Source organism: Bactrocera tryoni, chromosome 1, assembly GCF_016617805.1.
Source record: "Bactrocera tryoni isolate S06 chromosome 1, CSIRO_BtryS06_freeze2, whole genome shotgun sequence".
Lineage (NCBI taxonomy): Eukaryota > Metazoa > Arthropoda > Insecta > Diptera > Tephritidae > Bactrocera > Bactrocera tryoni.
Genome location: NC_052499.1, coordinates 79868200 through 80012378, shown reverse-complemented (window position 1 = coordinate 80012378; position 144179 = coordinate 79868200). Strand labels below are relative to the sequence as shown.

Here is a 144179-nt window from a genome sequence, read left to right as displayed (position 1 = left end):
AATACAAACAATGGAAAAATGCTTATCGATAGAAAACACAGGTCGTAGAATCCACGAAAGGAACAAACTTGAAATTGATGAGATGTATTTCGCTTTCCGCCGTTCACACTTGTTTATAGCCTTTGTACATATTTATTTATGTAATGTTTGTATCAATATTCGCTTAAGTATGCGTTATGAGATAAAGTGTGCATATAATCATCAATAAGTGATGTCAATAAAATTTTATATTATTGGCTTAAACATCAAATCGTGTCTGCTTTGTTCAAATAATTATATACATATATATTTTTGTTTTTCCTGCCAGGCATCACTGAATTATGTTGTCTACGTACTTAAATAAATCAGTATGATTATGTGAATATCTAATTAGTTGCCTTGCAAAGTAAACAATAAGACAATTACATGGAAACTGCATTGATACTTGCTTACTTCTGCTTCATATAAGCCATGACTGGCCATTTAGATGTGTGTTTGTATTTTTAATAGCTTATTTGAATTAATACGCATCTGCTGAGATGAACATTTAATTTGACAATAAAAAGCCATATACAGAACCGCTTCACTTTTCAATCTACTTCTTTGTAGTCCACTCAATAAAAAAACAAAATGGCGTAGTTTAGTATTTCTAACAATTCATGTACCCTTCTACTTACTCGAGCTTACGGCAATGCACTTGAATGTTGTGATCAACAAGGCTCATAATAAAGCCAACACCCATATGATAAAAGCTGGCCATTCCCGTGGTTAGTTGCCGACAGCAGCAGAAAATTGCAATTTCATGCATGTTTATGTAGAGAATGAAGGGAGCTTTTAGTGGTATTTGTAATGCTTTGTAATGGATGTGCAGATGGAGAACAGATGAAATCAAAATATTTATGCTAAGTGTTAAAGTAAACTTGAAGGGCAAACGCTGAGTGCAAAATAGTGTTTATGCATGGATGGGTGTGTATGTGTTAGTAAAGCTTATTTTCAAGCAATTTAAAGCACATTTTGTGCACCTTTTCCAGCAAGTTGTGACTTGAGGTATGATCTACAAGACAAGAGTTGTTAAATGATTTTTTATGACAAATGAAGTACATGGTTATGTAAGCTATGTTAAAAGGGTATTCTGGACAAGACGCCAAATTTTAGGTATTTTTTCAAACAAGGATACCAAAATGACAAAAATCTTATGGATTTTTATTGACATTTAAGGAATAAAAAAGTTGAAAAAAAAAGTTTTTTAATTTAAAAATAATAATAAAAATAAAATAAAATTGAAAACGTTTTAATTGACCATTTTTGGAAGATTTTTACTGATATTTAAGGAATATCTAAAAATAAAAAAATAAACAACAATAGGAAATCAGCCAATTACAAACCGGTTTGACCTTTGCCAAAGAAACAAACTTCAAAAAATAGATTTTTCCGAATTTTTTCAAAACCCTTTAAATTAAAATTTTCCAAAATCCGAAGAAAACGCTATGGGAAAATGTAAAATAAAGATTTTTGTCAAATTTAAGGGAATCGGTTATATGGAACCGGAGATGTCATGTTAAACACCTGGAAAAAATATAGTTTCGAGAAAAAGGGATTAAAGTTTCGTCGTCCGTTCAAACGACAATAACTTCTGGAATAATTTGAACCTGTTTAGGGAGGTATGTTTGAATATGTAAGCTATCGAAAAATGAGAAGAAAATGTCTTTTTTTTTAGACAAGAATACCATTTGAAGAGCTGCATTGAGTCAATGTGAATTACAAAGTCTGACAAACTTATTTCTAATTATCGATCAGCTTAATATGTGTACGCATATATGTATATACAGCTGTTGACAGTTAATTAAAAGCGCTCCCTTTTTTGGTGGTAGCTGATGAGTAAAATAGTAAAATATTTTGTTATACCGTTATTTATATTCCTAAAACCTTTGCATTGTTTGTTCAAATTCGCTCAGTTTTGTAGTTGTACAGTTAAAGTTCTTTTAATTTTTTCCCAAATAGTAAATGATATAGAATGTGAATAAAGTGTGACAGCTAATTAGAAACAGTTGTCTAAATTTTTATTAATAATATTATTGATTTCTGGTAAGGGTGGGTTTCGGAGTTCTGGTGTAAAATATGTGAAAATGTATTACTCAAGCTTTTTAATGAACAAAGGCTGCAGCTGTACATATGCCCTACGTAGTTACATTTTTGACCTTCGTCGATTTGGAAAGATGTGAAATGAAATTTCGAATAAGATAAAATGCTTACAAAAAATTTTGTTTAATGCACTTAAGCATATATAGAATTTTGAAGCTATTTCCAATGTTGCACGCAAAGAAAAAACTCGAAAAACATCAACAGAAATAGACCGCAGACGTAATACTAACTCGCGAAAAGACCCAAAAAGCAGTTCCACTGATATTTTAAACGAAATTGGAGCCGAATGCAATGTCTAAATATCCCAGAGAACAATTGCCAATCGTTTGGTCAAATCTGGGCTTCACGGCAGGGCAGCACGCAGGAACCCACTCCTGACTAAAATTCGAAGAAACGACGCGCAGACCATTATTGGTTTAAAACAACAAATCAACAGAAGTGTGTCATTTGGAGCGATGTAACAAAAATTAATCGCTTAGGTCCTGATGGTAAAAATTATGTTCGCCGTCCAATAAATGGAGAATTTGATCCTCGCTATGTTACACGCGTAGTTGAGTATGATTGAGGATCAATCATGGTATGCGTCTAAGTTGGCACAAAAGCTTTTTGAAGACGATACTATCAATGTTTTGATGTGGGAATCATCTAGCCCAGACTTAAATCCTATAGAACATCTCTGGGTGATGTTAAAAGAGCCGTATGCACCAAAAATATCCCGAATATGGATGTTCTTTGTGATGAAATTAGAACGGCATGGTAAGGTACACCATTAGAAGAGTTAAGCAACAAAATACTAACTGAAAGTAAGCAAGTTTTGTAATTATTTTTGTTGATAAAATATTTTTGTTTCTAATTAGTTGCCGCACTCAAATCGTCGATTCCATATGCTTCTGTTAAAATCTGTATAACAAAAACGAATTGTAAACCAAATGCTTACTATATAGATATATATTCACAAATAATTTCATATGTATATATGTTTGATTCTAACGGCATTACAGGGTTCGGCATACAAACAATAGCGCAGTATTATTTAAAAGACAGACATACTATATGTATACATAGTATGCACATGCCTACGAGTATAGCCATCGCAATGTTTTATGCAAGTGTGGTTTCATAGTGCCAAATCACTATTGCATTCTCCAAATTTTGAAGCAACTGTCACCGAACCTATGCTAACCGTTGTTGTTCGTATTGTTTTTTGTCGCTCCTGTGTGCTCATAATTGGGACGGTTACAAGCTTGTGCGGTTGAATACTAGTGCTGTCGCGTGTTATCAGACCGCGGTGATTGCGAATTTAGCTGCCAATATGCCACACATTTACACTCACGGCGGGAAGACATACATACTTCTGCAAAATAACTCTGATGCGCGGGTTTTAGCACTATTTGATTTGATGCCACATATGTGTCCGGTGTTCCGCGCGGTCACGATTGACCACCAATTTAAATGTGATTGTATTCCGTTAAATTTATTATATCTGCGCGGCATTTGTAAATTTGTCGTGGCGTAAATTGGTTCACGCGTAGCTACATGGTGATTATAAACCGCAATGCTATTTACGATCTCCCACTAAAGTAACCAAATTATATTTGCATATTTCATTACATTTGCTCCTGCGTGCATTTGAGCGCCCGTTCACACACATCCTTGGTTAGTTGCTCATTAATAACGCTAGTGTGCAAGTGAGCGTCAAATTTGAGTTTATGCCTCATTTAATATTATTATTTTCAAAAATTGGTCTAATTAAATTCGACTGTATAGTAGATACACGCACATTTCAATTTATATCGCTGCAATTAAGAAGAAATGCTGTGCTCCAGTGCGTATACGTAACCAGCGTCAAGGGATTTGGTTTGTTCACAAATGCATAAGGTATTATTTGCGATATTAAAATAAAATAATAAATTTAGTTTATAATAATATAAATTGTGCATTAAAACAAATAATCGAATTTCGAAACATTTCATTATGCAATGAAAATACTATTACACATTTCGATTTATTTAATTTGCGAATACAAGTATATTAGATTTGTAAGTTGATTATTTCACTTACCAGTACACAAATCAGAAAACTATTAATATAACGAGATAAAATTATGCAGTAAAAATTCCTTTAAAGTGTGCTACTTTATCTCCAAAAATTAAGCAAATCCAACCAAAACTGTTCAAGCCGTAGGTAGCGAATATGTGAACCCCAGTATCTATAGTTGACTTTTGACCGAAAATATCGGAATTTTAGAGATAATCTTTTCCTGGTAATAGTATCTCTGTGTATCAAAAATTGATTGAATCGGGGCAATACTTCTTTGAGCCCCCGTATACCTAATATAAAGATTTCAGAACTTCCAGATGACTTTATGCTGGATATATCGGCCAATATTTGAGTTATCTCAATGAAAATTACAGAAAATGTTTAATTCATAACGGTATATATTTGTGTCTTAAATATTGGGCGAAAACTTGACGTAGCCCCATATAACTGTTACCACGATTTTTGAAGATCCAGCTGACTTTGCTCCAAATGATTTGTGATTGTGTCCTTGCTTTTTCTGTTTTAATGAAACTCAGCACCATATAGCAAAGTTTATTCCTTTGACAGCTCTTACTTGATTTATACTTAATTTGGTTTCCGATTTCATTACAATTTCATGCAAATTAATTACCATATTGGTTGTGTTCTCGCGATGCATTTTTCGAAATTTTTTTTCAACGATGATACTCAGTTTTGCTTAAATGTTAAACATTTGGAGAGATGATAAGTCGTTATTGAGATGCCGTTACTTTTTTGAAAAAGTCACTGTTTGGTGTGCTTTATGGGTAGAGGGTTTCACGGGTTCATATTTCCTAAAAAAAATTAAGACTGCTATAATGATACAGTCAATGGATACAGTTTTGGCTCTAACAAGACGCCATTATGTGACATACAGCCAACGAAAAAATTAATTTATTGAAGCAAACTTTTGAAGGGCGCATTATATTCTGTGGCCTCCAAGATAGTGCAATTTAACACCAATGTACTACTTTTTGTTGCGTTTATGTGAAGTCGCTTGTCTACTCAGATAAGTCCGAGACGATTAACGCATTGAAAGAGAATTTTCGTCAAAAATTGGACTTCTCGGCTGAAATATATTGGAGCCAGCCAGACCGTCACTTGCCTTAAGGATTTACGTGGGTTTCCTCGCGTAAAATACAGTCTATTGTCATCTTTTTTTCATATAATTAATTAAATTAGAATTTTTTTTATTAAAAACAGACACTACTGGCAAAGAAATTCTGAAAATAAAATAAAATGGCAAAACCTTAACTTTGGAAACAAGCTAAATTTTTGGCTACAACTTTAAACTGGTATCTGCGTTTTATTCCTATTTTAAACCATATGTCTAAAATAATCACCCTATATAATGTACAAGCTGTGAAAATATATCTGTTAATCAACTCGTCGACCAACTGTTAGTAGCAGCGACCAGTTAATTATCTGCACGTCTTCTAACAAGGCCACGGGAAAGTTTTTTTTTTTTTTGTGGTTCTCCATGATTTATGGTTTGTGTCTGTTTTTTTGTCAATATTTTTTATATCATATTCATTCAATACGATAACAATATGTTTATCTGTCATGCGTTAGCAAATAATAGGAACAAAGTTGGGATAAAATATACTTTAATAATAAAAATTTAACTAAAAGGATTAGTAAGCCAAACTCGCATAGCAATTGAACAAACGATTTCAAGTGTTCAAACTATTTATGTTTTTATATTTCTTCATTTTTTTTTTGCAATATTTCGTATATATGAATTAGTATGTGACCAATGTGACTAATTATAGTTAATTTCAATAACTAATTAGAATTAAACTCGTGTGGTCGCGATATCCTGCTGTGGAAAACTAAGCGAATGGTTATATATGTAATTGCAAACATACATGTACTCTCATATATACACAAAGTGGGAAAAATATAAATAAAACTACATAACTGTCCAATCTCATTACTGTCAATCTACACATTTGATATCGATGAAACAGGTGTCACGAGCGGCATAAATTATCACATAAACACAAGCTACAAACCAAATCACATATCAACATATGTACATATATACATTAGTACACATATATAAAATAGCGCATTTATTAGAAAATATTTCAGACACTTAAGTGTAGTCTAAAAATAAACTAATTAGTTATACTGGCATGCGGGTCTATCGGTTTCGGTATCTAACCAATCACCAATTGAATTTTATTGCGCTCTTTTAAAGAATTTATTATACACAAATGCAATATTTAGTTGAAGTAGGTAATTTATTCATGTTATTCTAGTCGATGGACCGAAAGCTCACAGCCACTTCGCTGTCTAGTTCACTAAAGTTGTTTAGTTGTTTTCATTGCTGATTAGCTGCTAATATGCGCTTGCATCCGTTAACTTTCTGCGATTAAAACGATAAATCAGGGAAGTTGGTGAGAAGTTAGTGAGCACGTGCACCCGCTAATGATTTGCGTTTAACTAATGTTCGTCTTGTGCATATATAGGGTATATCAGTTCGTGTTTTTGTAAAAGTTATTTTTTCCATACACATGCTAGTATTTAGTACAGAAGATTGATGCAAAACTAACAGCAAACAGTCAGAAATGTATGCTAATAAAACATTGCGAAATAATTGGAGAAACCTGTTTGTGCCTTTTGAGAAGCGCTATGTAGTGTACATATATGGATGAAATGTTAGATATGTATATAGTACATACTTATATATGGACTGTGGTGCTGATACAAGTAATACCAGGTGCCTTTAGGTGTCAACCAGACTTAATTTTTACTCCATAACTCATACAAATATCAGTGTGGCCGCGAAAAATTTGCTTTTCTTTACTTAAAAACCTTTGCGCATTCAACAAAAATCGCAAGTCATTTCATTTTTTGCTTAAAATACTTTAAACTTGTGCCTTTCGGCTTTATGAAATTATGAGTTCTTCAAAAACTCAAGACTGTTTCATCAACAAGTAGGTAGTTTGGTATTTTGATCCCCAATTATTTTGCTTGCTCTTAATGCCTTGTGAGTGCGGGTGACAAGTTCTTGTGTTATTCAAGATATTTCTAAGGTTTACCCAATAACAGCGACCTTAAGTATTTAAGCTGAGAAAAGCTAGGATAAACCTATTATTCAGTATGCAAAACCTACTTTTGGGTAAAAGCACTGAATTATATTGGTAGGAGTTCCATAAATATGTACATGTAATATTTCAACTCTAGCTGTGGTTATAAACAAGGATAGATAAAGTGTCTCTGCCTATTATGTACTCGTATGTAGGCACTTGCAGAGTACTTGGAGTAATACAACTTGGCTGTCACGTACTTATCAAAAAAAATATAGTAGAGTTAGAACTCATGTATATAACATGTTAATACTGTTGTTGTTGTGTGACTAAAACAAATTTCAGCAAAGTTAAATGATCACCTTGAAGGAAAAGTCAACCATCAAGTATTGGTATGCTAAATAGAATGAGCACCGAACGCATTGTGGGCGCGCCAAAATATCAAAAAAGTCCACAAAATAGATTTGAATGACCGTAAAATGAAATTGTTCGAGATATCAGACACTTTAAAGATATCAACTTAACATATTCATCATATCACTCACGAATATTTGGATATGAGAAAGCTCTGTGCAAAATACAATATGCATGGATATAGATCAGCGCTTCTATATATAAACTCAACTATAAGCGTCGTAGGAAAGCGAACACTCCAAAGGATATGCAATCTACTTATATGAAACTTAAAGTTCAAACTTTGAACAATTTAGTAACAACTTGAAGCACGATTTATATACATACATATATGTATATCTATAGTATATAGCTTTATACACTCCACCCTCAGACATTTGTGCAATGCTGCTGAAATGTTAACATTGAATATGGAATTTGTGTTTCGTGTGGCATTGGCAATGACTTGTTGCATTTAATAATGTATCCATATATTATATAGGTACAAAGCAAACACTACTAGCTCTACTACTGTAGTTGTTTATGCGACTTTCTACGTCTTTTGCGTGAGTTGTCTACTAAGACGCAGTAGAACTTCATAACAGAAATAGACTGTCGATAAGCAATGACATTCTATTGCCATAATCTCCGTTTTGCTGCACTGATTGTCATTTCTATGAACTTAGTATTCTTGGAAATGGGTTTCCACATTGTCACGAGGCTATAAATAAAACGAATTGCATAATAAGTCTATTTGGATAAATTGTAATTCTCAGCAAAAAATATGTTTCTATACTTTATTGCGGTATGTATGTATTTTTTATATGTCCCATACTGTATCCATCCCATCAAATCGTTGCACTCAGTCTTCCAAATAACCGTTAAGTGATGTATGCTTGCAACACGAGCCGCTCTCTTCAATTTATTGCTTTTGTCTGGCCATTTCTGGTCACAACTAGTCTCATAAAACTCAGCCGCGAGCTGAATGGAAAAAACAAACAGAAAAATATGCATAAATAAATGTATATTGTAATACATATATATCACGTGGAAAATAAACAAAAGTTCATTGATATGCACCCGCGCTTAAGTAAACATAAACACAATTGCAGGCACACATGCGCCATTACTTCTATCTTTCAATGGCTATAACATTGTTTACCAACTAAATTGGCAATTCTCCGGATATGCGCAAGCAAATGATCGTTCAATCTTTGTTTCTTTTTAATTTATTATAAATCCCGTTAAAAACTTAAAAAAAATCTTAAATCAAATAAAACAAGAAAAAAGTTAACTTTGTCACCGACGTAAGAATAATCTTCACAAATACAAATTTATCCTTAGAAGCATTTGATTACCATCGCTCCGTTTGTATGACAGCTACATACTCGTATATGCTATAAAGATCTGATGTGAAAAATTTCTTTAGAGAGTACCTATGTTGCTTTAGATGATGATCCATACCAAATTTCGTGAAGATATGTCGTCAAATTAAAAAGTTTCTCAGATGGGCGATCAGTTGAGTCCAATTTTCGATGACTCGTTCGAGCATTTCGAATGGCGAATGGCACGCGTGATGTTTTGCTCAAAGCCTGAATCGAAGCCGGTTTTTCTGCATAGACTTAAGACTTTACATATCTTCACAGAAAAAAGTGTAACAGTGTAATATCACTCGATGAATCAACAGGAATAAAACGTGAAATTATCTGCTCATCGAAGTGTTCTCTCAATAAATCTATTGATTGATGCGTCGTGTAGGAAGTGACGCCGTCTTGTTAAAACAAAATGTCTTCGAGATCACGGGCTTCAATTCCAGGCATAAAATAGATGGTTATCATTGGAATGATTTCACCGGACTATAAATCATACAAAACCGTTTTTTTATGGATGAAATGGCAGCTCTTGAAACTCTTCAGGTTGCTCTCATCCCAAATGTGGCAAGTTTGCTTGGTTTACATGGCCACTGAGCCAGAAATGCGCCTAATCGCTGAATGCAATTTGGATCGAGAGCTTCTTTTTGGAGATTTTCAAGGTCGCGCGGCTTCAGTTCTTGCTATATTTTGTACGATTTCAATTAAACGTCAGTCCGTGTTGCTGCGAACTCCGCCGAATCGACTCTACACGGCCTTCTTGTACACTCTCAGCAACATCTACCATATTTTCTTAGGTAGAATAGTACTATCAATAATGAATGCTGGGTCTCAAGATGAGTTGAATTTTTTCAGAAGTAAAATCTAACTTAGGCCAAAATCAGCATTTTTTTAAATGGTGTATAGCAATTATCCTTAAGTACAGTTAGGTGTGAAATACGCCGTTAAAAGCAAAACTTTTTTGCCATGTAAAGTAACAGATAAATTTTAATAATTAATTGTGTTGATGACCAAGTTAGGAGCTAAAGAAAGCGAAAATGAGCAGAAGGATTAAATCTACAATGTAATAAAATTAAGAAAATTTGTTGAGTGGCGACGTGAAAGTTCAACTGCGGACACTTCGAGTGACTAACTCATTTGTTTAGCGACTAAACCGCAATTTGAACTCTTTGACTTTAGCGGCTTAACTGACGCTTAGTCGACTGAGCTACATGAGAGCTATGGACGGGTTTACCTGTATCACTTTGCTTAAAGTAGCGTAAAATTAATAGGCTTCTCATATAATCCCTGCTCATTTCGGCTGTTGCGCCAGCAAAATTTTAAAGTACGGTAAGACCGAAAATTCCAAGCAATAAAGCGAAATCGCCTAGTTCTGAAAAAGCTGCGCACTGCGGCAAACCATTTCAATTAGCCTTAGGTGTTGGGACTTGAATGTCACGAAGAAGCACGAGCCCAGCTGGAAGTGTAGGCGAACAAGTAGGCGAAGGAGAAAGCCATTTTCACAGGCACAACTGAGCACCCACGCACAAATACTTGAAGTGGTAGAAGATTTCAAAGTTTATTCATTTTGCTGACAATGAAAATCGTTCAAGAATTTTCGCATGAAATTAAACTCACACTTTCACAGAGACAGAAAGGGAGACATAGAAAGGAAAAGTCGTTAATTTTCAGAGAAAAGAACGTGTTAGGAAAGCTCTAAAGTGAAATTTGAGTATGTGTGTGTGTTACATACATATGTACTATGTCTATATTATCAGCTAGGAAAAACGAGTATAAAATGTGTGTTAATTTAGAATGTCGGAAAGTTTAATTTGGTTTTTTTAAATTACGCATGTGTAACCTTATAGCCTTGGGCTCAAATATATACATAAACTATATATATGTAATGTATAACGGGTTGAACTAACCCGTGTAGTATAAAACTGTGTAAATAAGAAGCGTAAACATAGAGTTAAGGTTATAGTCAGAGTTAAAGTTAAAGTTCGAGTTAGGGTTAGAGTTTGACTTAGAGTTAGAGTGAAAGTTAAAGTTGGAGTTAGAGTTAGAGTTAGAGTCAGAGTTAGAGTCAGAGTTAGAGATATAGTTAGAGTTAGAATTAGAGTTAGAGTTAGAGTCAGAGTTGGAGTTAGAATTAGAATTAGAGTTAGAATTGGAGCTAAAGTTAGACTTAGACTTTGACTTAGAGTTAGAGCTAGAGTTAGAGTTAGAGTTAGAGTTAAAGTTAAAGTTAGAGTTCGACTTAGAGTTAAAGTTAAAGTTAGAGTTCGACTTAGACTTAGAGTTAAAGTTAGAGTTAGAGTTAGAGTTAGAGTTAGAGTTAGAGTTAGAGTTGGAGTTAGAGGTAGAGGTAGAGTTAGATTTAGAGTTAGAGTTAGAGTTAGAGTTATAGTTAGAGTTAAAGTTAGAGTTAGAGTTACAGTTACAGTTAGAGTTGGAGTTAGAGTTAGAGTTAGTATTAAGGCTGGAGCCAGATTCAGTTAGAGTTATAGTTAGATTTAGAGTAAGAGTTAGCGATGAAGTTAAAGTTAGTCTGTTTCTTTCTCGCCTTCTCCCACCTTCCTCTGTTTATAAATGTTTAAAATTTTATTCTAAATACAGCAATTTAAACTTATTTGAGGTTCCGCTACATTCGGCAATTCTTATGTATGTATGTGTGAGTTTCCGCGCAAGCATTGTAAAGATTTTATGACCTTCTAACTTTAGCTAGTTGTAAACTAAACTTACGACATACACGAGTTCAGTATGTTTGTAAATTTATGAAGAAAGGAAAGGAGCACAGTCGAACACATACATATGTCTTGTTCCGCCTGACTGCTTGGCGCAGTTGACATACCGCAAAACTGCAAAAACTCAGACGATATAATACAGTGAAGACGAAGATGTTTTTGTTGATTTTTGTTCGAATAGAAAATACATTTTGGGTAACGCGACACATTATTTGCATATAAAAATAAATTTAAAGTATTTGCACACATACCATACTTACATAATTGCTTTCTTGCAGCCAGCATCACGCACCTACTACAGAAAATGAAATTTTACACCATCTAACCACCATCGCACCCAACTAAACAAGATGTTGTCCCACGCACTTTGGCGACCTCAACCGGCAACGGTTGCCATTGCTGCGAGCACTTTTGCCACCGCTTCAACATCCGACGAAATGTTGCTGGTCGATAACGATATCATCGTAAGTCAAGCGTACTACTCCAATTCGCCGCTCTTTGCCTTTGATTCATCCTCGTTGGGCGACCTCCAGCAGCTGCTGCAGAGCGAGGCATTCAAGCAGAATATGTCACTGACACTGAATATCTCAACAGAGAACCTGACGGATCTGCTAAATACTGCACAACTCAATCAGACCTGGGAGTTGCCGCAACAGCAGCTCCCCATGTCCGCGTTGATTACGCTCACCGTGTTCTATGCCATCATTTTCGTTGCTGGTGTGCTGGGTAATCTCATCACATGCATTGTTATATCGCGGAATAAATTTATGCACACCGCAACCAATTTCTATCTCTTCAACCTGGCGGTGTCGGATTTGATGTTGCTACTGTCAGGTAAGTTTCGTTTGTTATGCGTAAAATTTTGATAAAATATAGATGATGATGTCTAAAAGTATGAAAGTTGTTTACAAACAAAACAAAAAATGCAATATAATGACAGGAGAGTATCTGAAAAGGAGCGAATTTAAACAGAAGCTTTGCAGGAGCCATAAAATTATTTTGCAAATAATATTAGAGCGCCTGAGCTTGGGCAAGAAAGAAAAGAAACTTGACTTAGCTGTAGGTAAATACTTCAGTGACTATATGTCATGTCATGTCATTCTTTATGTAGTTCCTAAAAGGAATACTTCACAGTAGTAGTTTATTATTGGCCTCTTGTTCTTACTTCAAACACTTAGATAATCTCTATTGCTGTCCTTTTTTGTTCCTGTGTTTTATGATACTTTTTGAATTCTTCCATTTTTTTAAAGCAAGTTTGAGCAAATTTTAAACACTCGCTGCGCAAATCTAGGGTCAATAATAAATTCCAACGTGACAGATTTTCCATATTTCTGTAATAACTTTTCTAATTTTAGGAGCACCTCAAGACGTTTACAGTTATTGGTACCCGAATGCCTTCCCATTTGGCGATGCAATTTGCATACTTGGTAGTGTTTTAGCGGAGACAGCCACCAATGCGACCGTGCTAACAATAACGGCATTTACCGTTGAGCGCTACATAGCGATATGTCATCCTTTCCGGTGAGTAAAAGTTAATGTTTTGTTTCATGCTTTTTCAGCTCACACCTATACCTTACAGTCAATTTATTTTTATCATTAAAGAGTTTGAGTTTTCTTTTCATTGAGGGTGTTTTTTTTCGTGGTGGGGTCCCAAACCACACAACCTTGGATTAGGATCTTTCTCATTCTCACTTTAGCTCGCCTTAAAACAGATGGTTTTTGGCTGCCCAGAGCATAATTGGACCGGAAGTCGTGAGCTGCTAAAGCCACATGTAGAAGAATCATTTCTGACCACTCCGAGGGGAATTGCGCTCAGAGCACTTTCTGCACTTCCCTGAACTTTTATACATGGCTCCATCCTCCGATGATATTGATATCATTCGCCTTAACAACCGCGCAAAGAGGTCTGATAGTGAACGAGAGCAACAGAAAATATTTCCTGTCATTAAACATTCAGTCGTCGCACTCGTCACTGTTCGAAGTCATAACTTCGAAGTCGTAGATAATTTCGTCTATGTTGGAACCAGTAGTAATACCAACAACAACGTCAGCCTCGAAATCTACATAGAATAATAACTCTTGTTATTATTGACTGAGTAGGCAATTGTGAAGGAAATTCCTCTCTCGACGAACAGAGACCAGATTCTATAAGTCAATCTCATCCCCCTCCTGCTGTATGGCGTAGAGGCATGGATGATGACAACAACTGATGAGTCGACGTTGCGAGTTTTTTAGAGAGAGGTTTCGCGAAAGATGTGTGGTTCATTGCGCATTGGATATGAAATGTGCGAAGACATTGACATAGTTCATCGAATTAAGAGACTGCGCCTACGCTGGCTAGGTCATGGCGTCCATATGGATGAAAACACTCCAGCTCTGAAAGTATTCAACGCAGTACCCGCCTGGGAAGCGGAGGACATCCACTCCGTTGGAAAGACCAGGTGGAGAAGGATCTTTCTTCGCTTGAAAGCTCTAATTGGCCCCAAACAGCAAAAAGCTTAAGCAAACCGTGTCCATGCCAGTAAAGAAGAAGAAGTTTTGCGTTTTCTTAATTATTACTTATTTGATCGTTTTTAATAAGTTAAGTGACAGCAAGAAGAAGAGCATAAAGGCTATAGCTGTCGCGCCCTTACCGTAAAAGACAATGTTATTTTTGGACTTTATTCTGCTTTCTTTTTTCATTTCCAACTAACTACTTTTGCGATTAATTGTAGCGATACGCGCGTCAATTTATAGGGCAAACCACACAATGTTGCTTCTTCACGGTTTTCAACTTTCATTTAAACACACACATATATACAAACTTTGACTTTTGAATATATTTACTATATAATTTGCTTATATATTTTACTTTGATGTAACCTTCAGTTTTGAACTCCCTACACACATACTGAATTAACGTTTCTTTACTTTTCCCTCTCTCTCTTTTTATTGCTTAATTACAGACAGCACACCATGTCGAAGCTCTCGCGCGCCATCAAGTTCATCTTCGCCATTTGGGTGGCGGCGCTGCTGCTTGCACTGCCGCAGGCGATGCAATTCTCCGTCGTCTCTGAGCAAGGCGGCACCTCGTGCACGGTAGGTTCAATGAGTTATACTTAGTAGCAATAGTAATATTTATATAAGTTTTTACGTTTCACTGAGACGTCACTTAGTTTTTAATACGATAGTGGCGACTGCTGTTACCTTTCGTATCTATTTTATTATTGTATTCCTGTATGCCATCCCATCTCATGTAAAAAAACTTTAATTGTGGCAGTGACATCTTTTCCGTTCACAGATTGGCAATCACTTTGTCGAGCATGTTTTCGCCGTGTCGGGTTTTATCTTCTTTGGCGGTCCCATGACGGCGATTTGTGTTCTCTACGTACTGATTGGCATAAAATTGAAGCGAAGTCGCTTGCTACAGGCAGTGCCGAGACGTAGTCTGGATGTGCATCGTGGGATCAGCGCACAAAGTCGTGTGATCAGAATGTTGGGTAAGTAGTTGTTAAAGTTTTTCTTAATAAATTGAATGGTTAGTGAGTTTTTACTTGATGTTTATTTTTCAAAAAATTTCGTTTAAGTAAGTACTTTTGTAATTTTGTTTGGTCTAAGGCAAATGAAAGCAGAACTTAGTTGTCGAATTTTAAATAAAAAGAGATTGTAGCTTTAGAGTAGACTTTTCATATATTTTGAATTATTTTATACTTTATTTTTACATCTGTGGGTGCAACGCACGGGAGTTTTCAATAGGGACGCTACAAAATTAGACCGATAGAGACAGCAAACGACGTCATATTTTTTCCGCTATTTTGACATTTCTCTTCAGTGAGGTTTGCCATTTCATCGTGGAAAGATATGCGGTCGAACAACGAGACGAAATTATTAAAATTAACTACCCAAATTCGGAGTTAGTGACCTCAACTTTAAGGACGCTAAGTCCAATTTACGGTCGTCATAATCGTCCTGAATCCAAAGGCAAAGTACGAAACGTTATCGCGCCAGTGAGACAAAGAACTGCCCGTTTTGTCGAGAATATTGCTGACACTAGCACATCAGTTGAAAAAGACCCAAATCGGTTTCTCACACGTCGTTCTCAAGCGTTGGGCATCTCTGTGACGTCGTTGTGGCGAATTTTGCAAAAAGATCTTGGCCTACATCCTTACAAGATCAAATTGACACAATAACTGAAGTCGCTTGACCACGAAAATCATCGTATGTTCGTTGATTGGGCTGAGCAGCAACTTGAAAATGACCCAGTTTTTCATCGAAAAATCATTTTCACCGATGAGGCTCATTTCTGGCTGAACGGTGTCGTCATTAAGCATATGCGTTAATGGTCAGGCAGCAATCCACACGTACTCCATGAGTCACCATTGAATCCCGAAAAAATTACGGTTTGGTGCGGTTTATGGGCCAGCGGCGTCATTGGGCAATACTTCTGCCGTAATGATCAAGACCGACACGTTACTATAAATAAGAATCACTACCGCTCCATGATAACCGAATATTTTTGGCTTGAATTGGATGATATGGACTTGGGCAATACGTGGTTCCAACAGGACGGCGTCACAAGCCATACAGCGAATGTCACAATCGAGTTATTGAAAACCAAATTTGGTGAACGTGTTATCTACCGAAATGACCTAGTCAATTGACCGCCTCGGTCGTGCGATTTGACGCTGTTGAACTATTTGCTATGGGGCTACGTCAGATCTATGGTCTATGCCAACAATGCAGTGACGATTGATGAACTTCGAAACTAAAATTGCTGCAGTATCGGCCGATTTATGCTTGAAAACCATCGAAAATTGGGTTCAGCGTCTGGACTTCTGAAGCGTGCCCACGCTGGCATTGATTGTACTTTCACAGGAATAAAGAATTTATTTAAAAAACACTTTTGTGGCGCTCTTATTGGAAAACCCGTTACTTAGCCTAAAATTTCTCCAGTTTGTTTATCAAACGGTGTGACGCACATTTCTCAGAACATTTACCTTTTCACAGAAGTCTTTTATTAGAAACTATCACAGCAGTGACTTGTGAGGTACGCAATTTGCACTTAAACATATTAAACGTCTGATAAACGCTGCAAATATTTACAAATTGCTTCGCTCATATGATTTTGTCACGAGTGTGTTGTGCCACCAAACAAGGTGAAAAGTTGGTAAACAAATACATAAATAGAAAGTAGGCACAGCAAACAAAGCGAAATGCCTCCACATATAACCTACACCTTGACTAAGGGTTTCCTCCGCTCGGCTACCGCTCAATATGGCTAAACAAATATGTATATGATTTTGCGTTGGCGTCGCAAACAACAAGCCCGCTCAAGTCGATTAATGTCACATAAAACAGCAGGCGATCGCTGCCGCAACCGCTTGCCACATCAACACGAACACGTAACTTTTCTCTGTAGGAATCATACAGTCGTTTGGGCATCGTTAAGACGCCGTTATACACGCGAAGCCAAATTCAACAAGTGGGCGCGTAGCCCAGTCTTAAATCAAAAAATGTTTGCTCATAAAGTGCTCCCTTCCAAAGACCTGTGCCATCAACAAATGAAATTGCTACTTTTGCAGACAGACAGCTGGGCTGGGGTAGGAAGTGATTGATTTATTTTTTTGTTTTATGTTGCCTAATCACGCGATGGCTGCGTGTTGTACGTAACGGTACCGTGCCAATAATTACTTAGAAAATGCAACGCTGTGGGAAACTTGACCTCAGAAACATTGTCTTAATCAGCGTTACCGAAGATTCGCTGGCTCTCGTTTCAACCCATTTTTTACTTGAATTGTTGGCTGATATTTTCACCCATGTGTTAGCGCTGCCTTGTAGGTAGTGAAAATTCGCTTATATCATGAAATGAAATTTAATTGAATACCTTAAATTTACCTTTTGCATGCTTACTCGTTTGTATGTTTTCTTTTTGTTTCTTCCATTTTGGGTTTTTTCCTTTTTTCTTTTCTCTTCTCACATATCGCGTAATTTACAATCGTTTTCGTAATTTCCGCGTACAACAGTTGCCGTCGCCGTGGCCTTCTTCCTTTGCTGGGCGCCCTTCCACGCACAACGCCTGATGGCTGTGTATGGCAGCAGCGCGAACATTGAATCGCAACTGTTCAAAGATGTTTTCGAAGCTGTCGACCTCACATCCGGTGTGCTGTATTACCTATCGACCTGCATCAATCCGTTGCTGTACAACATCATGAGTCACAAATTTCGTGATGCTTTCAAGGTGAGCTATGTCAAATGAAGTATATCTGTAGGTGTGAAAGGCAATGTGGAACAGAGATCTCACATTCCGATTTAAACTCATGTCGTTTTATGTTATCCCATTGGCTTATTTGCCATTCCTTCGGCATTTCATCTCATCTCATCTTATCCCATTTCATCTCGTCTCATCACGTCATCATATCTCATCACATCTCATCCTATATCATCTTATATCAAACCAATCTGATCTTATTTCATCTCTTCATCTCATCTTATTTCATCTCATCTTATTTCATCTCATCATGCCATCTCATATCATCTCATTTTCTCTCATTTTATCTCATCTCATCTCATCTCAACTCATCCTATTTCATCTCGTCTCATCCTATCTCATTTCATCTCATCTTATCCTATCTGATCTCATCTCGTCTCATTTCATATCATCTTATCCTATTTCATCTCATCTCATTTCATCCTATTTATCTCATCCCATCTCATCCCATATCATCTTATCTTAACCAATCTCATCTTATTTCATCTCATCATATCATATTATATCATCTCCTCTCATCTCATTTGATCATTTCATCCTATCTTATCTCATCTCATTTCATCCTATTTCATCTCATCTCATCTCATCTCATTTCATCCTATCTTATCTCATCTCATTTCATCCTATTTCATCTCATCCCACACCATCTTATTTCATCAATCCAGTTTTCAGATAACTTTCTGAACTAAAAAACTGCATTCTTTTGTCCTTTGCAGGTAACTTTAGCACGTCAATTTGGATTTCCCGGCCGCTCTCAGAGTCAAAGCCACAACTACAGCGCCCTGTTGCGACAGAATGGTTCCATGCGTCTACATACAACGGTGAATAACAATGCTCTCGATCACTACCACTCTTACCGAGTTATGCAATTACATTGTCGTGACCAAAGACATCATCTCTCTCTGCAGGACAGCATCCGAACAACAACAACGACGACAACAATCAACAGCAGCGGCGGAATGGGTGGCAACAGCGTTAGTCGTCATTCATCGCATCGTTCACGTTATACCTCCCTTGGCTCGCAGTCCCCGCTAACAACAACACTCACCAAACGCGATGAAATCGTCGCAAATCAAATAAATGGCATTACTGCAGCAACCGCAGCCAAGCAACAACAACAACAACAACAGCAGAAGCAACACCATCACATGCTACAAACTCAACTATCGCAACGCTCCAATGGCACCGATAGCAATATTCTGCTCGACATGGAGTTGGGCACAGCGCATAACTTTTGTCACGGCCATCCGCAGTCTTCAGCCATAAATTGCAATCGGAGTGACAATTTGCGACGCTCCGTCATTAGCAATAGTATGGTGCATGCAGCGCGTAATGCGCGACCACTCGGCGATGATCGCATGTCGATTAACTCGCAAGAGTGGGATAGTGGCGCCAGTCAATATGAGCTGGGCGACACACTGTGTTTGGGTGAACTTGAATCTGAGCTGGCTAGGCCCGATACACCGAATAGTCTGACAATGGCGCGTATGGCTGGTGCTCAATTAGCGCCCACCATACAGCCGGTGAACTCCATAGCGGAATTGGACGTGCATGGACCGGCACGTACACGGCTCAAACTTTCACGAATAATCAGTCGACGTGACCAAGACACATTGTTGGCCAAGTCGATGCCGCGCGCCGAACTAATGCGCAGCTCCGCTAATATGCCTAATGTGCCTGGCTCACCGTTTACGACCTACGAAAATGATAAGAAAAAGCAGGCGCGTAACACAAATGGCGGACGTCCACATAAAACCTTTGACGCACTCACCGGCATTTTTCATTGGCCTGCTCGTAAAAAGCAGCTGAATGGACGGCATGTTGGCGGTGTTGGGGGTGTGCCGGCTGCAGTTGGCAGTAGTGGGTCGCGACAGAACAGCATCTCCGCAACACATACGCACACAAGCTCAACCGGTACGCCCACACCGCGTATGGCACTCATGCGCAGCATATCCTCCGCGTCGCCGACAATGCTGGAGTCAACGCTCAATGTCGAAATGATTGGCCAGAAGTTGTGAACGGCATAGCCAGCATGCACCCGCGCCCACGCACGCTCGTAGCGGCATTACGCTGCAGCGCTTTGTTCTACACGCGAAAGTTCAGTGAACATGGCACTTGTCCGGTCAACGAGACCAGATGGCGACATGCAGTCATCCAAATCCACATGTACATGTGTATATAGTTGTCTCTTTACTCTCTTCTCACATATCCACATGCAACGCTTCAACCTCAAACCCACACCAAGTGACACGTACAAAGTTCACAAAAATATATGCGAACTGCCCCATCTACATTTCGTCGTCATCTGCACAGTCACGTAAAGGAAAAGTGCGAGTTGCCTAAATCATCTAAGCAATCTGTCGCATCAGCGTGTTAGGCCACTTATCTCCGCAATTTGTTGTCACATCTAACCGACCCATTAACGACACGAAACACATATATGTATCGCCAGCCATGTATGTATGTAGATATGTATATTATACGTCTTGCCATTGTAGATTTGTAGTGTCTTGTCGCGTCGCTTCCATGCGTCGCATTTGCTTAAATACAGCAGTAAAATAAATTGTAAGAAATCCCTAGTCAGACAGTCGTATCGCTACAAATGCCATAACATTAACTAAAAGCACACCCAAACCCCGCTCGAAGTGCGACATATGTAAATGACAATCCTAAGCAACAGTGAAGAGCGAAAGTGAAAAACATTTAACATTCTCACAAGATAAATTGCGATATCATACGAAGGCATAATATAACATAGCAGAAAATAACATAGCAGAACATAACATGGCACAATGGCAGAAATAATGTTTTTGTTGTTCTGTAGAGCGTAAAAAATGGACTGAAATTTGTATTAAATTTATATTTTTCTACGATTTTCATTAACTCAGTGTTTTGAGAATGCTTCGCCGGAAATATAGAGACACAAGAGTTGCCTCAAACTGTTCAGCAATCTTTATTGCTATATAGCACTAATATGTCTAGCTTAGTTTAACCTTTATCAAACTGCTTAAGATATCTCTAAATTGAGTTAACAGAGATTTTCTGGAACCATTATAGTTTTGATTATAAATCTCTTATCAAATTTGGGTGAAAATAAAGATATCTCGAATTGTGAATGAAAATATGGAAAAATCGGTATTTCCAATGTATTTTCACTCTAATAATTTCGTATTTGATACACAATTATATTAGAACTATACTATTTTCGAGTTTTCAACAGTATACGGACCAACTATTTTTAGTAAGAAAAACCAAACAACAAAGGGTATTGCTTTAAAATATCATTGATATCATATCACTATCGAATATTTTGGCAATGTTTTAAGAAACTCGTTTTATGAAATCTTATTAAAATAAATTTATTCAATGTATGTATATCGATAAAAATTTCGATAATTTTAAAAAATATCGATTGGAAAAATGTAAGCTGTTTCGACGTTTATCAATAAATTTTTCCGATAACGTTGCAAATTATCGATTGATTAAATGTAATATCGATATATATGCCGATAAGTTAAAAAATTTCGATTGATGAAATATATCGGATATCTACTAACTCGACGAGCGTCATATCAGATAACGGATCTCATGGACTCTACTATACTATTATAGTATAATTCCAATATTTTCATTTTTTTCCACTTTTACGGCCGATCACTTACAATATCAGGGTACTGGGTGATCCATTTTGATCTTGTTAAAGAAAAAACCATTCGAAAGAACTTTATTTGTCATTCCTTTTTTGGAGATTATCTTTTTGAAATGTTGGCGACTACGTCTCAGGTCCATCCGTTGAGTCCAATTTTCGATGACTCGTTAGAGCATTTCGACTAGTGAATGACACGCTTTAAGATTTGCTCCACGGCCTGAATAGAAGTGGGTTTATCCGCACAGACTTTAGACTTTACTTATACCTACAGGAAATAGTCTAACGGTATAATATCACACGATCTTGGCGACCAATCGACCGGCCCTAAACGTGAAGTTATCTGCTCACCAAAGTGTTCTCTCAATGAAGCCATTGATTGGTGCGATGTGTGGCGCCGCCTTGTTGAAATCAAGTTCAAGCATCAAATAGTCGACCATCATGGCGCGATAACGGTCGCCATTAACGGTCACGTTCTCATCGGCATCATTTTTGAAGAAATATAGACCGATGATTACACCGTCCGACAAATGACATCAAACCGTTGTTTATTTTCTGAATAAAATGACAGCTCTTGAAACTCTTCAGGTTTCTCTTCGCCTGCGCTAAGTCGTTCCAAACGTCAGTGCGAGTTGTTTCAAAGCGGCGAATCGACTCTCCACGGTCTAGGTGTTTACTCTCAGCTACGGCTGCTATATTTTCCTCACTGCGTGCTGCACGCTGTCTATTCGATCGAATATTATTCAATAATGAATGCTGGGTCTCAAGATAGGTGATGGTGTTGCGAATAGTACGCTCAGTAGACCGATTATATTGACCATAAGCTGAGCAAACCGAGCGAAACACATTCTTTGCAGAACGTAAGATTCTGTAGTAAAGATGAACGATTTGTATACCTTGTTCAGGCGTAAGTCTTTCCAAGGTGAAATGTTGGATCACCCGTTACTTATAAAACTTTAATTAAAGTCATTTAAGAATATTTGCTTTGGTATGATTTTTGAAAAACTTTTCCGAACGTAAGCTTAAGACACTTCGCCAACCAAAATCCACAACAAAGCCATTAAATGAACATTTTCAACTCAACACTTCGAGGCGCTAAAAGCTTTCGTACTCAAAATCACTGTTGCTGAGGATTGCAACTAACAACTAACACAGTTGCGCTCAAACTGTCAGCTTCAATTGCTTGCGGACTACCAAATTACGGGCGCGTACGAAAATAACACGAAAACAAATACATTTACACAAATACGTGCACTATAAACGCCATAAAAGAGACCACTTAGTTTATAAGATTTAGAATAGTTCTTCCATTTCACAGCCTTTTTCCCCCACACACCTCGCTCCTACGAATTGCGACTAAGCTTTTAAGTGTTAAAACGAAAATAAAACTCAAAATAAAGAATTTTAAATTCTAAGCTTTGGCGGCTTTGCTATTTGTTCGCCTGTCTCAACTTAGTGCATAAACACTTATTAGCGTTGTATTATACGAGTTGTTGTTGTTAAACTATCTGCCGGCTTTGTAATTGTAGCACTGCATTACGCTTAAATGAGACTTTTGCCGAGCGTAATGCAATTAGGAAATATTGTAGTTGTTTTCATGCTGTTGAATTTACTCGGAATTGCAAGGCAGCAAGAAGAAGAAAGTTTAATTATGCCCGTGATTATGAAATTGCGGAAAATGGCTGTGCCCCACGATTTACATACACATACACACTCAAGTGCATAGCGAAATAGTTCGTTTGTGCCCAGCACATAAGTATGTATGCCTACTGTTTATGAAATATTACTTGTTAGTCTACAAAAATAAATTTATAAAAATGAAATTATAGTTTAGTTAAGCTGTGCTTGTTGTACTTGCTTTTAGCAGACTAAGAAATTATGTGTACTTATTATATATATGGTATATTTTATTAACTTATATTTATGTAAGTTTTAACTGTAATTATGTATTTTAGCAATAAGAGTCAAAAAGAAGTCGAATATGAGCCAAAAAATATAAAAAAAAAATTTAAAATGGTTTTGAATTCAAAAAAAGTTTGTGTTACTGTAATTGGTTGATAACGGTAGGTATGTACGACACTAGAAATTATCTAAGCAAGGCTTGATGATGAATGACTTGTAGAGTTTGGACTTTGTGCAGACATGGCGGCATAAAGGCAGCTCCTTTTTGGGCTGTCAAAAGCAGCTTTGAAATCGACGAAGAGATTGTGTGTCGATCCTTTTTTCAAAGGTCTTTTCCAAGATTTGGCGCATGGTGAATATCTGGTCAGTTCTTGATTTTTCAGGTCTAAAGCCACACTGATAAGGTCCAATCGGTTTGTTGACAGGGGGCTTTAATATTTTGCACTGTACGCTCGATAGAACCTTATACGCGATGTTGAACAGGCTTATCCCACGAATTTGGCAGAGCAATCGTTAGGCATGCTTTCTTCCGACCACTTCTACAAAGAAGCTGATGCATACTCTTTATCAGTACTTCGCTGCCATATTTGAATAGCTGGGGCAGCAATTCAACAGCTCCGCCGCTTTGCTATTCTTCAGACGAGTAATTGCTATTCGAACATCTTCATGGTCGGGCAATGGAACGGTACGGACGTCGTCATCGATTGGAGATAAGTGTTTCCTCTATGATTTCAGTATGCTAGATCACCTCTAAGGGCTCTACAAAAGCTCTGGTCTTGAAACCTTCTGTTAGTTACCGCATCATTTCGTAGAACTTTCGAGCATTACCTCTGTCGGTCAGCTTGTCAAGCTCTTTGTATTCACGCATTTTTACCTCTCTTTCTTTTTGTCTGCAAATCCGTCTTGCTTCCCTCTTCAACACACGGTGTCCATCCCATTCTGCACGTGTTGCAGTCGTTTGTAACATTGCGAAGCAGGCAGTCTGCTTTCCACTGCGACACGGCACTCCCCATCGTACTAGCTGTTCTTTTGCATTTTCCGAAAACCAATAGCTTCGCTTTCAGCTGTACGTAAGAATCTTGAAATATCGTCCCACAGTTTCCTTATACCGATTAGCTGACGAGTGCTCTGGGAGAACAGGAGTGCATGTCGAATAGGAAATCTTTCGGCTGTCTGTTATGATTACAGCTTTTCGACGCCGAACCTTCCTTGTGTTTGCTGACAGGCATTATTTTCTGCATTGAGACGGAGTCGTTCAACCGCAACCCATTTGAGGGATGTTGAATTTACCGACCGTTGTGTCAAATATACTTTGTTTGCCTACCCTGACGTTAAAGTGGCCAAGCACGATTTTGACATCGTGGCGGGGGCAACTCTCATAGGTGCACTTATAGAAGCAAAAGTTAGTAACAAATAAATCAGAAAATAGGTCAATATTTCCAAAGTTCAATCCAAAGTTGTTACTCATTTTATACACATAAAACTACTCTCTAGACAGCTATAAAAACCTAAGTGATTGTTTTCTTCAAAAATAAAATTTGTAAATTGAGGACATTTCATTAATGGAGTCAATTAGCAGCTTTACTCAATGTGTATTAGTACTAACTTTACTATATCTAAATAGTTAGTTATTCCGATTATGAACCTTTGGATAAACCCTTCAACCCGGTAGTCGACAATATTAAGTATAAATGACTTACGACTTGATTAAATGAGTAATAGAGAACAAAATGTTTCCTAAATCTGACATAATTGCAAAGCATAAGCATTCATTAACATTAATCGCTAAATAATTTAGAATTAACCTGGAACTTTTGATACGCATGCTAGACAGTTCTCTGGAATTTTCATCCTTCGCAATGAGATTTTTACTAGGAATATCATTCATGAAATAATTTCGGCAAGCTCCAAAGCGCTTTGTTCATTTATCTGTAATCTATACTTAAGCGCATAGATTTGTTAATTGTTTGGATAAATATTTTTTTTTTTATAGTGAAACGTTCATGTACGAGTACATACATACGTAGAATTCTGTTTTAGCAAATACGAGTAATTGAATAATTTGTTTACCCGAAATTCTGCTGAACTTTAACAATGTTAGGGATTTAGTTGGAATTGCTCAAACTTTTTTAATTTTTACTTTGCACAAATTGTATGGAAATCGCTATGAATAGTTGTGTATGTATATACATATGTGTGTACTTTTTATTTAATTTAAAAAAATTTTAGAGATTTATAATTCACGTTAAAGGGTATTAATAATGTTTAATTGATAAATGTATTTTAAACACAATTTTATACAAATTATTTTGGGTCGTTCACTAAGTAATTTAGTTTGATGAGAACATCTGATCTTATTGAATTTTTCACAGCCAACTTCACACTTAACCGATTTACTGTTATATGTTGGAATAGCTGTTATAATAAGTGTCGTTTGTAAAAAAATTACAGTTACTGCAATTCGTCTATGGCCTGACTCCCAAACTTTTCTTATCACAAAGTGAACCGATTCTATTGATAACGAGGTAAAGCATTCCTTAACCAGCCCTTAGCGCACAGTTAGTGAAATCAAGGCTAGTATCGCTGCCCTGATATCAGGGTTTTTTTTATTATTTTTTTTTTAATTAAGGTGGAAGCATCAAAAGCCGAAATGTGGAACTTAAGTCTGCTAAACCTAACCTACTTCCAACTCCAGCCCCTCCCACGAAACCACTCGATTAAATATTTCTTCGTATGAGTGAATTGCTATAGTTTTAAGTATTTCCCTTGTACTTAAAAAACAAGGGCAATAAAAAAATACATGCTTAAAGTCTTTAAAGAACTCTGAACAAGACGGACAATTCGGGCTAATGTCGTGCTGGAAGCTGTATAGGTAGCTGCAAAACACCCATGTGAGAGATATACTTTTCTCCACTTTTCTAGTATTTATGAGCAAGACTTTTACCTTTTGCTCAGCCAGTTCTAATCTCATTGATTAGAGCCATTGGCGCAGACCGTTTATGCACTCATGACATTTGCTCCGGTGTTTAGCCACTGCTAACACAATAAGGTTGTCTGCGTATGCAATTAATTTGCCGGCTTTTGGTTGGTGACTCCTTAACTCGATACCATACGTTAGGTTCCATAGAAGAGGGCCTAGATCCGAGCCTTGTTGTACTTCACTTAAGATAGAGAAGCTCTTGATGCCTTCATCACCATCGAATAATAGTGGCCTGTTTTTAAAATAACTCATACTAATTTTCATAAGATATTGGTGAGCGAATATGTCATACAGAGCTTTGATTATGTTTGCCCACTGCCTTGCTGCTTTTCATTTTTCCGGCTATGGCCAATATTTCTTCTTCTGATATCAGAGTGGATAGTCAATTCTTTGAAGGAGATAGCAATCCGTAGCAGTCTAATCTACAAAGTCTTAAAGAAAAGAAATAGAGAGTGAAATCAGAATGGCGTGTTGTATTATGAACTACCACGACAGAGTGAAATCATTAATGGACTACGCAACCGATAACAACTCATCAATTTGAAGGGAGTTATCGCCAAAAAATGTCCGGAATTTGCAACTAGACACGAGGAAACTTGCCATCATAACAACGCTTGGCCTCATGTTACAAGACCTATGAAAACTATTTGTTGCCCCTTTTAAGTACTATTTGCTCCAGTCTTAAATATTGCTATTATATATGGTTTCCGAGCCGGCTAATTATAAAAACAATACTTAATAAAACTTAAATAAAACAAGAAAAAACGTAAACTTCGGTTGCACCGAAGCTAAATACCCTTCACAGGTGCATTTGTTTTACTAACTATGTGTTTAGTTTGTATGGAAGCTATATGCTATAGTTAACCGATCTGAACAATTGCTTCGGAGATTAGATTGTGGCCTTAGAAAATAACATATACCAAATTTTGTTAATAGATCTTGTCAAATGTGAAAGTTTTCCATACAAGCATTTGATTCCGATCGTTAAGTTTGTATGGCAGCTATAAGTTATAGTGGTCCGATATCGGCCGTTCCGACAAATGAGCAGCTTCTTGAAGAGAAAATGACGTTTGCAAAATTTCAAAAGGATATCTTAAAAACTGAGGGACTAGTTCGTATATATACAGACGGACGGACAGATAGACAGACGGACATGGCTAAATCGACTCAGCTCGACATACTGATCATTTATATATATAATTTATAGGGTCTCCGACGCTTTCTTCTGGGTGTTACAAACTTCGTGACAAACTTAATATACCCTGTTCAGGGTATAAATATGAATATTATAAAATTATGAACTGTGCGTCCTTTTCAGCAACTTTGAGTTCCTGATGGGGCTTTGTAATCTCATTAAACTCACCAACGATTTTGGAGGCACTTACGAAAAAGTTTCGTTTTTCTTAAGAATTTAATTTCACTTGAATCAAACAAACAAAAAAATATTAAGCACAACACAAATCCCACACACAAGAGAATCATGCACCTAATTGAAAAAGCATTTACACAAAATATTGCAAACTTATTTTTACACGCGCCATTAAAAATTCATGCAAAACATTTTAAAAACTTTGCTTTGGCAATTTCACCAACTTCAGCGCAGACTTGAAGGCTTCAGTGCAAGAAGAGCAGTCAAGTTTTATGCTGATATATTATTTATTTAAACGCGTGTGTGTATATCGCGCAAAGTATAATTCAGTGCAAACAACCGTGCAGCAAAAAGGTTGTGCGTGACAGCGTACACCAGGGCGTATGAGTGATCAACAGCATGAGTGCACAAAGGGTTAACACACGCCAGCTCTAACTGCCGCTCACTTTTACGGCAACAACACGCATATACACATAACTGTTTATATTCATTTATGCATGTGTGAATGTGTTGGCATTTGCTTGTGTGCGTGTTAAATGTCTTTGGCGCTCTCAAGCAAAATAATGCAATAAAAGTCTTGAAAAATTTGAATAGCTCATAAAAAACGGCATGCAGTCGTGTTGAGTGAGCGGCACAACCGCAAGAACAAGTGCCATGTTGTACAAAAAAGTGATACAAAAACAAAATGGGAAATAAAAAAAGTAAATGTAGCCAAACGCCCTTTCACGCTGCCACAAAATAGCTTAAAATTTGTTGTTTGCTGCGAACATTTACCAACTTAGGACACGCATAAAAATATTAGAAATGCTGATATCGCAGTTATATTTACTTAGGCGCACAGTCATACGCAAGCACATACATACTATATATATAGCTGGCAGATATATGGTACTCATGCATATTCATATGTGTGTGTATGAGTTGGCGTTACAAATTGTGGCAACACCGAAAATGAGCTGAAAAGCGACCAACAACACACAGACGCTGCTGCTGAACTCCAAGCGGCTCATTTGCAACCAAATTAAGTTGATTTGTCTGGAGAGGATTATAATACATGCTTACCAACACATATACATATATGTTTATATCAATGCGCCACAGCCTTGCTTGACTCACTGTGCGTTAATATGTCATGAGATAAGCATCGAAATTTTCATCCAGTTCATACACAAATGAAGTCAAGTGTATTAGTATTATTTGTATGCTTATAAGCCTGTTTGAAAGTATACATATGCATGTGTGTGTTTGTTGGCCAATCGCTGGTGAACAACCTTTGAGGCCAGTTAGACTGCTTGGCTCTGCTAATCCGCTCAAAGTTATTGTGTTTTGGTGGACTCGGCATTGTTAAGCTACCAAACGAGGGTTTATATGCAAATACAAGCTCGTAAGGCACACACATACATGCACGTACTAGATTATTACTTTCTATCATGTTTTCACAATATTCAAATAGTGGATTATTGACCTGATTATTGAAATATAAAAATTATACTATTTTTTCTCATTTTGTTTTAAGTTTACTTCACATTTCATTTTATATTTGTGTTTTTGCAACAGCTAACGGTTACTTAAATATGCATAATCAGACACTCGTAGCTGCGTGAAGTATCATTTCATGGCATTTCGTCTGACTGGACATGATTTTCTACAATTTTTATTCCATTATTCCAACACACACAAATGTGAATGTATATTATCGGTCATCACTTCATATTATATATATTATTAGAATTTTTTCCAAGCGTTCATTGCCACCTAAGTGCTTTTTGTGTGTGGCACATGTATGGATAAGTGTGTGTGTTACATGCAGGCTTTTGTAGAAAAACTATGAAAGCCATAAAACCACCACAATGGTCAATCTGGTAATGATAGTGTGTGTGTGCATGCATGATTGCTGATTGAACTCGTTTGCCTCCAAAACAAATAAACTCTGTTGCAATTGATTATGGATAAAAATAATATACATATAAACACTGGGTTATAGCTTTGGTGCTTATATACAGTAGGGGACCAAACCGTTCACAAAAATTAAAAACGATATGTAAATACACTAGAGGGAATATCAGTACCCTAGCAAACTAAAAAACAAAATTTATTTCCAGAGAATAGATTCTGCAAGTGTGAATATTTTCATCCTTTGACTTATTACTATCAATGTTCCTATTTCATGTGCCATACATGAGACTTTTGTACTGCTTTAATCCTACCTGGCATACTTAACTTGATTATACAAGGTCTGCCGCAAAAGAAACAGAACTTTTAAAATATAACTGCTTCTGGTGGCGCCACCTATTGGTGGGTATATGAAATAAAAAGTTTGATCTCTTGTTGACATTTCGTAAAAATTTTAAGACAATTGGATAACTACAATCGATGTTATCGATCAAAAAGTGACAGCAGCTTTTGGTCATCGATCGTAAAATGCATTTTGAACAAAGAGCAAATATTAAATTTTGTTTTAAACTTGGGAAAACGTTTACTGAAACATTTCAAATGATAAAAAAAGTTTCTGGTGATCAGTGCCTATCCCGTAGTAACGTGCATGAGTGGTTTAAGCGATTCCAAGAAGGTCGTGAGGACCTCTGTGACGATCAGAAGTCGGTCGTCTTCAGAAGTCAAAAATAAAGACAATGCTGATTTGTTTTTACGATTCCGAGGGTATTGTACACCGAGAGTTCGTCCCACCTGGCCAAACGATTAATACTGTGTTTTACCTCGGTGTTATGAAGCGTCTTTTGTCACGCATTCGTCGTGCTCGACCACAATACCGTGAGGCAGGGTCATGGCGCCGTATCATCGGTCGACGCTTGTCACTGATTTTTTGACAAAAAACTCCATATTAACCTTTAATCACTCACCCTACTCACCTGATCTGGCACCCTGTGATGTTTACCTATTTGGAAAACTTCATTTGCCCATGAAAGGACACTGGTTTCAGGACATTTCAGCTATCCAAAGGGCGACGACCGTTATTCTCAAGAGCATTCCGAAAAATGATCTTAAACACTCATTTGAAATGCTAATTGACCGGGCCAAACGCTGTATCGGAGCACAAGGAAACTTCTTTGAATAAAAAAATATAACTTTTGAAAAATATTAATTTTTTATTGTTTTTTCTTAACAGTCCTATTTCTTTTGCGACAGACCTTGTATAACAAATTTTAACATATTATATTTTGCCAAGCCAGTCACCAACGAAAAAATATTCGTAACTTAGAGCAAGTTTGTAGCGGACCTTTCAATGTTTTTCACTAAAAATTACCATTCTGTCCTTCAAACCATAATTTTTTTTAGAGATCTTCGAATTGACATGTGACCGTCATATTCTACATGGTCCTCCTTAATTACCTTATTAGTAGATAAGCTACTATCACAACCGACAGCGAAACGATTTTCTACTGGACTTGCACTCCTGCTCTCTGAAAGCATCACCAGCAACTCAGTACAGGGGAACTGTGAGACGGCATTTCAAACTCCTTACGTACAGCTGCAAGTGAAAAGGTCAAAGAACAGCTACGATGACGTCGCTTCGCAGTGGAGAGAAAGCGGACAGCCTACCTCGCAATGTTATGGTAAATCACAACACGAGCGGGGTGAATTAGATAGACACCGAAGAAAAGCGACACGCATATGCAAAAAAACAGAAAGAGGCCGAAATGCGTGAGTATGAAGAGATTGAGAAACTGGCCGAAAGGGGTAATGTTTGAAAATTCAACGAAAAGATGCGGCAACTATTGGAAGGTTTCTAGACCAGAGCATACTCTTGTAGTATCCAAAGAGTTGATACGGTAGCTGATGCTCGGAGCCTACTGAACGGCAGTCACAATGTAACATCTGGAGATGGCGAACCCGATTCCCGAATCGATGACGATGGAATAGATGTTCCATTTCCAGACTATGATGAGGTTCGAATAGCAATTACCCGCCTGAAACACAACAAAGCAACAGGCGCTGGTGGATTACTATTCAAAATCGACACACACACACCACGTCTTCGTTGGTCCGCCACGAAAAGGAGCTGCCTTTATGCCGTTATTTCTGAACTTGGTATCGCTGCAAAACTAATACGGCTGTGTGAGCTGACGTTAAGTAACACCAAGAGCTCTGTCAGCATTGAAAAGGACCCTTCCGAGCCGTTCGATATCCAGCGAGGTTTCAGACAAGGAAACTGTTCATGTGACTTCTTCAATTTATTGCTGGAGAAAATAAAACAAGCTGCAGAACTAAATAAAATAAAAATAAAGCATTGACATAGTTCAACGAATCAGAGACAGCGGCTGCGCTGGCAAGGTCATGTTGACCAGCTGGAAGAGAACACTCAAACTTTGAAGGTTTTCGATTCAGTACCCACAGGTGGAAACAGAGGAAAACGTCCATTTTATTGGAGATGGAGATAGACCTGGCTCACTTGTTATCTCGAAATGGAGCCAAATAGCGAAATGTAGAAATACCTCGCGCTGTTGTTAACTCGGCTAAAACCGCGTAAGCGTTATTTACGCCAGTAAAGAAGACGAAGAAGAAGAAAATGTTTTCAAACTTTAAAAATATTCAACTTTGTTAGAAAAGGCCTAGATTGACCTAACTTTTCAAGCCAAAGACAACTTGTTACTTGTCATTCATACTTTAGGACTCCTCATGAATTGTATGTATAATGGATATCATGTCTTAAGGAATTATTATACATATGTATGTATTTGTTAAACTGAGCTTCAAAAATTAGATCCAAAGTAGATCTTCTATTCTGATTTTACAAGAGTTATATTCTACTCAATATTCCAACAATAGCAACCTTTGTATTAATATACTCGTACATAATTTGGAGTGTGAAGTGACCCTTAATAATTTAGGTCACCTTAATTCGTTCAGTCACAGTTTTTGGGCCTCTTTATCTGCCTCCTTCTACTACACTTTATCATGAAGGATTCAAAACTTGTGCGATTTAGTTCTATATGTTCATTGAATATATTATATATTTCACAAACATACACATTAAGAATTTCTAAAACGCAATATAACCGGAAAAAACAAAACTTTCATTCGAAGGTTGTATGTAAATATAGGACTTCTTTAAGAAAACATAAACATGAACATAATTTTATTGTGGTAAAATATATGATTTGAATAAAAACTAATGGCTGCGCAGAGTTATTGAAAATTTGAGTGGTGTATGTGTACAATAATATTATTGCGTAGCAAATTTGTTGAAACTTACAATTTGGCCAAAATGTGTTTGGTCTTAGAATAATACACATTGTATGCGTTTTGTGGTACACAAATAAAATATCGCATAGTATTTTTCCAACACACACACATCCGTAAATGTTTAATACCCGAGTTTCCGCTTTTGTGGAATGCGGTGGCTTTGATGACATTATTTTGCCAATATGCCACACTTGGGGGCAAAACTTTGTTGTCCAACAACAACAAATCAGAACTTTTTTGTTTCATTTGCATATATTATGATTCAATTGCTTGTGTTATTAAACTTTGAATGTGAGTGCATGTATATTTGTTGGTTTGTATGAGCGCGTCACTGGTTAATGCTTTTGTTTGGCAATTTTTGTGAGTCCTAAAGCGATAAAGCAAATGACACAATTATGTGTGTTTGTATGGACATAGATATTTATACATAATGCGAGTTAGTGCTTCAATGGCACATGTCGGAGCAAATTCATTTGCATTGTAAACAAATTGGATACAATATTATAATGTTATTACAAAATAACTCATATTAATAAATACACAAATGTTTTTAGTTTTGCCAAAATTTAGGGTTTCATAACTACATTATACTTTTGTTTGATATAACACTTAAGAAGTTATTTCTCGTATTACAAGTTTATTAAATTTGTTATTCAATTCGTGACTAGTTTTTCTATTAATTGCTTTAACCTTTAATATTAGCTGTTTACCCCTTAATAATTTTTAAATAAAGATTATTTCAATTTATATCAAGTAAGTATCGAATTATAATTTTTTTTTTTTGAGGATTAGGGGTGCAAAATGCATTCCACACATGCAGGCCACTAAAAACCCCACCTCTAAGGAACCGTTGCCACACTGGGACCACATTTGTATTACTTCAGGGTGGCATTCCATATTTCTCGTTGAGAGATTTACATCTGCGTCCATTTCCCACCTTTTATGTCCTGAGAATATCTGTAGTCATTTGCATATTTATTTCGAGGAGTATGTGCTTATTTGTTAGCAGTAGTAGCTATGTTTTTTCGCGCTTCTCCGGTGTCTCCTGTTGCAATGTCGTCAACGTAGCCAACTAATTACGATTTGTCTGGCATTTCGAGAATACAGCCTTGTGCTGCTTCTGACGTTACCGCTGTCTGTCGTGATCCCTCTCTAGTTTTGTACAGCAGTTTTCTGTTACTAAGGTAGCTCCGCACCACAGCTCTAAGGTAGTTGGGTATTTTAAAGCTTTTTTTTGAGAGCTTCGATCATATCCACCCATCCAGCGCTGTTGAAGGCGTTCCGAACATCTAAAGTCGTCAGCAACACTACTCTTTTATTGATGCCATTTACGCTGTGCGGCTTCTACACTTTCAAATACATATTTTATAGCTCCTAGAGTTGATCTGCAAGATTTAAAGCCGTGTTGTCTAGGGGAAAGTCCTCCAGCTTCATTGATAGCTGCTTCGAGTCGGATTGTAAATAGCCTCTCAAAGAGCTTTCCCGCTGTGTCAAGCTTACATAGTGGATGGTATGCAGCTTGCAAGTTGGGATCTTCTTTTCTCTTACTGATTAGCACAAGCTGTTGCTTTTTCCAGAATTCAGGGAAATTTTTAGGTTCGTGGCGTTGTGACGTTGTACATATTCAAAAGTACTGCCGGTTGCTCTATAGCGATTATTTTCAGGATTTCTGCTTGGACGGGTGATTTTTTGGCCTTGAGCTAAGTGCTAGTTGCAGCTCTTCGAGGGTATACTTTGGGATCTGCGGAAATCTTATTTAATTTTATTTTATTTCAATTTTTCATTTATTTTATTTTTATTTTATTTTATTCTATTTTATTTTATTTTTATTTTATTTTTTTATTTTATTTTTATTTTATTGTTATTTTATTTTTTTTTATTTTATTTTATTTTATTTTATTTTATTTTATTTTATTTTATTTTATTTTATTTTATTTTATTTTATTTTATTTTTATTTTATTTTATTTTATTTTATTTTGTTATATTTTATATCGTTTAACTTTTCTTTATTTTAGTAAATATAAAAAAATGATAATAGTATTTTTCACTTTGTAGAAATTCAATGGAAACTCTCCCTTTGAAGACAGGAACGATCCAATTTGAATTTACTTTAATCGTCGCACTCCAACTAATTACTGCTACTCGCTACTTTAGTGCAAAAATAAATTCACTCGAAATTTGAACTTCTCTTTATGCAACTGCACACTATCTGCTTTCAATTGCAATTACTTGGAATGGTTTATTTATTTGATTATACATACATACTTACACATATTACGCATATATTTTTCACATAAACTCGTATACTTACAGGTATAAATAACACTAGTAAACTTTTAGAAGACATGACATTAACGCTACTTTCACTCGTTCGCCACTCGTGGACTGCGCAGCTTTAATCACAGCAATATGCTCTTCTATAAACGATGTATCAGCGCACAAAAACAACATTTCACATTTGCCAACTGAACAACACACTCTCTTTGCCAAAAAGCATATATTTTTAAGAATTGTGGTTTCGATTTTTTAAACAAATTAAAATATTTACGCTAACTACTTTTAAACCGCCCACTTACTCGTTGGAAAATACGGAAACTAACGAAAAGAACTGGAAATCGAATACATGGTTGTATTCGAGTCATAAAATGTAAAAAAATATTTAGCCCGATTACATAATACACATACATAATTAGTATTATGATAGTTTTAGGTCCTAAAATGTAGATTGTGAAAGAAAATTAAAAATTGTTTTACTCAAACTTTATATATTTTAATTTTTTAATTAATTTCATTTCATTGTACAATTAAATTTATTAATGCGAAATTATTTTCTGCAATTCATTTCCACCCTCTGTTTAAAATACTTACCTTCCAGTGTAATTACCACTCTGTATCCGCTTCCCAGCTGTTTTAGTTAGTTTCCGCGTTTTTAAACGAGTGTACCGCCAATGTAATTGTGAAAATGGCGATAGTACTTTCTTTATATAACATAAAGTTTAGGGTAAAAAGTATATGTAGCGATTATCATATCGGGAGTATATTTACATTTGTATATGCAAAGCATGCTCACTTCTTACAAATTAGATAAGTTTCTAATTTCCATTATATGATAAGCTAATACATATACATATGTACATGTTTTACTAAGAAATTAAAGTCTTAAAGTGTTTTTTGTGCAGCATATTTCTTAAAGGAAAAGAAAGTAAGCAAAATGGTTATGTGAAAAGTAAGCCCCCTTTGGGCATGTTGCCAAGAAAGGCATTAGAAGGAGAGAGCAATCAAATTCTTGTGTAATATAGTGCATAAAAGTGTTTACAGCGAAATAAATATGCTAAAATAAGCAAAATATATTAAATTTATAATATTAATAATCTCTATGACCAAACGCAGAAGCAATTTGGAACAATTCTGGAATACAGAAACTTATTTCGTATGCTTTTAGGTGGTGAGTGCCATAAATAATATTTGTTTTGTAAATTATTCTAAAATAAGTGTACTCTAATACTTGTATATGCATTTGATATTATTAACTGCAAGAAAGTACAATAATTACATAATACCATGCAATTGCATTAAAAGCCTTCAAATTTCGCAACAAATACTTGTAATTGTACAAACAATTTCATTTTATTGTCTTCATTTCCAATTTTCGACTTCAATAAAAGTTAACAATATACACACTTTCATTAAAGTATTTACATACATCTGTTAAAATACTATTTATATTTATATAAAAATAAACAAAAGCTTTCATAAATTCACGCTATGATGACTTTGGGTGGAACAATAACAAATGCTATGGCGACACTTTAGATGCGAGCAGCTTCCGTTGTTGTTGTAGAGGATTCAGTGCTCGCACTTGCATCTGCCGCTTTTTGCTCGGCCAACCATTGAGTTATTTGCGCCTTATTCTGTTCCAGCCATTTAATATTGAATTTGACTGTTTCTAATGCTTGCTTGCGTGCTGCTGTGCCAGCACCCGCTTCAGGATATTTCGCAAAGAATGCTTCCATTTCTTCCAATTTGGTTTGTGTAACAAACCTTGCCGTAATTGATGGTATTAAACGGCCGAGATAACGTTCGTTGATGCCAAAACGTTCAACTAAACGTGACCAATTCTCGCGTACATAATCCCACACTAAACTTTGACCAATGCGATTGTTCGAAATATAGGTAAGGCAAGTGAAGTAATCTTGACCGCGTACATAGCTTTCATTCCAGGCCAAGTTGATGTAACTATATGAGTGATCAAGTGAGCAATGTCAATATGAGAGTTGCTAAGATATTATAAATTGTATTTGCAGTATTTACCGTTGCAAAATCCATGGTGAATTCACCGCCGCTAAAGCTTCCATTAATTTGACTTTCTCTTGCGCATCCGACTCGCTGATAAACAATTCCCACACTTGATTCCAAGAATTTTCATTGCCTACACTTTGCATGCCATAATAATATACAATCGTGCGTATATCAGGATCGGGTCTTACGCTGGGATTACTTAACCACTCTGTAAAGCGTGTGGCGGCTTCAGTTAACATTGGTTGGTATTCGAATCGACCAGCTAGACTCAGTATTTTGACACGTACCAAACTGAAATATTGATTTTTTATGTTATATAAATTATTTGTTTCAAAAATTTTACTACAAAAAAAATTACTTGTCCAAATGATCGTCGCTAACATTCCACGCAACATTTTCATAAGCTTGCGCAAGTAATTTCCGTCCGAAAACGACAAAGTCGCGATATGAATCTGTATAATAGAGTAGACTTCTGATATCTGAAAGACGCGCACTGGCAACACTCCATGGCACATAATCCAGTTCATTTTCTAAGTAGAGTGACAAGTTCAACGCAATACTATATTCCAATTGTGCGGCATCGGCTAAGGAGAAGACATCATTGATGAGATGCGCACGATCGGCATTGCTAAACTGGCCGCGTGCATTAATCAGCGCACTTGTCAGTTCTTGCCATTGTTCGGCTGCATAATTTACACGATAATAACCGACTTGATTTTTGTTAATCTTAATCCAATCGACAGCGTTGCTTAGCGTTATTTTGACTGCGTGTGTAAAAATATTTGGAAATTATAAAAAAATTACTTGTGATTTCGTGTATTTACCTTCATTATCGTTGTAATTGAAGATTGTGCGTGCAACCTCAGCGTTCTCGCTGGTGAAATAAGTTATCGGTATGGACCAGTGGTAGCTGTAAAAAAATTAAAAGTGATGGTTACATACATAAATAAATTTAAAAGTGCGTTTTATTAAACTATAAAATAGAAAAATTTCAAACTGACATGCTCTTAATAAAAATTGTGCCATCTTACATACATATTTTAATTTTTATATATTTATATAATATACTCACTTAAACTTGGATACTTCAAAATCGGCACTGTAGTCTTCTGGATTTGCTAGAAAGCGCTTTTGTATAAGCGTATACGTATTGCCATCCTTCTTAACCTCAACAACCGGCAAGCCCATTTGTTCAGTCCATGTTTGCATAATTAATCTGCGGAATATATTTCGTAATTACAATATACATATTTAAATGATATTCGCACTCACTTCACATCGAAATCGTATTCAAATGCTTCGATTTCGGTTAAGAAATCGTCTGTCTCAGCATTGGCATAGTAGAATTTAGTAAGGTAGTTCGTGGTAGCATTGCGGAATTTCTCTTCACCCACCAAATCTTCCAGCATACGTATAACGGAGGCACCTTTCGAGTATGTAATACTATCGAAGAGCTCTGTGATTTGCGCAGGACTTTCCACCGTTTGCACAATGGGATGTGACGCCAAAGTGGCGTCCAGTTCGAGTACATCATGCAGATCAGCAACAATGAATTGATCAAGCTAACATACGAAAACAGAAAATAAAAACAATTTAGTATAAAAATCTATGTAAATATATTAAAATTAATTTACCATAGCCCATTCGGGATGCACTTTATTCACACCCTTGTATTCAATATAGCTGGCGAAACCTTCATTTAACCACAAATCATTCCACCATTTCATGGTCACTATAAAAAAATAAAAAAAGAAAGGAATGATGATATAAAAACTAGTATTGGTTAATCAATTATAAGACATGAGCCATAATGGTTGTGATTGTACCGAGGCCACTACAATTAAAATTCCGAACACGTTTCTAATTGCACTCATTTTGCTACCGGCAACAGAAAAAACAGTGGTAAACAATTATTTAGCGAATACTAAGCACACAAGCAAAAACAATTGACAAATCATATTAATGCGAAGGCTACTACCGTGCAATAAATACGCACCGCGTTACTCCGATAAATAATTTCATCTCTTTTGGTATTAGCATATGTGGTATGTATAAATAATAAAATATCTTACCCAAATTTCCGAACCACATATGTGCCAATTCATGTGCCACTACTGTAGCCACACGCTGTTTATTGGCACTCGAACTGATTGTTGGATCATATAGCAGCGCAGTCTCACGGTATGTCACCAATCCCCAATGTTCCATGGCACCCGATACAAAATCTGGTATGGCAGCCATATCCAGTTTGGGTAACGGATATGTTACTTTGAAATAGTCAATGTAATATTCCGTAATTCCAACACCGGTTTCTAAAGCATAAGAAACCTTCTCAATTTGATTGGATGTTGCGAAAACGCGCATCTCAAAATCTTGAGCACCCGATAAGGTACCATTAACGGTCTTAGATTGAGAAGCAAAATCGGATACAATCATGCAGGCTAGATAGGTGCTCATCGGTACACTTTGTTCGAATGTTACTTCCGTAATATCACCGTTCACCACTTCGCTCTAAAATATTATAAACACAAACATACCACATTTTTATTACAAAATCAATGTGATTTAGGTTTAATTAGGTTTAAGAAATTGGAAACTTACCTGAACAGGCATATTGGACAACGCGTGGTAGCCACCATTGGTGGGCCGTACTACAGTGATAATAAAGGAGGCCTTCAGCGCCGGTTCATCGAAGCAGGGGAAGGCAGTGCGCGCATAAGTCGGTTCGAATTTTGTGGTGGCTATCCATCTGCAATTAAACAAGTTAAATATTAAATGTAATTGTATATAATTTATATGCAAAAGTTGTATGTCTAAAGAAATCATAATTTATGCAGCAAATTGTAAGCGCTTTACCACACCTGCGTTGATTTGTTTTGGTATCCAAATATGAAGATGCATAAAAACCAACAATACGGTCAGTGAGCGAACCGTTAAATGCCAAACGCAATGAATAGTTGCCGACTTGTAAAGGATCTGTGAATTCAGTCACCCAATATTCCAAAGCTGGGTGTGCAAAGGTCAAGGTGGGTGTCAGTTTATTGAGTGGCGCATCAGCTTCACCCAGCTGCATGACCTCTTCTGTGGTTACATTCAATGTTTTCGCATGGACTGGTATATAAGAAATTGGTTTCAACACTTCCAATTTTATAGTAATACTGCCTTGATATGTTTTATTCACCAAATCGGGTTGTAAAAGTAATTTATACTGGTGTGGTCGTATTTCTTTTGGCAGACGAAAACTTAATTTCTGCAATACTTTGGAAGCGGCTGCTATGGCTGGTTCAATGGCTAAAGTTGCTGATTTCATATTGATATTGGACGTGGAATGTGTCGCCGAGGATGTGGAATAATCCGTTGTTGTTCTAATTCGCAAAATTGATAAATTTGCTGGTGATATCAGCTGTTCATTTGTCAAATATTCGCCGGCTGCTGGTGTTGCCACAGCTGCTGACGTATAAGCGGGCGCGTTCACAATATTTCTACCGACGTAAATGAGCGCACCCAGCAGGAATGCGCACAACACGAAAAGTACCAAACAAAAACCGACAAGTGTTATGAACGCGTTATTCGGTTTTTTGCGTACATGTCGTGCATCACAGTCACGTATGCGGTAATGATGATCGTCTGTTGATAAACTGGAACGCGGCCGAACCGGTGGCACTTTTGATTGCGGGTACATTTTTCACTTAGCTTCGTGTGTTTTTTAATTGCACTATTATTATTTCGTTTTTTTATTATTTGTTTACTATTTGAAAGTGGCTGACATTGAGTTTAATGGCATTTTATTGCTAAATATTAAGGATGATAATTTAAGAATTTGTGTCGGATTTGAATGGCTTAAATTTGAAAAAGCTGCTCAAAGCATAATATTCGTTTTTCCATAATTTTCATTATCTTTTTTAAATTATTAAAAAATGTATGATCATTAATAAATTGAATTACAAATTTTTTTGATTTCTGAAACTTTCTCAATGTTTTGCTATTTGTGAAAGCACTTTTCGCACTCTTCTACTTCCTGCTTCCTCCAGTAAGGAAAAAAAAACAAAGTCGTTAAAGTTATTTAACGCAAAGCCCAGAAAACGAGTAGTTTCCGGTGAGTGCTTCCCACGAAATCGTATTAACGGGATTGATACGAATCTAGTACTTAAAACGATAAAGTTAGGAGAAAATAAGGGTTTACTTGGCATTTCCGCCAACAAGATGGTAATTTATAGTCTTACATACGGCCTTTTAGAAGTTAGGATGCAAATCAGAACTTTGCGGGATAAAGGTTAATTAGCTTTCTAAGTTACTTGTATTTATGGCCCAGTCATTAATTTCTAATTCTTATTTATAGAGTTTGTTGAGATCCCTTGTGTTTAAGTGTCAGTCTAATCATAGTGTTAGTTACCGCATTATTTTCTTCTCTAATATTTTTAATAGGTTCAGAAATGGTTATTTAAACTTTGACATCTAAGCGGTTTTTTAGAAGGTGCTTTTTATCCACTATCATTCAGCTTCAAACTTATATTTCCCTTATTCACTGCCTCTTATACCTGCAACGAAAAGTTTTCTCTCCAACATTATTCGTTTTGACATTTTAAGAGCACAATTTACATGGACCCGTCTGAAGAACACTAAAGTGGCGGGAGCCGTTGCATTGCCGGCCGAGCTATTCAATTACGTCGGCGAAGAACTCATAAATAGCACATTGTGTGAATAATTAAAGCCCATCGTCAGTAACTGATTGGACGAAATATCTCCTGTCATCAAACAAACAGTCATCGCACTCGCAACTAGGCACCCACGTCACTGTTGAAAGTCATAACTTCGAAGTTGTAGATAATTTCGTCTATCTTGGAGCCAGCATCAACACTGACAAGAACGTCAGCCTCGAAAAACGACGCAAAATAACTCTTGCCAACATGTGCTACTTCGGACTGACTAGACAATTGAGAAATAAAGTCCTCTCTTTATGAATCAAAACCAAAGCCTATAAGTTACTCATCATACCCGTCCTGCTATATGACAACATCTGATGAGTAGACTTTACAAAAATATTTACGAGAGAAAGGTTTTGCGGAAGATTTATGGTCCTTTGTGAATTGCCTAAGGTAAATATCGCATTCGATGGAACGATAAGCTGTACGAGTTATACGGCGACATTGACATAGTAGTTCAGCGAATTAAGAGACAGCGGCTACGCTGGCTAGGTCATGTCGTCCGAATGAACAAAAACACTCCAGCTCTGAGAATATTCAACGTAGTACCCGCCGGGAGAAGCAGAGAAAGAGGAAGATCTCCACTAAGTCGGAAATATCTAGGAGGAAAAGGACCTGGCTTCACTTGGAATATCCAATTGATACCAAACAGCGAAAGGGAAGAACGACTGACGCACCGTTTTAAACTCGGCTATAAACTCGTAGGCGTTGTCTACGCCAATAAAGAAGAAGATGAATTCAAGTTTATTCATCTGTATTCAAAAAATGTATTATATACTATATAAATACATATATGTATACATATGTATGTATGTATGTACATGTGTGCACAACAGAATTTTCAACCATAAACTCATCACATCTGTTTGATAAAATGCAATTTAAACTTGAAATCGAATACTAGTGAACATTTAAAAATGCCATTAAAATAAAAATATTTACACATGCACAACGAAGCTATAATACCCTTCACCACTAAAAAGATTTCCATAAAAAAATTTAAATTTGATTCTTCAGTACAACATGTATACTATACTATAGTGGTCCGATCTGAATTTTTTGTCGAAAATTATAGCGTTGCCTCGGCCAGTAACCCATGCCGAATTTGGTGAAAATTACTTGTTTTAGATGGGTCAGTTGGTATGACAGCCATACTCTATAGTGGTCCGCTGTTTTTATATGTTCTTCGACGTTTCCTTTCGTGTGTTCCAAACTTCGTGGCAAACTTAATATACCCTGTTCAGGGCATAAAAAACACCTAAAATGCGGGCTTTTCGCAATTATCATACAAACTTATTTTACACACATACATTTGTTTGTGTATATGTGCGCCTGCGCATCAAAGAGATTGCCAAACGATACGAAAGCTATTGCGATTGCTGAAATAATCATTCAAAAGCGTTTAATTCAAATGCAAAAACACGCTCCAAAAGCAGATAAAATTCACACTAGACAAAGTGCATTAAAACTCACACACACACACACCCATACATGCATGCATTAAAATCGAAATTAATACGCTTTTTACACACACACACATACGTGTGCAAGCCTGTTTCGAACCATTTCATTTGCATCTATTTGTCTTATTGCGAAATTAAGTGATTTTATGTGGCAGTGAATGTGCGCTTCGGCTGCTCTCGATCGACACGCGATGGCTTTTTGTTGCTTCGTGTGAAATGACAATGAGATAACTAATGAAATTATAGTTAATTTAGTTCCTATTGTTGTTGTTGTAGTTGCATGGGGCCAAAGCATTAATTGGAGCAATAAATCGCAGTGAAGTAACAGACAATTGCAATGCACTCACACATCCACACACACAGGCGCACAAAATGCACAGTAATTAAGCAAATTTCAGTTTTGTATAATTGCAATCGCAATCGCTGCATTTATGCGCTTATTCGTATAAATATTTGTAAAAACTCAAGCTTTTTGCTGCTAGTCTCATTACATTCTCTATAACATTCGCTTTTCATACGAAGCAAGACAATAAGAAATCTGCAGAAATCTTAACCTAGTTCAAGCGCACGCAAGTCCAATCGGGTATATCGAACTTTGTTGCAGAGACATTTGCATGCAATGAAATACAAAAATATGAAATTACATAGACACCCAGCAAACAATTTCTGTTTAATAACAACTTGAACTGGTGGTGGTTAAAAGCAAGAAAAATATTGCTGCCTCGAGCTAAAACGATCAACAGTTCTTACTAAAATTCAGAACATAGTGCAAGCTTACAGACAGGCTTAGAACGTTTAGATAATCATTTAGGATAATGTCAAATTCGCCTGTGTTTCTGGGTTTGAATTTCAATTTTCTTATGCTTTTGCGATCAATGCCATCTTTCTTTCATAAACTTTACCCTATAAATTATCCTGTGCTTTAGTTGAATTTATTGACTAGAAGAGCTCAGATTTGAATTGCAGAACTCAAATATTGCAACACAAGAGTGCCGAGCCGATGGCATCTTCTACGTAATAGCATTTTCTAAAACGTATATGCCATTTATGGCGCATTTCTAAAGACCAACATCTCAATCAACCTCCCAAGGGAAAAACTTAGGCTACTTGTCACATTCTGCACTAGCCACTGTAAACTCAAGAAGCTCTTATAGAGCCAAGTTTCTTGTGCAAATTGCCGGTTCTGCGACAGAATACCTGCTCATTGACTGACAGTCTGCAGACACAGGCTAAAGGCCCTTGGAGCCATGTTTCCAAATAAGGATCACATTAAAAAATATGCTACATTGAAATTTATCAATATGCTGGGGCCTAAGTGGGTCGTTGTGACTTAGAAAAGGGCACAATAGACCTTAGGTGGCGGTGCAATTCTCATCTGTTTATCTTATCTTAACATCTAAGGTTGACTAATGCTCTAAAAGCTAATAAATTATGACCTAAAAAACCCAAAAAATATCGGACTTAATTTACTTAACGCAGTTTGCAAAAATGTAAAGTCTGCCAAATGAGTTAAAGCCAAGCAGAAGAGAAAAATCGTATCAATAAAAAATATATTTTTGATGGTCTTCCAAAGGTGTCGAAATTCTTTGATTTGAAGAAATATTAACTATGAATGGGAGTTACTTATAAGTGCTTGGCTTAGATCGTCTAAAAAATGTAATAAACTGCAATCTTCTAAAATTTCCTTGAAACATAAAAATTCAAAACAATAAATTTCCAAGTATTTTGAGTATACTAAACCAAGGAATCAAAAAGAAAACATAACAGTTCAATTGACCGGCCTGACATATAGATGGCACAACTAGAATTACACCATATCATTTTGAGAGAAGCAAATTTTGTTTTTGTGAAAAAACGGTCAAAAAAATTTCGAGTGTTTATAAAATATTGCTTTTTGAGGGAGAAACAAAGCAAAAGCTTGGCTTGATGACGAGTTTCCGGACACTGCCCCGGCAAAATTATTCATTGAAGTTTGGTATGCTAAGGTTAGACGCGCCTAAAAGAGGTTGATATCGACGAAAACACAAAAACAGTCCACAAGATAATTTTGGATGACCGTAAAAGGAAGTTGTTGAACATAGCAGGCACTCCAAGAGCCGTTTTCTTAATATCTGGTTTGCAGCGATTTGTCAGTGATGATTCTGAGCAGTTTTTGGAGATGTTCAAGCGTAATAAACCCAAATTTTTCGTCGTTATGTGACAATGGAAAACGGATCCATCATTTCACTCTGAAGTCCGATCGACAGTCATACTAGTGGGCTGCACACCGTGAACACGAAGCGTGGAAAAACAATTAACTTTTTCATCGAACGTAGAAAACGTATTTAAATCTACTTAATAAATAAATTTCATATTCTATAATGATGGATAGGTCATACCCAAACACCTAATAGTTCAAACTTATGCACACACACATTATTTATGAACCTTTAATATAAAACTTCTAGTCTCTAAACATACTATTTTAATAGCTTGTTATCACATGCCATGAACATAAACATAAGAAATTGTAAGAGTATAGTGGATAAGTAGATCAATAAATTTACCAAATATCTCCTATATACAAGTTCTTCAGGTATTTATTGGCTTACGCGAACCCGGAATCAACACAATATTTTATTTAGTTGAAATGATCGCCATTTGCATTCAATTATTTTAATTCAATACAAATAACTGCATTCATACATATAGTATACAGAAAAATATGTTATATGTGAACAATTGTATACATATGTATTTATATTTAAATAATTGCAGCATAAAAACCAGTGGAAAATAGAAAGCCTGACTATATGAAAATTGAGCTAAAATAAAAGTTGACCACGAATATGAGAGGCAACCAGTTCTTTTTTTTTGTGAATGTGACAGTTCTGCAATACAAATCGAGTTGAAAACTTTTAAATACATACTTATGCTATTTTATAGCGCAAATGGCAGCAAGTGGGTCAAAGTTAATTTGTTCGTCAACGACAGTTGAAATAACTAACTTGTCATAAACGAGAAAAAAAGCTGGTTTAATGAAGAAAATAAATTTTGTTTAGTAAAATCATACAAACATACATGTATAAATATATGAATTTGTGTATAGTAATGTAAAATGAGTAAATGTGTGGCATATTATTTGCATTAAAATTCGTTATTTAACGTAATAAAAGTGAAATTTCTCGCTGCAAAAAATGACTCGAGTTCTTAACGCTCCATTAACCTCAAACAAAAACAAAGTCACAGAAACAGGCATAACCTTAAAATTATCATTTCAACATTTTTAAGCTTTTTTCGGTTTTTGTGTTATTTTTTTTGGTACTTAAAATCGTCTGCTCTTAATAAAATTATCAATAATAATTTACAGAAAAAAGTTCTCAATTAAAATGCAAGGTTCAACGCACAGAGAGATTTGTGTTTATTTTTTTTTACTTTTTTCTTGCTGAAACAAATATCGACGGGTCAATTTATGGCAATTTAAATGCATTTTTTTATTTATGTTAACACACAAAAATATTTGTTTATATATTATTTATGTGCGTGAATAATTTGTTTTTGTTTTTTTTTTTGTTGCAAAACAACTCATTAATATTCGTGGCATTGTTCGCTTGCCTCAATTATTCACCGCTAAATTGGCAAATACTGGATTGAGTTATGTGGCTATGCGGACATACAAACGAGTTGATTTTTTGCACTGCCAAAAGTAATAAAATAAATGCATGTATATATCGACACACACAGAAATTTATGGCATTTTAAATTGTGTAAATACGTTCATTTGTCGATCTGTTACTAACGAAATTTCCACCAAGCCTTATCCAGAGCTAAAGCCAATGCCAAATCGTGGGGAAATGCTGTAAGCAAATTTTGTGCGCGTAATATGCCGTTATGACTTTTTCCACTTTTTTATTATCTCGAAGTTAATTAGAAAGTCAATGAGAAGCGCGCAGAGGTTGGCTGTCTTAATAACTTCGTTTAATAAGTTGTTCATAGTCGTGAAATGGGTGATAAACACATACATATGAACATATGTACTTGTAAATGTGCCTACAAGTATGTGCAAATAATTGTGGTTATATATGGAGTTTTTTTGGAGACAAGAATTGTTTTTAAAAGAATAGCTGTCAAAGCAAGCTGTCTTGTTTCACCACTAAGCAAGTCAATAAAAAATAATAATTTCATTAATAGAGCTGCCAACAGTTTTAAAAATTAAAATAATTGATATTCACAAGAAATTTATTCCATATAGCCAATATATAAGATTTTCTAAAGAACAAAAATATAAGATTTTCTGAAGAATAATTGCTAATGATGAAACAAAGGTAACTAAACCAATCCAAAAAGATAACTTCAGCACCGCAGTTTTAATACCCTACACAGGATCATTTCACCTAGCATAAGGGGTATGAAAAAATATTTTTCTTGATTTTGAGCGGCCAGTTTGTCTAACAGCTATATGACATGGTGATCCGATCTGAACAATATTTTAAAAAATTTTAGCGCTGTCTTGGATAACAACCCATATCGAGTTTTTTGAAGATATCTTAGCAAATAAAATCGGTTTCCATACAACGACACTATTTTGATCGTTCAGTTTATATGACAGCTATATGCTATAGCAATTCGATCTGCACCATTTCTTGGAAGATTGCACCATTGCCTTCAGAAACAAGCCATGCCGAATTTCGTACAAATATTTCCTCAAATGAGGAAGTTTTCCATACAAGCACTTTATGCCGATCATTCAGTTTGTATGGCGAATATGTATAACTGTCTGATTGTCCGTAAGTGTGGGCTCTTGAAAATTTCTAGGAAGATCGAACGTTTTTTAACCTAATTTCATTCAGCGATGAGGCCTATTACTGGCTTAATGGGATGTAAATAAGGAAAATTGCCGCATCTCAGACGAAAGCAACCTGAAGAGATTCAAGACTGCCATTTCATCCAGAAAAGACAACGGTTTGATGTGGTCTGAGATCCTGTGAAATCATCGGTCCATATTTCTTCAATAATTTTGCCGGTGAGAACGACATAACCGACTAATTTATGCCTGGAATTGAAGCTCGTGACCTCGGCGACATTTGGTTTCTACGAGGCGACACAATTTTCCACACATCGCATCAATCAATGGATTTATAGAGAGAACACTTCGGTGAGCCGATAACTTCATGTTTTGGTTCGGTCGATTAGGTCACACAGTAAGACTTTTTCTATGGAGATATGTAAAGTTTAAAGTCTATTCGGACAGGCCCGCATCAATTCAAGCCTTGAAGCAAAACATCAAGCCGAAATGCCGAGTCGAAATGCTCGAACGAGTCATCGAAAATTGGACTGGACCATCTGAGACATATCTGCGACCAATATTTGAAAGTGATAATATTCAAGAAATAAATTACAAAGAATGTTCTTTCGAATGATAATGAACATACCCTCTTAAATTTGAAGTGTCTGTGTTTTTCGATAACAGTAGGGAACCTCGAAATGACTCACCCTTTATATAGTTTTCACATCAAAATAATTAATTAACCAATCTCTATTTTCTAAATTTAAACCCTTCAATGTTTTTCCTGTTATAAAAGCTTAATTATCGTCGTAGAGACGCCCATCACCTAAGCTTCATTTATGGGAGTCAAAATTTAAAGTAAGCACCGAGCATCTAATGAAGAGGCAATACTATTAACTCGTCAAAATAAACCATTTAACTGAATTTACCCCATTCATGCTCTACGTTTCAAGCGTATTCTTATATTTTTGGGATGGGAAATGTACTGACCCAACCGCAACACAAAATCATTTTAAGCCATTAAAGCGTAGAAAGAAATAAAATTTTTACATTAAACTTTTCTAAGCTGTCAACAGCTTTCTTTTCCAATGAACTAAGGCAGCGCTTGCTAGTTAGCCACACAAAAATGTAAACAATGTAATGACAACGGTTACAATTTACAATGAAATGGTGTCACTTTTTCTCAAACCCACATACGCAGAAGACTATCTTCCCATTTTAAAAGTTTTATTTTCTATTTTTTGGGCATTATTCGTATTTATTATAAACAGTTTCGAGTATTAGCAGTCAAGTATATATTTCTTGTTGTTTTTGCTATTTTTGTTTTGTTAGTTTATCATTAAGCCCAAAGCGTCCTAAATTTCTTGTGGCACAGCGTACGCAAACTGCATGCAATATGAGCCAAGTAAAGCAGTCTTGTGTATGTGTGTGTGTGTGCGTGAGTTGTGGTGGCGATGAAAAATGAGCATTAAAGCGTCTCATAAGCTGCCAGCCACATGACGGAAACCAGTTTCGCAGCGCACATTCGAAGTGACCACCACCTCACGCGGCGGGGTTCAGCAACTTCAACATTTTCATGCTTACACCGGCCTTACCGGGCGCAAACATCAACATCAACAGCACCTCACGGGCCATCACCTGCGCACTTTTCCGAAAGAAAGTGATAAGTTAGCGAGCATAGTGCGACCGCTTTACTACGTCGCGGCTAACAGTTTCGTTTCATTGCATTTTACTACAACTTGTTGCTATTGTTGTTGTTGTGGTTGTCGCTCAAGTGGCCTTTTCTACATTCTCCACTTTGGCAGCGCGAGTCTTTGATTCATTTTTGTGCGCTTAATAATTGAATGCAAATTTTCTTACAATGCTCGGGTATGTACTCGGTATAGTATATGGTATATAAATCCCGTTTGTCGGGTTGATCGGTTGTTGAATTGTTGATTGTCTATCTGCTGTTGGCGTAGGTAAGTCATGCGTTGGCTTTGTTTATTTATGCGTGGCGGCGATTGTGACGAAGGTGTGTGCAGTGTGTGGGATGAATGCGCAATAATAGTGTGTACAAATACCTACAGTATTGTGCGGAATAATGGGTGCACGTAAAATTTTGTATTTAATTTATTATTTTAAAAAGATGTTTTGTTAAAAAACTAGTTTGAAAAAGCTTCTGTGCAAGTAAGTTCATTGTTTTCAATTGAAAATTTATTTTGGTTTTGATTTCCAAAAATTATATAATAAAATTAAATTGAATTATTAATTTTTAAAGTATCCTATTTGAGCGCGATTTGCGTGTTTAGTTTTTTACATATCATTAAACTCACGAGACGGATGCTTTGGCTTTACAAATGAGCCCTTAATACTTTCTTAAAGAGTATTTATGGAAATTAGGTTAGAAATCACCTTAGTTTAGTATTAGTTTTGATTCTGAATAAACTAATGGTAGAACTATGTGTATTTATCAGTGAATATATTGTATGTTAAGCTTAAATACATTCAAATCTCAAATTAAAGAATATTTTAAGTGGTATTATTATTTCCGACACATCTGTATGCAAACAAAAAAAAAAAGAGAGCGACGAGCATATTTTCGAAATGCATACAATTATATACTATGTGAGTATCCAACTAGGCAGACTGTAGTCCCAGATTTCAAGCCCACATCAAACTGAACATATTCAAAATCGATTCTTAAACCCGATAAAAGTAGATATCTAACTTTCTTTTTGAGTACAAAATACTTTTCACAACGAATGAAGCGCGTCTAAGCGCCAACAAATTTAAAAGTGTATTTCTACCACTTCACTCTTTGACATAAGAGGGAAAACCAAACCTCATTTGAAACAAAAAAGAAAAAGAAGTGAAATTGAGGTATGAAATCGATTGAAACGAAAAATCCACGCTTCACCACGGAACGAAATGTTTTCCAAGAATACTGAAGACCACAAGCGTATTACCAAAATACTCTCCTCTCCAGGAACAAAATGTTTTCAAAAATATTGAAGATCACAAACTTATAACCAAAGTCAGAAACACAACTAATGTCGAGGAAAGATGTGGAAAAATCAACATCAGAAAGAACTTTCTTTCAAGAATACTGAAAATCGTAAACTTATGACCAAGGTCAGTAAAACAACTAAAATCGTGGAAAGAAATCAAAAAAACAACTCCTCACCTCAGAAAGAAAATGTTTTCAAAAATATTAAAGATCACAAACTTATAACCAAAGTCAAATAAAAAAACAACTAAAGTCGAGGAAAGAAATCAAAGAACCAACTCCTCACCTCAGAAAGAAAATGTTTTCAAAAATATTGAAGATCACAAACTTATAACCAAAGTCAAACAAAAAAACAACTAAAGTCAAGGAAGGAAGTCGAAAACTCAACTCTTAATCGCAAAGAGAATTTTTTTCCAAGAATATTAAAAAATAATTAAAATCGAAGAAAGAAGTTGAAAAATCACCTCCTCACCTCAGAAAGAAAATCTTTTCCAAGAATATTGAAGATGCCAAACTTACAATAAAAGGCAGAAAAACAATTAAAACCGAGGAAGGAAATCAAAATGTTAACTCTTCACTTCAGAAAGCAGTTTTTTCCATAAATACTGAAGATCGCTAACTTCATCCTGCAATCACGACGAACTTTATTTAGACGACCCAATGCGTCAGTGGCTGCTGAAAATATTGAATTTTGTAAAGTCGTGTATATGATAAAAATTGTTCTTAGTTATTGGCTTGAGACCGGCCGTCCAAAATTATTCCTGAACGATGGGATTCAAACCGTAATACAAAAAAAATTTTGAAGTGATAATAGCTACGTCGCTGAAGGAAAGAATTCTGTTAAAAAAGAAATACCGATGCAGCAACAAATTTCACCGATTGTTTTTAGAAAAGTATATTTTGTAAAAATGTGTTTCGCTTTTTCAAAAAAATATGTATATATATTTTTTTAAATTTGTTCCGTTATGTCAAAACCTGCGATACTCAGTATATAATTTATCATCCAATAAAAGTTCCCTACATCAATTAAGAAAGACTTAATTTACAAACAGTTCCTCCCCTCCCTCTATCATCCGTATAACGGTGCATTACGCATATAGTACGTCCATACAAATTTATTCATGACTCTTCGTACCTCGTACGTCTTCTGTACGTAACCTCAACCGCTGATGACTCAAAGAATTGTAATTGTAATTCGGTTTTGTTGTGGGCGTTTTTGGCACACAAGCTCATCAGGCACACCAATCACGACATTTTCACACACAACATTCAACTCGTGTAAGAACTACATATGGTAAATAGTTAAAATGTAGATATGTATGCATGAATATGTACAAAAAATGATAATGGCAGCGACTAGAACTTATTCAATCGCATAATAACGAGTGATGAATAGAACTTGTCTGCTGCTGGTACGATTTTTTTGCTGGCGTTAATATCGATGTTGTTGTTATTATTGTTGAAATCATGAACTAATTTCGCGCTAATGCCGTTGCACACTACGTCGCCGCCGCATTTTTCGCTTGCTAAGCTTGATTTGTTACACTTTAACAGACTTTTTCAACACCTATTGTTATTGTTATTGTATTGTTTTCGTGCAGCATCAGCTCAAAGCTATTTCTTACACAGTTGTTGTTGCAAAACAGTGATATGATTAATAGCAACTTTTTGATTGTATTATTATTGTCTTTTTTGCTTTCTTTTTCGTATTCTTTTAAGCTCGTAATTCAGGTTTTCCAAGTCAACGGCACACAGGCAGCGCTAAAAACCTTTCTCCAACAACAACACAAGCAAAAATATCCAAATAAAATGTAATAACAAAACATCTGCCAACTGTTTTTGTTGGTACTTTCTCGGACCGGCTCGAAGAATTGCACAAATTTGCCAATGAAGTCTCTTTTAAATTTAATTATATTTTTTCACGAAGCTTTTTCTGCCTTTCAAAAACATTTTTGTAGCTACCAATAGCACGCGCACATGAATTATTGATTTCTATTTGATTTTGTGTTTTTTTTTTTTTAAATGACAGCGTTAAAAATCGTGTATTGAAAGGCGTGAATAACTGCGCTGCGTGATATCTGGTCCGTCAATTTGTCAGCTGCGATCAGTGACACCTCACGTCAGCGCCTCGTATGCACTCGCTTACTTTTAACTCTTGTTTTTTTTTTTTTTTGTATTTACATAGTCACTATGCGTCGTCGTGGTTTTAATACGAGCCGTTAGTTTACTAGTTAATCCTCTGCTTTCTCGTTCAACGTGCGCACAGCTCACAGCTCACACAACCGGCGCGCTCAAATTCACGTACTCAACTGTCGGAGCCGCTGTTGATGATGCGGATTCTAAGCGGTCGTCCAAAGCGAGGCAGTCAACCAGCCGCCGCGCGCTCTGCCACTGCCGTTGAGCTGAACTTAGCGATGCAAGTTGCTGTTGCAAAAAGCAGGAAAAAAGCTGGTCTTTGACATTTTAAGCTTGAATGGTTGTTGCTTGGCTATTATGTTCATCGATTGTTATTGGAGATTGGAAGAGTTAGAGTGAAAAAAGAAAGAAGGTAAACAAGATTGACTAGCATTTATTTGCGGAGAGCGTTTCATTTAGCAGGCTGAGAGCAATGTTGAGCTTACGCGCCAATTTCTTACTCTCTGCGTTGCAGTGCGAAAGGCGTTTGGGGGATATTGGCAGATAAGGAAGTGGCTATAAAGACGCTTAAAAACGAGGCGAACGCATTTTCCCATTTACGCAACACGCGCATTTACGCTCAGCACGGCTTTGAGGGTCCACTCAGCAGACACTCTTAATGTCTTGCCCATTGTAAGTACTGGTTTTAGATTTCAAGTCCGCTCAATGCCATCTTTAGTGTATTTGAGCTTTCAAATCCTTGTTTTTACAGTTTCGCACACTCATCTCAGTTGCATTGCGACCCTACTACTTATGAAAAGCTTTGATATACTCTTTTTGATCACTTCTGAGATAATACAGAATTGTTTATATCCCCTTTTGGAGAATTGCACCGGACTCCGAGCCTCCTTCTGAGTCGATGCACGCTGCCAGGGCGATTTCCAAGTATCGAAGGTGTCACGGAAAGCATTTTCCGAAATAGCCTTGAGAGCCGAGGTGGATGCTGCTTGGATCCCCTCTTTCGTCTCAAAATGCTTGTCTTTCATTCGCCTTTTCACGCAAAGAAACAAAAAAAAAGTCCGGGAGGCCACATCTGGGCTGTAGGACGGCTGCGGAAGCGTTGGAATGCCGGCCTTGTTTAGGTAGTTGTTCACAAGAGAGGCGATGTGAGCCGGGGCGTTGTTGTGGTACAAGTTCCAATCGGCCGCGATGTCTTGTCGGACCCGATTGACCCTTCGTTTGAGTCTCTTGAGGACATCCATGTAAAACTTGGCGTTGACGGTTTGTCCAGGAGAAACAAATTCATGGTGGTCGATGCCTTTGATGTAAAAAAAGACAATGAGCATCGTTTTTCATGGTCTTCATCAGCGATCTCTTCTCTTCTTCATCGAAACATAGCACTTCTTGCTAAAGTAACATCTGGGTAAGCCTGCTTGATCATATCAAACGTCTCTGTAGCAGACTTACCGACTTTCACACAGAATTTAATCGCGTACCTCTGCTCTAATGGTCGCTGCATTTTCGGCTTGCACCATTCACAGAAACACGTCGCGCGAAAATGTTTGTCCTGACTCTCCGGATGCTCGGAGACAACTGACCAGCCGCTCGTTCGTTAGCTCGGAACGCCCTCTATCGAATCCAGCCAATGCGCGCACGCTCCGAAGTACAGTAGTGGCGGAAGAAAACCAGTCTATTACCTTCCGGACAAACCCTGTATACACGCTGTTTATAGCCTTCAATTGTTCTCAATCGCAGATAATCTTCACTTCACATTAATATCCGTGTGAAAAAATTGATTACTCCATATTTGTACCATATATCGAGTTTAATTAAAAGCTGAGAGACGCTTAGCCTTTAAAACGAGGAAGTTAGGTTATGCAAAGTCTATCGATCCTGTCTGATTCTCGATGCTCTCAATGAAATTTATTGCCAAAGGAAGTGGTTGGATCCCAAAACTCAAAAGCGAAGGCGTTATCAAAAGCTGTATAATTTATACTTTTTTTGTAATGTCAGTTAAGGCATTTCAATTTCAACATCATCATTCTCTGCTCTCAAACTACCTTAAATTTTCTCTTTGAAAGTTTTGGTTTTTGAAAACTCTTTAAGCATTATGAGGAATAATATTGCGTTGTAGGAATAAATATTCCTAAAAATTTCCCACTGATTTAGTGACCATAAAGTAGTAATTATAAACTTCATACATTTAGATGTATTTATGACTCACCTGTCGGCATTTGTTTCATCCTTGTAAGTACTTGAGTACATGCCGCTTAAGCCACTCAATTGGCAGGTGAAGTCAATATTGACCACATACGGTGTGGCCGTACGCAACAACTCCTCCAATTCGATGATGAGTAGTTCACGTTCCTCACTCAAGGTAAACGACTTTACACGAATGCGCATATATGCCATTACATTGAGAATTGTAATACCGCCGATCTCCAGATCCTTCGCGTGCAACACAACCAAATTTGTGGGTACATCAATTTCGATTTGTACGGTCACGGAACCTTCGCAGGTGTTCGTTTCGTAATTCGGATGCCAATAAATACGATACTTGACTGGACGAATATCGGTTGGCAGACGATAGATAATCTAAAGAAAGACAATCAAATTTAAAATATTGCTGATGGTTAATTGTTTGAAATAATGGAAGGAGAGTTTTAAGAATGTGGGATAGGTGCGCAGAAAGTATGAAGGTGGATTTCGTATTCAAATTGAATCAAAGAAGGTATGTTGGCTCTTCCGATGTAATTATGTAATACTGGTAGTATGGTATAAACCTACATAGGTGCTTTGAAAGAGATACTGGGACATTAGAAACAATGCTGACACCCATGTAAAGTCAAAAAATATTTTTTCAGAAAATAAATTAAATACCACGACATCAAAAAGTTATCTTTAAAGCTATTAAACTAATACTTTGTGTGAAAAAAAGTTTCCAAATTATTCAATAAAATTTCAATCTTTCAAACCAATGGTTATGATACTATGGTCTCATCATATCTTAATTCTCCATGAGCCTTATTTTAATCCTCAATTAATAACGACTCAGATATCAGTTTCTTAATAATCACTTCTTATATACCATACTGGCATTCGAAGAGGTATTCAAGTTCCACAGAACTCATTTTGATGGATTCCAAAATGCATAATATTCAGAAAATTTTACCTTTGAGCTAAATAATACCCACATTAGTTTCCCTAAAAGAGGCGCGTTATGACTATTTATTGCCCAAAAACTATTGAGAAGTAATAAAGCGGGTCCTTGACTGAATTTGGCTACCATGTTTCTTTATTATCTTTTATAATCTCATTTTAAATAAAAAAATATTTACTTTGAAATATAACGTCTTCTAGCCCATAACTTTAAAAATAATTTTTATGTAAAGAATGATCCAAAATCCTTTACATTTCGATCGGTAACTGAGTCTAGCAGTCACGGTATAGAAGAATAAATACTATCTATCCAATATCGCTAGAAAAATACGTTAAACTCGTTGACTAATTATAATATAATTATTCTTATATTTATTGTTTTTTTTCTGAGATATCTAATTCCAGGATTTTTGCTTTATCACTGTGTTGCTTTCGTATAAAAACAACTATAAGCTCATTGATACATATCTACATGTATGTAACTAATATTTTATCTATTTAAGTAGCGGCGGAAATGATTTTATGGATAATTTGTTTAGTTGCCCGCAGTAGTTATAAACCATTTGAAATTCAACAATAAAAAAGAGCTTTGAGCAAAATAATACTATAAAAGGTAAAAGGTGAAAGGGGAAATGTGTGGTAGGATGAAGTATAAACTTGGTTATGCAACAAACATTTTTCTGTTGGAGATATGGCACTGCTATGTTTAAAATAATTTAAAAACAGAAAATTAAGAGACGCAAATATGCGTCAGGTTTCGACTATGATATCAATCGATTCTTACCTTTATTTACTCTTTATCTGAGATAAGGAGAGTTTCAATAATTATTTTCATTTTACGATCTTCATCCATTCGATTGATTCGATTCGATTTTGCAACCTTGCAAGCAGAGTTATACCGTATCATGCCCATATAAAGGTTTTGATTATGTCTACTATATAATTTATCGGTCGTACCTCTTTTCTGTTAAGTGTAAAGTATTAAAATATCCAATCATTGTGGGACTTGAACTAAGTTAGCACTTTGTCGAGATGTCATCCCTAATGTTAAGCTAAAAAGGAGGTGTTTTGCTGATATTCAATTTACTTAAACTCAAGCAAATTTTTTTTTTCTAGAGTAGCTAGGACAATATAAATTTTCAGCTAGTTGGAAACAGAGATTTTTTTTAATAAATGTCTATCCTATCATATAACGGCTGATCTAAGTAGAGGTACTTGAGAATGTTTATTGCGCGCTTCGATCAACTTAAGGTCAACATAATCGGCCTACTATGCATACTATTCGCAACACCTTTACTCATCTTGAGACCAAGCATTCATTGTTGGGTAATATTTGACCGCGTAGATCACCTCCTGCACGTAGTGAACAAAATATCCATTTTAAGTCTTAAATTGAAAGCATATAAAATACAGCTTGAGCAAGAGCTGAAACCGCTCGACATTCCCGAGCGACATCACTTTACTCTATGGGCTCTTGAAAGAGTACCAAGAAGATCCCATGTTTTCAAGCCAAATTTTGTTCAACGATGAGGCCCATTTCTGGCTCAATGTGTAGTTAAACAAGCAAACTTGCCGCATTTCGGACGAAGAGCAACCTGAAGAGATTCAAGAACTGCCATTTCATCCAAAAAAACACGGTTTAGTGTGGTTTGTGAGCCGGTGGAATCATCGGTCTTCAATAATGATGCCGGTCAGAACGTAGCCGTCAATGGCGACCGTTATCGCGCCAGGACAACCGACTATTTCTTGCCTGAAATTGAAGCTCGTGATCTCGGCCACATTTGGTTTCAACAAGACGGCGCTACTTTCCACACATCGCATCAATCAATGGATTTATTGAGAGAGCACTTCGGTGAGCAGATAATTCCACGTTTTGGGCTGGTCGATCGTACACCAAAATCATGTGGTATCACACCGTTAGACTTTTTCTGTGGGGATGTGTAAAGCCTAAAGTCTATGCGGACAATCCGGCTTCGATTCAGTTCTTGCAGCAAAAGATCACGCGTGTCATTCGCCAGTTACGAGTCTTCTGCCAGTAAAATATCATCACTTATAAAATACGGCCCAGTGGACATGGTCTTAGCTCGATTTTGCGAACCACCACTAAAATACGACTACTTTTATCCGCCTATAAAAACGTTTGCTAAACATTTATTAGACAAAAATGCAAATTCCGTTATATGAGAAGTACACATAATTATGTTCTGATATTCGTCGAATTCAAACACTTTTTTGTTTTTCGTTTGCCCGATTTTACTGATACTAATTAATTACACACAAAATGCGAGTATATTAATATTGAATTTTGTTCGAAATGGCTAAGTACATTAAGGTTCATTATACGCGTTTGGAAAATTATTACACATTAATTTGTCAGACGAATTTTGTATCATTAACTTGATATAGAAGTTGAAGCCGTTGTTACTGTTGGCGTCATGCTGGTTGTTGCCTTGCTTAAGGATTCTATAAACGATTGCAAAACTTCCAATTTTTCTTCGCACTCCTTCAACTTCATGTTTGTATTGCTATCATCAACCGCTACAACGACTAAGACAACAATCAGAACGGTTGCTGTTAGGCCTAAAGCAATGGCAACCGTACGAGCTGTCAATTTATCTGTAAAATGTTTATCATTTCAGTTAAATCATAACAAATTAACTACACAGGCTCATACCCAGAATTTTCGAAAACATCTCGGCTGTCGAAACAGAAAACCGTGGCGGCGAAACGAACGGTTTAAGCGATTTGTTACTTCTAAGTAAATACAACACTAATTAGCGCAACGCTTATCCGTCAATTATTTCTAATCGATACAGTTTTTGATATTCCACGCGCATTCTAACAAAATATTTGATAAATATATGCATATCATACTATGTTATATGCATACATATGGATATCTAACGCTTTTTAAATACAAAGAAGTACCGCTTATCTTTATAGCATGCGGCAATAATGGTTAACTTTGATAAATACCACCGATCGCCTGTCGTGCGTTTGTTTTGTATCCACATTAGCTTATCTAAAAGCATTGCATTATAATTTCGATCTTGACCAAGAAAGCTTATCAAAATTACTTTATGACGGCTATTATCAACAAATCAACGATGTTTTTTCTTCCAATTTGACTAATCACGATATAAGTTTTTTATGCAATGTCAAGTCGATATCCACTGACGTATTAAGTGAATAAAGTTTTGCTTTTGGATATGCTTTATGAATGGACTTTAATTACTTTTTATTAAATGATAAGTTACTGTGTAGTCCATGGGTTTTTCCATGATAGTTAAATGAAAAAAAACTATGGTGAATTTTTAGGTATTATTCAGTCAAAACAACAGGAATCGCAACCACAACTATTAAGGCTCAGTTAGACTGTTTTTGTGCCGATAAACCCCCCGATTACATGTAAATCATTCGTAAAAAAAGATCGATTTAACTTGTCTTTAGTTAGGAACTTTCTGTGATCCCGCATTAAAACCCTATTTTTGCTTTTTTGCCCACCTCAAATAACTCGGAAAACATTATGGCATGATAGGTAAATATCAGTAGTTAATGAGTATATGTATATCGTCGCCTAAGATGCAGAATAATATAACATCACTTTTCATAAGTTTACAGGCGAAGGAGAAACGATATAATAGCAACCACTAGTATTGAAACAAAATTTGAGTTTTGGTTGTAGAATGCTTATATACTGGTTATAGAGTGGTTATATATTGGATATATATTGGTTATCCTACACTCAAATTGAGAGAAAATTAGAATTTTAGTTATAAAACAGTAATATATTGGTTATTATATCTTACAACGATTTTCAATCTTTTTGATGATACGTTGTTTTGCATTTTTAGATGACGATATGGAATGAAATTAAGCGTTTCTAAATAGCCTTGATTGCAGCATCCGTAAAGTGAGTAATGAGAGGGCGATTTTTATAAATTATATATTTATTTAAAAATATATAATATTTGATCGGCTTTATCCTTCATGGATTGTAGAGAGTATTTCTAACTTCTCTGTGCCATCGAAAAAAGTAAGCAGACTTCCTTCATATTTTGTTTCTGAATACTTCTAATACAATTAGTCTTCATGGTTTTTTAAGCTATCAACAAATTTCATAGGCGCTATTTTTGAGTATCAGCGTATAAGGGCATATAACGATACTCAAAAATAACACCTTTGCCATTTAGTGGGCGCTCAAAAAACCATCAAAATCTGAATGTGGTTCTTTAAGTCAATAACAAGCATTTATAAGTTGATATAATGAAAATATAAATTTCCAAGCAGCAATTCCAAGAACTTCATTCACATTGTCTTAAGACAATTTCAACACCAAAAACGACATACTTTAATAATAAAAAAATGTATACATACCTCTTCGGGATTTGGTAGTCCAGGTGGTAGGGTTGGATAATTGGGATTCGAGGTTACGGCAGTCGACTGCGTACTCGGCACAGTCATGGTGGGAATTACAGCACCGTGTGTGGTACGTGTGGTCTCTGTCGGTGTTGATACAGTAACAGTCGTTGGATTGGTTGGATCCGTTGGATTACCAGGCTGAGCAGTAGTTTGTGTTGGATTGTTTGGTGCTGCCGTCGTTGGTGTTGTAAGCGTTGTAGGTGTCGTAAGCGTCGTAGGCGTTGTGGGCAGTGTAGTGGGTAGCGTGGTGGTTGCATCTAATTTATCCAAAGCATCTTGTAATTCATCCTCCAAATCCGCCTTCTGTACGGCCAGAACAATGGTTGAGACCATGAAAGCCGTTGTAGCAAGTGCAAGGCATATTGCAATAACTTTAGCTGTCAGCACTGAAAAATTATAATTACATAAAATTTAGCCAATTCTAATTTAAATATTTTGTATTCTTGTTGTATTTTCATTATATGGACGAATTCTTTATCCTTTTTAATACTCACGCGCCATGTTGTGCTGCTGCTTTTGTGATTTACGGAAAAAGTTTGTTTTAAGCAACTTATGGACTTGTTCGTAGGAGTGGTCCTTACGAACTAATTAATGTATTTCACTTGGGCTCTGAGGTTGGGTCATTTTACATATCGACTATCCAATTTTATCGCTTTTAGTATGTCATTTATATATGATAAACCCATTTTATTTTAAGCGATATGAATATACGAAATTTTTAATTGCGGGTAGTTTTATTAATTTTTATTACTCCAATAACCGATATTATCGGTTTTTATCATTTAAATAGTCTACAAACGCGGACGTGTGACTTTCAAAGACTTTTGTCTGCACTTTATGGTATATTACTGTGTGGAGAACCCTAGAAGCTTGGACTTCTGGTTGAACTTCCATTTACTTACTCCTGCTTTTGATTAAAATGTTTTCTTTTTGTTGATTTTTTTTGTAAATAATTTATTACTTATTCACGCACTTATATACTGGATGTAGATTTTTATGTGACCTAACTTCATTTTACAACAGTAAGAGAAAATATAGAATAAAACAAGTAAGGAAGGGCTAAGTTCGGGTGTCACCGAACATTTTATACTCTCGCATGATAAAGTGATAATCGAGATTTCATTATACGTCATTTACATGTTTTTCAAATACCGTATTTTTGTAAAGTTTTATTCCGCTATCATCATTGGTTCCTAATGTTTATACTCGTATTATACAGAGAAGGCATCAGATGGAATTCAAAATAGCGTTATATTGGAAGAAGGCGTGGTTGTGAACCGATTTCACCCATATTTCGTACGTGTCATCAGGGTGTTAAGAAAATATTATATACCGAATTTCATTGAAATCGGTCTAGTAGTTCCTGAGATATGGTTTTTGGTCCATAAGTGGGCGAGGCCACGCCCATTTTCAATTTTTAAAAAAAGCCTGGATGCAGCTTCCTGCTGCAATTTCTTCCGTAAAATTTAGTGTTTCTGACGTTTTTTGTTAGTCGGTTAACGCACTTTTAGTGATTTTCAACATAACCTTTGTATGGGAGGTGGGCGTGGTTATTATCCGATTTCTTCCATTTTTGAACTGTATATGGAAATGCCTGAAGAAAACGACTGTGTAGAGTTTGGTTGACATAGCTATAGTAGATATGTACAAAAATCTATATCCGAGATATGTACAAAAAACTTAGTAGGGGGCGGGGCCACGCCCACTTTTCCAAAAAATTTGCGTCCAAACATGCCCCTCCCTAATGCGATCCTTTGTTTCAAATTTCGCTTTAATATCTTTGTTTATGGCTTAGTTATGACACTTTATAGGTTTTCGGTTTCCGCCATTTTGTGGGCGTGGCAGTGGGCCGATTTTGCCCATCTTCGAACTTAACCTTCTTATGGAGCCAAGGAATACGTGTACCAAGTTTCATCATGATGTCTCAATTTTTACTCAAGTTACAGCTTGCACGGACGGACGGACAGACGGACGGACGGACAGACAGACATCCGGATTTCGACTCTACTCGTCACCCTGATCACTTTGGTATATATAACCCTATATCTGACTCTTTTAGTTTTAGGACTTACAAACAACCGTTATGTGAACAAAACTATAATACTCTCCTTAGCAACATTGTTGCGAGAGTATAAAAATAATAAAATTTGTGTAGGATAAAACACATTATTCCACTGAGGGCTCCATTAGGTCCAAGAAATTCAACGAACGTTAATACTTTGCCTCCTTTGATGGTCAGTTTTGGGCATGCTATATTTCATAATCCTTCGAAGACTAGTTGTTTTACTTGGACCATCGAAAAAAATGTTTATTGCTCTTGGGATTTTTACAAAGAACATAATACCAACCATTTATCTACGACTCGTAAGTGTATTTATGATTTATAAGTTTTAAACAACTAGTGTATGAAGGAAGACATAACCTAGAACTCCATGGGAAATGTCTTAAGGCGAAGAGTAGAAATTGTTTTTGTATCGACTCTAACTTCTCAGAATGGATTTGGTAACTAGAGTTCTATACAACGGAGCTATTTTCCAATAAAAGTCAAACCAAAGTTGTAAAAAGTCGTCCTACCGACTACCTTGTGGAACACCTGAAGGACATTAATTAAATGAGAAAGAGTATCCTCAAATATCGTTCGTTTTGTTCTATTATAAAGATAAGAAGATACCCATTGAAGAAATCTTAGTTGAAAACCCAGAAGATCAAGTTTATGCATGAAAGTCGAGAGATATACTTTATAGAAAGCTTTGCTAAAGTCAGTGTATATAACATCGGTATGCTTGTGTTCCCTAAAATCAAATAATACACAAATTTAAGAAACTTTGTTAGAGTAGATTTCACTTTTCAAAATCCATGCTGAGAAAAAGAAGAATTTAACGGAGACTGGCGGACAGGTCGAACTACTAAACCGATTTGTTTAATTTTTTTTTAAATGTTCACAAATTGCCTGGCTATCGTCCGTATATTTGTTATAATTTGTTAACAATGTTATGACAAAGTTAATGTAAAAAAATGGAGAAAAATTAAAAAAAAAAAGGTTAAATGCTTTTTTACTTACCAACATTTTTTCATGATTCTGGAGTGGAAGATAACCATTCACGTACTTTTTAAGAGTAAATTGGGTTTTTGTGTTTCAGATGATCCAAACATGAGAAATCGTGTTCGCCAGTGAAAAAAAACGCATCTCATTCACCCAGCCATTTCTCCGACAGACGTCATCAAAAAATTCCGAAATAAATTGTTTATACACTCCACGATATGTAGTACCTAATGATATGTGAAAAAAGTTCTATTGTAGAATAAAAATTTCTATGAAAACAAATATCAAAAAACAGGCCAGATTATCCTACAGACTCCTTAATGACAATTACAATAATTCTATTTAATATTAAGAAAAATTAGTTTTTATTGAATATTATTGTACTCAATACATCTGAAAATAATTTTCCTCTGTTCTTTAATTTTTTATATTTTCCTAGGTGTATTATAAATTTGTAATTAAGAAAAAATCTCGACTAGGGACTTCCCCATTTGGTTACTAATAGTGTTCTAGAGATGTTTATATTTCTCAGCATCTCAACCAACCGGCCGGTGACTTTTATTCGCTTTCATGCTTATTTAAAAATAAAAAATTAAATAATATTCCTACAAATACCTTAATTTGCATTTTTCACACATAACATAATAAAATTCTTGTTTACGTACTGACAAGGTTATTCGTGTATTCTTAATCGAATGCTACAAGTTAAACGAGCTGCAGGTGGTTAGTACTATGTAATGTGAGCCACCACCATTATTTTAAGAATTTGCAAAGAAGCATAGCATAATTTTAGGCACTGGCCCACTACTGTGGGCACAGGGTGTCATAATTCGGTATGGGCACTTAAAAACTTGAATACAACAATACATCTTCTAGCTACAACGAAATATAAAAGTTGACATCGTTCGCTCGATTTGCGTTCCCAAAACTTTAATACCTATAGATAGTGCCAGAGCAGAATTTTAACCAGAATTCGTATCTAACGTAAGGTATTCGTGATTTACGTATATTGGTATATTTGAAATCAATGCATATTATTAAATTGTAAAAAAATTACTATTTTGTCGAAAAGCTTTTTAAACACCTTTCTATTCTTAATAAGGACTTCATTTTGATTGATTTCTTATGATATTTCTGTTTATACTCTGAACAGGTTAGGTTTGCCACGAATTTTGTAACACCCAAAAGAAAACGTCGGAGTAGACGCGTAGTGTTTCACGTTTAATGTCTTCAATTGATTCAAAACGGTTTTCCGGCCTTTTTTACAAATAGCTTCGCACAAACAATGCATAACACTCAAAGAGTATTTCTTGTTGACAATTTGGCCGGCCGGAAGGAATTCGAAGTGCACCACACCTCGATATTCAAAGAAAACTGTCAACATAACCTTGATTTTTGACCTGTTTAACGTGGTTTTGACGGCTTCGACTCACCTTTGCCACGATATTCGGCCGATTGTTCGTCTACTTCCGGGTCGTTAGTATAGATCCAAGACTCATTGCCAGTAATAATACGTTTCATGACATCCTTGTAGTCGTAAAGCATTTTTTACAGATGTTAACGCGACGTCGTTTTTCGAAAAAAGTTCAGTGATTTTGGAACCAATCGTGCTTTCACTTTCCTTAGGTTTAAATGACCTTTCAAAAGGTTTTCACTGATCCTTTCGATATTCCATCGATCTCAGTATGATCTCTGACTGTTATGCGCCGATTCTCAAGCACTGATACCTTTATTTTGTTGACGTGTTGATCATCAGTTGATGACCATCTAGGGCGTGGTTCGTCGTCTACGCGCTCGCGACCCTCATTGAGTAATTTGTACCAACCAAAAACACTAGTTCCCGACAAACAATAATCACCAGCGGCCTCTATTTGAAATTTGAATCCGCACACAAAATTTAATGGAACTTCTTTGTTGAATAATTCCACTCTCTGTAAGAATGGCCAAATGCAATTTATGTATGTACTTCAGAAAAAAGCGTATACAAAACAGTAATAATTATTTTGATGCGATATTTGACACAGATGCCACTGACAGTCATACCAACCTAGATAAAAAATATTTCGACGAATGGGTTTTCACGTGAAATTTCAAAGTTATACTATATATAGCCCACACTACTGTATGTACCTATGTAAACAATCAGAGCGCTGAATAGAGCCGATTTAGTCCTTCTGTATATACGGTAACTAGTGTCTCTATTTTTCAAATATTAAACTGAAATTTTACACAAGTTCTCTTCTTCCCAAAAAGCTGCTCGTTTGTCAGAACGAAACTTTGGAAAACTTTTTTATCTGGCATATAGTATTAACCAAGGAAGCGCTATAACCTTCAAACAGATTGTTTAATATATAGCATGTGACTTTCATCCGAACTTATCGATCAAAATCGATACACAAGTATTTTTGTATATCCTGTAATGCTATCAAAAATACACCTGTGCTTCGAGGCAGCTGAAATCGACCTTTTTTTCGTTTCATACTCCATTCGAAGATGACTATTTTGGTTTGTCAATGTGTCTGGTTTTTTAACTTTTATCCCAGGATGTTGGCCGAAAAGAACATAAAACCATAAGCAATCATTTAGTAAGTCGTGTCAAGCTGTCATGTTATTCTTGTTCAGTATTGTTTGGCTTTTTATAATGGAAGACTTCCGCCTGAACAATCTTTACAAATCGTTCAACTTTATTACGAAACTTCACGTTCTGTAAAGAATGTCTTTCACGCAAATGTTCCTTCGAATTATAATAAAGATTCCCCATAAAATTTGAAGTTTCTGTGTTTTTTCTTTAAACTTGTAGGGAACCTTCTAATGGATCACCCTTTATATAGCAGCTGGATTTATTGAAATAATCATTAATATATCAATCAATAATTCAATCTGCAACGGAAGTATTCTGAAATTTTTACTTATGATTGTTTGAAACTATAACTTACCTAACAAATATTGATTAATCGATTAGTCGAAAAATCATAGAAAACTCTTCAAAATAATTGTAAAGCAATAATTGAGCGAAAAAAACGATATATAATTTGTACAGCTTCTGTCAGTTTATATAATTCTAAAAAGTCCGCCTTTTACAGTTCAAAAAATGTCTCTATAAGAACCAAAATTATTAAACCTTTATTAACTTATGCTGAGTTTTTCTCCAACCACGCTGCAATATTGGCTTTGTTGTTCGCCAACCATGCAATGTTGTTCTTAACGGTCTCCTGCGCACGCACACGTGCCGCAGCGCCCGCACCGGCTTCCGGATATTTAGCGAAGAATTGTTGCATCTCCTCCAACTTCGTTTGTGAATCGAAACGCGCGGTTATGGATGGTATCATGCTGCCCAAATAGCGTTCATTCAAACCGAAACGATCCACCAGATCCGGCCAATGTTCGCGTACATAATCCCAGACAATAGGCTCACCCACTGGATTAGCGGCAATATATTGTATGCAAGTAAAGTAATCTTGACCTCGCACATTGTTCTCATCCCAAGCGAGATTGATGTAACTAAGAAGTAGATTATTTATAGGTCAAATATTTTAAAAAGTTTGAGAACAGGTGTTGACCTACTTGCCCAGTATCCATGGCACTTGTACAGCCGACAGACCGTACATTAGTTTCGATTTCTCACTGGCATCCGCTTCGCTTACGAAAAGATCCCACATGGTTTGCCAAGCACTTTCATTAGCAGCAAAGGCGCCATAATAGTAGATAGTTTCACGTATATCCGGATGTGGGCGCGTATCAGGATTTGCCAGCCAAGCGTTGAAGCGTGTGCTCGCTTCATTTAGACAATCGTCAAGACCGAGCGAACAGGCGGCTGCGAGAATCGTGACACGTAAGCGGCTAGCAAAGAATTGAAATATTTTACTTTTATCGATATTTTTGTAATAACTTGTTTATGAAGCATACTTCTGTAAGTGATCTTCGCCCACCGTCCATGTAACATTCTCATAAATTGGCTTGATCAATTCGCGAGCATATTGTTTGTAATCGCCAAACACCTCGGTAAACATCAGCAGACGTTTAAGTGAGGTAAGCTTCGATGCAGCCACACTCCAGGGTACATAATCCACCTCCTTAGCTAGGTACGCAGTCATATCTAGAGCTGTATCGTAGGAGAGTTGAGTGGCGTCGGCTAGTGTGAAAGCATCGTTGAGGAGACCAGCACGATCGCCAACTGAGAATTTCTGAAAATTGTAGAGACATAATTGAGTCTTATCGTATCTAAACATACAGTATAAGCTGAAAGAGAGAAAGAATGCACTATTATTCGATTATCCAAACTTTATTCAGTAATTTTATTCGTGAAGAAAGATACTTTCTGAATACCCTTTTTAAGACAAAAGTCATTTAGCTTTGTAACTTCAGATGGAAACTATTTTTGTTGTGGTGATCTGTAAGCGAAACAGTGAGTTCCAGACTAATGTTGAAAGAAATTTTATTAAGTTTTTTGACTGGATCAAGAATTTGAATTTAGAGCGTTATTAACTTTTTCCAACAATTTTTGAAATTTCAGTCGAGGACCAATATATCTGGATCAACTAGATCAATTTTCCAGCCATTATCAACCACAATTGTGTGTTTGGATTATTCATCTTATGACAGAGAATGGCAACTCTATTTACAAATTTGAATAGATGTTCTCTCAATAAATTAAGAAAGTTCTATATGACCCGCCTTTTGGCTTATAGTTACTTCTCACTTACTGCCTAGTAACTTGTCATTTTGGGTGGGATTATTTATTAAATAGTGCTAGATCATATTGACGCAAAATATTATAACGGCAAAAAGCCGAGCAAAGAGATCAGGTGTCTAATCCCTGATAGGATGGTAAGGATAAGACCAAAGGAAGAAGGGTGTCAGATGTGTAGAGCAGGCCATGCAAAGGGATGGCTAGTGTAATGCGGGGACTCATTGCACGCTGGACATATATTTTTTTATGTCAGGGTCCATTCTGGATAAGTATGATTTTAACCTGCTACAGTAACCAGAACAAAATTGCGCAAGGGTCACTTTGGTTTCTCGCGGCAGCTCGCGCTCTTCGCCTTCAATGGGTGGTGGCTTGCCTCCAAGTACACCATTCACTGAGAGGGCGTCGGTGAAGGTATTAATGGCTCCACTGTGCATGTTATAAGTTAGCTGCACCCGAAGTCTGGTTGGCGTATTGTTTTATGCCGTCGACGTAGTTGAGGAAAAAGCTCTTGATGCTCCTAAGTGGCGGTTCCGCTCCAAGTAGGTGACTCCAGTGATGATTTCTGCGAAAGCTCCCCAGCAGAAACTACTTAAAGATGTGTTCATTATGCTCCTTAACTGGGAGCATACTGGTCTCACTATGCAGGTATTCGATGGGACACATCAAGAGGCATCCTGTGTAGTCCGCAGTGCAGTGTTCTGATATACTTACAACTTCCTCGACTGCGTTTCCTGTATCCACGTGACCATATTGGTGCGGCTTAGTTAAGGACCGGTCGGCCGATTGCCTTGTGTATTGCCAACAACGATTCTTTGTTTTTCCTGCTGCCGACTAGCGACTTGAGGATTTTGTTCCAACTCTGTACTTTGGCAATAATCGTGGTCGTGTGGGGAGTGAAGGAGCACAGGCTACGTCACACCTAAAGTCTTAGGATTATTGACAGTCGGAATCCTAAGCCTTCGACTATAATATTAAGGTCAAGTCTGCACTTCTTCATCCAATTTGTGAATATGGTCGCTGTGGATTTAGTGAGGGAGAGTGTTAAGTTCTGTGCAGCGAGGAAGGGAGAAAGGTCGAAGCCGATAGCCGTTTACGTTTGAGTTCATGCCATCGATCCCATTTCCCAACGTTATTATCGTGCAATCATCAGCGTACGAAGTGATAGATATTCGCTCTGGCGGTTGGGGGAGTTTCGTGATGTAGAAGTTAAACAGTAACGGGGAGGAGATACCACCCTGCGGAAGCCCTTGTTTAACTCTTCTCAGTTTGGATCTCAGAGTTCTGTATAGATCCTCACTGATATGAGATATTTTCTGGAATTATCTGACAGTTAGACTATTAAGTAATCGAATACATAAAATATATAGAATAGCCTAGGCTTTTCATTCAATGTTTCACAGTTGAATAACTGAACTCAAGCTTTGAATGACGATTTCCAAGCTAACAATGTACGAAGATATTGATAATACCATTTGTAAAGATTTATTGTTATTTTGTTTCTCCTAAGAAATGGTGATTCAAGGTTCCAAAAAGCAAACTTACAGTTGGATCATCTATCAGTTGATTCGCCAAGTTTTCCCACAAAGCTGCTGGATAGTTAACACGATAGTAGCCTATCTGATCGTAATTGAATTTAATCCATTGTGGTGCGGCGCTCAGTTCAATGATTACTGCAAGAAAAACATTTATAAAACATTATTAAAGGGTGAACTTTATTTAGCTTGAAAGAAACGACTTACATTCCGATTCATTGTAGTAGAACCACGCTCTGTTAACGTCAGTTAGAGTATTCGTTTTGTAAGTAATTGGAATAGACCAGGTGTAACTGTGATAAAATAAATTAATAATGCATTTAAAGCATTACATGATAACTCTTTTCGTTTCAGAACGAAATTTTTATGGTCCGTACATACTTGAAAGCCGAATCATCATAGACGCCTTCGTAGTCGTCGGGATTGGAGAAGAAGCGTTTCTGTGTCAATTTGTATTGGGTAGTGCTTATTTGTTCTACCTCCACCACCGGCAAACCCATTTGCTCTGTCCAGGTGTTCATAATTGATTTCACATCGAAACCCAAATTCAATTTTTCGATTTCTGTTAAAAAGTTATCGGTCACCGCATTCTTATATTTGTACTCATTCAGGTAATTCGTAACAGCCTTTTGGAAATTATCTGGTTCAATGAAATCCTCCAACATACGTATTAACGAGGCACCCTTCGAGTAGGTGATGGTATCGAATATTTCCGTGATTTGATCGGGATTAGCTACAGTTTGTATAATGGGATGTGCACCGAGTGTGGCATCCAATGTGAGTACAGGATGAAGAGTGCCAGTAATGAATTGATCGCGCTAGAAAAAAAATTATTTTGAGACAAAAAGAAATATATTAGAAACAAGTAAGGAAGAACTAAGTTCGGGTGTGACCGAACATTTTATACTCTCGCAACTTTGAGTGGTCAAAACCAGAAGAGCCAAATGATTGGCTCTTTATTTGTATACTGGAAAGTGGAAGAATCAGTCGGAATTTAAAATTGTGCTGTATGTATAAGTAGGTGTGGCTGTAGTACGATTTCGCAAATTTTTGCACTGTTACATAGGAATGTGGGTAGAATGGCACGTAACAAATTTGGTTGATATCGGTGGAATAGGCCCTGAGATATACATAGATCCTGATCTATAAAGACCACTTGTATCATCTTGGGTGTAAAGTTTAATGTCTCTGATGTATTTAGTTATTGATTTATCGCACTTTCATCAGTTTTTAATGGAACCGTTATATGGAAAGTGGGCAAGACCATTTTTATATTGTTTTTAGGGGTGCTTAAAGAATTGGTTCTGAGTGAATATGGTTAATGTAGCTTAAAAGGTTTGGAGATATGTGCATTAAACTTTTAGAGTTAGGACCACGCCCATTTTTTGAATTTTTGGCCCAAAGGTGCCCTTTCTACTGCGATCGCCTAAGCCAAATCACAGTTTTATATCTTAACATTGTGATGGTTGCTGGTAAAAATTTAGTCCATTCCGAAGGATCGAAACTATAATTTTAATCTATGGCACTGTTCCGACTTTTTCACGCAAAATTTGAAGTTTTTTGAAGCTATGCAGCTAACAGTACTTTATTGGATATAAACTTGGTCATTCTGTATTATTGCTTATCTTGTTTGTATTCTGAAATTATTATTGTATGAAGTCAATAACACTAATCATTCGTGAAATACAGTCAGAAACGATCGCTTAAGTCTTAGAAAATTATATGCATATGAACGTAAGCGAACTCAAAAAACAGCTCACTTGTCGCAACCGCCGATATCGAACCACTATGTGATGTAGCTGTCAAGCAAACTGACTGATCAAACTCAAGTCCTATTTATATACATATAACCTATGTACTTTGCTTAATCTGTAGCACTGTCCTTAATTACTACGCCAAATATGAGCGCGATCTGTCAACCAGTTTACTTACAGTAGCTGCTTAAGTCAGTACACCTCAGTAATGCGTTGCGATTTTTACAATGGATAAAAATATCGGAAAAAGAATTTGTCTCAAACTTTGTGTTTTTAACCAAACTTCATGTGCAGAATCGTTGCGAATATTGGGAAGGGCTTACGTTGATTAAGTTTTATCAAAACCACACGCCTACGAGTGGTACAAAACCTTCAAAGGCGGTCGAGAGATCGTTGAGGACATGCCTCGTTCTGCACGATCTTCGAGCTCTTCAACTAAAAAAAATATTAAAAAGGTGAAGAATATGGTGCTTGAAAATCAGTCACGCAAGTGTTAGAGAGATGGCAAGAGAGCTCATATCTCTCGCGAATCCGTTCGATTGATTGGAAAACAGGTTTTGAAATGAGCTCACTACATATATGCACCACCCTGTAATTTTTTCTAATGTCGCATCGCAAATCGGTTATTTGTTAAGATTATTTACGCTTGTTATTAATATTCTCTAAAAAAATTTGATATGTTCATGTATGCATGTATATTAGAGTGAAGTTTAATAGTTTTTTAAACACCATTTATAATAAACATTTTTAAAATATTGTGAGAAGGTTTTCTTTGGAGTAAATTGTACGGAAGACATTTCGTTTAAGTAAAATTTCTTCAAAAGAAAAAATTTGGTGGTTTGATTACTTGATTTTTTCGATATGATAATTTGATTATTTTCACCAATATGATTTCATTTCAGGAGACCGTTAACCTGATTGTAATTTTTGTGAAAATTTGTTTGCTTTTAACTTAGTATTTCATTATTAGAAAATTTCATATAAGTCACTTGATTTTAGTTCAATTTCAAAATTAATATTTTAGTTCAATTTCTAATTAAGTATTCAGTTTTTAGTGCGCTTACCATTTTCCATTCAGGGAACTTCGCCTCAACGCCCTTATCTTCAATGTAGCTCGCAAAACCCTCATTAAGCCATAAATCGTTCCACCAATCCATAGTAACTGTAAATATATTAGAATATTCAAAAACGATAAGATTTTAACGCACCAACAAATTATTGGGTCATAACTGCAAAGTGATTACGAAATAAGGAAATTTATGAAATAAGACTCTAATACGTTACAATAACAATGAGTTAATAACTAAAGACGATAATAAAAAAAACACAAATTACCTAAATTTCCAAACCACATATGCGCGAACTCATGCGCGATAACGCTAGCAACACGTTGTTTATTCACCGTCGAGCTCACAGCTTCGTCATAGAGCAACGAAGTTTCACGATATGTCACCAGACCCCAATGCTCCATAGCGCCAGAGACGAAATCCGGTATAGCGGCCATGTCTATGCGCGAAGAGGCAAATAGTATTAGGTAGTAATATTGAAAAAAATATAATATATTTTTAATTAAGCGCTGACATACGCACCCAGCTTTGGTAGTGGATATTCCACTTGGAAATACTGTATATAATACTCGATCACGGTTTTGCCAACGTCCAAGGCGAAATCGACTTTATCCAGCTGCTCGGGTGTTGCAAAGGCACGTAATGTGAATGGATTGCCAATACCGTTAGTATCGATAACCGCCGATTTATATTCGAAGTCGGAAACAATAAAGCATGCCAGGTATGTGCTCATCGGCACGCTGCGGTTGAAGTAAACCTCCGTATATTTACCTTGGTAGGATTCGCCCTGCATGTAAATAAGTATTTTTAGAATCAAACTGCGTGCGAAAACTAACAACCGCTTACCGCAATATCCATATTGGAGAGCGCATGGTAATCACCCTCTGAGGGATACACCAAAGTCACATCGAAAGTCGCTTTCAGGGCTGGTTCATCGAAGCAGGGGAAAGCGAGCCGCGCATAGGTGGGCTCAAACTTAGATGTGGCAATATATCTACGATGCAATTTTTGTAATTACACGAACTTAATTATGAGAACGCACCAGTCTTTCAGTAGGCGCATACTTACTTTCGCGTATTATCCGCCTTCAGATACGATGAACTATAGAGTCCAACAATTTTACCAGCCATAGTGCCCTCAAACAGTATGCCAACATAGAAGGCACGTTCAGCCGGCAACTCTTCGCTCAATTCGATCACTAAGAATTCACGCACCAAGTCCAGGTAATAGTTCTTCACATAGACAGTTGGATTGTTTGTACTCGACAAATACACATTGTTGATCACCAGTTTGCTGGAATGCAATACAATTTTGTCAATACTTCTGGTGGTGTTCACGCGTATGAGCATTTGGCCGGTAAAGTTGCCCGTCTCGATATCCGGATGCAGATAAAGATTATAGTTGATGGGAAAAACGCTGTCGGGCAGTCTATAGTCGATCTAGATAAGCATATCCCAAACACACATGCACACACAATGTAATCACAAACACAAAAGTAATAATCATTGCAATTAAGGACTTACAATTTCCGGCGCCGTTGTTGTAGTATCAGGTAATGCGGTTGTTGTAGTTACAGCGGGAATAGTTGTAGTTGGTGTTGTTGCTGGCTGACTGCTTGTGCTCGCTGTGGTGGGAGTAACCACTGTAGTTGTTGTAGTGGTGGTGGTGGTGGTGGTGAGAGAGTCTTTCAGCGCATCCAGTTCATCTTGCAAATTCGCCTTCTGCACAGCCAAAACGATCGTGGACGTCGTGAAAGCGACAAGGGCTAAGCCCAAGCATATCGCTACCAATTTGGTCGTAATAATCATGTTTGTCGCGCACTATCCTTGTCGGCGACTTATAAATACTTGTTAACTTTGCTTCGCACAACCTTCACTTACGGCTGCTTAGCCGTAACTGTATCTTGTTGTGAGAGCAATTGCGCTTATGCCCAGACACATGCCCGTAAGTACGTCTGCCGTTATCTGCGCGCTATTGCATTTTATCAAGACAGCATACTTAATCTAATCACTGATTTTATAAGAGTAGGATCGTATATATTTGTAGGTATCTACACATGTGTAGTAGCAATATGTTGCTATATAAAAATGCGCGAAAATAAGATGAATACATCGAAGCTAATTTATTACGAAAACCTGCATAATATCGCGTATCTGTCATAAATATTTCTAAATAGCTGATAACAGTTAATTTTCGTTATTGAAAATCCCTCTATAGAGTTATTAATGAGCGCTACTATATAGTTGGTAAACTGATAATCTATTTGTATAGCAGCTGTCTCTTTTGCATATAACTGGTTATCATTTATTTCATCTATATATCATTTATTAACCAATATCATCTAATAAACCGTTAAAGATAGTAGTAGTACATACATTAATACCGTTTGTGCTAGCTTGTGCTGGTTTTCTAATCCATTTGATACAGAAGTAGTGCAAACTGTTATGATTACTGTATTCAAGACAACTCCACCTAAAATTATAAACAATTACTTAACTATAGTTGATCGCAAAAAAAACTAATTTTTCACAGTTCACGCTTCTTGCTTCTAGTGGCACTCCGCTTTGTTTTCCTTTCATGTAGTACGAGAGCGGTCCGCCAAATAATTAGCCACAACGCGCAAGGGTGGCTTTGGCAAAAGAAATATAATTATTTTTCAAACCGTAAATAAAAGGTGATGCATTTCGAAATTCCCTACATTTTTAAAGAAAAAACACAACAACTTCATTATCAATAGTGTGTGTTTATTATCATTCGAAAGAAAATTATTTAACATTAATTTTTTGAAGATTAACTCTTTCAAATGTTGGTGGCGACTGCATCTGAGATGGCCCATCCGTTGAGTTTAAATTTCTATGACTCGTTCGAGCATTTTGACTCGTAAATAGCGAATGACACGCGCGATGTTTTGCTCCAAGGTCCGATTGGAAGCTTGATTGTTCGCATAGACTTTAGCGTCACAGGAAAAAGTGTAACGGTGTGGTGTCACACTACCTTGGTGGTCAATCGACCGGCCCACAATGTGAAGTTATCTGCTCACCGAAGTGTTCTCTCAATAAATCCCTTGATTAATGCGATGTGTGGGAAGTAGCGCCGCATCGTTGAAACCAAATGTCTCCGAGATCACGAGCTTCGATTTCAGGCATCAAATAGTCGGTTATCAAAGCGCAATAACGGTCGCCGGTCGGTTATGTTCTTACCGGCATCATTTTAGAAGAAATATGGACCGATGATTCCACCGGCCCTCAAACCACACCAAACCGTTGTTTTTTCTGAATGAAATGATAGCTCTTGAATCTCTTCCGCTTACTCTTCGTCCTAAATGCGACAATTTTGCTGTTTACATCGACATTGAGCCAGAAATGGACCTCAAAAACGTCGGATCTTGAAACTTTTCACGAGCTAATAGAGCGAAGCGTGTTCGCTTGTTAAGCTCCAGCGGCTTCAGTTCTTGCACAAGCTGTATTTTATACGCTTTCAATTTAAGATCTCGACCTAAAATGCGCCAAGACGTTCCATACGTCAGTCCGAGTTGCTGCGAGCTGGTCGAGGTCTATTCGGTCGAATATTATCCTATAATATCTACGTTAACTACCCTCAAGCAAATTTCAACGTAGTCGTACCTAAGTGATTTGCCCCGAAAACGTTTACGTAGGTGCGTGAAATATTGAGATTGATAAAGCGTTCGACGCGACATGTCTCATATTTGTTGACTACTAGCACCAATGGTAAGCGCGAGACTACTTCGTTATTGACACTATTTAACTGCAATCGGAAATAATTTCAGCAACGCTTCGTTACTGTTGATGAAAAATTGATCCACTGCTAAACGCAAAGATCAGTGAAAGAAGTGGATTTTAACCTTTGCATCTTCTTTAAAAAGGACAAAGAGTTTCTTACAGACCGAAAATGTGTAGTCATCGTTTCCTGGGATTGTCAAAGTGTGATCTGCATTAACCAAGCTGCTGGAGACGGCCACAGGACTCTACTATTCTGACCGTCAGAAAATATGCTGTTATTAAATACATTTATATTTATGTATATACAACTGTGATCAAGTTGAAAGGTGAACTTTGTCCATTTCATTTCCTTCAAAGTAATCCCCTCCCGCTGCAATACACTTATGCTTACGAAATTTCTAGTCATCATAGCACTTGGAAAAATTGTTTGGTATCTAAAAAACTTTTGTAGCGCTCTTATTGAGAAACCCGCTCTTAAAGTTGTGGCCACTGACTCCGAATTTTGGAAGTAAATTTTAATAATCATAATCATTGTTGGATCGTATATCTTTCCATGATGAAATGGCAAACCTTACTGAAAATAAATGTCAAAAGAGCGGGAAAAATATCTTATCTCTCTGGTTTATTAGCAAAAAACTCCGCTATCAGCTATGAATTCCTACATAATACTTTTGATACATATTTTCATGAATAAAATCCATAAACTTCGATCCAATTAATCGCACTTGCTATTTCTGATGGAGTAAGATACGTGATTTACAAACATTTTATTAAATCTTTACGCTTATCTTTAAAGATAGGAACACAATAAACATGTTAAAGTGCGGTTAGTTACGGACGCATAGCTAATCAGCCTCCAATCAGTCATTAAAGATGCGAGAGCAGCATTAATTATATTTGAAATCTGATTTACAATCATCATTTGCATCAGCAAATTTGAAGAGTACTTCGACCCCTTCTATGTCGTGTTAGTTAAGGGATTAATATAGGATTTAATGAAATGAGTCAGAACATAACTTTCAGAGTAAAAAGAAGTAAGATAAAATGATAAAATTTTAAAACTTTTGTCGAAACTTTCTATTAATGCTAAAGAACTTTAACAAAGCAAAGTTGAAAAGATATTTCAAAAGTCTTCTGAACATTTATGATAAGTTGTTTTCCAGCCAATTGGCAATAACTTTGTCGTTATTCTTCAGCCATTCAATATTGTTCTTAACGGTCTCCTGCGCACGCACACGCGCCGCAGCGCCTGCACCCGCCTCTGGGTATTTAGCAAAGAAAAATTCCATATCTTCCAGTTTGGTTTGCGTATCGAATCTAGCAGTAATTGATGGTATTAAATTACCCAAAGTGCGCTCATTGATACCGAAACGCGCCACCAAAGTGGGCCATTCCTCGCGCACAAATTCCCAGACAAGCGGCTCACCCACTGGATTACTTGCTATATAGATCAAGAAATTAAAGTAATCTTGACCGCGCACAACGTCCTCGGACCAACCGAGAGTGATGTAACTAAAATTAAGCAAAAAATTAAGAAAAAAACTATAAGCAAATCATCAAGTATAAATAGTTACGCGCTTAAGATCCAAGGCACCTGTACTGCCGCTAAGCCATTCATTAGTTTCAACTTTTCAGTAGCATCCTCCTCAGCGACGAAAAGCTCATACATAGCATCCCAAGAGCTCTCATCTCCAACCGTCATCATGCCATAGTAGTAGACCGTTTCGCGTAAATCCGGATGTGGTCGTACGGTTGGATTAGCTAGCCATGCTTTAAAATGTACTGCGGCGTCTTGCAAGCAGGCTTCGACCCCAAGCGAGCAGGCTGCACTGAGCACCATTGAGCGAAAACGACTGTCGGAGTTGAAAGAATAACGTGTATAACATACATGTAAATATATTTTGTAAAATTATTAACACAGAGGAGTGCTTACTTTTCCAGATGGTCTTCGCCTAGCTCCCAGCCAAGTTCTTCATAGATTGGCGTTATTAATTGACGCGCATACTGTTTGAAATTTATATAGGTTTCCGAGTACATTAGCGCGCTTTTGAGTGAGAGTAATTTTGTCACCACCACTCGCCACGGTATATAATCTCGCTCGTTAACTAAATATTTGGTCAAATCAAGCGCTATATCATAGGATAGCTGTGTGGCATCGGCTAATGAGAAGGCATCATTGAGTAGATGAGCACGATCGCCTCTGCTAAAAGTCTAAGATGATAGATAAATGTAAACGTTAACCAAAAATGGATAAAAAGGAATTTAAAGTATTCATAAAACATTGCTTTTTGAGGAGAAAAAAGCATTGGTTAGATGACGAGTTTCTGGACACTGTCCCAGGAAAATCCACCATCAAGGCTTGGTATGCTAAGGTTAGAAAAATGAGCCCAGGACAGTGAACCCAGTTGGCGCCCAAAAGAAGTTGTCACCCTCGAAAACTTCAAAAAAGTCCACAAACTAATTTTTTATGGCCGTAAAGTGAAATTGTTGGAGACAGCAATCACTCCAGGGGCCGTTTTCTCAATGTCTATTTTTTTCAGCGATCTGTCAGTTAAGTTCTTGTTTAGAAAAGTTCTTTACCGAGAAAAGGAGTCTTGGTTACGTCATTTCATTCACAATTATTTGAATATGAGAAAACTCTGGGCAAAGTGGATTAATGATTCAGAGCGGTGTTTGAAGATGTTCAAGTGTAATAAACCCGAGTTTCTACGTCGATATGTGACAGTGGGTGAAACATGGCTCCATCATTTCACTCCGAAGTTTAATCGACAGTCAACCGAGTAGACTGCACACGATGAACACGCTCCAAAGTGTGGAAAAGCGCAACAGTCGGCTGACAATTTTTCAGGTTTTGGGATTCGCATGGAATAATTATTATTGACTACTTTAAAAAAGGAAAGTCCGTCAACAGTGACTATAACTTAGTGTTTAGGACCTTTGAAGGACGAAATGGCCGCATTTGATTAAAAAAATTTCAACAAGACAATGCACCGTTTCACAAATCAGCGAAAACGATGGCAAAAATCTATTAATTGGACTTCGAATTGCTTCCGTATTCACCGTATTCTCCAGATCTGGCGGCCAGTGACTATTTGCTGTTCTCAGATCTCAAAAGTATGTTCATTGGGAAGAAATTTTTGTCGAATGAAAAGGTGATTGCCAAAGCGATATCGAAAGTTGAAGGATCGCTGTAATCAGTGTATAAGCCTGAAGAGAACTATGTGGAATAAGAAACCAATTTTGACAAAAAAAAATATGTTTTAATATAGTGGGCCAGGGACTTTTCAATTGACTTGTTACTTATACAATAGATAGAATGCGGTACATTTGCCATCCTAAGAAAAAATAAAAATCAGAAAATAAAAAAAATTATGAACTTGCTTTTTGAGCTTGCGGTTAGAAAATTCTATTTAAACATACATATTTTAACTTACCGATGGATCCGATAATAATTCGTTAGCTAAATTTTTCCACAATTCATCTGGATAATTTACTCGATACAAGCCCACCTGGTCGGTATTGAACTTGATCCATTGCGGCGGCGTATCAAGGGTGATATCAACTAAAATGATATGTGAAAATCAGTCGTTTATGAATATGTGAATATATACTTATGCATATGCATAAATTTAATCAAATCTAAGCACTTACGATATGTGGAATTGTGTAAGAACCATGCACGCTGGACAGGGAGATCATTTACTAATATGGTGATCGGTATTGACCAAGTATAACTAAAATAAATAAAACAAGTTTTAATGAAATAAATAAAATAATAATTATACTATAGATGTTTACAGTTATGATCTAAACGTGATTGCAAGGGTAATGTGTTATCGATCAACGTTTAAAGGAACATGACACTCCCTTAAAACCGTAAGCTTTTGTAAAGAATAAAACTAACTTCTTAAACATAAATACATAAATTTGAAGATTTGCCCTTTAACCGAAATACATATTCTACAGGTCTTTGCCTAAGTGCTAACCACAATAAAAAAGCTTCTGTTATTTAAATCACAAGAAGAGATACACCATGTAACCCAATATACTTTCATCATAGCGGACTAACTAACTTCTTGCTAACCAAGAAAAGTCGTAACTCAAATAGATCTCTCTAAGCTATACGGTTAAGTTTTACCGTCCTCATCTCCATTCATTAAATAATCATAGATATATAAAAAATACTTTCAAATCTATCATTACTTACTTGTAGGGTGAATCATCGACTTGCGAACTGTAATCGTTGGGATTTGAAAAGAAGCGTTTTTGTGTTAGGCGATATTGCGTTGTGGACAACTGCTCAACATTAACAACAGGAAAACCCATTTGCACCGTCCAAGTTTGCAAAATTGATTTCACATCAATATCGGTAATCAGTTTTTGTACTTCATTTAAGAAATCTTCGGTCACAGCATTGTTAAATTTAAATTCGTTCAAGTAATTTGAGACAGCTTTTTGGAAATTATCAGCGCCAATAAAGTCTTCCAACATGCGTATAATCGAAGCACCTTTGCCATATGTGATCGTATCAAATATTTCCGTTATCTCAGCGGGACTCTCGACAGTCTGTACGATGGGATGCGAACCCAAGGTTGCATCCAGTATGAGAACATCGTGTAAACGTACGACAATAAATTGATCAAGCTGTGAAGTAAAAAAGAGACAAGTTTTATAAATTTACTATAATTCTATTCTATTTAAATGGGAAATATGCGAGAATGAAAAAATGTTACCATTTGCCACTCCGGATATATGGCATTTATGCCTTTGTTTTCCATATATCTGGCGAAACCCTCATTTAGCCATAAATCGTTCCACCATTGCATTGTAACTGTGAAAGAAAGAAAACGAAAAGTAGCAATGAAAATATAATAGATTTACTAGATAGTTAAGATTCCTGGAAGAATTAAAACAAAAACTAAGCAATTTGCTATAGTGGTCCAAACTGTACAATTTACTCGGAGATTATAGTATAATCGTGAATATAATTTGTCAAATACTAGAAATTTTCCAAACAGAATCGTTCAGTTTGTAAGACAGCTTTATATTATAGTGATCTGGAGATCTGTTTTCTTTGGATATATCTCGTCAAATGAAAAAGTTTTCATATAAGAGCTTGATTAGATCACTTCGCTCAACTTATGGTCAACATAATCGGCCCTGCCGTGCATACTATTCGTAACACCATATCCCATTTTGAGATCCAGCATTCATTATTGGATAATATTCGACTGAACTCGACTCGCTCGACCTTCCCAAGTGACATCGCCTCCCTCTATTGGCTTTTGAAAAGTTCCAAGAAGATCTGACATTTTCGAGCCAAATTTTTTTCAGCGATAGGTATGTAAACAAGAAAAATTGCCGTATTTGGGACCAAGAGCAACCTGAAGCGAAGCAAGAGCTCTCATTTCTTCCAGAAAAAACTGCAGAGTCTCAATTCGAATCTATGGTATTACGGTGTTATGTATAGGTAAGGGATTCGGTACCTATAAAGATTCCGTCGGCATATGTATATAAAATATATAGCTAAACAAATGAAGAATCTAACTTTAACTAGTATTCAGAACACGATTGATAACTAAATTTTAAATCCATTTGAACTAAGGTAAAGAAATACTCGCACATACCCAAATTTCCAAACCACATATGAGAGAACTCGTGTGCAATAACTTGTGCTATACTTTGACGATTCGCTGACGAACTAGTATTCTCATCGTACAACAAAGCGGTTTCCCGATAAGTCACCAGGCCCCAATGTTCCATAGCGCCAGATACAAAGTCCGGTATAGCGATCATATCTACAAATAAGCGACAAAGCAATAAGAAGTAAATTAAAAATTAAAAATAAATAAGTTTGAATGACACATATGAATGATCTAAACTAAACTGCTTACCCATTTTCGGCAATGGATATTCAATTTGGAAATATTGTATATAGAATTCCATAACACCTTTGCCCACTTCTAGCGCAAAATCGACTTTATCAATTTGTTCAGGGGTCGCAAAGACACGCAAGGTAAATGGCACGCCAATGTCGTTAGTTTCGATAGCCGCCGATTTATATGTAAAATCCGAAATGATGAAACATGCCAGATATGTGCTCATCGGTACGCTCGTGTTGAAGTAAACCTCAGTATATTTGCCCTGATAGGATTCATTCTAAGAAGAAGCAGAAGTGAAGCAAAAATTTGTATGTGGTCATTAAAAAAATTTCACTTGTATTCTGTACTTACCAGAATATCCATATTTGAGAGCGCGTGGTAGTCTCCCTCTGAGGGCGTGACCAATGTCACGGTAAAATTCGCCTTCTTCGCGGGTTCATCAAAGCAGGGGAAAGCTTGACGTGCGTATGTTGGCTCAAATTTAGAGGTGGCTATGACTCTACGTGCGGCGGTGGAAAGAAAATGGATAAATACAAAAAATTGAATCTAAATACATATATTCTTAGTTTTTAGGAACCAAACTTTATGACCCGTTAAATTTTTACACTTTACCGAAGTGGCAAGGTTTGGTTATTCGCATACTCATCGCTTACTTATTTCTTAGCTTTACTTACGAATACAGCTTTTGTGTTAGGAAGCTGCATTGTTCGACGTTAATTATTATTAAGTTTTAAACAAAAGTTTATTTTTGTTATAATAAATTTTCTAAGCGAGTTTTGCTTAGTCAAGTCGCTGCTGTTTAATAAAACCGATTTCATTATTTCGTATGAAATCATTGAAAATTCTAATACTGCAAAATGTGGTATCAGCGCTTCTTCTGAATAAGTATATGTATAGAATATTTAGTAAAGACTCATTTGAAAATATCTAAAAAAGATTTTTAAAGGATGGAGAATCAATCATAGCATTCTTCTTATCCGACTTGATCCGTTTTTTCCTCTAAAAACTACTTAAAAAACGTTCATGCCATTCCAACAACAGCATAAAGACCATGATTGTATAAAGGACATTCAACGGTCCTTTGGTCCTTCAACTATTGTACGAAATCGCTGAAATTTCCAGTGCAACTTTCATTTTCAACATTTCTCAATATGTCTGAACCTTCTCTTTATTAGCGTAGACACCGTTTAAGCGGTTATAGCGGAGTTATGCACCTATTTAAATTAAAAAAGTCGATTTTTGCTAGCCTGATGACTCTTTTACGATATAAAAACACGACTCTAAAGAATAGGGGAACAAACATTTCATCGGATTATTGTAAAATATGCATTGACATTAATATAATGTCGAAACCACAACAAGCTTTCCCAAAAAAAATTGTATATTAACTTTAAAAATACTTTTTTCGCAACTTTTTAAATATTCTTCCAAATTTATCTGCTTTATATTTTCACATAACCTATTTCTAGTGCACTTACTTCTTCGATTTATCCGCCTTAGTATACGACGAACTATAAAGTCCAACAATTTTACCAGCCATACTGCCGCCAAACAATATGCCAACCCTGAAGGTGAGCCCAGCTGCCAACTCCTCACTCAATTCGATCACCAAGAACTCGCGCACCGAGTCCAATGAATAGTTCTTTACAAATACAGTGGGATTGTTCGTATTTGACAAATAAACATTGCTGATCTCTAAGTTATTCGAATGCAGCACAATTTCCGTGATGGCTGTCACGGTGGTCACTTGTATGACCACTTGACCGGAGAAGTTGCCCGTCTCGATATCCGGATGCAGATAAAGATCATAGTGGACCGGATTTATGCTGTCGGGCAATCTGTAGTTAATCTATATTTACACACACATACAAGAAACAAAAATCAGACACTAAAAGTTTTCGTATTTTGTTGTTGCAAACTCACAGTTTCAGTTTCGTCCTCTCCTTGCACGGCAAACTGCGTGGATAAGGTTAAGCCCAGCAGGACTAAAGTCAAATATTTGATTAACATTTTGCTATTCTCTATTTAGTAGGTATTCTAGCGGAGTGCCGTGATCCGCTAACGCCTACGTTCAAGTTGAAACTGTTCGTGTAAGATCTGTGCACTCATTGCGCGAGCATTGAATTTTTTTACGATGTTCAAACTGGAGATTACCAATCTAATCTCTCATTATTATATGCATAGCAAATCGATTGGGACAATAGAATTAGTCAACCAAATATGTACACTTAAGTAGTTTATTGGGCTGAGGGTTGCTATCTAGATATATCGTGGTATCCGCTGTTAACGGGTTTTTTTGACTTGCAACATGACTTATAATAAAACTAATCGCTTATTATTGACATTGTAATCTTTTATGAACAATAAATAACGATAAGATTCCATAAATTATTTTTTTTGGTCACTCTCGATTATAAACTTAACTAATCTGATAGTGAGTGATTAATAGTTGCATATATGTGATAAGCTTTCTATGATCACTAACACTGTGAAGATGACAAAAATAAGTTTGGTGTGAAGTTACATTTTGAGATAAAACTATAATATTGGGAATCATTTCTAGTAAGAACGAGAGCGGACCGATAAGTACTTAACCCAGTTGCGACACTATCGTAAATGAAATATACTATCTTACTTCTTGCAGACGGCTACTGCTTCCACCGAATCGGATTCATAGTTATATTTTGAACACGTATGGTAGCGGACGCGCCCTCGGATTTTCATTCATGTTTTTGAAAGAAAAGAACGCTTGGATGCTGTATACAATGATTATTTTCCTTCTAGAGCACCGTCAAAAAACGAGAGAGATGAACGTGGTCTGCCGTCGGTTTTAAATGAGTCACTGAGCTGCCCGAAAAATTACCACCACGGAAGACAACATGACAAAAGTCTGCGATCTCGTCTTGGCAGACCAACAACTGAAGATGAGCCAGAAGACATCGTAAAAAGCCAATGGTTGCCACAATTTACCACTCACAACAAGCGCAAAGATGAAGCCACTTCACGACAGTCTTTATTTCTGTTTAAGACCAAGCCAAAAGAGTTTCTGTGTCGTTTCATGACCTTTGACGAAAAATGGATTACGACACACAGTAGAAAACAAGGACCTAGCAAAAACAAAGGACTTCACCCGGCGAACCTGCACCAATGAAGGCTTAGAAAGATGATGACCATAGTCTAGGACTTAAAAAAAGTGATCCAAGCTATCTGAAAAAAGGCAAAAGGATTACAGGGCTTCAATACGACGAATTATAGGGCTGATTCGACGCCTTAATGAGGATGAAACGTCCCAATTTGGCAAAAGAAAAGGGCTCTTCTATCATGACAACGTCTTCGCCATGGCCAATTTGATGGAACTAGACTACAGGGTTTGTCCGAAAAGTAATAGGATTGAGTCGATTTAAAAAAATTTATTGAAACAATCTTCACAATTCTTTAAAAACTCTCAAAATAAGCTTATTCTGCGTCGATGCAGCGCTGTCAGCACGGCAGAAGACGTCACGGAAGGCATTCTCCGGAAGCTTTGAAAGCCAAGGTGCATGCTGCTTGGATCGTCTCAAAATGCTTGCCTTTCATCGGCCTTTTCACGCAAGGGGCCACATCTGGGCTATAGGGCGGCTGCGAAAGCGTTGAGATACCGGCCTTGGTTAGGTAGCTGTTCATAAAAAAGGCGATGTAAGCCGGGCGTTGTCGGGATGCAACTTTCAATCGGCTGCGATGTCTTGTCGGACCCGCTCGACCCTTCGTTTGAGTCTCGTGAGGACTTCCACGTAAAACTTGGCGCTGGCGGTTTGTCCAGAAGGAACAAATTCATATTGAACGATGCCTTGGATGTCCAAAAGACAATGAACATTGTTTTCACTTTCGATTTTGCTCATTCTTCACTTTTTTGGGCGAGGAGACGCCGACGTGTGCCACTCGCAAGATTGCCCCTTTGTCTCGGGATCATATTCGAAGATCCATGACTCGTCACCTGTGATAACGTTATCAAACGTCTTTCACATATAATTTAATCACATGCTTCTACTCTAACGAACGCTGCATTTTCGGCTTCCACCACTCACAGAAACACGTCACGCGAAATGGCTATTATTTTCCAGACAAACCGAACTGCTACTTTATGTACGATATTCTCAAGAATTTTCTTCAGACTTGACAGGTTACTCGTCGAACCGAAACAATTCGAATTTTAAAGAAGTAGAAACATCACAAGAGCGCGTTCATTTATGAGCCGTTTAAGAGCTTTCACTTGCTAAAAGGTATCTTGTGTGGCCATCACTATTCAAAATCTGAAGTTGATGCAAATTTTCTACTACAAAAAATAAGAGATTTTCTGCAATCAGAATGGTTCTCATAAAGTTCATCACCCATTTGGAGTCAGAACCCGCACTCTGTCAGTTAAAGCGAAGACACTCAACACAGATAACAAGAAAAGTAGAGACAAACTAAGATCTAAAAGAGATTTAAACATCAAGTACTTATTTTTGTGTTGGAAGACACTCTCGACCACCAGCAAGTGTCATTGTCCCAAGATTTCTACTAAAGAGATAGCAAAAATATTCTCAAAAGTGGTCCCAGTTGCCCATCTACGCAATAACAATAATAAAGGTATTCGCGGACAATACTTAAGCAGACAGATTACCATATAACTATGGATACACTAACATAACTTAACTAAAATATTTCGGAGAATATACCGCACTGTTCGAAACCGCACTCAATAAACAAATAAAAAACAACAAACACATACATATATCTTTTAATTTCCATTTCATTAACAACAAAAAAACACGAACATAATTCTTAGGCAATTCATTTCGTTAATTGATCCAAGCGGCTGGCTTACCCTCCACCCGATAGCCATTATAAGCGGACGATGAAGCAGCCGCTGCCAACTCCGAACGCCGACTCGGTTCACCAGCCCAATAAGATGGTGCCACTTCATAAGATTGCACCGTTTTATTGCCATTCTTGATCGCCGACAAAATGAGCAGGAATATCGCCAATTTGCCAATCAATATGGACTTCACCAACAACAATTTCAACTTGGTGACCAAAAATGGCACAATGGCAGATTGTATGAGGAATGGCAGCACGAAGAGTGGCAACACTTTGGTGATCATGTCGTACTTCTTGCCGCGTCCTGCAGAGTGAGAAAAAGAGAGAAATGAAGGGAGGGATAATTAAATTGAGGTAATCATTACACAATTGCCAAATTATCAAACAGCGCTGACACTAATTGCAAATCGATTAATCAATTATGCTACTCACCCTCCTCGCTGTTATCGTTCAACCAACGCCCACGCATTATTTCGGCCAGATTATCGCTATCCAAATTCACATTAACGATGTCATTTACCATATCAAAGCTCATATTGACGCCGGGTCCGATTGTGTAGCGATAATGCTTATCGCTGAAAGTGCCGTTAAGTGTGCGTTGAGCGCTTTCAAGTGGCGTTTCGTTCGCATTAATGTTATTAGCTGCATTGTTATTGTTATTATGGCTTGCGCGCTCATACACCTTATCAGCGTCTGTGGTTGTTGCGTTCGAGTACCGATGATTTGTTTTTGCTCGCTTCGCGCTCGCATGTGCGCGATGATATTTACGTTTGCGTTTACGTAGCGTTTCCTTTAATTTCGCTTTGAATGCTTCGCCGTCAAGTGCGGGTGGCGCGAGTGGCGCTACTTCGGTGTCGCGCGGCAATAAAGTTTCGTTCTTGAGTCTTTCGTGTAGCACACTCAGTTCTGCGCGCTTCGTCGCCAGCGTCGTCTTGGCGCTGCTCATGTGTGTATGTGCGGTGGCCGCATTTAGACGCTCAATCAGACGCTTCTTATATTCCGCCGATGTGACATTGCCCATGTAAGTGCTTTTGTAGCTCTTGTAGACGCCACGAAATACATTCTTCAATGGACGCGAAGTGTCTTTGGGCTGTGTCCCATGCGCTGCGTTCAAATTGTGCGCAACGAAGTCGTCATCGTCGTTGTTATCCGCTATGCTACGTGCTCTTGTTTTTGGTGGCGATGTTTTTGTTGTTGCAACCACATTAGTTGTTATGTTCGCCGTTTGTGCAACAACTTCGATGTCTTCGTTGTCGTCTTCAACCGCAGCGGGGACCACCACATTCCGATCACTATTTGTTTGCTCACCTTCAGTGGCGGTGCACGTCACGTTCAACGCCTTCAGATTCACATTCACACACACCAACAATGTCAATGTCAATATACGAAATTTCGCATACATTTTCTCAAATATTAAAAGAATATCCAGCGCTTAGCCGTTTAGCGCCAACACAGCAGAATTTTATCTCAAGTAGTGCTGCCACTAACTATCTCAACAGCGTCTTCACGCAACAGAATTCAAGGCAGAAATGTGCTGGCCGCTGCAATGGCAAGCATTTTATTAACTCGCATTCAATTGCATTGGCGTAGGCCCGCAGAGCCAGCGAATTGTTATGGGAAAGCAGGTATGGCAACATGTTCACCCAAATAAAACTGCACGTCTGCGGTGATTCTAGAATTTCCAGTCGACGTTAACCGAGAATTCGATTAGTTCAGCCAATGAAGAGTTCAACAATAGGAGCAGCAACAAAGTAACCACATATACTATATTTACAAGATTGGCTTAGCAATTATTTATAGCGAGACGAGAAATTGTGGCAGAGTGTCACTTGATGCCAAACCGCTTACGGAACACACAACTGACCACAACGCCGTGAACACCTACTTACCGCCAGCTTCTATCTCTATATCTCTAGATACTTGTATATTTGCACATACTTTCATTCTAATTAGGTTCTCAGCCTACTGAAATTGTGTGCAGTGAGCATTGCCTGCTACAGATTTTTCTGCTTTTCCACTTTCTATTTAATATGAATCGCTTTCCAGTAGCTGGCAGTCAACCGTTAATTGTTTGGTTTGAAAAGGTGCCGCCTTAGAACTGCTTTAGACACTTGCTGATAATGGCTATCGATCAATATAAATAAATAGAGATATAAAGAGATATTTATACAGAGTAAATAGTGTTAAAAGTAGGTCTTTATTCTAATATATATAACCCAGAAATATTCATTAGAATAAGTAAATGAAGCAAAATTCCTATTATGATTCCTATATGATTATTTAGACTATAACATACTATATACCGAACAATATTGATAACGATTTTTATACCCTGAAGTTTGCCACGATGTTTGGAACTCCGGGACGAGCTGAGAAGATTTAGCCATGTCAGCCTCTCTGTCCGTCTGCCCATCCTGTCTATCTGTATATATGCGAACAAGTTCTACAGTTTTCGAGATATCGATCTAAAAAATTTTATACATTCATTATACATCCCTAGGAACCGCCGGGAGAGAACTATAGTATATAGCTGTCATACTTTTTTTATACTCTTGCAAAATATTGCTACAAAGTAAAACTGTTTATTCGTCTAAAGGTTCTATGTATCACCTAAAACTAATCAAGAGATTTATATATATATATATATATACATATATATATATATAAATCCATCCCATATATATATATATAAATCAATCCCGTCCATATATATATATATATAACTGTAAATTGAGTAAAAATTTAGATATTTTTGATGAAACTTGGTACACATATTCCTCGAAAAAAATTTAGGCAGAATTCGTAGATGGGCGTAATTGGATTACTGTAGAGCCCAAAAAACGCCATTAACCGAAAATTTATAAAGTGTCATTATTAAGCATTAAATTAGAATATAAAACTGTTTGGCTCAGGACATTAAAGTAGCCAGGAGCAGTTGTGGTCACTCTATGTCCTATACCACTAAAGCTACAACAACCAAATTCAAAAACAAATGTTATAAGAACCCCTACCGACACTGTAAAATTACTATAAATCAATACACAAAATTTTACCCACGAAATGGTGTGACAAGGCTTTAATGGAGTCGGAGTAAAATTAGACGATGGGGATGACACCGCCTACTTTATCTCGGAATCCGACTCACCGATTTCGACCAAATTTGGTACGTATAATTCTTTTTACATTCTTATGTTCCATAACGAAAACGAGCGAAACCAGACTACAACCACGCCTATTTCTCATATAGTACAATTTTAAATTCCACTTGATTCTTTCATTTTCCAATACACAAATCAAGAAGAAATTGATATAGAGGGATAAAACTTTGCACCAATAATTCTTTTAAAATATGCTACCTTAATGCAAAAAATTATCCAAATCCAACGAAACCGTAATAATCGTCCACCTGTGCTTGCTATTCGTCGAATTGCTCAAGTGCCGAAGAACCACGCGAAGTAATGAAAGTAAACTGAAGACGATCTCAATAATTGGGACTGTCTCAAACTACAGCCTGGCGGATTTAGAGAAGGGATAGGATTCGTATAAAATTTTCTCACTCAAGGACTGAAGCCATTGAACCTCCGTAAACGTCGTGCATTTGCTGATTTTGCCTTGGAAGAAATTGAAGGCGATGTCAAGAAATTCATCTTCTCCGATGAGGACTACATTTCTCTGAGTGGTGCGGTAAATAAACAAAACTGTTAAATCTGGTGCGAAGAAAATGCACAAATTATTCATGAACAACCACTACATTCACCTAAATTGACAGTTTAGAGAGGCTTTTGATCTGGTGGAATCATCGAACGAGAGCTTTAGAGTGATTAAAGGTTTATATGGAGGTTTTTGTCAAAAAATCAGTGACAAGCGTCGGCCGATGATACGGCGCCAGGACCCTGCCTCACGGTATTGTGGTCGAGCACGACGAATGCGTGACAAAAGACGCTTCATAACACCAAGGTAAAACACAGCATTAATCGTTTGGCCAGGTGGGACGAACTCTCGGTGTACAATACCCTCGGAATCGTAAAAACAAATTAGCATTGTCTTTATTTTTGACTTCTGAAGAAGACCGACTTCTGATCGTCACAGAGGTCCTCACGACCTTCTTGGAATCGCTTAAAACACTCATGCACCTTCTACGGGATAGGCACTGATCACCATAAGCTTTTTTCGTCATTTGAAATGTTTCAGTAAACGTTTTCCCAAGTTTAAAACAAAATTTAATATTTGCTCTTTGTTCAAAATGCATTTTACGACCAATGACCATGACCAAAAGCTGCTGTCACTTTTTGATCGATAACAACGATTGTAGTTATCCAATTGTCTTAAAATTTTTACGAAATGTCAACAAGAGATCAAATTTTTTATTTCATGTACCCACCAATAGGTGGCGCCACCAGAAGCAGTTATATTTAAAAAGTTCTGTTTCTTTTGCGACAGACCTTGTAGATCGATTGTAGAGTTTTTTGAAGTTATTGAACTTTAGCAATAAATCAGACTCTTCTCAAGCTGTAGATGTCAATATTGAATGTGCTATTCATGACATGCGACTTTATTTTGTGGAAAAAGTATTCGAAAATTGGGTTCATCGAATTCGTTCCTGAAAAAGAAGTTTTGGAGGTCATTTAAATAATGCATATTCCGAACTTTATTGCATCGATTCCACTTCACATTAAATAAAAAACATTTGAATTTTCTTAACAACTATTGTGTTTTTTTTTTCAAGAACCTAAAAATAACCGTAAATAAGCTCTTAGAAAGCTATTAATTTTCATTTGTGACTAAAACCTCTTCATTTAATTTGCATAGGAAAAAACCAAGCGCTAAAGTAGATAGTGGTTGGCCAACTGTTGATAGTCGACAACTATTATTCATTGATAAATAACAAGTGTTGCCGGAAAATGCAGAGTAAAAGCTTTCAATTGTGCTGCATTAATTGCGGTTTTCTCTGTGTAAATAAAGTAATTGGCTTGCAAACATTTTGACATGCCACATGTGTGAATGTTTATGTGCACATACATATGTATATATAGGTATGTGGATGAGCACATATCCGTTTGCCGCTTATGGGCGGCAAATGTCTGTCCGTGAACATAAACTATCTAAATGCCAGTATGTGTGTTTTGGTATGCGCTTGTGTCAGTGCGGTGTGTTTGTGTGTGTGTCGGTCTAATTTTGTATGCAATTGTGCACCACTCAAATATGCATTTTATGGCATGCGCCGAGTCGTCACCACATAGTTTCACACATGTACTAGCATACGTATGTAAATATTTGAATATGCATACATACTACCGTACAGCGGTTGATTCATGTTTTTCGTGTGAGTTAATTTGTTCTGCATTAAGTGGTCTCCCGATTAAAACAATGAAAGGAAAAATTGATATTTAAAAAATAATTTAGCCATATATGAATGAACAGTATGTCGAGCTTCATATTAGTTTGGTGCGTGCAGTTTTATATTTATTTTATTTATTTATTTTTATGATCAATTTTGACTATGTATTATTTCCTATAGCAACATATTCGGTTAACTATAGCAATAAAATGCCATACAAACTGAACACATAGTTACTAACAGAAATGCACCTGTGAAGGATATTTAGCTTCGGTGCAACCGAAGTTAACGTTTTTTCTTGTTTTTATAATCAATTTTGCTATGTAAACATATTGTTGGAAAAATGCCAATACCACCAAAAATTTGCCTTTATCAATATAACATAAATTTTAATAAAATTTGGAAAGTAAAATGATGCCGATTCCATAAAAACGATGAGGTCAAAATTGGAAAACCTAAATATCATGAAATTATCACGAATTTTCGCTTGATCTCGTGTCTATCAACCTTCAGAATAATATATAATCCTCGATCAGTCATAAAATCCGCATGTTTTTGAAATAAATGATATGTATAGTAAACTACGAAATATTAAGATAACCCCGCCCGCATGATAATGTATAATATTTCTATCGACGATTGAAGTATGCAATACAAGATTATTTTCCTATAAACGTGCGAAAATTTATGATCAATGTTCAATTACACACACTCCTTTATGTTTTTTCTCATCCACACCCGTCCTATGCACCAAATTACTTGAAGAGTTAATAAAGACGCACCTACTTCTCTGTCGAATTTTTCCGTAGTTAAATATGAAAATTTACCCACAACACGAAATGCAAATGTTTTCACATTTGCATAAAATTATGAATATTGATTTGATTGAAAAAGTAAAAACGAAAGCGTTAGTAGCCAAAAATGAAAACAAATATTTGTATGTGTATGCCATGAATGTATGTGCTCCCAGGTGATCGTTTGACAAATAATAAACTCGATTGGCCCTATGCGCCGCCATAAACAACATAAGTCACGTACGTTAGGGTTCGTGTCTGCATATGAATATGTTAGAAATTGTATATTTTGCTATAAAATAAAGAATATTTGAAGTTTAAAGATAGTGTTAATAGTAACATCTATGATTGACCGACTTCTTCCTCTTTTATTGGGATCAAGGAATAGAATTTTTTAAAATACAGACAAAACTTAACGAATGTTCATATTATCTAGCGGTACCTGCTAAAACTTCTATGAGTTTTCCATTGCAGTCTCATTTTCTCTATTTTATATCAACTCTTTTAAAAATGTTTCTTCATATTTATTAAACTACGTATATTAGGATGACTAAAATTTCTTGTTTTTTGTGATTTTATTTCATTGAGAAAAAGAGCCTTAAATTTTTACGATAAAACCGAAAGAGACTGTTTTGTAAGCATTCAATTTCCTACAAAAAAAAAAACTATGAAATAAATATATTTTTAAGCAGTTGAAACCGAGATTTGATTTTTTTTTTTGATAATAGGAAAAAATAGGATACTGTAAGGCGGAGAGCCGAGTTAATAGCGCTTCAGTCGTTTTTTTTGCTATTTGGCGCCAACTAGAGATACCAAGTGCAGCCAGGTCCTTCTCCTCCTGATCTCTTCAACAAAGTGGAGGTCTTCCTCATCCTTTGCTTCCATCGGCGGGCACTGAATCGAAAATCTGTAAAGCTGGAGTATTGTCTTTCATCTGAACAACATGACCTAACTAACGCAGACGATGTCTCTTGATTCGCTGGATTATGTCAATGCCGCAAAGGACCATAAATCTTTCTGCATAACCTTCCTATCGAACACTCCTAAGGCCGACTATCAAATGATGTCATTGTCCATGCTTTGTACAATGTAGCATGACGGGAATGATAAGGGAATGGTAGTGTTTGGTCTTTTTTCGTCGATAGGGGACTTTACTTTTCACAGCACCTTTTGGCAAGAGTTATACTGCGTTGGATTCAGAGACTTATGTTAATATTTTCCTTGATCCTGAGTCCAAGATAGACGAAATTATTCTACGACTTCAAAGTTATGACTGTCAACAGTGACATGCGAGCCAAGTCGCGAAGGCGATGACTCGTTCGCAGTCAGACACATACTCTTCGCTTCCTTATCCAGTCTGGAGAAAGCAGGGCTAACGGAGTAGATTGAAGGAGTCGCACAATAGGTAATCGCCTTGTCAGAAACCTCGTTTGGTTTTGAATGCCTCAGAGAGGTCCCTACGATCCTGACGGAGCTTTTGGTATTGCTCAACGTCAGTTTACCTTCACCAAAAGTTTCCTTGAATAAATTGATTGTTTCAACATCATTCTATTTAGGCACGAAAAAGTCATTAATCATAGTACTATAGCATTACCCATTGACTGTATTATTACGTTTCTACAATGCTTGTAGCACCTACAAGGAAACGACGGAGACCTCAGAAAATATGTATATAAATGATCAGCTTAATGAGATGAGTCGATTTGGCCATATCCGTCTGTAGTAGATACGCGAAATAGACCCTCAATTGTTGAGATATCGATCTGAAAGTTTGCACCCGTTTTTTTCTCAGCAAGAAGCTGCTTATTTGTCGGAATGACCGATATCGGATCACTATATCATGTAACCGCCATACAAAGTGAACGATCGAAATCAATACTTTGCAAACGAAGTTAATTTTTTTTTATTTTTTTTTAATTAGAAATATTATTATTTTGTAACTAATACCAAAGCAGCACAAAATAAATATATGAAATTATTGCATTTGATATTAATATGTCAACAATCATAGTAAAAGGGTCGATGTGGGTGTTTATGAGTACATGTGTGTATATGTATGTAACTTGAGCCAACTTAACCATGGGGAATTCGTTGTTTGCAGTTTGCATAAAAAATGCGACGATGACTAAATCACTGTGAGGCAGTTAAATTGCATTCGATCGCGTCAATTAGCCATATTTATGAGCAATAAATTTGCGCAGAGCTTTTCGTTTACAAATATAAACATGTACACTTACACAATCTACACACACACACATGTATTGACCGACTGTGGTCTGACTTTGGCCATGGCAATGCGAACGAAAATTTCTTTTTTGCCGCGCAAGCTTGCTGCTCGCCATTTAAGCTTAATTTTTTGCGGCTTTATTGTTGTTGTCTGCTCGACCAAAAATCGGTAAAAGGTGGTAAGCGAAATGCGCCATGCCATTTGCACCGCGTCCAACATTTTTTTCGGTACACGAATGCACATACCTCGGAGTGAAATAGTTGCCTTGTACTAATGTAGGTGACCGTGTGTGATAGTGTGTGTGTGTGTGTGCGTTGGTGGCTTGTAAATGGCTAGTCGTGACAATTTAATTTCTTTTACACACATTTTTTCCAAATTCTTTCTTCTGTCGCTATGCTTTTGGGGTTTCGTTTTCAATTTCGCTTTTTCGTGATTTGTCAAAATTCTACATGTCAGCGTCGAGTGCCCTGCGACGGCGACTATTAAAGCGCTTGTCAACGTCAAATCGGTACTCAATATTATACGAACTTTCAACAGTACCTCAACGCTGCCGCCGTTGTATTGCTTAAGTGTGTGTGTGTCCTGTAAACTCGATTTTTCCCTCTTAAAGGATTATAACTAAATAAATTAAAGTAGCAAAATGATCGCTAATAAGAAAATCGCTTTCGTCGTTCTGCTGTTCGCCGCTGTTATGAGCCAGGTTTTGTGCCAGCAAGTCGCTGAGGATAACGCTTCCGATGTTGCTGGTTAGTGCTTTTGTCGTTATTTGATAAAAAGTGAAAGTGCTGAATAAGTTGAAAAAGTTTAAATGTGACAGCATTTCAAAATGCTGAGATAAATTTGACAAGAGTTAAAAAAAACAAAAAAAGATTAAAACTCATAAAAACATGTGCTTTTTAACGCAATGAGAATAACAGTCTGAATTTGGAAAAAATTAAACCTTAATACTCTTTGCATTTTGACCATAAACTTAAATCTTTAATTCGAAAAAAATATATTTGTTTGTTGGTTTTGTTGTTTTTTTTTTCATTGTGTAATTTTTTCTATGAATTTTTTTTCATATTTTTTTACTTTTTTTATTTTAATTTGTTTTAATTTTTTTTTTGTTTTTTTTTTATTTATTTTCCTTTTTTATTTTTCATGTTTCATATTTTTTATTCCTAAAAATTTTCATTTTTGGAATTTTTAATATTTAATATATAAATTTTGGTCACCTACCTACCTTTTACTTAATTTTTATTTATTTTTATTTTCATTTCCATAAATTTTTAATCCTTTCTTCCTTAGTTTTGTTTTTCCACCCACCTCCCTCCTCCCCAAAAATTTTTAAAACTTTTATTATTTTTTAATTTTTATTTTTAAAATTTTTATTTTTTATATTCATTTCTAATTTTTTATATGTATTTTATAATATTTTTTTATTCCATTTACTTTTTATTAAAAATTCTATTTTTGTACTCTCATTTACACTTAAACTTCTTAAATAACGGTTCTTTCAATTTTAAATAATATTTTTAATTTTAATTTTCCGCTCTTCTTTACTCATTCGAATTTAATGCAAATTGCTTTCATAAAAATTTTGTGTTCACCTTCCACGTACGCAGAAGGTCGCACATTCAGCCATCACTTCCTGAAGCGTTTGAGTTTTGCTGTCATTCCCGGCGCCTTTGTTGTTGGTGTGATCACCACCCTCTTGGCCGCACTTACCGTTGTCTCAATGAAGGGTCTGGGTGTTGGTGTAAGTATTCCTAAACTTTTTTTGCCTCAATCTTTCTACACAAAATAATAATATAACTTCAAACACTTTCAGGTAATCCTCTTAATTCTGGCTATCGGTCAGATGCTGTCACGCGCCATTCCTCAAGTGCATGCTGCTGCTTATACCGCTCCCGCCCCCGTGCCGGTAGTCTACTCGCACTCACACACCCAACAACCCGTCTGGCTCGAGAAGGAATGGTAAAAGGTGTCGCACGTAGAGAAAACAGGACTTTTGTTACCTCAGTGAAGATGAAGATTTGTCCAAAAATCAAAGAAAGAAGAACGAATGCTGAAATTAGACCAAAAATGTTATTAACTCCTAATTATTAGTATTTTAATTAATTTAGTTAGTTCTAATATTTATTTATTTATTTAAATATTTTTATATTTTCAAATTTGTCAACTGACAAATGGAATCTGTAAAACAAACAAAACAAACCCAACAAGATTTGCGAAAATAAATTATGTGAAAAAATGCGCTCAAAGAAAAGTGAAATGATTTTCATTATTCCATTGTAGGTAACCGCTATTTAGTATTCAGAACTGCTCTTAGTACTTCCTCGACTTTGATAGCGTTGCAAACATGGGCAGCCACGAACGTGACCATTCAATGTTGCACGTTTTGATCGATGGATTTGACCGGCGATCGGCCGAAGCGAACCATGTAGAAAGAAGAAAGTACACACGAACGACATAAAATGTGTCGATAACAGTTTCGGTGCGGGGGAAATTAGGTCAAACACTGTGGTTGTGAAGCGTTTTCTCGATGTCGATAAAACGGGCGAAACCTACAGACAAATATGTGTAGTTATTATTTGCTAAGTTTAAATTTGCTTAGTCGCTCCACTGACAAGCTTAGAATCACCAAAAATATAGTAAAAAACGGCGAAAGTTGTAACAAATTCTGGTTTGGAATGTCTGCTTAAAACGACTTCTAAACGCCTACTCAAATATGGTAACTATACTTCTATACAACTTTAACACTATATGAGAATTACAGATTGACGAATTATACGAAAAGTAATCAGCTTGGGTAAAAACTGAAGCCGTTCGAGCTTCCCTCTTGAAAAGCTCCAAGAAGATCCAAGGTTTTGTATGTAAACAAGCAAAATTGCCGCATTTGAGACAAAGAGCAACCTGAAAAGAAGCAAGAGCGTTCATTTTATGAAAGAAAAAATAAGGGATTGGAATAGTTTGTGGGCCGGTGGAATCATCGGTCTACATTTCTTCAAACCCGTCAACAGCGACAGTTAATGCACCATGATAACCGAATATTTGATGCCTGAAATTGAAGCTCGTGATCTCAGCGACATTTTGGTTTCAACAAGACGGCTCCATTTTCCACACATCACATCAATCAATGGATTTATTGAGAGAACACTTCGGTGAGCAGATAGTTTTACGTTTTGGGCCGGTCGATTGGCCAACAAGATCGTGTGATACCACACCATTAGACTTTTTCCTGACGATATGTGAAATCTAAAGTCTATGCGAACAATCCCGCTTCCAATCAGACCTTGGAGAAAACATCACGGGTGTCATTCGCCAGTTACGAGTCGAAATGCTCGAACGAGTCATCAAAAATTGGACTCAACGGATGGAAAACCTGAGACGTAGCTGCGGCCAACATTTGAAAGAGAAAATCTTCAAATAATAAATGCTAAAAGATGTTCTTTCAAATCATAATAAACATTCCTCACTAAATTTGAAGTTTCTGTGTTTTTTCTTTAAAAAAGTAAGAAACCTCGAAATTGATCACCCGCTAATATCATTTATACCAAACCATGTTTTGTGATTGGTAGAAAATTTTCCTTTAGAGTACTATACTTCTTGATTTTGTTCAGTCCTTAACAAATACTCAAGAACAGTCCATTACTAAATCTTCGTACACCGTTGTTATTTATCCTTTTTTCAACATTGCATAATTATTTAGATAAACACGGTATATATGTATGTATATCGGCAATCGGTAATCGGCAATGGTCTAGCCATAGTATTCGGCTTCCCTTGGGTCAACGAAAAGATCTTTCTTGCTGCAAATACCCAAACAATCGATCCGATTTAAGTTAAATATATGTACATCATTTTGTTTGATAACTGGATGCCATTTTAAAGGCATTCATACAAAAACTGAATTTCACAAAACTCGTCTGGCCTACGAACTCGATTGAATTTACCATACCATCGAAAAACTCTAGTCCTTGTTCATAGATGCACTATTGCTAGGTTGATCCTCATCGAAAGTAGTAAAAAATAATCATGCGGAAGTAGTTAGTTACGACTTAATTCCACTTTCTTGGCCGAAATGAATATTTTGGGTTACTGTAAGCAACACAAATAGCGCTCCTATGCCAAAACGTTCTGAGATATTTAACATCATAAGTATCAGCCCCACCACACACATAACAAAACCTTCCTGACTGTCAACATCGACACCGTTTGCCAGATCGCCGGCTTACCGATATTCGACGCTTGATGTCATCACATTTTTATCACTAGTAACCAACCGTTTCAAAAATGGATCGTAATATTAGCAGCGATTTGACCATTCAGGTCACGCGCTGTTTGGGTTAACTCGTTAGACATCTATACATCAGACTTCTATTGCATCAAACTTTTAACTCCTAGGAAATCGAAACACTGCTTACATAACGGCTGTTGTTATAGCGGCGAAAAATATTCTTGAAGTAACTTCGAGAAATAGTTGACAATCCTTGGTTGGATAAACAACTAAATCCGTTCCGGTTGCGATTACGATTGTCTTGGGAACTTACATAACGGTTGGACTGGTCGATTTCCATTATTCGACAATTAGTCTTCCAGAGCGAGGCGCATCATTGACATCAATATATCTGGAACGAAATGGATGAAATCAAACTTTTGTCAGATTAGCTGTTACAGTATCAAGATAATAAACACTATTCACATTTTCACTATCGCTTTGTCGCAGCAAAACTGTAATTTATTTGAAAAATCTATTGGTGTTGGAATGGTGGAACTTATATTTTTATTTTAAAAACCTACGAATCGTACAAAGCCTTTAAAGGTGGTCGAGAGATCATTCTCTAAATGATAAAAAAACTAACAAAGTGAAGAATATGTTGCTCGAAAATCGAGATTTTGGTGGATAAGTTGTGTATGAATCGCGTTCTTGCTCGACTTGTACCGACAAAGCTGAATTTTTTTCAAAAAGAGTACCGTAAAAAGGTCTCTTTGCACACACTTGACGAATTCCGATCCCACAATCATGGAGAGCAATAAAACTGCCGTTGAGACATGTTTTTAGGAGTTTGACAAGTCAATAATTATCTGAATAGAGGTAAAAAAATGAGACGAAAACAAAACAAAACGCCGCTCAAAAATCAAGTTGATGCTCATAGTCTTTTTTTGATATTCGTGGTTTGGTGAATCATGAACTTGTTCCGAAAAAACAAGCGGTCAATAAGAAGTTCTATTTGGCCGTATTGAGGCGTTTGCGTAAGAACATCCGTCGAAAACGATCGGAATTGTTGAAGAAAAACTCATGGACTCTACACGATGATAATGCACCATCGCATCGAGCCACGATTGACTGAATTTAAAGCCAAAAACGCAAAGAATACCATCGTTTAACCTTTTTTTCTTGTTCATCAAGCAAAAATTGCCGCTCCATGGAACCCGTTTTCAGTCGATCAAAGAGATAAGGAAAAGTTCACTGAAGGAGCTGAAGCTCATCCCAAAAGGTGCTTATGAAAAGTGTTTCGAGGACTGGAAAAAACGTTGTCATAAGTGTATTACATCTGTTGGGGATTAATAAGTGCTAAAGCATAGACATACTTACTTGATATATCTGGCCATATACTTTTCTGTATTTTGAAATGAAATAAACTTTAAGTCAACACTATATAATAATACCTTTGAGATCCCGCCAATATTTTGTAATGAATTTCCTAAATGTGCTTTTATGCTCGCAGTGGAAGACAATGGCAAAGAATTGTACCGCACAGTTGCTTTTAATACAGCCACAAATTGATAAGCGACCAACATTTTGCTTAACAATTCCACTCACGCGGCCTAAAACAATCCGCATACTCAACAAATATCTCTCGTCTGCAATAAATATTTACTGTTTTTACACATAAGCGCTGATCCACTTATCGATCATTCATTGAAATATCAATGTCTGCCAGAGTCAGTCCGAGTGGTAACTGCGAATCCAAGATTTTGTGTGCGATTTACTTGCGAATTTGTGCTACTTAAGACTACTTTTACGCGAAACAATAAATAGAACGCTCTTTTTTTCGAAATATGGATTGGACAGACAATTGCACCGTTAGCATTTGTGGCATGTTGCATGAATGCATGCCAATACACATGTTTTTGCACGACCAAATGCATATGTTTACAACAATTAACGATCAAGTGAAAACGGCAAGAGCAGAAATCGAAGAACTGAAAGTTGAATTGCCAAACAAGCTGTGGTGGATAGCGGCGCTTATGGCAAGCTGACCAGCGCGGCGCTGGACTAGATTCTTTCCAAGAACCCCATTAAAGCGGTGCGCAGCAGCATTTTCTTATTTGTTTCGACGTCAACAAGAAAGTCTAGAATTTCCAGCTTGCAAACACAAATGGCCAAAGCGAAGCGTTGGGGTTTGCTGGCGCGCTGCACGCTTTACTGCATCAGTCGCTAATCGCGCACAAAACCGCACAGAAGTGCAACTGCCGTGCAACGCGACGACATAAAAGCCAGAGTTCTTTATTTTACCAGGAAATATTTCACAAAAAAAAACTCTTTCAAAAATGGCGCTCATCAACGCTCAGCTCATTTGGGCAATTATTGTTGTTGCGCTAATCGCGCGCACCAATCAAGAGCGTTTGAGCGTAGGCAGCGCGCCTACGCAAATTCACGCGGAAGATTTTGTAAAGCGTAGTAGCAGCAGTGACTCCACTTTAAGCGCACGCCACACTGATGCGCTGATAAAAAGTGTGCCATACTTTCAGGCGTCACTGCCAATGCGCGTGTACGAGTGCTTACGCGCCTTCAGCATTTTGCGCTGCACGAAACTGTTTATTTTGCAAAAAATGGAGGAGCGCAAGGCCATCAGTCAAACTGGCAACTTAACACGCGACTTTCTCGATCAATTTTTCGACGCGGAGAACAACGTTGGCAGCCTGACAGATAACAAGTATGCGAATATGACGGATGAGAAGCTGAATCATTGCTTGGTGGTGCGCTTTCAACGCTTCTTCAAGCATCGCGATATCAAATTGCATTTCCTTCCCGGCGTAATGGTGAAAATCGTGCCGAGTCGCGACAACAAGCTGAGTTTCACGCTGAAGAAGAGCAAAAGTGAGTGCACTCAAGGTAACGCTGGTATACAAACTCAATTTTCCTTTGATTTATAGAAACTAAAAAGCATGCTGATCGCGTGAGCGGACGCGCCACCAAACTTGTCGAGGAAATCGATGAAACGCTGGACACAGCGGAGCCCACCATAGAAACGCATGCCGTTGAATCGGCGCTCACGAAGCAAAGCGATTTAGGTTTAGGCGGCGCTGGTGCAGGTGGTGTTGGACCTGGCGGTATAAGACGTAAAATTAAAAAGGCATCCTCTTTTGCTACTTACAAGAACACAATTCTGCAAATGGCCGTGCCTGTTATGGTCATGCCCGCAATTCTGCTGGGGTCAGTGTTGCCATTCCTGTTGCCTATGCTGAAGTTGGCCACCATAATGTCGATGATGTTGAATAACAGCGCTTTTATTGCGGCGCTCGTTTATGCCGCGCGCACCCATGCGAACGCGCAGGAGGAGCAGCAAATCAGTTACCCTCCACAGGGTTACTTTTAGTGGAATTCGTATTCTTAATGTGTTTTGAAAATGTTTGAAATAATAAAATTTGAAGAAGTACTTAGTTGTGAACGTATGACTTGTGTCATTTTTGTGTCTTAATTTAGGCGTAGGATTGGAGTTATTGGAAATATTCCTTATCCACTTATAAATAAGGTATTTTATAACATAGCCAATCAAAAATTATTTAAAAGCTTTTCAGATAATAGAGAAAAAAGTTCAAGTCAAAATCATAAACGGAAAAATCGTTAAAAAACTATCTTACGCTATTGATGTTTTCAACTACCGATGCTTTACCACATCCAGCACGATCTAGGGTCATAATTCTTGCGGTTAATGAGTTTCACGGTATGGTAGTTAAAATTACTACTACTCGCCTAGCGAGGTTGTGGGCTCGGGCTTGGAACCCGCCACGTAAAAACCACTCCCACAGAAAAATAAATGACATCCTCGGATGAAGGACCCCAGTTTTGATGACGACCACAGCAAACTTAATAAGTATGCCGGTGCCGATGCCCATCTGGTTGATATCGTCATAAAAGTAAAGTCTGACATCATCGCCCTACAAGAAATGCGATGGGTGGAACAAGGCCGGATATGAGTAGATCCTTGTAACATCTACCCCAGTGGCCATATAAAGCAGCACAAATTTAGTGTGCGATTCGTGGTAGAAGAAAGACTCAAGTCCTGGAATTCACTCTGGTAGCCAAAATTTGAATTAGAGCAACATTTTTGAAAATAATACTGATTTGCGCCCACGACCTGATGGAACACAAGGACGATTTGACGACTGTTCCCGCCACGATGTAAAAATTGTGCTTGGCCAAGAAGGCATCTTTGGTAAAACTACTACTTGACTGTCTCCGGATCGAAAAGTTCAAAACCAGATCGATCATATTATACATGAACGACCAATGTCTCTAATGCTCTTGAGGTGCGTACGCTCCGAGGACCGTCAACAAACACATGGAAGTTACGACGTCGAGAAGGTACAATGGCAACCGACAGTTAAACGGTTTTCTACTCGACTTGCACTCCTGCTATCTGAGAACACTCATGTTTTATAACATAGAAGGGTGTAGAAAGATATTAATCTTGATTGTCATAGGTCAGCTTACGTGGCAGATAAGTATATGCGATAGTACTCCGACCTGAACATTACTTTTGGACCTTACCTAATAAAAATGTTTTCCCTATTACTACTTTTGCCTGATCGATCATTCAAAGATTGTAGCAATGCTTTGGATTATACAAGTAATATTTTCTGAATTTCATGAGGATATCTTACCAAATAAAAACGTTTTACATACATGTATGTATATGTTTCCAATCGTTCAATGGTTCCGACAAATTGCAGCACAGGAGGAAAAGGTGTACAAAATTTTAATTCAGTATATTGAAAACTGAAGGACTAGTTCACGGAAAGTTTGATATGGCTATATAAACCCAGCTTATCCCACTCATTAGGGTCTCTGCCGTTTCCTTTTGTGTATATATCTGAAGAGGTTCTCAGACTCCGAAGCTTAGTTCAGTTGATGATAAGGAAGTTCTCTAAGCAGTACATAGAAGATCTTTCAAAAAAGGTTATAACTAGAAACCCATATGTAAGAGTATTTTATAAATAGATTACTTTATTCTGATTTTTTTCTCGATTAATTACGTCTGAGCAAACAAAAACTCAATGTTCAATTAATAAAAGTTCAATACATATTCATATTTCTAAATAATGTTTTCGTCATCATAGACCAGAATATCAACTCTGATTATTCATTAAACAATCTCGATATTGTCTTGAAGAATTTGTGGGTTTAATGGTAAAAGGTGGATTGAAGACTATCACATATACTGCTTAACTTAACAATTTTTAAATTTTCTTTTTACCCCGTTTCTTATCGAAATATAAAAAAAAGTCGAACTCCATATGAAATGTCACAATAAATACAATTATTTAATATATTCCTGTTATCCAAGTAGTAAATGACGAAATACACTGGGAGATCGTGCGCCATAATTTCTGAATAAAATTTAGAAGTAATTTTAATGAATTTAAAACAACACTGGCAAAAGTTCATACTTTTTAATTCCCAATTTTGATAACTAGCTTTGTCGCATGTCTCAACTACTGAAAATTGGTTATGCTAATTCTATTTGTTTACCGGAAAGTCTAGTTATCTAATGCAGATCAAACACGTGCATATTAGAAAAAGAACTGAAATAAAATAAGTAAGGAAGTGTTAAGTGTGGACACAGCCAATCACTGGATGAGCTCGCTATAGCTCATATTGAAGTGTTATAAAAAATGAATATTAAACGTGGCTATCATTTTATAAATGTAAGTAAATGAAAATAAAAAGAAGTATAGTCCGATTTTGATCATTTTTGGATCAAAGTTGACACATGAACTCCACACCATATGTTACATTCCTAATGGTTCAATAACTTCCTCATACAATAAAAACCTCCTTAGAAAGCATAATAGATAGCGAGACGAGATCATCTTGTTCATTTATATATCTGTATAGTATAACACTCTAAATATCTCACTTGGTTCTAGCTACTGAAAAAAACGCTAGATGAAAAAACTGTTTTACTCTGATTCACATGTTAATGGGTATAACAAATAACATTCAGACAACATTTCTATCTACATAATAAAAGTATGAGTATCAGAAACGCTTACAAAATCTGTATAAAATATGCATTCTCAAAACAACTTTGAAGATTCCAAACTCATTAAAATAAAGTGTGCAATGTTTCCATTAATTATTGTGTTTATTAAGATTTTCTTTATATTATATAATATTAATAATGAAGCTGATCGTTTTATTTGCGGAAAATATACTTCGATATTTGCCATTGACAACCAAGCGATGAGCAAATATATATTAGGTTGTCAAAAAAGTCTTGCGGTATTTTCGCTATTTGGCGCTGAAACGCCTGTAGTTCTAGTTTTATTCATCGCATCAGGTCATGCTATACCTTTTTGGAAAGCTCATTTCACGCGCTAACACGTGTTTGACTGATTGTCGTTTCTTTTAAGTCGTTTGTGAGTTATAGCGTCGCAAACATGGAGCAAAATAAAGAGAAAATACGGTATATTTTACAGCACCACTACGAAAAAGGCAAAAATGCATCTCAAGCCGCCAATAAAATTTGTGCAGTTTATGGACCCAATACAGTTTCCATTTCCACCGCACAACGATGGTTTCAACGTTTTCGTTCTGGTGTAGAGGTGGTCGAAGATGCGTCACGCTCCGGAAGGCCTGTCGTCGAAAATTGCGATAAAATCGCTGAATTGGTCGAAAGAGACCGACATAGTAGCAGCCGTAGCATCGGTCAAGAGCTGGGCATGATTAATCAAAAATTCATTTCAATTTCAATAAAAAAAAAATCAATAAAAATACCGCAAGACTTTTTTGACAAACCATTATTATATTTTTCTAGAGCTTAAACATGCCATGATTTGGGTATTGATTTGGAGAAGTAAAAAACCTCGATCTTAAATAAAGAAATCTGACAGTAATGTATATATTTAATTTTATTCGAGGTTTATCCTTATTGGTTTCAAGTTGTTCCAAGGCAAAATCAGCAAACTCACCAGGTTTACGGTGGTTTAATGGCGTTAGTTCTTGAGTGAAAACAATTTTCTAAGGATGCAATTTTTTAAAACGTCTTCGAATCGAAAAATTGCGATTTTTTACAACACTTGCCTGAACGGCAGCAATATTTTCTTTATTTCGAGGGATTCTTTGTCTTTTTGGCAAAATGGCAAAAACGCACGAAAAGTTGCAATCGGAGAACGATCATTTTGATAATTGAATTGAATAATTTTTAAACGTCGTTCTTGCGTATATATTTTAATCATGAAATTGTAAACATTACTGAATATAAAGAAAAAAATACAGATCATGACATATTAACAATGGCCGCAACGACATTTGGAAATCATAACACCCCTATTGGAAAACGCGGTACAACTTTGAACTTTTTCACATACGAGAGTTATTTATGTTATTGACAGTTACTTAAATTATTCATTTCGGCCAAGAAAGTAAATTAAATAGCGAACATTTTCACGCGATTAGTTTCCCCAGCAACAATTTATCGATGAACGTATTTAAATTTTTTGGCGATGAAGCTTCATCAAGAACCAGTGTTTATCGTTGGTATGGTGTATCCAATGAAGGACCACTCCAAGACGAATTTCTGGAAGGTCGACCAGGTCGAAATCAAGTCTTGCTCAGAAAACTATTGATGGTGTGGACAAACTGATTTAGCAAGATCGTTGATTGTTTTTAGATGATTAAAGTTTGTTTTTGTTTTAAAATCCCGAATGATAAAAGGAAGAAAATACGTTTATTGTTTTTTTTTTTCTGTTGTTCTAATTTTACTTATCATTTGTATTCTTCGTCGCTCCATTTCTGTTTTTGACCGAACGACTACAATACTTGACCAATTTGAACTAAATTTAGATTATTCACATAACACCTTCTAGGATAGTTTACACCTACTTTCCTACATTCTATACAAGTATATGCAGATTGGTTCTCTGCAAAGGTATACGCTATCTCTCTATATCTTATCTTAGCCGCCATATATCGAATAAACTAATGACTATTCCTTATTTTGACTTTATAATCCCTATATAATTTAAAAGCTAGGATACTGCAAGTTGAAGCCAATTTATATATCAGAACATTTCTCCCTGTAGATCACGTGTACGAAATGTGGCACTACCTAGGTATAACTATTGAATTTGCCGCTATGTTTGTAATACCGCGAACCTTTGAAGTATATTCATATATCATCAGCGTGACCTTAGCCGATTTAGCCATATCTGTCTGTCTGTTTATCTCTCTGTATATACGTGAACTAGTCTATCAGATCTTAAGATATTGACCTGAAATTTGCACACCTTCTTTTCTCTCCAAGAAGCTATAGCTGCCAATTAAACTGAACGATCGGAACCAAGTATTTGTATGGAAAACCTTTTCTTATGACGAGATATATGCACGAATTGTGGCATGGATTTTTATCTAAAGCAATATTATCCAAAGAAACTGCTCAGATCGGATCACTATAGTATATAGCTCGACCGTAGGTTTTCTATTAGTTAGTAAGGAATATTTTCTATTTGTGAAGGGTATAATAGCTTCTGTGCAACCGAATTTAACGTTCTTTCTTTTTCTCTTCTGCATAACTCATATGTCGCATATATTCTCAAAAAGTGTGGCGAGAATTTTCCGCTTAGTGTAATTCATTTCGTTGCCAATGACCTAGACATCAGTTTACGTCTTTCCTTATCTTGCATATTCGGAGTAAACTGTGTGGAAACTTTAATTCAAAGTAGTTCTCTCAAAAACATATGCTATAAAGTCTTTAAACTACAGTGGTAATGAAATGAGTTAAGCTGTTACTAAAATTCGATCTCTCAACACCTAACAAGTCATACTGATTATCGTGGTCATTTGTTTAAACTTTAAAAACTTTAAAACTTTTTTTCGTTATTTCAATATATTTCACTCTTGTTCTAAATAAACTATATGTATATTTGCAAATGTTTGTGATTTACAAAACGCTAAATCCAAGGTACTCATCATAACCTCCAAACTTTCTGAGACAAAAAGGCTACACAAGCAAAACTGTCTCGTTATGCGATGCCAACTATTTATTTATTGCTTGTTATTATTGCAGATTTTCAAAACACCTTTGATACACGTCAATAAACCACTATCAGACGACAAATTCTATAGCCAGCTCGTTCAGTAAACGAACGCAATCGTTAACTGTATTTGCAGATGTGTGTGTGTGGGAGAGCGCTCATGCTTTGTTGCTAACCTTCAAATTCATGTTTTGCAACAATTATCAATGGTTTGATTTCTGCCAAGCTGCTATCGATTTTTGTTTTCATTAGCCGAAAAAACTTCCGCTTATTAATATTCTACGAAATAAACGCTTCCTTTGTGCTTGAAAGCAACTATATATTTAGTAATGTAGTAGTATATGGAAATGAAACAAAAGTGTTACGCGCATAATTATGCGAAATTCAAGTTCACAAATCGCTCATCCGCAATGCTGCAAAGGCTGAGAGATTGCGCTCAAGCTGAGCTTTAAGGCTGATGTTAAGGCTATAATATTAGCATCTCCTTTGCGCTTTGTTTCTGCGAAAATTCTTTGTGATTTTTGTTAATTTATTATTTTTGGTTCTTTTTTTCAACCATAAGTCCGTTTTGTTATGCAATAAGTTAACAAGTTTATAAATAATTTGAACACTGTGCGGTAATCAGCTGCTGTCTGCTGGCTTAATTAAACATGTGACGCATAAATATTTATATGTTTGTTTATACATATATACTTGATTTATACATACATACATATGTACCATATATACAGTGAAATCTCCCATAAGCGGACACTAGCAGAATCAGCCTTTCTGTTCGTTTAATAGAGTTGTCCGCTGTTCGGTTAATGCAGATGTCCGCTTAAAAGATCTGTCCGCTTAATAGAGGGTCCGTTTAATAGAGCTGTTTACTTAATACAACATCCACTTAATAGAGCTATTCTTTTAATAGAGCTGACCGCTTATTAGAGCGGTTCTCTTAACAGAGCGTCCATTTAATAAAGATGTCCGCTTAATAGAGCGGTCCGCTTAAAAGAGCTTTTACTGTGTGTAGGTGTAAATAAAAATCCCCACATATTTTTCAAAACTGTTTTATTTTATTTACCTTAACATTTTTGGTTATTGTTCATATTGTAATATACAAAATAGATTTAAAGCAAACTAAAACTAGCATTCCATTTCATACAAGTATGTTTGTTGTTTATATAAAACATATTTCGTCAACTGCAAAGTTGAAAATCATAAAAAACATTAGAAATAAAATAAACCTTAAAACACTACACAAGCAATATCCTTAGAACTAGCCTTAACGCTGTAAGTATGTGAACTACCTCCCTTAACGTAATAAGTATGTATGCCGCATAGAACCGCCATTTTGTATTTTTGATTTTATAATTACGCAACCTCATATATAAGTTATCCAACTTCATGCCTTAAGATTGTGCGCAACGGTGCTGAAATGTCCCACAGTATTTCCTTCAGCGCGCGGCTTTACCCTCCCCCTCTCGATAATTGGATAATTTGCAAGTACATTGAGTATGCGCTCTCTATGTTTATGGTTGTACGTGTGTGTGTGTGTATGTTCGTACTTTTGACTGGTGATTTGTTTTACTTTTGTTGCTCTTTTCCTTTTTCTTTCATACTATGAACTTTTTCGTGCTGGCGGTTGCTTGAGAATTGACAGCTTTAAACAGGCACCAAGTACAATTTTACTATGTAAACCGGGAAAAAAATTGCATGAAATTGTGTACGAGCACTGTAGACTGCAAGCGCCTTTATTCCTCCTTCTTGTGCACAGCACCCTTGCGATCCTCATCGCAGATATCCTTATCGTCCCAACCCCAAACGAGCGTCTCCTCGTTGTCATGATCGAGTTTCGACACCAGTTCGCTTATGTTCACATTATTGTTGTTCACATCCTGCACCGAAGGGTGAGTGCCATCGCCAGTACGTTGCACGCGCTTCAAGATCATCTCGTTCGACACCGATTTCAGATCGTAAGCTTGGCCTGAGCAAATAAGTAAAGTACAAATATACATATATGGGAAAAGTTTTCAAAATATATAGGAAAAGTTTTCAAAATATGAGTAACCGAAAACACCGTTATCTAGGTCATTTCAACTCACCAATGCGCGCCATGAAGTCCAAGAAGGCAGTCGTCCAGTTGTATTGGTATGTGCCCAATTCTCCCGCTTTGTAATCCCATGGGAAAACATGGTGATAGTTATGCCAACCTTCGCCGAAAGCGATCACCGACACCATTTTACTATCAACCGAGCTGATGTTCTTTTCGTATGGTCGCATGCCGTAGAAGTGAGCCGCGCTGTTCACCAACCATGTGCCGTGCAGTGAAAGCGCATAACGCAACATAGAGCAGACGAAGAAGCAAACTTGCAGTGACGAGCCCAATACGTAGTATGGGAAGAGTCCAGGAATGACGAAACAGCAAATGGGCATGATGAGGAAGTACAATCTGTGGGTAAAATGAATTAGTAATGATTTCATGATTAAAGTTCGAGAAATTGATTCAGGAAAATATAGGAGTTGGGGGTAGTATTAACCCGACTTTATCTATCATATGTTCGAAAATTCTGATATTAGTTATATAGGGACTAGGTCAAGTTTTCGACCAAATTTATTTATTTTAGGCACAAAGATATACTGTTATGTGTAAAACACGTTCTGTCATTTTCATTCAGATAACTCATATATTGGCCGATAGTTTTGGATGGACTTGGACAGCTTTTGGTCTTAAGGGGGCATACTACGGGAAAGTGAAAGAATCAAGGGAACTTAAAATTGTGCCATATGATAAATAGGCGTGATTATAGTCCGATTTCGCTCATTCTCACACTGTGACATATATGTAAATGCGAGAGAAATACCAAATACCAAATTTGGTCGTGTCCCGAGATATACGATTTTACCTAAAATTGGGCGGTGCCATGCACATCGTCCAATTTTGACTTAAGATCTTATAAAATGTTATGTCTCTGTCGTATTTAATTATTGATTTACCTTCCTTTTAGTAGTTTTTAAAGCACCGTTATATGGAAAGTAGGCTTTATCTTCCGATTTCAACCATTTTTCCAGTATCAGTAAGGGTGCTTAAGGGATTTATGAAGGACGCTGTGATCAATTTTATTGGTGTTTTAGGTACCACAACGAACCTGCGTTCAAAGCTATTCAAGTCTGATCTCTACAAAGTTTCAGGGTTCGACATTTAAACCTAACCTAACCTTACTTCCATTACCCACATGATACTACTTAATCTGCAATTTCATCTTAAACTACTCACTTCTTCTGGAATTTAACGACGGGATCGGCCAAAATGTCACTCATATCAATGGTCTTGCCACGCTCTCTCACATCGGGATGCTTCTTGCACATCAACCAACCCATATGGGCAAAGAAGAAACCACGACCCGAATTATGGGGATCCGCATTAGTATCGGTAAATTTGTGATGAACACGATGATCGCGACACCACTCGTATATGCTGTTCTGAAAGGCGAGCGACTGACACAACATAAGGAAGATGCGCAATGGCAGTTTAGCTTTGTAGGCTCGATGCGACCAGAGACGATGTACACCAGCTGTAATGCCCAAACCACCGAGTACGGCGTATAAGTAGCCTATGAAAGCAAGAAGAAAAGGAGAGAAAAACACAGAGTTTTAAAAAATGTGTAAACAAATAGGGGACTATCTATAAGAACGTATCAATGCTACACTCACCGATAAAGAACTCCAAGTACGCGTTCTCAGCCCAAATCAGATACAAACCATAGAGTGCCATCGAATGCAATATCACGAACAGCATCACATTGAACCACACAATTTCCATTTTATAAGGTTTCTGCGTGACAGCATCCGTTTTACTTTGAGTTTGTGCCGACGTTTTGGCCGACTGCTGTTGCATGGCCGCAGCCGATTCACCCTGATTGGGTACACGATCATTACTACTCTTACAACTGGTCTTGGCTAATGTAGTCTGTTTATTGTTGTTGGCATCATTATTAGTAATGGCCGTTTCGGCGATGAGAAAAGTGCTGCCGATCAGATTTGGAGCCATCTGTAACGCGGATAAAGAGAAATAGAGTGTGAAAAATATGCAAGAGAGTAAAGCAGTCTTTTAAGTAATAAAAATTTATTTTATTTTTTTTTCCTATTTATAAATCATTATTTCATAACCATCTTATATAAGCCTTAAATCATGCATGATTGCATAATACACGCCGCCAGCGTCATTGATAAGCACCAGTGATTGATTGATTTCAATAAAGTCTCAGCAAAATGTGCTTCATTCTCATTGTTCTCCATTCAACATACACCCGCTTACCGCTCACGTGCTCTCAACGCTTTCGTACTCAAATATTTGTATTCTCCATATTCCACAGACAACACTTTATGTCGTTACCAAGCACACGTTTCGCCACAAAGTCGTTACCAATTCATTTTACGTGTCTGCTGTTTCCTTCCACTGACTACCAAATAAGTTCTAAACCAGACAAAAGTAGTTATGGACTACATTAATGAACTTTTCAAAAAAATATCCCTCATCGACAATTCCTGTCAGGTTTCGCCAAAAAAATAAAATTACTAACACAAAGAAAACATTTTGAAAAAAGTCTCGACAAAAGTTTATAGTTAGACAGAGAGTTCAAAGTCGCGAGTACAGGGACGTCAGCTCTAAATATAAGACACAGATAAAGACACGTGTAAAGATTTAGGAATTTCTGGTTGCGATTTCTGTAGCTCATTAATGCAAAATGTGAAACACATTCAATCGTTTATTGCTGGTGCAGCAACTTTTTTTCGATATCTTTGCGAGTTCTCTGTGAGAAATGAAGCAATAATATTTTTGTCACTCTCTCACTATTTGCCAAGCAATAAAACTTTACTAAATCGTATGTCAATCAAGCTGCCACACATTAATATTTTTGTTTCTTCTGTTTGCTTCTTCTACATTTAATTTTACTTGTATTTATGCCTCAAAAGAGGCTTGGCCCCTTAATGTACGGTCATAAAATTTGTCTACAAATGAATAAAATATCTTACGTACGCAGGTAGAAATCAATTTTAAATTCTTTAAAATTAACACCAACATAATATTAACTAGCTGATAGAAATCTAGCAAAATTAATTGTAGAATTCATTAAAGTCAATGTTCTTTTAAAATACTTCATACGAGTGTGTACTCCTAGTACGAAGCTTTAACGGTCTTTCCCAAAACGTGCTTTGTATGAAAACGGCGTTGTTAAACAATTTAAAAATATAATCAAAATGAATTTCCGCTTAGCTAATGTAGGTACATTATGTTCCAGAGTAATTAGTTAAGGTTAAGTTGACCTAGTATAAATAAAGTTCCAATCATTTTAGTGCTAACATACTTATAAAAAGTTTTGTCACAAAGCTCTGCTGAATATATCGTCAAAAGAGAATCGAGTTAGTCAATTTCAGCCAGGAAACTATTAGAATTAAGCAATCTTCGGAAGAGTAAACCGCTTTTAGCCGTCCTTAATAGCAAATTACTACAGGTGGGTTCTCTGATTCATTCTTGGATTAAATTTAATAAATAAATGGCTATTTTTGAGTTGAGAAAGAGATAATTCAAAGAACACAATAGGGCTACTAGTGGATTCTCTGATTCATTCTTGGATCAAATTTTATAAATGAATGACTATTTTCGAATTGAGAAAGAGATAATTCAAAGGACACAATAGGGCAATAGACCTAAGGTTGCGGTGATCCTCGTCTATATATATAAACTCAAAAGTCAATGATGCCAATTACATATTTTTCAAAGAAAGTTGAAGCATTTGATGGTATACTTTCAATATTGTTCACACATATCGACAGTTTTACTCTACACTGAACCACACTCTAGAGAAGTAGTACTTTTAGCCAGTTTTTTACTCAAAAAAATAAAGAAAAATTATGTAAAAAGTACTTAAACTATTATCAAGATTTGAGAAGGGGATAAATATCGTATTGAGAAGCAGATCACTCACATTGTAAGCCCTTTAAAAGTCTTGCTGGTTGAAGAAATCTAAAATGCAACTGTTTTCAGCTATTTTTGGTTGAAATGAATAAATATGAAAATGGATAAATATTGTCAATATCTCTTGTAGCCAAAAGCAATTCTTGAACTACGTAATATTAATAAAAACTTTTGCTTCACAAAAACGGAAGAATATTGTTTTAGAATTCAAACTCTCTCTTATAGTTAATACCTGTAGTTCATCTGAGCTCTTTAGTTCTTTCAGGCAGCCGACCTACTATTGTTCGAAAATAAGTCTATTGAAGTAACTATTTGTGGTGTTGATATACAGAATGGGGCTGACAGATCGAGAAGACTGCAGGAAATGTCTAGAGCAAGGCACCAGTCAAACAATGGAAAACCTCTTGTGCATTGGCAAGAGTACGGCATACGCATTTGTGCTCCTCACGGTATGATACACTGGAGGAGGCATCGATTGTGAGGTCAAAGAGTCTGTTAAAATTCACGTCAAGCGCAGGCATCATAAAGGATGACTACACCTCATGGACCTAGTAACTGAACTCCACCGAGTATTGCAAAGAACCAAAACTGGTCTATGTATGTGTGGCTCATAGGACTACCAGACTAATCTAACCTAACTATTTACTTTCTCGGAGCTAGAGAACAAATGGAAATGGAATTTTATAAAAACCAAAATTGGTTAGAGTTAAGGTTATGTATAAAGTAAAGTGTAGTAAAAGTTAAGATAATGGCAACAAATTTGAAAAGCACAAAAAATCTTGAGATAAATTATGCAATTAATAAGTGGGACCCACCCATTTATAGCTCGAAAGTTAAGCTTTGCTCATTCCTCTCATGCACTCAGTCTTTGGTTGTTAGCTATGAATGATTACATTAAGTAACAGAAACTCATGTATATATTTAACATAAACCAAAAATAAAATTATGTACAAAATAGTCTTAAGTGATTCGGCATAATTTAATTAATTTGAAATGTTTGAGTAATTCTACTGCCAAAAAAATAATTGAAATCAAGTGTTTAAACACTAAAATACAATAAAAACAGTTAATGGAAAATTCCTATTCATTATTTTCTTTTAATTACAAATTGTTTGTTCATTAATACGGCATTGGTGCTGTTAAATCGATTAACGGTGTTTAGCAGTTAATTGCATGGTTCATTGCATGCTATCTCGCTTGTTCAGCATAAACCGCATAACTTCAAATTAGTTATTACTGAAATCTCTAAATGAATTTGGCAACATTTTCCGACAAAGCTTTACTTAAGTTCAAAAAACACTTTGTGGCAATATTCCTGTCAAAAAAGCTTGAAACTAGCAAGTCAATTTGCCATTTATTAAGATTCGATTCGAAGAATTTCGGTATTGCAATATTTGCATATTGCCAAACCGCATTTGGAAGCAATACTCGTAAAATGTGATACACGTAGCACCGGCAGTGGTTCGGATTTATGTAGTGTATATTCAATATATCTTTATATATATATGTACTTATTTATGTGGGTATATATGTACTAGAAGTAATTTAAATACTACTCAGCTACAAGTGCAAAAGTATATGTGTGTGTATATATATTTGTTCGCATGTCAGAATTTTTGATAAACTTTTGGCAGTTAGTCATTTCCGGCCACAATTCTCAACCCAGAATGTACGAGTATGCTACGGCAATAAACATGCTTTGATGGCTCAACATTTTATTGCTTCGAAAAATATTTTTTTGGTTTTTGTTTTTGATTGACCATAAGTGTTTTGTTACAGCATAGTTATTACAAAATAAAATAATTGGTATTTTTCGTATTTTATATGTTGTAACTCTTTTAAATATTCTTACAATTTGTGGTCATTAAATGTGCAATTTTATAGTTAGCAACTAATGAAGTCAAATTTCGTAAGATTTTATACTGAAGTTGACGGAAGTGTCATTAAATTTGTGTAACATTTACGAAATCACACCACTCTCTATCTAATTGAGAGAGTATAGCGGTGCTGTTGTATAGAGTAAGGCAAAGTTTGCTCTCAGTATATTTGCCAATATCACCTGTTTTGCTGAAGTCACAATAGCGCATGTTAATAAAGGTTTTTTAGTCATCAAATTAATTAGTCAATTTCCATTCGGAGATTTTTAGACAAATCTTAACTCATTCTTCAGTTCTTCTCTTTCTCTTAGTCTCATATATTGGGTCGTTCACTTTGATGACAACAGGTGATCTTATTGAATTTTTTCGCAGAAAACTTCACACTTAAGCGCTTTACCGTTATATATTTATATACAGCTGATATTGTAAGGATTGTTTGTAAAAAATGTTCAACGTATTTTGGAATAGTTTTTGTTTGTTGCTCTATCGAAAGTGGAACCTCGAAACACATTTTTGGCACATTTTACAGTTTTACTATTCAAAGGTAAAAATGCAGTTCAAGCAAATTTGAGGGCATAATAGACCATAGTTTTTGGTGCAATCCTCATTTACTTATCTAAGGTCGAATATTTTGTGATGTGTACTGAGAAGATGTTGACCGAATACCAATGCTAAAACTGGTTTGCCAAATTTCGTTTCGGTAATTTCGGTTTTGAGGATGCATCGCGTCCTGGAAGCTCTCTGGAAGCCAATGTAGATAAAATAAAGCCATTGCTCAATGCAAATCGTGGAAAAACAACAGTAAAGATCACATAAAACATGTAGGATTAATTTCGCAGTTTGGCATATGGGCTTCTCATGTTCTTACAGCACAAATTTTGCTTCGTCACATTAACGACTGTGATTTGCTTATCAAAAATCAAAGGAATGATCCATTTCCGAAAATCATTGTTGGTGGCGACGAAAATTGGATTGTTTGCAAGATTATAAAACGCAAGAGCTTCTTAAAAGGCTGAACCAACCCAAACCACTTTGAAAGCCGATAGACACCAAAGAAAGGTTATGATGTCTATTTGATGAGATTTCAAAGGGAACTTTTACTTTGAGTTTTAGAAAAATTTTCGTAAATTTACTTATACTTTTTCAATAAATGACTCAACCAGCCTTACTAGATAAATACTTTATACTTTTCATAAAAAAACAAGAAAAATGGTGTATTTCTTAACAAAATCCGAAAGAAGCTTAACCTCTTGTATTCTAAAAACAATTTTAAAACATAAATATGCAATAAAAGACAAAGTATTGCAAATCTTTAAGCACACTTGTTATGCTGTATATACAATATATACACTATCGAAAAATCGCAACAATCCAACCGAATGCCATTGTCGTCGCATTTGCATAAATTAAAGAGATGCTGGCTCGGAGACGTGCTTTGGCAGTGTGAAACTTAAAAGTTTCAGTTTGCAGTTTGTGCGGTTGGCAGCGACTCGAAGCAACTCGTGGAATTGATGGACTTGACATTGAATGCGGTAATTGATATTTTGTGCACCTGTCTCCGCCCAGCCTTGCCTTTGCTGAGTAGCAAGGCTTTATTTGGCTAGCTCTATGGCAGGTCATAGTCGCTTGTAGCTGTGGCAGCAATCAGGTTGTTGGCAATGTGCAACAATGCCGCAGTATTTAAACGAAAATACATGTATACAGGGTGAGATGGCAAGTATAAATTATATAAACGGGAAATTTCAGAACTCGAATTTTTTCACAGAGTTTTTTTTCTATTTATGATCAATTGGTTGAAACATATTTTTTAATATTATTGAAATCTGGTAAATTTATTGATAAAAATTTGAAAAAGAAAACAAAATTTCAACTAAATAAAATTAAAACATTAAAAAGATAAAAAAAAATATAAATTTATTTTTTTATAAAATTGTAATTTTAATAAAATAATTTTAAATTAAAAACTAAAAATTATTTTTTTTGTAATAAAATAACAATTTTAATATAATCAATTATATTTTTTTTTTAATATTATTTAAATCTGGTAAATTTATTTATTAAAATTAGAAAAATAAAAACATTTTGAATTAAAGAAAAAAATTTAAAATTTATTTTAAAAATAAAAAATTATTAATAATTTTAAAATTAAAAATATTTTTATTTTTTATTAATTAGATAATAATTTTAATAAAATATTTTTTATGTTTATAAAATATAAATATTTTAAATTTATTGAAGACTTGTTATTTATTGAACATTGAAACAAAGTTAAAAAAAAATTTGGAATGAAAAACAAAACTTATAACTGATATAATTTTTTTCTGAAAAAAAATGTAATTAAGGTTTTTTGATAAAACATATTTATTTTTTAATGTTTTGAATTTAATGAAAAGAAACAATTGAAAAATTTGTGAATAAAAGAAAAAAATTTCAAAACTCCGAAAAAATTATTTTTTTTTGTTGGCAAAATATATTTTTTTAATAAAAGTTGGAAGACCTTAGAAAGTTTTATTAACTAAATATTCAATTTATAAAAAAATATTAAATATTTTGAAATTTAAAAACAGGTTTCAAAAACATAGTTTCGAAATTAAAAAAAAAAATTAAATTTAATATCTCTTTTTTGTTGATAAAAATATAATTTCAAATATTTCCATTTCTGAATAACAAAATTTTTTTTCGAAACTTAAGTGTTTTTTCTTTTCAACTTGAGGTTGTCGTATATTTAAAATTTGTAAATGTTTTGAATTAACAGCGATAGTCACCATAAACCCCAATATAAATATAATGTGAAAAAAAATAAAAACTCCTAAAGAAAAACCCTTTATGCTGGTGCTTATATTTAATAATTGTCTTAATCAGGCATTTATGTGTATTTACGGACAACAAAAAATATGTTGGCACTATTTTCTAGGCCAAGTTTACTCGCATAGAATATTTGTATTGAGAATATTTTCGACGAAGCTCAAAACACGAGCTCACATATACATACATACATATGTACATACATATAGCTTTGTGTGTCAATTGAAAACCAGTAAAACTGTTGTTAATTTCATTTAAAAAAATACGCAATAACCCCTCCGACGACCTGTGGTCCCTAAAGCCAGCGAATGCAGCGCAGGTTAATCCACTCTATGCAGCAAAGAAACATGCTTTCTGCTAAAGCCTGATTCTTGTTTCACCTGCCGAGCTTCTCTATGGGTTTTTGCGTCGGTTTTTTTATTTAAGTTTGCAATATTGTTTTGTTAAAGCGAAGCCATTTGAAACTAATTCGACGCGGTACTAAATGTTGCATAACCACTTTAATTTTAGCAGCGTAGCGCAACTGGTTGGCCGCTTTTGGATAACATATTTATGAACACATGTATTGCGATATCTACATACATGCATATGTATATATAGACATATGTATTTAGTAATAAGAATTATAAAAGCAGCCATAAAACTCTTTACAGTTTCCACTTTAAATTTCCCTTTCAATTTTCGATTGGCTCAGCTTCTCAACAACAACAACAAACTTTGAGAATCCGTAGATATGTGCATACTTGTATAGGAACAGTAGTTTCGGTTTACGGATTCTTTAAGTTCAACTTTTTGTAACTGAAACCATAATATTTTGCAATTTTCCAATCGTCATGTGCAGAAAATTGTAAATTGAAAGGGAAATTCAAAGTGGAAACAGAATGCAATAGCCCAGCCACAGCTAACTGTAAATAATTTTTATGGCTGCTTTTGCAAATCTAATTACTATTTTTTAATTAAAATGTGAACCATTGAAACCGTTCAGCGATTTTTGAAATTTTTTTTTTTGACACCAGAAATAAGACACCAACAGCTAATTGAAGGCGGCGCTTCTGATCTGGACTATGCTTTCAAGTAAGTGGACTGAAGCGGTATTATTTCATACAATGGAACATTTTCATATTATACGTCACTCAAAAACTCCACTCAATAATTGGGAAACAATTTTAGAGTTATCAGAGATTGAGGAAATATACTAGAAGTAACCAAAAATTGATTATTTGAGTCGTTTTCCTAGCAATAAGGACTCAAGGCGTTACGGTGGGTTTGACAGCCGAAAAAATTATATTTTCGCTTACTTTTTTTTATATGATAAATGACTGTATTCTTTAAAATTTTTGAGCGTATCAAAGAGCAACATTTGAATAAAATTTTGTGAATTTTTCATACATTTTCTGGAGACGCCGCCCAAAAACGTGGTCTCGCGGTCGTCGGCAAAACAGGCGAAGCATTCATTTAAAATCATAAAATCCAAAAGCATCAGTTAGTAGATGAGTTTAGGTCGTAATTAATCTAAGGCTTTAGAAAAAAATGAAGTTGGAAACAAAGCAATATAGTTTTATGTCGAACTTTTACTACAAATTGCCTTACAAATTTATGTATAATGAAAAAAAGTTCTTCAATCAATCAAGAGGTCATTCTTTTTCGAAGAACTGCGAACAATTTCAATAACATTGCTTAACTACTTTCTGAGAAATCGTGATCACCGACTTTGAAAACGATGTTTCGAGAAAAGCACGATCAAAGATTGAAGTAGCTCATCGGTCTTGCCTGACTGACCGCTCTCCCAAGAAATCTATCTCCTACACTTTTATTGCGATTGTCTTGAAACTTTGGCAAAATATTCCAGACATATAATAATATTAAAAAAAAAAATTTTTTTTGAAATTTCAAAACTAACATAACCTCTTTAAAATATTTTATATTTGTCGTTATACGTCGAATACTAAAATTCATGGCATAAGCTTTATATATTGAAGAAGAAGAAAAAAATCAAACTGAGGTAAATTTTGAGGAAATTTTATGTTCTACAAAAATATAAGTTAAGTTAAATTAAAAGATCGGTCCTAATAAGGATCTCAATTAGACATCTTAGTACGGCGGTCTGTTGTAGTAGCTGCAAACTATTAACTACCGTATCATAAGATCCTTACAAATCGACAAAGCGCTTTGAGCCTGTCATAAATTTGTTGATTCTGATTCGCCGATAGAAAATTACCGAGATTTTTTAGCCTCAGTCTTGCAAAGGCTGGACCATGGAGAATAAAGAGCATGCATGTTTTCACCTCACACTTCTTCATGCAACTTTAACAACAACATTAGACTATACTGGACACTAGAAATCATTGTGTGCAAGAGGAATTTTGTTGAGGGCAAGTACTTCAGTAGATCCTTTACGTTCTCCTCTAGAACAGAAGAATCTCGCAATCGAACAGAAGCTGTTCGTAGTACAACGCACATGAGGTCTATTGGTCCATTGCTAGAACACAAGACAGCAATGGACATCCAACTCGGTCCCATACTGATGTGAACGGGGCAAGGGTGCCCCCTCAGACTAGCTCATCGACTTTGCTGTTCCCATCAATTCCGCTGTGATCTCAAGAAAATGCCATGTAAAAATGCTTATCATGAACGATTCACTTTTTCCTTTGTGGTGTTTATTTTAAATTTTTTATATAGAAAACTTTGAAAAGTGTGTGTGAGATCTTTCAAAATCAAGCTAAACAATTTTTTGCAGGAAATTGTTTTCTCTTAATATTGGTTCATTTTAAGCAAGCATCAATCGAATGATTAGTTTTTGGCTCACACTATTATATGTACATTCGAATGTTCCTGTCCTGTCCAATGCCCATATATTTTATATACGATATATGTACATACATGCATATATTCCTCTGCAGTTTTTTATATACATGTGTATATATATGCTAAGCTAAGAATTAGCCAAGTTCTTTACACATATGTATTTTGAAATATTTGAGTATTCAGCGCACGCACTTTCAAATTCCATCAATTTGTACGACTACAATAATTGTAGAATAATAGACACTTCTCAACGCGCATAAAGACACATACATACATACATACGTATGTGTAGATAAACATTCTTTTAAATTGGCAAGCGTCATAAGAATCAATCTCAACGCCAACCACAAACGCCCGCACACCTACCAACCAGCCAACCACCCCAACTAAGCGACATCACACTGTGCATACACACACATATGTATGTATGTATTGTACAAACAAGCAAGCACTGCTCATCAACGTGTATTTTTGTAACGTCTCTTCATGTTACTAATATGCTGCGAACGTCAATGCGCCGCCGCCGCCGTCACTCCAATGCGTTACATGCGTGCGCATGTGTGTGTTTGTGGGCACAGCAACCGCCGACAAGGCGCTGAAGAGTCGCACGCATTTGCGCATGCGCATGCAGCACATATTAATTGTGTGAAGTTCGCTGTTAGCCACGCAGCTTTTGAGCGCGAATATACATACATATGCTTACATGTGTGTGTGTGTGTATAAGTTTGCACGGGTTCCGCTTATAGCTCGTATGCACACATATCCACATGTGAATGGTACATCTATTGGCATGTGTGTCTATATGCTGCTTCTGCGGTTCATCCCCAAACGCTGCAAAACGCGAACAAAATATAAAAATATCAATATGCAAAGTGGCAAATCTATTGACAGGTATATTGTGAATAATCAATTTGATCGATTCATTCAGTTGACGTGCGTATGTTTTTTCGCGGTATTTTATTCTGCCGCCCCCCTCCGCAATTCGACCATTATTTATGTAATTATTATTCCGCTTATGGTCTGCAAAACTTGGAATAATTTATAATTCTTCTGCTTTGCTGAATTATACGTGATCTCAATTCCAACAACAACAACAAAAAGGAATATAAAAACAAAAATAGCCACAATGTGGCTCCTACGTGCCATAAGTATGTGTGTATGGAGCCAATGCTCGAGGTACATAGCTCAATAGCCGCCGACTACCGTGTCTAGCCTAGAGGCAACAAGCCACTCAACTGAGCGTGTTCACCATCCATGCGCGCACCGCCGCTTCCTCACTACGTAGTTGTGCTCAACTAGGAAGTGAAATTGTTTTTTGGAGGGTTCTCTTGTTGATTATTATTTCTATGAGTGTTTTTCCGAAAATAACTCTTTGTCTGCTATCGATATACTACTTCAAACAGGTTTTGAACGAAATCAATAGTTCGGTGGCTGGCAATATTGATTGACATATGCTTGATAATTGAAACAAATTTAAATATCATGCTAATCTCATGCAGCCCTTTTTATAAAAGAAAGACAGCAACTATTGGTAATTTACATACTTGAAGAAAATTTAATTATAATAATTTAAAATAAAAGTTGTGATTTTTGGTGAAACTTACAAATTGTGCTCTATTTTGATGCCAGCGTATATTTCTAGGAGAAATAGAGCAGAAACGATTACGCAAAAAACATTTTTGAATTTCACGGTTATTAAAATCAATGTTATGACACTAACTCAATAGGCCGTTATGGTAATTGGCTAAATGTTAGCTCTTTTATATTCATTAGTTTTTTGCGAATTCTACTGACCCACTTAGGTACATATGTATAATATATTTATGGCGATAAGTATGTATAGTATAATTATAGCGATATAAAATTATAGTAGAGGCCTGTAAACTACCGTAAGTTCCTATAAATACCGTAAGGTGATGATTTTGCGAAAACGAGTTATAAATTGAAGAGAAACGTAAATTCGCTAAATAGGCCGTTTCTTTTTTTAGAACTCAATTGTACGGAAATACGGAAGTATCTTTTTGATGTGAACCCTAACGCTGTAAACTTCATAAAAAGTCTCTTATATTTCGATACAAAACTCTGCCATACCTCTATAAACTCGCATTAAGGATTTTGTGTTTATTAACACTAAAAGATGTGGTGTTTAAGATGATTCTGTAAACATTGAAAAGTGTAGTATTAAAGGTGAGTTAACACATACATGCTGTTTTTGGGTTGATTTTATGACAACAATAAACTCGAGTTAAATATTTTGTAAACTCTAAAAAATGTGGCGTTTAAGAGTGTTTAACCGTATACTCCTGTTTTTATGTAACTTTATAAACTCGAGTTACTTTTTTGGATTATTAAACACTAAAAAATGTAGTGTTAAAGATGAGTTAACATATACAACCGTTTTTATGTAGATTTTATAACAAACACCAAATTCAACACTAAGCCCGAGTTAAATATTTGGTGTTTATAAAAACTAAAAAATTGTGTGTTTAGCTGAGTTAACCATATATTCCTGTATTTAGGTAGATTTTATGATAAATACCAAGTCATTAAAAAACTCGAGTTAAAGATGTTGCAAACTCTAAAATATGTAGTGTTTAAAATAAGTTAATATATACTCCTGTTTTTTGTAAATATTTTGATAAAAACCAAAGTCATCAACAAACTCGAGTTTTTAATTCTCTGTGGGTCTGGATTTAAATATACCAAAGAAGTTCGTTCTGTTATAATTGCCCTTATGAACTAACACCTAACATGGCTACGGAAATCTTAAAAAGTGTGAAAGCTCCGAATAAAAGCGCAAACACTTATTTTTAGTATAAAATTTGTAATTTTAGATTAAAAAATAAGTTACGATAATAATTTTACTAAGCAAATTCGTAATCAGAACTTTGTTATTTTGTTTCAGTTGTAATTTAAATTAATTAAGTTTTAATAAAATTAAAACAAAAGTGTATTGTTTTATTCCACTTTCATCTCAAACCGCATAATTGTAAATATTGATATTGATTCTTGTTTTCTCTCAAAATAGATTATTGCATAACTAATTAAACTAATTATAGAGCAGAAGAGGAACAATTAAGCGCATGTGTCACGGAAACTGGTCTGAGCTTTGATTAGATGCATAACTTTGGACTGCAACGAACTCATACGAAATTCATAATATTGAAATTTTTTATTTTTTGTTTTTTGAAAATTTTATTTTATGTTAATTATTATATTTTTATGTATTGGCAAATAACCTATAAAACTAAAATTAAGGAAATGTATGTTTTAGTAAAAACTTTAATAAGAGGATTATTTGAGTAGTCAAAAAAAACACAATTCAATTTAGTTAACCATTTGTGAAAAATGTTTTTGAAATATTTTGGATTTTTTTTCAAATTTTGAAATTTTTTGAACATTTTTTTAAAACTTTTTTCCAAATTTTATAACAAGAAATTAATATTCAACCATTTGTGAAAAACGTTTAAAAATGTTTCTGAAATATTTTGGAATATTTTGAAATTTTTTAAACATTTTTTTTTAATTTTTTAGCAAGAAATTAATATTCAACCTTTTGTGAAAAATGTTTGAAAATGTTTTTGAAATATTTTGGAATTTTTTTTGAATATTTTTGAACATTTTTTTTTTAATTTTTTCAAAATATTTAAAATTTTTTTGTCTTACATACATATAATGAATATGATAAAATCTAAAAATTTACGAATTATTTCTTTAAACATTAGTAAAAAATTTTTATGTTAACTTTAAAATACTATTGTTCAAGCCAAAGCGTTTGGTACAATGTTAGGTTTTAATACTTTTTGGACATTTTTTCCATTAATTGACTTATCCATTTGTTATCAAACAAAAATTTCAAAAATGTAGGAAAAAAATTTTCAACCATACATATTTATACCCATTTTTCAATTTCACAAATTTAGCCCTAAGCAACTGGGCATAATCGAATTTTATGTGGTATGCATAAAAATCTACAAGACACTTGTTTAAAAAAACTTTTTACTAGTGATCTTTGGTTTTATCTGCGCTTCTATAGTTCAAAATACAATAGCATTACTCCACTGAGTAAAATCCCGTTAGGGTCTAAAGAAAATTTATTTTGAACTTTTTTTATTATTGAGATTTTTTTTTATTAAAAATAATAAAATAATGTGAAATAATATTAGTTTAACGGTTGCAAGTACCTTAAAGGTAGAAAATTTGTTTTTATTATTTAGTGCAACAAGTTATAATAAAAAGCCATTTTCCAATTTTAATGGTTAGGAAAATTAGCTTTGGTTGGAAAGGTATTTTTGGTTTTCCAAGCAAAAGTATTTTTGAAATTAAATTTAATGAAATAAAATGTTGGAAACAAATTTTTGGCTCACAAAACAACAGCATTTAAAAAAATTATATTAAATTAATAAATTAAATTTAAATTATAAATTATTATTTATTATTAGTCATCAATTTATATCAAGGCTTTGACTAAACGATTACATTTTGACGCACCTTATGTCCGATAAGAATAGTTCTTTTAACGAAACATAATCCTCAACCGAAAAAGATAGACTCGAAACTAACAGTAAATAACTGTCAGAGCGAAAAAACTCGTATAAACGATTAAGCTGCTCGAATGAACCTCAAAACTTGGTGCCTATTCCATTCCAGACTCACCCATGTGCATAAAATATAATTTTAATAACATATTATTTGTTGTTGTTTTCACTATACAAAAATTTTTCATATTTAAGACAAAAAAATCTACATATATTTGCAGCAAACCAATTCGATTTGCGCTATTAAATGCATGGTTAAAAAATATATATGTTTAAAGTCCTGAAACTTTATATAATTTACAACACATTTTCGAAATTGCTTTCAATTATTTTAATTGAAAATTTTTATTTTTTTGGCACATAAAAACATTTTTTTTTACATTTGCACAGTTCGTTAGGGGAAGCTTAAAGCTTTGCAATAAAAACTAATTTTTCGGAAATTAAATCCGTATTTTTCAAAAGAATGTAAATTGTGGAAATTTTTAAAATTTCTTTGCTTTCGTTGGCTCACCTTTATTTCTTATGCTCCTTTAAGTTTTTTGATGAAAAATAATATTTGTTTTATTTGCTCGATGTCCTTTTGTTTTATAAAATTCTCATTTAGGAATTCCACAAAAAGTATACAACTCAATCTACAGTTCAACCCACACAAAGTTCTCAATAATTTTTTAATAATAATTTTTTTTTTACAAATTTTCAAATGACTTTGTTTTAAACAATCAGTTTAATGTTGCATTTTTTGCTTTCTTCTTCTATTTCGTTAAACACACCGCACGTGTTTTTGTTGTTGTTCTTAAGCCTCGCTGTACGCGCAAGGATAACACGATCGAACGCGACGTTCACGTCACTTAACAAAAACTCTACTAAAATTCCGCTTAGAATATGCTCGGGCACACTATCGATCGTCGTGGTCGTTGTCGTTACCGCCGATGATCAGTGCGTTCGTTGTTGACTGTATGAAGTCAGTAGACAAACAGTTTGCCTAGAAATAATTACACCGAATTTTAAAGACAATTCAAATGTGCTGTCTTTTAATGTTTCGCATGCCTCAGCCAAACGCCAATGTATTGGTATTCTCTTACTCGTACTCGTCATATGCGCTCGGCTGTGTGTGAGTGTAGAATTTGTACTTCTTCTTGTCGCTAAGCTTGCTTATGTGTATTGTTAGTTTGGAACGCTCTGCCATTGTTGCTCGTCAAACGCTTATGTTTGCAGGTATGTGTGTGTGTGTCGAATGCTAATCACCATTGCAGCCGCGTATATGACGAGAAGCGTTCGCTTGTTGATATGCTTGTATGTCAACGCCGCCTTTAGCATTTCGTCAGCTGCTCGCAGTGGTGTTGGTGGCGCTGCTATTGCTGCTTAATCGGTCGGCAGTCGATCGCTGAGGTTAGGAGGTTAGCCGCCTCGTTATGTCAGCTTGCATTTTTTGCTATTATTAGTACTATAATTGCAGTGACTTTATTGGTTCACTGATTATCGCGTTGAGTATGGTCAAGTTGATCACGTTCAGTGAAGAGCCGAAAAATACCTTGTGAACATTTTCTATTCCCCTTTCTTTTGTTATGCTTACTTTCAGCATAAAACGAGTTTTTTTTTATGACAAAAGTGTGCTTAACTTGTGTAATCAATAGCTTTATCCGCAATTAACTTCATTGTTTGGAAAATTATGTTAGGCGGAACGTCTAAGGAATTCATAGATGCGTATTAATACAAATATAGACTACTTAGCTGAACTCATCGGAGGGAACCTTCCTAACAGATTTTCTAAAAAGATGCAAGCTTCCTAATTGCTATTTTAGCACCGTTAGCATGCAGGGTTCGATTATTGTGAGATTAGATGGCTGATCTAGAGAGATCACACGTGGACGGCTATATCTAGTCCTTTGTGAAGCCATAGAAAAGAATAAATCCTGTGTTCGAACTTATAAATTAGGAAAACGTTTAGTAGCTAATACAAATTTACAAAGGTATTTAATTTCCATTCCCGCCAGTTCGATGAGATGTCTGTTGGTATGCGCTCACAAGTGTTTAAATCTTTACCTCTCAAACGAGAAACAGTCAAGAAGGAAGTTTTGAGTTGTTTCCACCTCATCTTCTTCCATTCAGCTTCTGCATTGGCATCTGGTAAGATCCCCAGCCTTACAGAAAGAACACCAATATGGCAGTGCCTTGTTAAAAGCTCCACAACTAGGGAAAGGCTACCCTTACTGCGGTCATAGAGATTACTAGATTTCTTTCGATCGAACTTGGACCAAAAGGCTTTTTCGACAGCGCATGTACCGTTGTTAGCCCAGCGCTGGCCAAGCTCCCGCGAAGCCCAGCTATCTAGTAGCAGAACTCAAGAGGACTCACTCCCATTCCACTGATAGCTGTTTTAGGTGCCTTTCCTTGCTAGCTCATCAGTTTTAAAATTTCTTGCGATTCCGCTGTGGCCTGGCACCCATACCAGCCTTACCACAAAGAGATTCAATGCTATTAATAACGTGGTTAGGCACTCCTTGACCAACTCGGAACGCACCGTTAATGAGTTCAAAGGCTATTATCGCCGCCCTGCTATCTGAGTGTATGGTCACTTCTCTGAAGCTGGCTGCACTCCGGAGCAATAAATCTACTGCACCCTAAATGTCGGTCGGGAGGTTGCACATAGGTAATTTCAATGAAGTGCTAAGTGATGCTGTCATAGTCCATTACGAATATGCGATGGCGACTCATTTCTAGTCATATAACTCAACTCTACGACTGATTTAAAATTAGTGCAATATGCTTTCAGCCCTAGCTTACTAAAAACTTACTGTTAAAAATCTATCGAAAATATATGTCAGTTTTTAGTTTCGTCCGATCTCGTTTGGGTTAAATATGGGGCGAGGATGAGAAGCTGACTATTACTAATATCCTCTACATTTTAAGTATACTGAAGGTATTTTGCATCGGAATACTATGATAAGTACCCATCACTTTCTTCAGATCAGCAACCTCTCGTGCTTATCCACTCAAGACAGTTATTCTTTTGGAGTTCTTATCAAATTTGTTGACTGAGCAATGTGTTACGACAGCTGCCAAATCAGGGAAGAATCTGAAAATTTTATACGAGTGTGGATCATCAATTTTCTTCACAAAAATGTAACTCTTTTTTTTAGTTTTTAGTATAATTTTTGCCAGAAAGTTCAGTATATAGAAGTGATGGAAACGAATTGATGAGGGTGCCATTGTGAGGAATATGTTTCCTATCTACTATATCAATATACAAGTACATCAACGGACTTTTTCGATTTTAAACATAATTTTGAATGCTTTTCAATATGAAAAAGAATTATTATCTTTTTGCTAATGGTTCTTATAATATATATGTATAAAGTAATGTAATAATAAAATGAAATATAATATGTATGTATATTTTATGCTAAAATAGTGACATCATAGCTTTAAAGATCCTATAAAACTGTAACCGGTTTGTTAGGAAATGGTTGAAATATATAGTATATTTGTATGTATTCTTCTCATTGTCGCTAGACAGAAACTGTCAAATTTTGCTGCGGAAATTTTTGTCAATTAATTTGGCACTCTTTATAAAATATAATTTAAGCCATTGATATTATTTGAATATTTTTTTTTAAATATTAGTAGCGTAGTAGTTTGAATATTGCGGGGATTTTTTTGAATATTTATACCATATATTAAACATCGGAGACCCTATAAAATATTTTCATTTGTTTTAGATATCACCTAGTCAGCTGAGTCGATTTAGCCATGTCCGTCTCTCTATTTGGCTATCTGTATATAAGCGAGTTAGTCCCTCACTTTTTGAGATATCGATCCGAAATTTTGCAAACGTTCATTTGTCCTGAAGAAGCGGCTTTTGTCGGAGCCGCTGATATCGAACCGCCATAGCATGCCATACAAACTGAATGATCGGAATAAAATGCTTGTATGAGAAACTTTTTAATTTGACAAGATAACTTCACGAATATCGGCATGGAGTATTGTTTAGAAGCAACGGTGCAATTTTGGGAAAATTGTTCAGATCGGACTACTATAGCATATAGCTGCCATACAAATTGAATGATGAAAATCAGAATAAGATCTTTTTATACCCTGTTATGATATAAGAAATACAACCGTCAAGAGTATTATTACTTCGGTGTGTTCGAGGTTACCGTCTTTTCTTGCTTTTTTTTGTATTTGACAAGTAACTATTTGGGTTGATCTGAATAAGGTTAAGTTTGCTCCCTTTCAGAAGACTGTTTTAAATGACGATGAGGTGTTAGTCGGGCCTAGGAAAACAATTATTTGGAGCTCTTATCTCTTTATATCGTACATACATTACATATTACAAAAATCTATATACTTGAATATTACAAAAAATGTCATTCACAACGAAAATAAATCAGCATCTGCCATCTATAGAAGGATTTTGTTTCGGTTAGTATTATCAAACTCTTATAACTATATGTATGTTAAATGTACTTAGGTGAATACTTATATTCAATTTCACGTAAATATATACATACATACACCCATAATATATAGTATGTACGCTTATGTGTATATTTGTTAATATAAAGTTTAAATATCCAAAGTTAAGTAACAAATATTGATAATTCTTTAATTGTGGCTTTAGGTTAACTGGTCAAACTTAATCGTCTGCTAATATTTGGCATAAAAAATCAAGCCAAGTTCTCAGCCATAACTTTAATTAATTTGCATTTAAGATACAATAAAGTCGGTTGTTATATCTTTTATTTATTTTTTAACAGATTTACTTTGCTTGAACCGAGAGTTTGAAAAGTAAAAGAGGCAAAAAATATGTACATACAAATTAGAAGAAGTAGAAATAGAAAAGATTAAGGCAAGAAGGTGAAAAATTAAGTGCAGAGATGCGTGCTGTGAAACCATCGCGTGTGTTTATGTGTGTGTGTGTGTGCGAGTGTCGCTGAGTGTGCAAAAGAATGTCAGGGATAAAAGCCAAAGCGCCGAGCATCAGCAAAGCAAATACTATGAGTGTGCATATGTTTGTGTGGTTGCGCACTTATGTTGTGTTTGCACTGCGAAAAAGCAGCAATGGCTTGGCGCTGGGAATAGCCAATATGTATGTTGGTAAATATTTTCGAAGTGTTACAGTTCTAAAAGTGAGCACTTAATTGCTTTCGCGGCTCATTTAATTGCGGCGTCAAACAGGCTATTTGTATATTTGCAGTGTACATATGTATGTATATACTTAACATATGTATGTATGTATGTATAAATGTACATATACATACATATATATGTGTATATTTAACAATGAGTGCTGTGCTTTTTATGCATACAGATTTATCTACACAAAGCTGTTGCAATTGATAAACCGCCACAAAAGCATAAGTTGCCATATACTACAGCAAACAAACATACATACCACACACACTTATAAACAGATATATAACACAAACACCTGTATGTAGAATGTCAATATCGCCGAAGTGTGGTTTCCATGGATCAAGTGCTTGTCGTTAAGCTGTTGTACTTGCCTAGTGAGACACCTAACTATGGTCAATTGTTTAATAGCTTTAGAGTTTTTTGTATGCATGCGTGTGTTTCTTTGATCAACACGCTCTTTGTCGCAGTGCTAAGAGCGGATATTAGCAAAATTTAACTTTATGGCAAAGTAAATTTGTCAAAATTGCAGATATTTTTTGCTGTTATCTGGTGTTAACACATTTGAGTGGCTTACGGAAAATATCCCAAGTCACAATTTGAAAAATTATTGGTCGTAAACTTCGCGAAAATTGTAGGCATGGAAAATATGCATACATGCGCACATACATATGTATGTATGTATATGTAATGCGGAACACTGGTAAAAAACAATCGAGAGGACCTTGAGAACTCCTTGCACGATGATGATCATACATATGTATATGTATCTAGATATATATGTATGTATGTTTGTATTGCAATTGCACTTCTGCCATAAATTACGTAAAAAGAGCTGTAAGAGTTGCCAGACTTTTGACATTTGTATCCTATTAATAGGTTTGAAGGAGTACAAAAAATGTCTTTGCTATTAATTTAACTACTTTCACTAGATCTCTTACGACAGATCTTGGGCCAAAAGGCTTTTGTGACAGCGCATATACCGATGGTGGCCCAGCGCTGGCCAAGCTCCCGCGAAGACCAACTCTTTAGTAGTAGAACTCAATAGGACCCGCTCTCATTCTTCTTATAGCGCTTCTATGGTGCCTTTCCTTGCTAGCTCATCAGCTTTACAATTTCCTGCGATTCCGCTGGGCTCTGGCACACATTCCAGTATTATTACCAAGAGACTCAATAATGCATAATGGGCTTGACTATGGTGACATAGATCCAGAGGACTACTTTCGCTGAGGGACACCACCTTTTTCCAATGGGTCCTGTATAGCAGTATAGGGCAATCGATGCGTTTTTAGCTCTCTCTTCGATATTCGTCTTCCATGAAAGCTTCCTATCCAGGATGAGCCCTAGATATTTCACTGTATCCGCCGATTGCAGACGAACCTCTTCCATTTGCGACAGCGGTGCCACCTCGATCTTGTATCTTCCGGTAAATAAAACCAATAAACCAACGGTACTCTAAGAGATATCGATTATCAAAACGACTAACCAATGGTTCTCCAAGAGATATCGATTTGATTTCCGAAACTGAAAAATGTGTTGCATTACTTCAAATTCTCATTTCCACCTTTTCATTCTACTCAATTTTATAATTTTGAAATACCTCCTGAATTGATACTTCCGTTATTTTCAACATAATAGTCCTTCAGTTGTTGAAGGCTTGGAAGAGATCTTTCTAATATTGCATTAGCTGAATACGAAACATAGTCTTTGTACTGCGAGTATGTAATTCCATTCTGATTACAAATTGTTATTTAGAAGAAACTTTATTTTTGAATCACTCTTAAATAATATACTTCCAATGGAATCCCGGCTGCTTGATAATTGAAAATGTTGGAAGCAGCTTATTTTATCAAAAACACAGCATTTCAGTGGTACAAAACATTCAGTGAGGGCCTTGAAGCCATCGAAAACAACACACAGTCGTCCATCCACCGTTGTTAACGATGATAACATCGTTTTTTGGCATCAGAGGGAGGGCAAGAGATCTAAACATCTTGCATTGATAATGAGATGTAATACTATGACGTCAAAACTGTCCAACAATGGAACACCAAAATAACCGAAAACCGAAAAAACTCAAAACCCCCTTAAAATCATACCATATGAGGCCCATATGAGGCCCATAAGTATAACAAGTGAATGGATTGATTTGGTATTTGATGTGATTGTATAGGCTCAGGAACCTGTTTCAAAAAAGTTAATAAAAATTAGTATTAAAATATTATTTTACTGTCAGTCCGGGTCAAATTGGTATATAAATGTTCCATTTCCAAAACAAATTTAGTCGACAAAAAATCTCACGCCTTCAGCTATATTTATATATTATTTATTTATTAGTATATTTCTAACAGGAACGTGTTTACTATCGTGAACTTTTACATAAGGCCATCCATTCTTTCATACATACATATGTATATCGCAGAAACAAACTAAAAAAACTTATTCTTAAAAGAAGTAAGTCAATAATGGATATTTTAATATTTCGAAATACTTGTGTACAATATAAAAATAGAGTACAAAAACATTTTCATAAAAATTCCCATGGAAACCATACACACTGGCAACACTATGAAAGCAACTGACTGCATTGTTGTTACTTTTATCGCAATGCCATGAATGCATTTTCAAATTTTGCATGCGCACGGTTACCGTCGCCTCTGCCGCTGTGGTTATTGTGGCTGCTTCTCTGCTTTTTTTTCAAAATTTAATCGCCACTTTTGCTGCCAACGCTGATGCTGTTGCTGTTGCAATGATGCATTCGAGCCACAATTTTCTTCAAGGTCCCGGCAAGCGGGCATAAATACATAAAATAATTACTAGAGTTACAGTGGCAGAGAACTGCAGTTTGACACCGAATCCAAAAAGTCATTAAATTCCCATATAGTACCTTCAGCACTACCAATACCAGTACAACCGCCAGCAGAGTGACAATTGCAGCCGCAGCCGAGTATGATGTGAGTTGGCGATTGTGTCATAAAAATCTTAATTGAATATAACTACATAATAATTTTATTTCAAAAGTGAAAAAATACTAAAAATTATGTATATACATGTAAATATTTACATATATATAATTATGTATATATGGTATGTTTATATTGCGTATTAAGCAAATATAATATTATGTTTAAATTACATGTCATTAGCTACTGAGGTGAACCAACCAGCCCATGTTCTGCGATATGTGCTCGCCGAAATTTATAATAGCACACAGTGCGTACATACATTCATACATGCTTTCATGTATCATATATGACATAATATATACTTATTATTTATACACAAATACTTTGAGTGTGTCTCTGAAAACCTTTTAATAATGTCTTAAATTATGATGTTGTGGAGTCCTTCTAAATAAAAGGCCAATTTGTAGAAACACCTACTTATATACATATGTACATATGTTTGTCTGTGCAGATACTCATAAAAATTACATATGTATATGTATGTATGCAAGTTCACATGTGACGGAAAATAGCGCATACTTACCCGCTTCCCATTGTTAAGCGTTGACAGAATTTTAAGCTTGGTTGATCTCCGTCGCTGGCAACATTGAAGATTCCAACTCCAACATTGAGCATACATACTTACATACGTATACTTCTTACATACATAATAGTTATTTTGTTTATTCATAATTAAATTGCATGTGCTATTGAACAAGCTCAATTAAACACAAATTATTTGAGTTCTTCAAAAGCATTGCTGCATTAACGTCCATTTAAATTATATTTACAAATGTCGCTATTATTTTATTGTTACAAGTATTTATTACAATTGCCAGGCTCTTAAGAAATATATATCTACATTAGAATGCCAAAAAAAGTAAAATCGCCTATGTAGGAAATGTTCTAGGGATCATTTTAACAACTTTGACTAAAATATTTAAGGCGAAGTGTAAAAATTTGTTTAATGATCACACAAATTTATTCGTCTGTTTTTGAGATATCCGAATGAAACTTAATAAGGAGATACATTTTGATATTCCTTTGATCATTTGTTGGAATCGGTTGGATCGGACAACTATATCACATATATCCCATACAACCGATTATTCAGAATTTTTAAATTGGCCTGAAAAATCGTTGGCTTGAAATTGGTTTTAGGCACATAGTCTCTTAGGCAAAGTTTTTCAGAGTGAAATGTTGTGGGGAACATTTCCCGCTAGTGGAATTTTTTGAAAAAACCGACCTCCTCTAATGTATATTTTAACTTTTTACACTTTATATTTAAAGTTTTATTTAAAACACCTATATTCTACGACAGCTTTCTCTCCATCGCAATTAATATTAATGGTCAAGTAAAATAGTTCTCCCGCTTTACATATTTCCCTATAGCCTTACTTTTTATAATGTGTCAAAAGTGAAATGGAATTATAACTTATTATAATTTTCCAACATACTCGACTTTGATAAAACTTAACCCAAAATTGAAGTTTAGCCTCGTTTCATAACCTGACCCGATCTTCGTAATAGTAGCTTTCTTCGATTCGGCAAGCATTACTCTCCTGAGAATCGTCTGAACCAAATTGCAAAGCCAGCGGGCAGCATTTTTGGTGCAACCCTGCACTAAAAGGAAAACTGACACATTGCCATCGGTATCTTGTACCTTGTAGTGAATAAAACCATCTCGGTCTTACTTGGGTTGATAGCGAAACCGTACACGACACTGAGATACCCTTGCGTCAATTCGTAAATGGTACTCAGGAACTTTCCTTCGACCATAAGCGCGACATCGTCGGCAACCGGCAGCCACGATCTTCAAGTTTTTAAAACAGGTCGTTAATGAGCAGGATCCATAGAAGAGAAGATAGAAATCCACTTTGTGGGGCTAACCTACTCACATTTCGTCGCGCACATGTGTTTTCCCCATTCCGTTTCAATCACTCTGTCGCACAGAAGACTGAAAATTGGGTGTTTGAGGTTGGATTCAATCCCAAGATCGTCTAGAGCAGCTACGACTGCCTCCAGAAAGACGTTATAGAACGCTTTCTCTATATCAAGGAAGTTCCCAACAGCGAGTTCCTTATTCCTAATTGCTTTCTCAAACCATGACATGATAGTATGCAGTATGCAGTATGCAATTTCCTTCCAGCTTGCCTTTACAATAAACATGTTGCGGTCCCTCGGAACGCGCCTCTTTATGTACCAGTCCATCCAGAGTTTTTAGTAAGAAGAAGGAGAGGATCTAAAGTCTGAGCTGGAGCCGCGTTCAACATTTGAAAGATTAATCTTCAAAAAATAAATGCCAATGAATGTTCTTTCCAATGATATATACGTAATAAACATTCACCATTAAATTTGCAGTTTCTGTGTTGTTTCTTTAAAAGAGTAGCGAACCTCGAAATGGATCACCCTTTACAACAAAATTTGGTGGCATTGAAGTTAGCGGCTATACCACTTTATTGAAATACGAATTCGACTAGATAACGTTGTGGTTGCCCTTACATGTAATTCTTTTAACAAGAGAGCAGAAGCGAGCAAAGGAATGGCGAATTGAAGACAGCTACTACTCCACGAAGGGATACAAGAGCTCTGCTAAACTTTGTTCATCCCGAGGGATACTATACTTATTAGACTAATTATACCAAATTTTCCTTTCAAAGAATTAGTTCTCCGAAAAACTATTTGTTTGCCTTACATTTTCATAGCCCGTACCATCGAAAACAAATCCAAATAATACAATTTGGAATAACAACGAAATCTCAATTTCTAACCTTACCTATTTCGATAGGCTATGGGTAGCATAAAATCTATCATAAATCTATATATCAAATAGTTTATGAGTTACATCCGTTCAATCGGATCCATCAGTTTACTTTCAAACACGTTTTTCTCAAAACAGCTTTTCGAATTTGCTGCAGTGTTTTCTGGGAGACAAATCATCCAATCATTATCGAATTCTTCAAGTTCTCTATATACGTAGTTCTCCATGCAATGACCTACCAGTTTATTGATCTGATCAAAAATCTTTGCAGGCCATAAACGATCAAAAATCTGAAATAAATGCAAAATTTTTTTAAAAGCGTCGCCTTTTCGTCAATTCTTGGGCTTTTTCAACAACCACGGAGAAGATCGGAAGGACTGTAGCAGTACAGGTCGTTCCTAGCGCTGTATCGGAGATTGTAATTTTTCCTTTTTAAGCTGTCACAAAGTCAAGATAACTCTATTTCTAATATAACTAGTCTGTTCTATTTGATAAACGAATAAATTTGAAGTTAATGTTTCAATAAACTTAAATAGTTCTCAGAGTTGAGGCTTAAAAATTGTATTAATTTATTAGAAGAAATAATGAGAGGAATAAAAAAGCGTTGGAACAAATGATTTCAAAAATGTTTATCATAGACGACTCGCATGAAAAGGGAGCTTCTGCAATAGATCCAAAATATCACAGCGATCGAGTTTATCGAATGCATAGATGAATTGTTTGGGAATGAAAACGGACAACATGAAATAAATAATGAAAATATGCCACGGCAAGAGCCCTTGTTTTAATCACAGAGTGATCCTAGACATTGCTAATCTCAAATTTTATAAATAATGATTCGATAAAAAACAAAAAAGGATTGAAGTGTCTCGTCACGCTCGTTCGACAAAAGATATGGCACACAAGAATTTTGGAAAAATCTTATGGACCTTGAAAAGCATATTATGATCGAACATTGCGCATCATCTGAGATGATTCTAGGAAACGACTAGTAGTAACATTAAAAACAAAGAACATGCTCAGCATACAATAGAACAAAGTGAATGAGGAATTTTCAACAACTTACGAAAGGAAGATAAGCCGCTTGTAGCCAAAAGATAAAAAAACTGTATCGAAAGGAAAGAAGTCAATTGGGGAATAAATAAAAGTTGTTAAGAGAGTTTTTCCGATTCCTAACAGATTACGTGTCTTACTTAGATCGGTGGCGCAAACAACACCCCAATATTTTAGCAACGTGCTTTCGTCAACGTACATTAAGCATAACTTCGTGCGAAATATGGACGAAGCAAAGTAATGCTTCGTCGACAGACACATAACTACAAGTAAATTAGCGCGCATGCGCGACAAATTTTCAGACTTCACTGCTTTGGCCAAATATTTATGCAAATGAGGACTTTGACGGAGACACGCCAATAAACACCACACACCACTACACCGAAATATTCACACAAGTAATGTAGTGATGCAGCTCTACAGGAAAGCGACAATGTCGATCACGCTGAAGCGAAATGAAACCAAGTCACATAAATAATAATTTCAAATGAGCAAAGAGAATTGCTTAGTGCGAGTCTAAAGGAGCCACTTGGTCATAGAATAGTGTTAAGCTATGCACAGGGATAAGATATTTATATGCGTGTCGGTATGTAAGCGCCTCTATCAACTTAGAAGCTTAGCAATTCATGCTTACAAAGTGAACAATTCAAGTGACTGACAGATTGGCACTTTGACAGACTAACAGTCTGTCAAATATAGTAAACGCTCTGACACCAACTTCCAGCACGATTTGAATAAAAACACAGTGAACATAAATATTCATATACCTACATTTACACTAACATTTATATAAATATATGCCATATATGTATATTATATTATATATAAAAAAATTTAATGGTATATATGTATGTACTTAGAAACCATATACAAATATACATATTTTATGTCGCCCTGAGTGTGCTAGCTGTGCCCCAATGTTGCTGAAGCAACCAGGCCGGGCTAAATGTCGGCTTTACTTTGTTATTGTTGTTGTTGTTTTGTTGATTTTGTGCGCTTCGTTTGCCACAATACCCTCTTAACCTTAGTTGTAATTACTCATCGTTGTGAAAATGTGCTCTAACTCATTAATTACTTAATAGACCTGTAAATTTGTTTACCCACTTGGCTAACACCGAAAAAGCAAATAACAACTAAGCGCTAGCGCATGCGTAGACACTAACAAAAACAACAGCACATAGTTGACATTTGTGTTAAAATTCGCTTTCATAGGTCGTTGACTGCACAGTTCAAGTTGGTAGGGCGGCCCTTTGGACTAATTTTACTGTTTACAAATCGAGGATGTCACATATTACGGCATACATATAGTAAATACATACACATATGTTTATATCACTAGTGTTAGTTTATAGTTAAGATTTGATGGCTTACAGGACCCTAAGATCTACTGAAATGACAAATTTTAATTGTCTTAAAAACAAAAACATAGCAGACAACAACAATAGCAATAGCTTATGCAAAATTCGTGACCTTTGCACCGTTACTTGCCGTCTTGTGTTTATTTCGCAAAGGTGAAGTCTGAAAAATACCGCTGCTGACACACCGTTAGCTAGTTTTCAGAAATTTATTACAAATTCGCTAAAATTTTTAAAGCTATCAATATAGCTTCAATTTTTTCTCAAGTTCATGAAGTTAACTTTTATAGCTCGCATTTAATTAAAATGCTTAAGACACCAAAGATACATAGCCTTTTTTAAGATCTCAAGCATTGCAACAAATACTCAAAACTGAACTTTGTATGAATACATAATGAATGAATTCTTAAAAACTTATATTCCAAAAAAAAAAAAAAATTCGTACGAATACATAATGAATGGATTTTTGAAAAAGTATTTAAAAAAAAAAAAAACGTTTGTTTTAGCGTCGCATGGATCGGTTTAGCTAGGTAAACATGAATGCAAAAATCCGAATCAATTCCAAATTGAAAAAACATTTTTTGTGAATCAGCTACAAGTAGTTGTCTCATAAATAGAATAAATCCCCAGGTCCCATAATTGAAACCTCATCTCCGATTAAATTTATAACATACCCATGATAAAAAAGTACCCGAGACTTGTAAATAAAAGCCAAAATATGTAATTATTCATCAATATTTATTTTGTAAGCTTAACAGTATTCCCAACCAGATGTAATACACGATTTTTCCAGTTCTAGAAGCACTTTTCGTAAGTACTTTTTGGGATGGCCTGCAGCTACTGCAGCGAATTTTCGTTTGTTATCAACTGAAAGCGGGTTCCACGGAGCGACAATTTCAGTTTGGGGAACAAGAAAAAATAACACGGAGCTAAACCTGATGAATACGGTGGTTAGTCGATGGTATTCATTGCGTTTTTGGCTTTAAATTCGGTCATAATCGTGTCTCGTTGCGATGGTACATTATCACCATTCTTTCACAATTCAGGCCGTTTTCGACGGATGTTCTTACCTAAACGCCTTCATAAGGACAAAAAGAACTCCTTATTGGTCATTTGCCCTTCCGGAACAAATTAGTAATGCACCAAACCACGAATATTGAAAAAAACAATTAGCATCACCTTGCCTTTTTCCCCTCCATTCCGCTGATTCTTGACTTATTTGTATGTCAAACATATAAGCTCATGTCGCATCGGCAGCTCTCAATGAATGCGGGATCGGAATTCGTACTATCAAACTTATCCAAAGAGACCTGTTTCCGGCACTCTTTTTGAAAAAAAAATCAGTTTTATCGGGACGAGACAAACAATAACGCGTTGCATGACCAAAATATCCACCAAAATCATTCGAACGGACTCGCGAGAGATGTCGACACCATATCCTTAACAGTTTTAATATTTTCATCAGTTGAAGAGATCGAAAGTCGTCTAGAGCGAGGCATGTCTTCAACGATCTGTCGTCCACATTTGAAGGCTTTGTACCACACGTAGGCTTATGTGTTTGATAAAACTGAATCACCGTAAGCGAAAATTGGTTAGTAATACAAACTTTGAAAAAAATTAATTTTTCGATTTTTTATCCATTGTAAAAATCGCAACGAACAACTGTTGGCATAGTAATTAAGGACAGTTCTACCAACTTAGCAAAATATATTTTTTTGTAACATCATTTACCCCGGGGATCTATTAACAACTTACTGGTGGCTTTTTGTCACAATGTATATCGATAGAAATGAGCGCAAATATATACTTGTTGTGAAAATTGAACCATTATAAGAGCTTTTAACCTCTGAAAAGTCTAAATAAAGCTCGCAAAGGGTTTGAAATACTGAAACTTCTCAAATACAAAACAGCCTATGTAGCTTTCGAATTTTTGTTGGAGTTTTTATTGTAAAGCTTTTTAGATATAGCGGCTTTCTTGCATTATTAATTGCACGAATAATGTTCGTTAAGCTGTGTCGATCTACATAAACCGTTCGTATTTCAACTAAATTTTAGATCGTTATGATATTCTTTTTCTGAACCAGAGTTTAATTTTCAATGGAACTAGGATGAAGTCACCACATAGTGCAAATAACCAATAGTGGACTTAAATAAGCTTCATAGCCCGTTTTCATTTCTGTAAAGATCAAGGTTAAGGCAATATACTAATATTATACAGAAACAAAATAGTTTTGCACATACATACATATTTATTTGTATAAAGCCCACCAATAAGAACAGGGTATATTAAGTTTGTCACGAAGTTTGTAACACCCAGAAGGAAGCGTCTTAGACCCTATAAAGTGTATATCTAAATGATCAGTATGTTGAGCTGAGTCGATTTAGCCATGTCCGTCTGTCTGTCCGTCTGTCTGTATATATACGAACTAGTCCCTCTGTTTTTAAGATATCGTTTTGAAGATATCTCTTTAAGAAGCTGCTCATTTGTCTATATCGGACCAATATAACATATAGCTGCCATACAAACTGAACGATCGGAATCAAGTTCTTGTATGGAAAACTTTTGCATTTGACAAGATATATTCACAAAATTTGGCACAGGTTATTTTCTAAGGCAACATTGTAATCTCCAAAAAAATTGTTCAGATCTTATTACTATAGCATATAGATTCCATATAAACTGAACACGTAGTTACTAAAAGAAATGCACCTGTGAAGGGTATGTTAGCTTCGGTGCAGCCGAAATTAACGTTTTTTCTTGTTTGATATGCGAATGATTTTAAGTCATTTATGATGTGAAAGAAATAGCGGTAAAATAGCCACCACGGCTCCGTTTTCATATCTCCGCCCGCTTATGCCAATTTTGGATTGGCATTTTGGCTGGAGTTTCGGCTATAGTGTGTGGAATGTTGTCTTCGAGCTACTCGAGCATTGCTGGTCGTTTGAGAAAACCGTAAAGCCAGATATGAGCCTAAACTGAGTAGATTAGAAAAATGTTTCAACGTTTTTTTCGAGAACGTGAATTTGTGTAATAATCTTGGACAATTTCCAAGCGGTGTACTAAAGTGAAAAGTGACATATTGAAATTACAAACTCTACTGGACTCATTGACAAAATATGACACAAATCTCTAAGCAAACGTAGCCGTTACGAACCGTCAAAATCACATCATCCCTAATGGTAGACGCTGTGCTTTTTTTACGCAAGCTACTGTAAGCTAACTTTTGAGAAACCGCAAGTCTGTTTAATATCTCAACACTTCTACTTATTTTAAAAAGACCTCTGATAATTGGTTTAATTTTAGAATTATGATTCAGCTTTTAACTAATATCACCTTTTACAAAACCTTGCTTAATTAAGTAAATATTTAGATTATAAAATTTTCATTACCCCAGTAAAGAAGAAGAATTTTCATTATTTTACTAATCAGCAAACAATATCAACGAATTTAAAAGCTACTCTAAAATCACTATTTAAAATAAGTATATTTCATTACTCACCCTCGCTAGCAAAAATATTTCACAACAAAATAGATTACCTCTACCTTGTAATTAATGTTGCGGTAAAAAGCATTAAACGCTTAGTTTATAGTCAGCTGTTAAATGGGTTGTGTCATTTCATTCATTTGTGAGACTTCATACTTATTAGATTCGGTTAAAAAATGGAAAAATTAAAAATAAAAGGTTTTAAATATTTCTCAAGAATTCATATACATATATACTATTTAACTACTTAAAAATATGCATATAAAAATTTTCATTAACATTTTAAGTAAAACCAGCGATGCCTTCAAACGACTTATACGAGTATGGCTTTCGTATTTGGAAAT

The 144179-nt window shown here is 35.9% G+C and overlaps 8 protein-coding genes across 12 annotated transcripts; 3 read left to right on the top strand and 5 right to left on the bottom strand.

Moving 5' to 3' along the window:
* Window positions 1-12007: 12007 nt before the first annotated feature.
* LOC120782748 (tachykinin-like peptides receptor 99D) lies at window positions 12008-21581 on the top strand. 2 transcript variants are annotated; one of them, XM_040115192.1, is made up of 7 exons: window positions 12008-12537; window positions 13059-13224; window positions 14649-14781; window positions 14984-15182; window positions 17706-17920; window positions 18667-18771; window positions 18859-21581. In XM_040115192.1, the coding sequence occupies exons 1-7, from the start codon at window positions 12054-12056 to the stop codon at window positions 19966-19968; spliced, it is 2412 nt and encodes an 803-aa protein (XP_039971126.1). In that variant the 5' UTR covers window positions 12008-12053; the 3' UTR covers window positions 19969-21581. The 2 variants fall into 2 exon arrangements, with proteins under 2 accessions (XP_039971126.1, XP_039971125.1); XM_040115191.1 differs by having other exon boundaries at window positions 18667-21581.
* A 15056-nt stretch (window positions 21582-36637) lies between these two features.
* Window positions 36638-61531, bottom strand: LOC120766924 (glutamyl aminopeptidase-like). Of its 4 annotated transcripts, XM_040092672.1 has the most exons (12): window positions 61460-61531; window positions 60921-61351; window positions 55609-55979; window positions 39951-40098; window positions 39422-39860; window positions 38984-39081; window positions 38622-38911; window positions 38422-38565; window positions 38174-38259; window positions 37708-38113; window positions 37362-37640; window positions 36638-37286 (listed from the first exon to the last, which is right to left on the bottom strand). In XM_040092672.1, the coding sequence occupies exons 1-12, from the start codon at window positions 61464-61466 to the stop codon at window positions 36860-36862; spliced, it is 3126 nt and encodes a 1041-aa protein (XP_039948606.1). In that variant the 5' UTR covers window positions 61467-61531; the 3' UTR covers window positions 36638-36859. The 4 variants fall into 4 exon arrangements, with proteins under 4 accessions (XP_039948606.1, XP_039948605.1, XP_039948603.1 ...); XM_040092671.1 differs by lacking the exons at window positions 55609-55979; window positions 60921-61351; window positions 61460-61531 and adding exons at window positions 40211-41140; window positions 53416-53578; XM_040092669.1 differs by lacking the exons at window positions 55609-55979; window positions 60921-61351; window positions 61460-61531 and adding exons at window positions 40211-41140; window positions 53451-53578.
* On the bottom strand, window positions 58778-59281 carry LOC120766925. The gene is made up of 2 exons (XM_040092673.1): window positions 59218-59281; window positions 58778-59159 (listed from the first exon to the last, which is right to left on the bottom strand). The coding sequence occupies exons 1-2, from the start codon at window positions 59234-59236 to the stop codon at window positions 58936-58938; spliced, it is 243 nt and encodes an 80-aa protein (XP_039948607.1). The 5' UTR covers window positions 59237-59281; the 3' UTR covers window positions 58778-58935.
* Window positions 61532-67034: 5503 nt separating the features above from the next.
* Window positions 67035-84746, bottom strand: LOC120777590. The gene is made up of 24 exons (XM_040109054.1): window positions 84597-84746; window positions 84152-84522; window positions 83025-83172; window positions 82686-82950; window positions 82419-82589; window positions 81525-81622; window positions 80999-81435; window positions 80443-80525; window positions 80226-80353; window positions 78725-79002; window positions 78366-78644; window positions 77946-78303; window positions 74575-74871; window positions 74120-74490; window positions 73898-74045; window positions 73574-73838; window positions 73320-73490; window positions 73049-73146; window positions 70612-71048; window positions 70438-70523; window positions 70241-70368; window positions 67915-68192; window positions 67573-67848; window positions 67035-67509 (listed from the first exon to the last, which is right to left on the bottom strand). Exons 1-24 carry the CDS (start codon window positions 84681-84683, stop codon window positions 67140-67142), a joined length of 5628 nt encoding a protein of 1875 aa, XP_039964988.1. The 5' UTR covers window positions 84684-84746; the 3' UTR covers window positions 67035-67139.
* Window positions 84747-87493: 2747 nt separating this feature from the next.
* On the bottom strand, window positions 87494-88914 carry LOC120766914. The gene is made up of 2 exons (XM_040092660.1): window positions 87945-88914; window positions 87494-87816 (listed from the first exon to the last, which is right to left on the bottom strand). The coding sequence occupies exons 1-2, from the start codon at window positions 88912-88914 to the stop codon at window positions 87494-87496; spliced, it is 1293 nt and encodes a 430-aa protein (XP_039948594.1).
* A 7597-nt stretch (window positions 88915-96511) lies between these two features.
* LOC120766979 (protein apnoia) lies at window positions 96512-97831 on the top strand. Its single transcript, XM_040092775.1, has 3 exons — window positions 96512-96617; window positions 97476-97609; window positions 97682-97831. Exons 1-3 carry the CDS (start codon window positions 96512-96514, stop codon window positions 97829-97831), a joined length of 390 nt encoding a protein of 129 aa, XP_039948709.1.
* A 4577-nt stretch (window positions 97832-102408) lies between these two features.
* On the top strand, window positions 102409-103457 carry LOC120776929. Its single transcript, XM_040108005.1, has 2 exons — window positions 102409-102958; window positions 103015-103457. Exons 1-2 carry the CDS (start codon window positions 102409-102411, stop codon window positions 103455-103457), a joined length of 993 nt encoding a protein of 330 aa, XP_039963939.1.
* A 6720-nt stretch (window positions 103458-110177) lies between these two features.
* Window positions 110178-128065, bottom strand: LOC120776921 (acyl-CoA Delta(11) desaturase). The gene is made up of 5 exons (XM_040107994.1): window positions 127615-128065; window positions 112813-113149; window positions 112376-112712; window positions 111204-111550; window positions 110178-111085 (listed from the first exon to the last, which is right to left on the bottom strand). The coding sequence occupies exons 2-5, from the start codon at window positions 113147-113149 to the stop codon at window positions 110853-110855; spliced, it is 1254 nt and encodes a 417-aa protein (XP_039963928.1). The 5' UTR covers window positions 127615-128065; the 3' UTR covers window positions 110178-110852.
* Window positions 128066-144179: the final 16114 nt, after the last annotated feature.

What these genes read in the sequence shown, in the direction of transcription:
- LOC120776929 (XM_040108005.1), top strand. Translation starts at nt 102,409, where the DNA reads ATGGCGCTCATCAACGCTCAGCTCATTTGGGCAATTATTGTTGTTGCG. An exon ending in CACGCTGAAGAAGAGCAAAA is followed by an intron (nt 102,959 to 103,014) that starts GTGAGTGCACTC and finishes TTTGATTTATAG; the next exon opens with AAACTAAAAAGCATGCTGAT.
- LOC120766924 (XM_040092671.1), bottom strand. Translation starts at nt 41,031, where the DNA reads ATGTACCCGCAATCAAAAGTGCCACCGGTTCGGCCGCGTTCCAGTTTA. An exon ending in TATGTGGTTCGGAAATTTGG is followed by an intron (nt 39,082 to 39,421) that starts GTAAGATATTTT and finishes ATTTTTTTATAG; the next exon opens with TGACCATGAAATGGTGGAAT. An exon ending in CAATTACAACGATAATGAAG is followed by an intron (nt 38,114 to 38,173) that starts GTAAATACACGA and finishes TTACACACGCAG; the next exon opens with TCAAAATAACGCTAAGCAAC.
- LOC120782748 (XM_040115191.1), top strand. Translation starts at nt 12,054, where the DNA reads ATGTTGTCCCACGCACTTTGGCGACCTCAACCGGCAACGGTTGCCATT. An exon ending in TTTGATGTTGCTACTGTCAG is followed by an intron (nt 12,538 to 13,058) that starts GTAAGTTTCGTT and finishes TTCTAATTTTAG; the next exon opens with GAGCACCTCAAGACGTTTAC. An exon ending in AAGGCGGCACCTCGTGCACG is followed by an intron (nt 14,782 to 14,983) that starts GTAGGTTCAATG and finishes TTCCGTTCACAG; the next exon opens with ATTGGCAATCACTTTGTCGA.
- LOC120776921 (XM_040107994.1), bottom strand. Translation starts at nt 113,149, where the DNA reads ATGGCTCCAAATCTGATCGGCAGCACTTTTCTCATCGCCGAAACGGCC. An exon ending in GTACTTGGAGTTCTTTATCG is followed by an intron (nt 112,713 to 112,812) that starts GTGAGTGTAGCA and finishes TTGCTTTCATAG; the next exon opens with GCTACTTATACGCCGTACTC. An exon ending in GGACTTCATGGCGCGCATTG is followed by an intron (nt 111,086 to 111,203) that starts GTGAGTTGAAAT and finishes TTATTTGCTCAG; the next exon opens with GCCAAGCTTACGATCTGAAA.
- LOC120766914 (XM_040092660.1), bottom strand. Translation starts at nt 88,914, where the DNA reads ATGTATGCGAAATTTCGTATATTGACATTGACATTGTTGGTGTGTGTG. An exon ending in GAACGATAACAGCGAGGAGG is followed by an intron (nt 87,817 to 87,944) that starts GTGAGTAGCATA and finishes CTCACTCTGCAG; the next exon opens with GACGCGGCAAGAAGTACGAC.
- LOC120777590 (XM_040109054.1), bottom strand. Translation starts at nt 84,683, where the DNA reads ATGTTAATCAAATATTTGACTTTAGTCCTGCTGGGCTTAACCTTATCC. An exon ending in TATATCCGGAGTGGCAAATG is followed by an intron (nt 81,436 to 81,524) that starts GTAACATTTTTT and finishes TTTACTTCACAG; the next exon opens with CTTGATCAATTTATTGTCGT. An exon ending in GGCGAAGACCATCTGGAAAA is followed by an intron (nt 78,645 to 78,724) that starts GTAAGCACTCCT and finishes CAACTCCGACAG; the next exon opens with TCGTTTTCGCTCAATGGTGC.
- LOC120766979 (XM_040092775.1), top strand. Translation starts at nt 96,512, where the DNA reads ATGATCGCTAATAAGAAAATCGCTTTCGTCGTTCTGCTGTTCGCCGCT. An exon ending in TAACGCTTCCGATGTTGCTG is followed by an intron (nt 96,618 to 97,475) that starts GTTAGTGCTTTT and finishes CCACGTACGCAG; the next exon opens with AAGGTCGCACATTCAGCCAT. An exon ending in TGAAGGGTCTGGGTGTTGGT is followed by an intron (nt 97,610 to 97,681) that starts GTAAGTATTCCT and finishes AAACACTTTCAG; the next exon opens with GTAATCCTCTTAATTCTGGC.